Source organism: Haemaphysalis longicornis, unplaced genomic scaffold (assembly GCF_048455015.1).
Source record: "Haemaphysalis longicornis isolate Haplotype H1 unplaced genomic scaffold, Haemaphysalis longicornis Haplotype H1 scaffold_1, whole genome shotgun sequence".
Classification (NCBI taxonomy): Eukaryota; Metazoa; Arthropoda; class Arachnida; order Ixodida; family Ixodidae; genus Haemaphysalis; species Haemaphysalis longicornis.
In genome coordinates, this window is record NW_027526203.1 from 276,226,758 (window position 1) to 276,370,936 (window position 144,179).

At 48.6% G+C, this 144,179-nt stretch overlaps 2 protein-coding genes and 1 long non-coding RNA gene across 4 annotated transcripts in view; 2 read left to right on the forward strand and 1 right to left on the reverse strand.

The window, feature by feature from the left end:
* Positions 1-13,656: 13,656 nt before the first annotated feature.
* On the reverse strand, positions 13,657-49,299 carry LOC144146453 (uncharacterized). Its single transcript, XR_013317682.1, has 3 exons — positions 49,194-49,299; positions 15,496-15,857; positions 13,657-14,320 (listed from the first exon to the last, which is right to left on the reverse strand). It is a non-coding gene; the product is annotated as an uncharacterized LOC144146453 (long non-coding RNA).
* On the forward strand, positions 22,304-87,139 carry LOC144146436 (locomotion-related protein Hikaru genki-like). 2 transcript variants are annotated; one of them, XM_077678400.1, is made up of 9 exons: positions 22,304-23,108; positions 55,069-55,329; positions 59,731-59,988; positions 65,069-65,225; positions 71,096-71,244; positions 71,955-72,134; positions 76,360-76,533; positions 82,244-82,414; positions 84,693-87,139. In XM_077678400.1, the coding sequence occupies exons 1-9, from the start codon at positions 22,919-22,921 to the stop codon at positions 84,893-84,895; spliced, it is 1,743 nt and encodes a 580-aa protein (XP_077534526.1). In that variant the 5' UTR covers positions 22,304-22,918; the 3' UTR covers positions 84,896-87,139. The 2 variants fall into 2 exon arrangements, with proteins under 2 accessions (XP_077534526.1, XP_077534520.1); XM_077678394.1 differs by lacking the exon at positions 22,304-23,108 and having other exon boundaries at positions 54,674-55,329.
* Positions 87,140-119,882: 32,743 nt separating this feature from the next.
* Glut1 (Glucose transporter 1) overlaps positions 119,883-144,179 on the forward strand; it is a 287,313-nt gene continuing 263,016 nt past the window's right edge. Inside the window, exon 1 of the mRNA XM_077678431.1 lies at positions 119,883-120,039. The gene's annotated coding sequence lies outside the window, so the exon portion shown is untranslated. The remainder of the gene's footprint in view (positions 120,040-144,179) is intronic.

Sequence of the window (144,179 nt, forward strand, 5' to 3'; positions counted from 1 at the left end):
TTCATCGAGGCCGTGTATGACTCCGTGAACCGTGCCGGGCGGGGGTTTCAGGTAGGGCGACAGTTCTAGAATGCCGGTCGTGAGGGCAAGTTGATCGACGGTGCTCAGCAGAAGGGCGTGGTCTTCATTTGCAGTTGATGCCACCAACAGATTTTGTGCGGGTTGTATTTGCAGTGTTATGAACGTGTAGAACTGTTCTTGAAGAAGCTTGCTTGCTGCAGCGAGTGCGGTCACAATGTCTTTGGTTGAGCAGCGCGCGACAGTGCCTGCGGCGCGGGTACGGTAGACGATGACGTACTCAGAACCTGGGAGGCTTGGGGTGACGGGCTTGCGAACGCGGGGCTGGCGGAGTGCGGGCAAGATGTCGGAAGCTGACGCAGACCCGACAGGGGCGACTGAGGTGGCGGCAGGGGTAGTTCGAGAAGCGGCGTTCGGCGCGGCGGGTGGTGTAGCGACAAGCGTATAGAAAATGCAGCTTTCGGCTTTGATTTGTTATTCTTGCGAGCTTGGAGAATTTTCGTCCAAGGGCCGTTGGGATGAATCGTGCGACCGCTTAGTTCGTCGAAGTCCATGCTCTGAGTGGTTGTGTCCAGATAGAGAGGTGCGGGTCGGTGGCTGCAGGCAGAGCAGCGGCAGGCCCGGAGGCTGGCGGGTTCGGCGGCGCGGCGGTCGCCATTAGGGCTAGCGCCCCGCCGGCACGGTGAGTGTTTAGACAGCCACTAATTAGTCGGATGGACACTCACAGACAGAAACGAGGTATCCCCAGGTAGCGGAGCACTTAGCGGTTGCAATATTCACACAGAAAAAAAACAGGCGATGGTACGGCCCAATGGGCAGTTAAAAAGGGGGTCGATGTGAATCGTGACTGCTTGCGGCGGCCCCCTAGCGGAGGAATCCCCGTTCTCGAAGGTTCGTCGACGCTTTTCACAAGCGCAAACACGTCTGCACTCCCGTTACACCTCGTCCCTGGTCGGGCGTACTCTTCGGTCGCCCCAAATTGTTGAGACAAGAAGAGCGTAGCGCAGTTTAAACGAATGGTCATATGAGCGCAGCGAGCACACCTTCCCCGACAGAAAGTCAGCAAGGCCGAAAGGAGAGAACTGGCACGTGGCGCTAGGGCCAAGGAAGGAGGGTCACATGGCCGAACACTTGCGGCCTCGGTTAGCACGCGACCCCTCGGGTGGCGCTCAATAAGACACGATGAGTTTTGACGGTCTAATAGCTGTGCTGTGATCCTTCCTCCCACCATGTGAGCAGGATGTCTTCCATTTGGTCATGCTTCGCACCTTGTGCTTGTTTCGCATCAGGGCCGGAAACTTGCAGATTCTTTTGAAGTTCCTCTTGCTGACCGGCAATAGTGTTGAGCGTTGACACTGGCAAACCGAGCTTGTGTGCCAAATCCACGCATTTCCTCTTCGGGTTTTCTTCCAATTTCTGTACAATTTCCACTTTTTCTTTTTATACTGAGTGCCTTCCGTTTCCTCGACATTGCCACAAGCCTGGCAGCACACTCCGCACAGCAACAAGGTAGCCTAAGGAGAACAAGACTAGTCAAATAGAACAAGAACAAAAATAGCCTCATAAGCAACACCACCGAACACAGGAACAGCGCAGAAAGAGAACAAAGAACGGAGCGGGAAGCACAGATCATGGCGAGAAGTTGGGGAGGGAAGTCGCCGCCTGCCAAGAGCATTGGAACCTTCTTCCTCGATTATGATCAAACTGAGAAACTCTGTGATTATGATATGTTTCACTAGATGGCACAGTGCCTCGCCTCACATATCATCCTCATTGAGCAGAGTGCCCACGCCCGGCAGCAGTGTTTTTGTCGCAGAACCGGCGCTGCCATGCAGGTCATGGGTTGTTGACATGGGGTTTGAGCTAGTATACCGAAGAATAAATGTAAGGTTTCTAAAAATGGTCAAGGTTCACTTTCGTGGTCGTGCCATCCAATTTTTAGCAAAAATGTGGTCGTATCAAATGCACGAAAATGCATTATTTCTAAGGGATTTTGGCTTGGAATGAAAAGAAAAACGTAATATGGAGAATTGTATCAATGAGATCCCACTGTATAAGGCCTTCCTTCATAATAGTAAAGTTTGCATAATCCATCTAGAAGCACTACGTCTCATCTTTTTCTCTGACCAACACGACTGGAGACACCCACAGACTGGAAGATGGTTCGACTGTATCCTTACTGAGCATTTTTTTTTACCTTTTGGATGACGAGTCGTTCAGCAAGTGATACGCAATAGGGCCACCTGTACACTAGTGAAGCATCGTTGGTGTTGATATGATAGGTGACTGCAGAAGTTTGAGTTGCTGGATGGTTGTCTAAGTCGAAGATGTCCTTGCAGGAATCCAGAAGATGAGGGAGACCGGCGGTATGATCCGGTGGGAGGTCTGAAGCAGCCACTGCCTTGATTGATGGTGCTTGATGGGACGCCTGCACTGCAGGAGGTAAATCTGCAGGAGTGCTAGCATTCATACCAGAAAGGGCACAGCATTGCAAGCGAAATCCCCTTGGGAAGGACTTGAGGTGTGAAACTGAAATTGAAAAACTGAAAGGGAAGGCAGGTTTGGTTCTCTACCACAGTAATGATGATGTGTGGCAGAGTGACGTTTCACAGAAGCAGCACGTCTGTAATAGGGAAGACCATATAATAACTTGCAAAAGAAAAGCGAACACTTACCAAGAATAAAAATATATTGACGTTTCGGAACCACATACGGGTCCCTTGTTCACTACGTAAGACAAGCCGTCGTCGTCAATTATATAGGCAGCACATGACGTAGAGAGCATGCGTAGACGGGAGGCAAAGTCCCATCCGTCCGGTTCATTGCGGCTGGCGTTGATTGGATAAAAAGTGACTCTAGCAGACGCCGAGATGATGTGTTGTTTTCCTTAGCTAAAATTGCGGTGTTCTCCCAGTCAATCTTGTGGGAATGTTTGTGCGCGTGCTCCGCAATGGCATTCGTCATGTGATTATGATTTCTTACATCACGTTGGTGCTCTTTCAGTCGTCGCGGAGCTTGCTGGTCGGTACATGGGCAATGCGCTTGTCGTATTTTGAAAAGACGCGCGACAATGCTTCGCTTATTCCTGGGATGTAGGGGATGGCTGCGCGTGCTCGTAATGTCCTGTTGTTGGCCATTCTTGGCTGTAGTATCTTATTCTTGGTTTGGCAAATAAGTCGCTTAGGGTAGCCATTGGCGATTAGTTCGCGGCGGATCGTTCCTAATTCACGTTTCAGTGCACTGTCATCTGAGCAGATGCGTACGGTGCGCTTTATCAAGGACGACACAACGGATGTCTTGTGGCCGACAGGGTGGCAAGATTCAAAACTGGGGTAACGACCTGTGTGTGTGGGCTTCCTGTACACTGAGAAGGAGAGAGCGCCCGCATCGCGGCGAACAAAAACATCCAAAAAAGGGAAGCATGTTGTCTTGCTCGAACTCCACGGTGAACTGTATATGCACATTCTGGGCGTTGAGGCTGTCCAGAAGACAGGGGGCATCTTGGTTTTTTAAAATACAAAAACAATCGTCGACATAGCGGCAGAAAAACCTCGGTGCCGGTGTGAAGGTTGCCAATACCTTCCCCTCTAAAGCCTCCATAACTAGATTGGCCGTAGTAACTGATATGGACGCACCCATCGCCGTGCCATGGGTCTGCTGATAGGGGCTTCCCCCGTAAGAAAAATAGGTGTTGCTCAGACAAAACATAAGCAACTCGCAGAGCTCGGGGACGTCAAAGGGAGTGCGATCGGGAAGACTAATGTCCGCGTTTAGTGCTTCTTCGCACATGGCTACTGCCAGATCCACTGGGACACTAGTGAAAAGAGACTTGACGTCGAACGAAACCATGACGTCATCTTCAGTTAGAGTTACGTCCTTCAGCTTCGAAACAAAAGAGGACGAGTTTCCGACGTGCGTGGGCGTCTTACCGGCTAGAGGGCTCAACACTTGGTGAAGGTAGCCTGAAAGTCGGTAGAGCGGTGACCTCGAGAAGTCGACGATAGGCCGAAGAGGAACGGCAGGCTTGTGGATTTTAGGCAGACCGTAGATTGCCGGGGATGAACCGTTCGTGCACAGTAACCTGTAGTAGGGGCCCTTGTGGTGCGAAGGGACTAGCTTTAAAAGCCTGGTTAGCAGTTCTTGAAGCTTGGACTGTAACCTGCTAGTTGGGTCACGGGCTAGAAGAGCGTATGTCTGCTGGTCTTCGAGAAGGGCCAACATCTTCGTGTGGTAGTCACTGCTATCTAGCAAGACCGTGGCATTGCCTTTGTCAGCAGGAAGGATTGCGATACTGCTGTTATTCCGCAGGCTCCTGATGGCTTGCCTCTCCGCTACCGATAAATGCAGTCTTGCACAATGTCTTCGCAAACCAGAGAGCACACCAATAGCACGGGTGCGCGCTTCTTGCCGTACTTCAGAGGGAAGCTGGCCGACCACGCGTTCGACCGCACAAATCACCTTTCCTGGCTCCGGGGGTGCTTCCGTGTTAAAATTCACACCACGGGACAAAACCTTAGCCTCCTCTTCGTCCGGTGTGTACGGAGATAGGTTGATGACCTCTTGGGTGCATTGTGGCACGTCCGGCCGGAGTGCTTGCAGTTTCCTCTCTTGCGACGTTCTATGGAGGCCTTCTCCCATGCTAGCGGTGAAGTTTGCGTGCAGCTGCACATCTGGGAAGTCCTCAGGAATAAGATACTCAAGTTGTCGGCGTGCAAAGAAGGTTTGCTTCTCCAAAGCTCGTAGCTTCTGGCGGCACTCAAGGATACGTGCTTGTAGTAGGTTCCGCTCGGCTTGTCGAACAATCTGGTGAGAAATAACTGTGAGAAACGGGTGGACTTGATCACAGGGGCATGTATGTTACAGCATTTGACAGCAAATGGACATAATCTGTGGAATGAGAACGGTGCTTTTGAGCATTTTTGGCAGAAGGAAATTCAAAAGAGAGAAGTCCCGCAGAACAGTCAATGAGAGCGGTTCGAGAAAAAATCGACGCCGAGGATAATGTCATGGGGGCATTTTTCAAGGACGGTGAAGAGAGCAACACTATCGTGGTCGGCAATCCATATTCAGGCGGTACGCATTCCGGCAATTGAAGGTGTGCTCTCATTGGCAACTCGAACAAATGTTTGCATGGGTGGCGTCAGAACTTTGCGGAGATGCCAGCGGAGGGTTAAGCTGATTACAGAGATGTGAGCATTTGTGTCAGTGAGAGCCTGGGCTGCAACACCATCAACAGTAACGTCTAGTAAATTGGGCTTAGACTCCTTGGTTAATAGAAGATCTGTCGTCCAGGTCACAGGTGCAGTATTACCTCCTTGAGCTGCATTGATTAGTCTTGTGGTGAGGCGAAGGCTTAGCGTGGCAATGTCGAAAGCTGTAGCGGGCCACATGCCCACCGTGACAGCAGTGGAAGCATATTGGCTTGTTTTCAGGAGTACTCCACTCTTCGGAATTTTGTGTCTGAAAATGGCGTGGGGCATATTGGTGGGGACCAGTTAAGACACGAGGAACAGTGAAAGCGTTTTTCGGGTGAGCTACAGAGCAAATGCGTGGAATGGTGTGGCTTGCGAGCTCTTGCTGTATATCGCATGGATTAGGGAGATGGAAGGTGACGTTCATTCACGGGTCGGGGCTAGTAGGGCAGCCGTAGCCGTAGCCTCCAGCTCACGGCGTACTATTTTCATTAATTAAGTCGTCGAACAAAGAAGGGCACATTCCAGTGGAGTGGTATACTCGTAATAGGATGTGGGACCCGTGTTAGGCAGTCGAGTGAACTGTAGGGCAATACAGTGAGCTTTCACTTGTTTCTTTCTTACTTTATTTGGTACCCACAGCGCCTGTTGGCATTACAGTGGGGGGAATAACAAAAAGAAATGCATCAACTAGTTACGTTGATAACCAAAGAAACATTTTCCAGAGGCTGCGAGGCCCTTTTCAAGATGTTTAAACGGTCTGCACTCTGTAATGATGCCGTCTGTGCTGGTGCAGTCCTTATAAACAAGCAGGTTGAAAGCGCCATCAGCAATTCCTTTCTGCACATGGCCTACTTTGCCAGTTTCTGACGTGTCGGCATCTATCTTGTGACACAGAGCAACACCATCCTGAATATAGGCGACGGATGACTACATCGAGGTTTTGGCATGGGAAGAAAGTTCCTTCGCGGCTAGTTGGTGGCCAACAAGCTTTCCGAACAGCTCACGTAATGTCAATTTGCAGGTTTCCCAGCTTGTCAGGTCTGCTTCGTGTGTCTCAAACCAACAATAGTCTGGCTGGGCCCTTGAGGTAAAATATTACGATGGCCAGCCCCAAGGTTGCATCCCATCTGTTATGAGCGCTCGCACTCTCGTAGGTGCTTATCCAGTCATCAACGTCAGTGCCGCAGAAGGTGCTGCGGTCGCAGGGATGGGAGACGACCATAAGTGGCATAGTCGGCCAGAGGGCTCCATCGAGTGCCAAAATTTCTGTGCCGACCTGGTGTCCACTGTGCAGCTCCGTGTTTGAGGTAGCAGATGTTGCAATGCAAGAGGACCGGGATAGGGCACGCTGCGCAAGCCTCTTCATCTTCACAGCACACAAATGAGGTTACTGTGCGCGCAGTAATCCAGGCTGGTGCTCTGCTTTCAGCATTGACGCTAGAAACCTTTTCTACTTCCTTCCGCATGAACAAGTTTTGGTTTCTGTGAAAGAGTGGATCACCGTCTACAACGGCGAAGTTAAGTTTATGCAAAGTTGCGGGATTTCCGTGGAATCTTTTTTGGAGCTTCTGCGTTTCTACTTAGCATCAACTATTGTAGGATGGTGTGAAAGTGTCTTTGTGCAGAGATCTGGAATCTGTAGACGTTCTAAAGTTCCTCACCTTGTTAGTGACAGTTTCTTGGCTATGTTGACCGTGTATTGGAACGTGACTTGGAGGGTTTGGCAATTAAAATTTTCATGTATGTTGACGATTACCTAGTACTTTGTGGAAACTATGACCCTACAAGAAAAATGGTAGACATTTTAAAAGCATTCAAACGTCACGCATTTAGGCTGACCTTTATGTCCAAGGCGCTGAACGAAAGAACAATCCAGTTTTTGGACCTGTTGTTAAAATTCGAGCAGAATCATGTATGTTGGCTCTATAGCCCGCGATCGAAGAAGCCTTTACTGAACTCTTCATCAGCACGTTCTAGGATTGCAAAATATGGGATCGTTGTCAACTGCCTCAGGTCAGCCATCTTGTTTTGTTTTCAGTCTTGTTTTCACCTAATTGAGTCTAGCTTTGGTGAACAGTTAGTTGGACCCAAAAATGCTGGCTACGGTGACGGAGTCATTGGGTCGGCCTGTCTTCAGTTGTTGGATTTGGTGAAGAAAACTTGTCTCCTGCTTGTGATGTTGTGAAGGAAAAGATAGTTGTAATCTCGTACCTGCACGATGTATCTCACCGCTTGAAAGAAGTGGGGAGCAGATATAACATCAATGTGGTGTTTTCAGCCAAAATTAAGTTAAACTGCAGCTGTCCCGCCATCGAAAAGAATATTAGTAATAAGGGCCGAGCAAACAGCTGTGGTGTGAAACATGAGAATCAGGTTGTTCCTTATAGATTAAACGTGGTTTATTGCATTCCTTTCAATTGTGGTCGCTTTGATGTTGGCCAGTTCACCGAGTGCCTTCTGGCCCTCTTCCCACCCATTGCAAAGATTGTGGTTGTACGCTTTTCCTTCATGATACAACGGTACTGTTCTCGCACGATGAACAAAAGGTGAGGGAAGTATAGTGGAAGCACATAAAATTCGAAAAATGTCTGACTCGTGTGTTAGCGCTCGTCTTTAGCACTTTTAGATGCAGAATTGGCGTATCTTGAAGAGAGCAGTACTTGAGAGCTTTGTCTGTACAGTTGCTTATAGTGGGGTCATGTGTCATGTTTTTATCTTTGTTTTATACCTTCGATGGCTTTATATTTCTCTTCAATAAAAATTCGGTTTTGGTTCAGTGGTTGTCCAGTGTTATCCTCCTTTTTGTCCCGTTATTTGTGCGCTGCGAAGATGAATCTGCACCAACTAGCCCGGTTTTCTACGCTACTTCAGTCCGCAACCACTATCAATGATGTTACGTGGCGCAGAGAAATTACAGGTTGTTTACAAACAAGTCCACAGCATTGCCTCAATGGTAAAGTGGTGCCAGAGTAGCGAACTGATCAACTTTGGTAACGTGATTTTTCGCTCGTAAGTCATTTAATTTGCATTCGTTCTCGTCGTCCAATGAGGATTACTGCACGGCAACACCTACATGGCACGTTCAAAGCATCAAACAGATGGGTATTTCAGATACTTGGCTCCTAACTTATGGTAATATTAAGGCGAAGCAGCAAGTACAAGGCGTGCAAGGCAGCAGCCTGACTTCTGGCCATCGTTGTCGGTCTATTGATTGATTGTGGGGGTTTAACGCGCCGACGCAACGTAGGCGATGAGGCGCGCCGTAGTGGAGGGCTCCGGATTAATTTTGACCACCTGGGTGGGGATCTTTAACGTGCGCCGAAATCTCGTACACACGGGCGTTTTTGCTTTTCGCCTCCATCAGAAAAGCGGCCGCCGCGGCCGGGAATCGAACCCGCGACCTCGTTGTCGGTCTAAAGGAGCAACTAAGTATACTTGGGCATGAAGGATATGCTATCCAGGCATTGACGATTTACAAAGTGACACTGTGTTTATTCAAAAAGGTCGTTCTTTAGCGCGTGTTGTTATAAGGTCTTTCCCACTTCTCTTGTTTTTAATAAAGTGCTGTTTTGCCGCTTTGCGCTGAAATCAGTTTTCAACTCTTGAGGATTTGTGCCTACTCAAGTAATGGCTCCAACTTTTGCCTGAGCAGCAGCCGCAGTTCCTAAAGCATTGTGCAGCTGTGCCCAAGGACTTTTTTCTTTTCCTTTTCTTTTTCTTTTTTTTAGTGAAGGCAAAAAGAAAAAAATCGAAAACGCCCGTGTGTGGAGATTTCAGTGCTAGTTAAGATACCCAAATGTCAGGATTAACGTGAATTGAACCTAGCACTGTGTCATGCTTCATAGCCCAAGAGTGGCCTCGGCAATTACAACCCCCGAAATAGAATATTTTTCCACTTTGTTTTTGCAGCAGTGGTGCGATGAGTTGGGCTCAGCCTAGTGCCCCCTCATATAATTCCTGACTGATAAACCGACCCAGTTGTCCTGTATGGCCATTGCGTGACAGCTGTTCTGTCAGATACACTGTAAGCACCTGCTTAGCTATTGGGAAAGGCAGTGCAGTTTGTTAACGAGATCAGAGATCGAAGCAGTCTAGCTCAGAGCTTTAATCCTACTAGTGTAAGCCATTATTTGGCCTTGTACAAATTCTCAAAAAAGTCAAAAATACCGTTTGGTGTGAAGGGACTAAAGCAGGTTTTAGACACAAGACTGCATCAGCAAAGGATCTCTGGTGTTACGTAGAAAAAAAATTCAGAATAAGCAGTTAGAATAGTTCAAAAGCAGGCTAAACTAACTTTTGTGTACATATTAATGTAGCCATATATGGGACAAAATACACCATCAATTGTGAATTTAGATTCACTTGCCGTTTGCGGTGTGGTTGTAAAAGGAAGCGTTTATTTGTTTCTTTTGGTGTTGCAGGTGCTGACTGAGAAATTGTGGAAAGTTTTGAGCCAAGATGTTCCTGGCCTAAACCGTGATGGGCACGTAAAATGTTGTATGTATATTTGAGGTTATAAAGCATTTAATAAAGAATTTTCGAGCTTTGGGACTTGGTTTCTGCTGTTTCATATGCCCATACATTGCAACATGTAATCTATATTCAAATCTGTAGTGTTATTAAAAATTGTCTTCAGCAGACAGATTTACTATTCACTACGTCACTTTTTCATGATCAGTTCATTAGCATGTGTTGCGGGTTTTTTTTTTAGCAATTGATGCAGAACTAGCACACATACTAGGTATATATTTATAAGGCTTAATGTTATGTTTCAGTTTTTCAGTCAATTTGAGAACCTGTATTTGCAGTAAACAAGTGCTTTTGTGATCACATGCCTTGAAGCATGCTCCAGCGTAAGAATACTGGATACCAAAGCCCCTTGTAGCTTGTTTTGGTCAGTGTGTGTGGACAAACGTAAGTCATCTGTGGAGGCTTCATATTCCAACTCGCAAATAAATGTGGGTGCTAGCACCATTGGGGCTTGCAAGCAAAAAAGAAAAAGACCCGTGAACACACGATCGCGAAGAGGAGGCGGTGCAAAGGTAGTCCTGCGTGTCTAAATCTAAGAGGCGAAGATCAGAGCAGGAGTATTTGACAGTTCTAATTCTGGCTGGGCAAAACTTTAGTGCGCGTTTCGTCTGGGCGGAGCGCTAGATACGATAAAGAAAAAAACAAAACAAGCAACCCGGTTGTTTGTGCGATCGCATAAAAAGCAGCAGGGCACAAAGTGCAACCATCGTGACAAGGTTGAAAGCAATCGTCAGAAAATCTGAGTACCAACATGTTCAAGGTGGGCTACAAGTGATTATACTTATCGCGTATTCCCAGCGTGACTTAGGCCCAACTTTATGGGGCATTAGGCTAAATTTCTATTTGTCACACTCCAGGAATTCATTCATAATAAAGGTTGACTTTCACAGCGGCGGCCGATCACAGGGTGAACTGTGGATGCACGCTTGCGTAGCAACCGTTCACGCGACGATTTGCGAATGCTACACTGCGATTGCAAAACAGCACGGATTACAAAGTATTTAGGTAATATTACCTAGAACACTGTTGCAGCGTAAAACTTAATCAAACGACCCGGTTGAAGCACTTCGAAATGCACAGCGGTGGGTATCACAAGCGGACGCGAAATCCAACACAGACACAGTTGAAGCACTTTTAACTTCGTTAAAATATACAGATCTAGGAGTGTGGTTGAATAACAGCGCAGCCATCCCAGAAGGCGAAATCCAACGCGCGAATGAAACACTTGCCGCTTCACATGGAGGAAAGAAATGGGTATTCACTGCCGGCCGGCCGCCGGGCTAAGAGCGGGGAGTGTGTGCGCCGGCAGAACAGCCCCGCAACCCTTCGCCTTTACCTCTCGCACTCCTCTTCTTCTCCCTTTCGTGGGTGATGCATCGCCGAAACCGAAATACGCTGGCGGCAGGGGTAGTTCGAGAAGCGGCTTTCGGCGCGGCGGGTGGTGTAGCGACAAGCGTATAGAAAATGCAGCTTTCGGCTTTGATTTGTTATTCTTGCGAGCTTGGAGAATTTTCGTCCAAGGGCCGTTGGGATGAATCGTGCGACCGCTTAGTTCGTCGAAGTCCATGCTCTGAGTGGTTGTGTCCAGATAGAGAGGTGCGGGTCGGTGGCTGCAGGCAGAGCAGCGGCAGGCCCGGAGGCTGGCGGGTTCGGCGGCGCGGCGGTCGCCATTAGGGCTAGCGCCCCGCCGGCACGGTGAGTGTTTAGACAGCCACTAATTAGTCGGATGGACACTCACAGACAAAAACGAGGTATCCCCAGGTAGCGGAGCACTTAGCGGATGCAATATTCACACAGAAAAAAAACAGGCGATGGTACGGCCCAATGGGCAGTTAAAAAGGGGGTCGATGTGAATCGTGACTGCTTGCGGCGGCCCCCTAGCGGAGGAATCCCCGTTCTCGAAGGTTCGTCGACGCTTTTCACAAGCGCGAACACGTCTGCACTCCCGTTAGACCTCGTCCCTGGTCGGGCGTACTCTTCGGTCGCCCCAAATTGTTGAGACAAGAAGAGCGTAGCGCAGTTTAAACGAATGGTCATATGAGCGCAGCGAGCACACCTTCCCCGACAGAAAGTCGGCAAGGCCGAAAGGAGAGAACTGGCACGTGGCGCTAGGGCCAAGGAAGGAGGGTCACATGGCCGAACACTTGCGGCCTCGGTTAGCGCGCGACCCCTCGGGTGGCGCTCAATAAGACACGATGAGTTTTGACGGTCTAATAGCTGTGCTGTCATAGAGGCACACAACTGAATTTTGCGCTTCAATTTAGGCAACGCCTGAAGTAGTCGTCCATTTCGACTTTCCACTTGTAGCAGGTCAACTAGCGCTAAGCTGGTCAGCCACATTGATGCGAAGCGTTATTTAAGATCCAAATGACCTTACAAACAGTAAGAGGCAACCTTTCACGCCATTAAGCTGCAACTAAAGCGTACCGTATCAAACGATTTTTGACATAAAAATATAACATAGGCGTGGCATGCATCTCGGTGCCTTGGCTTCTTCAAGTGGAGAAATCAGATCATACAGGCTGTCAGATGTTGATCGGTCACCTCTCAAACAGTAAGCTGCTCCGGTAAGAAGCCAACTTTCTCAAACACTCATTGAAGATGCCTCAATATTATTTTTTCAACCACCTTGAAAAAACAATGCATCAGAGAAACCGGTGCTTAGGAACCGAACAACTCAGCCTTTTTTCCCGGCTTCAAAATCGCCAACTCTCCCGAGGGGCGCCAACGTTCAGGAACTACTAACTTCTGTGCACCATATATTATTATAGTAAGCCAATAGGCAAGGCTGGAAATAAACGTCAAGGTTGCGAATGGCCTGAGATGACACGCCATCTAGACCAGGAACCCTACGTATGGGATAGCTGCATATTGCCAAACCGAATATACACAGATGCGCTTTAGGAGAAAACTGGAAGCGATATTATATGCATAGCAGAAGAAGGAAATAGCGAATATCGATCCGCCCCGACATAGTTCGCAATAGCCAGCAGGGGCGAGCCGACAGAATAGACATCGCAACAAGAGCAAGTGTGATGACTGTGCGACGGTGCCAATGTAAAGAAACGAGTGTGGGTATTGTGGGGACCTTTGTTTCCCTACGCCTCGTCTGCACATGTTTTGGCGAGCTGGGAGCCGCCATTTTGGGCAGACGGCGCGTCACGTGAGCAGTGACCTCTTCGTGACCCCATGCGACGCGCCAAACCGGCTCGCCATGGACGTGTGCGCGAGGGCGCGGGGAAAAGGAAGACCTGCTTGTAGCAACGCCACATAGAAAACCTTCTCTAGGTGGCGTTGCTTGTAGCTTTTCTTCGCGCCAATCTTTTCCCTGACCCGGGGGGAGACCTCCATTCCCCCGGAGCCGACCTGCGGGATGCGCGAGCGTTCCGCCGGGAGTCGACTGGGTGAGTAGGTCGGTATAGGTTGGTTCGGATAGATTCTTCTAGTACATTCTAGTTCGGAAGTGGCTACTCCGAATGCCCCGATGACGGAGAACTCACTTGGCTCCACGGGTCTCAGAGATTCGGTCCTGACCGGTCGCAATGGAAGCCTCCCCCGCTCCCGCGACTGGGATGACAGATATCGAGGTCTGAGTCCCTGCGGCTTGAGCGAGTGAACGGACTGCCTCCCCGCGAGCGACAGTGGCGTTCTCTGGTATATGCCTTGTATCTGCCAGGCAATAAAGCCTTAATTTGGATAGCTGGAGTTTGTTTACCGCATGTGAGTACCCGAACCCGTGCGTGGATTCCGCTGGGGCTAGTGCACGGCGCGTAGCACTTTCTCTAGCGAACTTAGCCGGGGTCCTCTGCTATCCCATACGTTAGCCCACAGCATGAATACATATTACCAGCGAAAACAAGACACGGACGAAGAAAGATGCACACAGGACGATCGCTAGACTTAAAATGGCGATGTTTACTTGGTACACGTAACACTACATGAAATGATCAATTTAAAAGACGAGGCTAATGTTTAAAAAAGTTATTGGGACAAATTGAATTGATATTGCGCTACGTGACGAGTTACATTGAGTTACATTGTGTTCCGCGTTATGCAACTACATTCCTTAGATTGCGATAGATCAAATTAAATTTGGACGTACAGAAAAAGAAATACGCGACAATGTAACAATCGCACGCATTTATTTTGGTAAAAGTTGTTGTAGGAGACACTTGAAGCATGCCCGACTGGTGATTAAAATTCCAACGGCAAAGAACTGTCAAAAGGCTTCGGAGTGGGTCCTGGCGGGCTCGCAGTGAATCCCCTGTCGCAATCAGCGAAGTCTGGGCCTTTCCGAGACCTGCCCAACAGCTTCAGTCGACCGCTCACCGCGTCTTCCAGAGGTCGTCGAGGAACCTCAGGCTTCAGGAAAAGCCGGGGGGCTAACCGGTTCCCACAAGTGGTACTCCTGTGCGGGGACCACTCGTACCAGAGGGTCAACCTGGTGGCCGGTTTTCCGCGCGTGGTACAGCAGCTACTGCGTGCACCACGTTGCCAGCCTCCCCAGCCAGGAGCCCGAGCTGACGGCCCTGGAAGAAGTCGACCGGACCGGGGACTTGGGTGGCAGCGGCTGCATCCTGTACAGTGCGTTGAAGGCGGGGTTAAGAGAAGAGGCCTTGACGATACGAAACTGGATGATGATGCCCTCCACAGGAATGGCACGTGCCCTCGAGAGGGCCGGCCAGGATAAAGAAAGCCACTGCGCCCTTATGGGAGCTGCTAAATAAATAAATAAATAAATAAATAAATAAATAAAAAAAAGCTGGGAAAAAGAAAAAAAAACAGGAAAAAGTGTTATTATGCAGTTAAAATATATGCACTAATCGTTCCTCAGTGCTACTACTAAGATCATCTCAAAAATAAAGTGAAGGAGAAAGTATTGCACTATAAGTACCATACTACTATAATTATTCAGTGATTATGCAAGGGTACGGCCGGCCCACGAGATCGAGCTGTATTTACATAAAAATTATCACGCAAAAATAATGCAATATAAATAAGTAGCTATTAATTTCCCTCATTACTTACGCAGCCGCACCGTACGCCCCCTCTGCATGTTGAAGCTGCTGAACAAGAATTCAAAACAAGAAGCTATTGCGCAGATCATATCAACCATGCAGAATTTCCGTATAATTTTAAACGCTGAGCAAATCAATGCTACCGGCGTGTACACAAAGGAGAATAAAGTATAAAAGCACATTTCCATGACAAATGCATTTTGCCGTATAACAAAATGTAACCCCGTCACAGAAGGTTACCAGCGACGGGGACGCAGTGCCGCCACTGATAGATGGTGGAAAGCCTGCCGCGTGGTCACGAAACATCTACTCAATAAACCAACCAAAGGGGAAAAGAAGGCAACCATGCATATACAACGGCAATAGGCAAAGCCACCTAACTATCCACCGTGGTAAATAATGAGCTGTAGGCGTTGCGCCACTTTGCACGATGTCATGGGTTAGATTCCCGGCCTTCGCGCCGGTTTATTTTTTCTATGCAGACGGAAAACAAATTCCTCCGGTAATGTAAATTAAGATCTCCGGGTAATGTAAATTAACCCGTAGTCCTCGCTTAAGTCGTGCTTCATAGCGAGGTTCAGGGGTTAAAATGTCAACTGAATTCGGGTAAAGGACAGTAAACAAACAAAAAAAAAACCTATTGGGCCCAACGTTAGACTCCAACCAGGAAAATAAGACACATGAAGGACGTCATAAAATGTCGAAAACTTCACGAAAAAAAAAACAAATCTTACGAGTACGTGGAGCACGTCATGTCTGTGATGCACTGTGTGTCGCCACGGCGAGGCGGCGAAGCCCGACGATGGGCCCACGGTGCCGAAGTGACAAATGGTTGGAGAGGTCGAGGTGTCCGGTGGGCTTGCAGGCCAGACTCCTGGGAAGAGGCCCGGGGGGTGCAGGTTTGCTGCCTGCTCAGAAGTGCGGCTACCCGAGCCAGATAAGCTCCGGGAGCCAAAAGCCTTTGGGCAGCTCGGTCCAGCTCGGAATTAAATCCAACCGGGAGACTTTTCCAGCACTGACGCGACGACCTTTGATGTTCCATGTTCAGCTGTTCTCCTTGAGCGGCTTCTCCATGCTGTGCTCGTCCGCTCGTCACCTGTTCCATTCCGTGGCGGAACATCATTGGTCCCCTTGATCAATGAACGAAGTATGTTAAAAAGCGGAGGGGAAACGCGCCGCGTCCCCATTGGCGTGCCCAGCTGTACGTCAGAGTCAGAGGTACTGGTAATGTCGCGCGCCTGCTGCTGGAACACTCGTTTAAATGATGATGATGATGATGATGATTCCCTCAAAGCTTTGGCACGTACCCACAATAGGGGATTGCCCAGGGCTACCTAGTTTAAATTTGTGAGGACCTCAAAATACTAATTTATTTCCGGAAAAACAGAGGCAATAAAATGAAACTTCGTTATGATTAAAACACGAATTACCCATTAATCAGTACCCTTCAGCAATTCAAGCGACCTGAAGCAGAAAGAAAAGCTTGAATAAAATTATATATATATCGTTGCGCTGCTGAGCACGAGGTCGCGGGTTCGATTCCCGGCCGCGGCGGCCGCTTTTCTGATGGAGGCGAAAAGCAAAACGCCCGTGTGTTCGAGATTTCGGCGCACGTTAAAGATCCCCAGGTGGTCAAAATTAATCCGGAGCCCTCCACTACGGCGCGCCTCATCGCCTGCGTTGCGTCGGCGCGTTAAACCGTATACAATCAACAACAACAATTATATATATATATATATATCCCTTTTTGCGCACCCCAAATGTCCTGCGCCAATAGATAATATACGCGGAACCGATAAAATCAACCCCAAACCCTCAATTGTGTCATTCAAAAGCAGTTGTCTAGCTGCCAAGAAGCGGTGGCAGGCGAGAAGGAAAATGTTCGATTGTTTCAGGGACCAGGCACAGCACACATAGTTCCGTAGGTGAAAGCCCTGTTCTTAACAGATGAATAGCCTTGGAATCTTGCAGCGCAGCTCGGTGAAGGTCACTTCGCATTGCCGAGAACCACAAAAATGAGCATTCCACCCGAACTTTAAATCTCGATCCTCTTCAAATGATAGCAGTGCATCGGAATGAGCAGCGTCTAAACGCCAATATCGTCTTAATCTTGAGGATGCGAAAAGAGCCATATTAGATATGCCGAATCGAACGGGAGCTGTGACAGCGAGATTAGCTAAATGGCCCGCTAGCTCGTTGCCCCTGATGACCGTACGGCCAGGAACCCAAGCCAAATGTACCTCCTCCACGTGCCTTGGTAATGTGCGGTACAAGGGAGAGTCGGAAGAGAGAGTCGGAAGAGGAAGTTAATGCCGATATAACTGACGTCGAATCGGATAATATGAGGATTTCTGATACATGCTGCGGTACTTCACATAGAGTGGGAGCTGTTGCTAAAAATTGTTGTTGTTGTTGTTGTTGCGCCTTTAGGTATGGCACATACCCAATCAGGGGATCGGCCAATCAACAGAGGATGGTTAAAAAATGAATGGAATTCTTATCTAATCACGAGACGTTTAGGAAAGATAATTTAGACCGGTTGGAAAAATTTTTTGAGAAAAAAGGAAAAAAAAAATCCTGAAAAATCAAAGCGAGGGTGACCAATCGCAATCATAAAGAGAATCGTTTTGAATTTTCAATGTAGCGCAGGAGGGCAGAGCCCACATCCCGGCGGCAGAACCCTATTTCGGATGCCCCGAACGATTGCTATCCCTCTCCGCTTCTTTTTCTTCTTTAGCGTAATGGCGCGTACTCACGGAGGGGGATTGGCCAGGCTTGTGAACGGGCTATTAAAATTGAAAAAAAAGAAAGAAAAAACGACATGTTTACTTTAGTCGCTTTTTACTTCGTCGTCGTCAGCCTCCCAATTAAGAGACGCGGCTGCTCGCGGCAGCTGACGAACTGGTGTAGAAATGGAGTTGCTGCATTTACGATTTATTTTTTCCAAGCGCAAAAGCCGCAGTGGTTTTTAATCACCGTTGCATAGCACAGGCAGAATTTGTCAAACTTCTATTTTTCACGAGGCTGGCAACTGTTTTTGTTCTTCAGTGTTTGCATTGAATAGAGTGGCTCAAATAAAGACACTTTTCATTGTCTCTCCGGTCGATAAAGCAGTATTTATTTTATAAAGCCCGAAAGAAAAAAGAATACAATGCGACATTTGCGGCGGCCGCAACAACTAACAGCAGTGACGCGTATTCGTCTCGCGATGTGATTGGACGATGTCCAAGGTTGGAGTTGAAACCATTTTCGGTTTTGGTTCGGTGCAACGACATGCTTGGCATCCGTAGTTGCCGTATTTACTCGATTGTAACGCGAGGGGTGACTTTTCATTGCATCCAGAAAGAAAAAATAAAACCGCGAAAGTAACGCCAAAGGTAATTTTGTTGCGTCAAAAAAGAAAGGAAAAGAAGACCCGCCAAAGTGCTCACTGAGGCCAGCGGAAGCATGGAAAAGCACATTTATTTTTCCAGCACTGTGACTAGACGCATACTTGTGACCAGTCTTGGGCAGTAACTAGTTACTAGTAACGCGTTACCGGTAACTAGTTACTTTTTTCAGTAACTTGTAACTGTAACTAGTTACTTTTAAGTTAGAGGAACTTGTAACTGTAACACTGTTACTTTTTTTGGAGTAACTGTAACGAGAAAAATAGTTACAGTTACTTTATTTTTATAAAAAAATTATCAAACAGCAACCCTCATTAACGGCCGATGTACAGTTTGCGCGTTTCACTTTTTCGGCCTTGCTTCCGCAGAACCTTCGCGTAGTTCACCTATGCCAGCTCACTCCCTTCGCACGGGTGAAAAACATCTGTACTAGAAATGTTTAGGCGTGCACGTGTGCGTGGTGTCTCACGCGGTCTACTAAGACTCGAAGTTTCTAAGTCTAAGCTGCAGTATTTTCCTCAGCAGCGCGACATCGCTCTCACCCAGGCCATAAATAACGCTGCGACACGTGTCTAAGCGCACGTGGATGCATGTTGACGCGCCAGAGCCTATAGGCCGACGCGCGGCTGCACCATTTTCGCCACATCTGGAGTACAGTAAAGTGTTTGACACAAAGGCGAACAGGAAAACAAACACCCACAAACGCCGCACAACGCACTGAAACCTTTTCACTTTCGCGGAAGCCTGGAAAACTCCGGTCAGGGGGTCGCTTTCTCATTAGCGACGTGCAGCCCCGTTTGTGGGTTCATAAAAAGCCGCGGGGAGTCTCTCGGTGGCCTCGCGCTCGTCCAGCCCTGTGCGCACTGTAGAGTGTTCGATTCACAAGTCGCCGTTGCTTGCGACCATTGTGCTCTTTAGAGACGCCTGGCCGTATTTGGGACCACGCGTTTGGGACCCCTGGTCTAGAGGCTTCCTCGAGCTGTCAACAGTACTCGAACGAGGTCGAGGAAGTAATAAATTTCACGCCCCTCCACACATACGACGACCCCAACGATGGTGGCCCCCGAGTGCCCTCACACCAGCCAGCATCTTGGCCGGCAGACGTCTGACCACACTGCCACTGCACGAAGAAATGTTCTTGGAAAGCCTCGCGACTTCGTTTCGAGGGCTGGGGCTGAAACGAAAACAGTAGCTACATCTGATTCTGAAGGTTGGGTGCAAGGAATACTTGGGCGAGCTTCGTTCGGCCTACGCCTAAAAGCAAACGAAGGGAGGGGTTCCTGGGATCGGCGACGTGATTGCTGTGGAAGGCTGGGATTGTGAGAGCAGTGTTTCCCGGTCGAGACAGCGAAATCCGCCTTTGTGAGGACAGGGGGGAGGAGGGCGAGGGGGGGAACACTAAAGCGTTCATTTCAGTTTCTATTCCCTTTGGAAATACCTTCTCTCATTCCGGGGATGGGGGTGGCTGGGGGTTGGGGCGGTAGAACAACTCCGAGGGCCCACAGACAAACGTCGCTTCGGCAATGGCTCAAATTGGTCTCCGTCTCCGACCACAAACACGAAATAAAAAGTTAACGAAGCGCATTTTTTGAGTATCCTTCAAAAATACCTCGACAACCGATGTACTCCCACGTCCGTTTCCCCATTCCTCCAAGGGCCTTCCGTCGATCCGCCACCTTCGCCCCCTTTTTCCCATACTCTCTCACTACGCGGGGCGGACAAGCGACGGCATTGCAGGCGAAAATAAATTAAGTTGACATTGCAAGATTGTTTCGGCTGTGTTGTCATTCAGCTCGGTATAGTATAAGTACGGTCTCTCTGATTACAATTTTGAAAAACAACTAATTCTGTGCTACAATGATGTTTGCAAATACATTTCTTACAGCGAGAGTGCAGCAACAAAAAAATAAAGTTCCTTGTGATGGATATCAAAACTTCTGTTATAAAAAAAATGAGGCGTACACAACGATTGTTGGTTTGGGCATGAGAGTGCATCATTTTAGGTTCCCCTCGTGTAGGCTTTACTACGTGTACTTTTTACTACCTTCATGCCTTCGTACGTTTCTATTAAATAAGCCAAATTTTTTCAGTAACGAAAAAGTAACGACGTTACTTTTTTGCAGTAATTGTAACGGTAACTAGTTACTTTTGGAAAATTCGTAACTGTAACTGTAACAGAGTTACTTATTTGAGTTAGGTAACTGTAACTGTAACACTGTTACTTTTTTTCGGTAACGTGCCCATGATGCTTGTGACGCTTTGAACTTCGTTCCTGGCATGCCCATCTGTCGAGTGACATCGCTTGTTTTGAGCTGTATCAGTTCAACACTGACCGCCATAAGGCGGTTGCGCTGTTCTGTGACGACATCAGCAACACGCTTCTCCAATTCAACGTGACGGCCGTAGCGAGACCCACGCGGAAACCTTTTAAGCCAGGATCACACGTGAAAAGGCGCTCCCGCTGGAGCTGCCATCCGAAGATTGTCGATTCGTCGCGTTTACGGGCAGCAGCTGAATTGCCGATTACTTCAGCCATCAAAATAGCGCGTCTCTTGAAACGGGCTTCGTACTGAGCGCAACACATTGCCATTGCAAGGGGATCCGAATAGGAGTCGAAACACTTGAGGGCAACGAAAACGACCGAACAAAGGCAAATATTAACAAATCCTGTTGAGCTAGTTGGTTGATTGTTCGAACCTTGTTCGAACAAACAAGTTCGAACCTGTACAAATGCGTGGTGATGTGTCCTTCAGTGCTCACGTAGAAAGAAATCCTGCAGCTTCGATATGATTCAAGCCTTGCGCGACTTGGTGCAAGCTTCCCCGGTTTTTCTTTTATTCTTTTAATAAGAAAGCATAAAAGGCCCTTTGGCGACAAAGGCGGCACCCTGCGCCTTCCGACGTAACCCTTACTGGCCTTTGGGAGGAACGGGTTGCATGGCATTGTCCTCACCTCAAGAGGAGATCAGGAATGGCTTTAGGGAGGTACGGAATTACCATCTTTGGGTTCAAGACTACGCGACGTGCATCAACACGGCAGTTTAGAAAAGGAGCGCGACCATTGGTTGCGGCGTGTTCTTTAGAGCGTGTAATGGCTAGGTGCCAGCGAAACCGCTCCTAAACATCCCCTTACACTCTAAAGAAATGTCCGTGAGTCTGCTTACGCACATGCACAGAGAAGACCATTTACTGCGATCAAAGTGGTAAAAACGTCAATGACGACGCCGAGAATAAGATTCGGCTAGAAAAATGTCGTCTCCAGCGTTGTGACGTGGTGCAGTGCAAGTATGACGACTTGCACTGCGCGATGTCACAGCACATATCACATTTTTTAATCTAATCATATAAGCACGGCCTCTTTATTGGCGAAATTTGTTCCCGCGGTCATTCAGGTACATCGTGGCAAAATAGTTAAGGACATTATTTTGTGGAGCGTAACTACGGAGCTTAGTACATAACAGCCAACATGCTACCGTATAGACTCTGAAAAGTATACTCCGCACCAATTCAATTACAAAACACGAAAAGATACCACGCAGAAAAACGCGAAAACGCTGACGACAAAGCAAAGCTCAAAAAAACACTCAGCGGCGTTCAACCGGATGTTATTGCTTCCGCGTTTACAACTCATAAGAACTGTTTAGGCGTCCTCAGAGCTGTTTTTTTTTTACGACGCAGTATGATATCAATGGGCTAAAGCGAAAAATTGTACGTACGTACGGACTTTCGTACAGCTTCACTGTGCTCGCTGTTCCCTCCATGGTGGCGTCGTGGATAAAGCCGACACTGTAATATTGTTGAGTTGTCATGCTGTCGCACAAGTATTTATAAGCACCGCCTATGCAACCAGTGTACACGTTCCTGAGGAGGAGGAGTTTATCTAAAATGTCACGTATATCTGGCACCAAGGAAGTTTGCTTCCGTACGTACGCCATGGCGCGTCGTCATCGTCATCACCAACACATCCTCATCACTATATAGCGGAACGATGACCCACTCCTCTGCACAGAGAACGGGAACAAGATCCCGCCCGTAATCCTGCTCCTCAGTGAGGAGGAAAGGGACGATGGGACGAGGAACGGCGCTATATTACTCTACATGAGAAGTAGTGACGCATGTGTCGATGGCGTAAAAGGACACGCAATCGTCCCTTTTGTGGATCCCTCTCATAAATCCCTCGGAATTCCGCTCAGATGATTGAGAAGCGTGCGTGTGCGTGCACGCGTGCACGCGCGCGTGTGTGTGTTCATCTTTCAATGTGAACATTGTTCTGCTTGATAGAAATGAAATTCTACTGTCCCCTAAATGTAACTGGGATTGCAGCAATCAAGCTGCCGTACTCGACGACCTCACCACGCGTTTTAGCGGGACATGTTATCAACGCTGTTCTATCCTCACGCAGGCACGCGCATGCAGTCTCGCACGGCTCCGAGGTTTGGGAGCTAGCGAAGCATTTGAGTTTCGATTGTCGCTCGTAGCTCCTTCTCTGCGAGTGACGCGGCTTTCGGGGCGTCATTGTCGCTTTCTGAGGGAATTGGTAGGCACCGGTATTTATCTTGTTGCTCAATTGTTTGCAATTTCCCTGCCGGTCTTGGGATCTCGGCGCCACTTTGTGAAGACGTTCAAAACCTCACTTGTAGTATTGGCTTGTCCAACTGGGGACACACAAGGCCCGCTTTGTCGGACTGTCCAGAGACGGCAGACCTCGTTGCCGCGAGCGGTGGCGGCGACGACGGAATCTCCGCTGGCGCCGGCGGGGGCAAGCAACTATGGCCGCGCTTCACGGCGTCGGTCGATGTGGGATTCGGCAATCGATTCCGGCAGCGACGTTCGCGCCGCTGCAAGGCAGGAGCGGACGCGGTAAACGACCGGGCCCGAAAATGATTCGCGCGTTGCACCCCTGCCTGAGGTTCTTGGTCCTCGTGGCCGTGGCATGCTTCCACCCGGCGACACCCAAGGGTAAGGCTACCGACGCTTGACCGCTTGGCCGCTTGGCCGGAACTGGGCCGTCGCTCCGGCTGAGGTGAAGTAGCAAGTGTGCTTCGGGCCGGAACTGGCAGCTGTCCGGCTGGTTAGCGCGTCTCGTCTGACGGGTCGAGAGATTTTGATAGGCGTGCTTGTGGGGCTTGGGGAGAACCGGGTTAATATTGTCTGTCGTTGCATGGGAACACTTTGCGCAGCGCGGCAACAGGAGGCAGGCAGAAGCGTTTCGATGCGTGCGAACCGGGCCGTGTGATAGGAAGCCGGTGAAACAGGTACGGCGGCGAGGTGCCGCTCAAGTAGAGACAGTCTTCGAGAAACGTCAGCGCCCTTTCAGTTTCGATGCTTGAAAGCTACGTGCGATAAGGTGCAAATTTGTGAGACAAGGTACCCGTAGGGGCACCTAAACGCCAAACGGTCATGTTTGGTTTGGTCAGTTACTTTTTCGTTGCTGGTAGGAATAACGTAACTGCTCTGCGTTCGCGAGTTGTATTAACTTGTAGGATTTAAGCTCTCCAGTCTCGATTCACTTCAGGTTTCTGTCACCGGATTCAGAAAGCATTTTGCTTGCATCGTTGCAAATATACGATACAAAGGCAGTACACCGTTATGCGCATCAGAACTGCTTTGTGAATCCAGCTCTTGGTTCTTTAACTCGAAATGAGATGCCGTGGAATCGAAGATGCACCTGTTTGCCAGCATCCTTTGTACGCGTTGCTGCCAGAAAATGTACTCGCCATTTTCAGGAAACCATGTTATTGTCCTTTTTGTTCGCACATTTTTTGTATAGGTTTTATAGACACTATTACCTTGGTTTTAAGTTGCTTGCTTATTGCGGGGCGTCATTTTAAATCTACTCTCTTCTCCCCTATGCAACACCGACAACCTGGCTAGTTGGTGGATTTATGCTTAATAGAAAAATCGGTAGAAATATTCAGGACAAGGCAAAAACCAAAACAGAAGGTGATGTTTAACTGTAATTTGCTGAAAAATAAACAAATGCGCACAAAAATAAAATAAGCGAAAGAAAAAAATAGTTAGGGCAGCTACGCAACCGGTAAGGTGAAACACAACAGCAGCCTAGATGTGAAGTACGTCGTACGGACCCGCAAAGGTGTCATTTCGGAGTACATAGAATGAATGAATGCCGAAAGGGTCAGCGCACAATTGAGTCCGCATGGGCGTTTCGTATTAAACGGAATTTTCGTCCGGAGGAACACACCAGACGAAAATTCCGTACCGTTTTGGAATCAGTGACGGTCTTTTAAGGGGAGAGCGTTTCGGGAACCTGTTAAACAATTTTGTTGAACGCAGGCTCGGACTGCATTTTGGTAATAGAAGCATACTTCGAAAATCGCGCGCCCAAGTTTAAAAATCAGGGAACATCGAAGCTGGGTGTGTGTACATGCGCCGTTCCTGCGGTTGGTGTAGCTGCCTGAACATCTTATGCGATGTTATTCGTACGTCTCTTCGGTACATATAATCACACGCGATAAACGGAAAGCGCCTAATAAACAGGCATGAGACAGTAAGCAATAAAAACTGTGCACTGTCAAATGAAGGCTTATTGAAACAAGCGCACACTATTAATACCGTCTTTCTGGCTATTCGTTTAAAAAATATAAATGTCTGGGCGGCGCATTGACATCGGAAACTAATGCACTTGCTTTCCGATACACAGTGAGCCGTAACATTTTAACGCACTTTTATCTTCGTATTCCTCGAGAATCATTGTTTGGGCTATTTCTGGGTCACCTATCCCAGTGCACGGACAGATTGACTGGTGGGGACTGTTTTTCTGCCCCATGCATTTCCTTCCGCTATATCATTCACGAATCGGTACCTCTTAAGAAACTGAAGCATTTTTATTACAGTCAATGTTATGCGGGATATAAGTTATTATTTTTGGGTCTTCTGTATATTTCTGGAGTTCTTGCAGCTGTATACTGTGCTTTCGACCACCACTGCCAAGTGCCTAATTTTTCTAGGACATTGTGCACCTAAAACTCTTGAACAGGCATTTTCCCTATGAGCCCTTCTTCGGTTGGGAACTTTTTTGTGTGCTCGCACTGATGCGTCTTGGGAGCTTTTATTTCTACTTGGCATGGAGAGGTTGTCGGGGCCTTGCCTAGCATATCGCCCCGCTGACGTCAGCACGCATACAACAGCGGCATATTTTTGGGACACGTCTGAGTGGACGCCTGTTCTTGATAGGTTCCTCGCAATGCGTGATTTTAGTCGACCTCGAGCATTCTATATAGAAAATGTATGCATATGAGGGAGCAATGTGCATGCATGGGGCATATGTGCGCTATTATGTGTTGGTCCCTGGCAGCTTGAGTATGCATTTTGTATATTTGTCTTCGATTCCACGAAATAATAAAACAAGGGGGAGCCTAGAGAAAGGGAGGAACAAACTGCGGTTGTGTGGAGTGGCTTTTAAAAACGTGGTTTAGAATCCTAGAGCAGCAGTTTTTTTTTTCCCCGAAGAGTTTAATTGGATACGGGCAACTGACCGCGTGTTCGGATGTTTAGTACCGAAAATGTCTCGGCGCAGCTTCGAGGTTTAAAAAAAATGAAAAGAATTTGAATGCAGCGTCGACGCAGCCGTGGAAAACGCTGGGGAAGTTCCACAAACGGCTGCATGGACTTAATGCGATAAATCCGCGTTAGCTTGCCTTGCAGCTTTCGCTTCTGCCGGCGCTGCGAACTGTTTTTCTATCTGGTAACTTCACTGCATCACGAGTGTGCTTGCAGTGGAGCACCCTTCGAAGGCAAGCCTTGTGATCGTGGTGCACACGCAGCGGCGCGCTTGACATGATAAGCCTTATAAGCAAGCTATCGGCCGTCGAATTGCAATAACTAATAAATATTCACAAACATGCTCCAAGAAATTACTGAATATGATAACAGTTGATTTCCTGTTATTGATCGCTACGAAAGCATCGACGGTCAGTCGATGTCGAACAAATCACATGCAAAACAACTCACGCAGCGGGCACGCCCAGTGAATTAGCGACCGCAGTACCAAATCATAGCATCTACTGTATATCGGTAGTAGGCAATATGCAATGCGTTCACATTTCAGTCAATGTGCGACACAACAGTGAAGCAGGTCTGCGGCTTTTTCTTATTAGGGGCGAACCACCTTAGGGGCTCAGGCTGTCGGCGTCTAATGTCGTCGTCGTAACCGTCGTATCATGTAGTCACGGTACTAAACCACTAGGGACACTCGTTTAAACGGTAACCACACGCACGCGCCCGCGCGCTCGATTCCACACGCGTTCTCGTGTCTACGCGCCCAAGCGCTTGACGAGGGCGAGGGCACGCAGCCACACGGAGGCGACGGAGGCGCGTGAGCATGCTCCGCCCCGCGCTTGACGGGACCGCCTTGTCGATATGGCCCAACTGTGCAGCTCCCAACTGTCATCGTAACACGCACAAACGTCGGCTTTTCGTCTTACAGCAGAGCAACATTACCTTTAACGCCAGCTTCGGGCTAAAACACAACAGCATCGCCGCGTCGCTAGGCACACACGACGGCGGAAAGCCATGTTTGCCTTCGGCTGATGGGCGATGAAGTTTGTTCGCGTGCGTTGTTATTCGCCGATGGTGTATTTTGCTGGTGCGACACGGAGGAAGCGCATACACCCAGTAAACCTTTGCGGCTAACGAAGCAACTACGCCGATTTATCACAACGAGGAGACGGGAACTTTGCAGCGACGTTGTCGGCTGCGGCCACCGGCGGATTCACCCGCGGCCGCCGCAGCCCGCCCGGCCCGGGAAACGCAAGCGCGTCGAGCGAAGGCTCTGATTGGTGCCGGCCGGTAGGCGCGCAGGAAAGCGCGCGAAATATCTGGCCAAGCCAGATCTTCGAGAACGCGACGCGCTTCGCCAGGCGCGCCGTCTCCGGCCGGTGCGAGGTAGCGCGTGAACGCGCGAGCGCGTAAAATCTAGCGCGCAGGCACGTGAATGTAGTTAACGCTTTACGCCTCGCACTGGAACGCTTCGTAACGCATACTAAAAAAAAAAAAAAACACCGGGACAGTGGTTTACGCCTCGCGCTAAAGCGCTTCGTGCTTCAAAAAAGCGCGCGCGCGCGCGTGCGCGTCTTTGTAGAGGTATTTGTAGAGGTAGAGGTATTTGTAGAGGTATTTGTAGAGGTATTTGTAGATGTAGAGGTATACAGCAAAGCTGTATACCTCAACCTTCTAACGGTTTCATTCCCGTTGACAAAAACGCCAAGGACTGCATGCTTCGCCCCTCCCCAGGTTTCACGTTAGTGGAGATGGCCCGGGATTTTTAGGGACGAAGCCCTTTAGGGGCTGGCGCTGTTTGCGTCTGCTGTCGTCATCGTCGTCGTAGTCGTCGTTTCATGTAGTGACGGTACTAAACCACCGGGAAACTCGTTTACGCCTCGCGCTAGAACGTAACGCGGACTAAAAAAACACTGGGACACTTGTTTACGCCTCGCGAAAGAAGCGGAGGAGAAGGAGGAGGAGTAGGAGGAGGAGGAGAAATAAACATTTAATTGAGCAGTCAATGTTGTTGGGTTGACCGCCAGGTGGGGGACCTCCTTAGTCCAGGAAGCCCTGAGTCTTGGCGGCCTGTCTCGCCCGGTCTACCAGATGTTGTTGGTGATCCGGGTTGGAGCTGGTCAACCGACCCTCCCACTGCTCAAGTGAGGGATTTGGGTTTGGGGCAAGGGATGGTGTGTGGCGGCACTCCCATACCATGTGGTAGAGAGTGCATGGCTCCACGCAGAATTTACAAGTGTATGTGTGCAGTGTCGGATGCATTGAGTGTAGTAATGTACCATGTGGAAATGTGTTAGTCTGTAGCTGTCTGTAGATGACCGTGTCTTCGCGAGACATGTTGAGATGTGGAGGCGGAAAGGTTCTTCGTCCCAAGCGGTAGTGGGCCAGGATGTCGCTGTACCTTCTGGGGATTATTTCTCTCGTTGGGCTAATGGAAGGACCGGCTGACATCCCAGAAGGAGGCGCCCGGTGAGTGTGGGCTCGGGCTGCGACATGAGCCGCCTCATTCCCTTCCAGTGATGAATGAGCCGGTGTCCATATGATGAAAATTTCGGGTAAATCAGGGTGGGCCGATAAAATTTTTGCTGCTGTTGATGAAATGCGTCCAATTTGAAAGTTTCGACACGCCGTCTGGGAGTCTGATAGGATGATGACATGTTCTTTGCCAGTGGTAGCTGCAAGGGCAATGGCTGCTTCTTCGGCGGTGTCGATGTCCTTGGTAGGTATAGAAGCTGAAGCTAGCTCCAGTCCTCAAGCTTAACCGAGGTTAGGCCTAGCGTCCGGCGGTTCCGGCCAACGATCCAGGCATGGACTGTGACGTGGAAGACACCGAGAACATGGACAACACCCATCATGAAGAAGAAGCACTCGAGAAAGACGACTGGGTAGAACAACGAAGAAGACGAAACAAGAAGAAAAAGTCACAATCCATCAACCCCGACGTAGGAAGCCCCAAGCCGGACATCACATCCACATCAAGGTCACAAATTAAGCAACAGAAAAGACTCCCTCCCCTACCAAGAGATGACTACAAAATCATCATACGCCCAAGGGGAGCACTCAAACTTTCTAACCTAGAGATCATTCACCTCTCACGAGCGGTCGCTGAAAAGACGCAACACGGCAGCAAATGGACAGCGAAAGCCTCCTTCCAAACACGCGTAGACGAAGTACAGAACATCGCCATCGTAAGCACTCCGGACGAAGACCTGGCACGAAACATTCGAGACTTACAATCACTACATATATTAGGCAACGAGTACGAAATCACTGCGTACATCGCTGCCCCGGATGACTCATCACGTGGAGTGGTACACGGCATTCCACCCGGAACTCCAATCAGCGAACTCATCGACAACCTCCACGCGCCTGGATACGAAATATTAACCGCCCGAATGCTTGGAAAGACATCGACGGCCCTAGTAACCTTCGCCGGAAAGCGGGTGCCCAGAGGCGTCATCTTCGAACACGCCATGCTCTCTTGTAGCCTGTATCGGCCCACACGCCCCGTATGCTACGTCTGCCATGAAGTAGGACACCGCGCCGACGTGTGCCCCAACCCGGACACCGTGAAATGTGCAGTGTGCGGTCTCTCCAACCCCGCGAAGGAACACGAGTGCACACCTCGGTGCGTCCTGTGCAAGGGTGCACACCCCACGGGCGACAAGAGGTGCCCTGAGAGACTGGTCCGACGCTCACCACCGTCACCTCAGACGAGCCAACACCAAAGCCGAAGAGACACCTTCAACAATGACCAGTCACGATCCTTATCCCGAGGACCTGCCGGAGCCGGAGCGAGACATCGGTCCAGCTCCAAAAGGCAACCTGCCCAACAGCAACCAGCTACCATGGATCCCAGCGGATCCGGTCAACGGCACGGGAATGGCAAGGTGAGCTGGTCAGCACGGCTCTTCCCACAAAACAATCAGAACAAACCGACTCAATCCTCATCTCAACAGACCACCGACATTAACCAGCAACTAGCCGAAATAATAGGTCAACTCAGAGAATTAAGAGCTGAAAACCAACAGCTAAGAGAGGAAAACAGACAACTGAAAGCATTGCTAATTACCAAAAATTCAATCCCTTCACCTCAAACCCACACACAAATCGAAAACGAAACAACTCCCCAACCCATGAGTGACCCCTGTCCCACACCAGCTCCTGCCGAACCCGTAGTAACAACATTAGAACGAACAGTAGCTGGTCTCTCCGAAGCCATCATGCAGGTTCAGCAGCAAATGAAGGAAATAGTGATGCAAACACAGCAACTGCAACAACACAGCACCCTAAACGAAGAAAACATGAAAAAACTATGGCAACATATGCAACACACTAACCTAAAACAAACTACCCCTGAGCCAAACGTGGATGATCAAGGCAACCGCAAGAAGGTAAAACTTAACGTTAGCCCAGAAGCACTGCCTCTGCCTCCTGACACAATGGATGATTATGAATAAGCCGATTCAGCCAAACAGAAACAACCTAACAATCTGGCAATGGAACTGTCGCATGTATAAACAGAAAAGTGGCGCTTTACACCAATACATACGGCACGTAGAAGACCGCCCAGACATAATAGCCATACAAGAAACTGGATCTACACCATCACAACCAGGCTATAGCACTCACACAACATCATCCCCAAATAGCAGAATAGCCACGCTTGTCGCAAGATACCTTACAGTCGTACAACATACAATAGATGGCAGTGATATTGATCACATCCTTATAGAGATCCTGCCCACCAAAAGGGGTCAGCCTAGTCTTTTTGTACTGAACTTATATAGTCCTCCGAGCCGCAAGAAAGAGGACTTCGATTACCTATTCGCTACAACCCTGAAACTGGTCAAGAGAAACGCAGTGGTCATCCTGGGAGATTTTAATGCGCCACACCCGGCCTGGGGATACGGCAAAGCAACCACAAAAGGAAACAAGCTATGGGAACTCATCCATCAACAAGGCCTGACCCTTTACACGGATCCTAACTACCCAACAAGAATTGGTAACAGCATAACACGAGACACCTGTCCCGACCTGACGATGACGAAAAACCTTTCAAGGGCAGAATGGCACAACTCTGAAGAGACACTTGGGAGCGACCATTGTATTCTCGTCACCACAGTCCCTCTCACGTGCAAGAACCATCCCGTAAAGAAAACACGCCTCGTCAACTGGGATGCATTTCGAAAGCAGAGAGAAAACAACCCCTCTTCAGAGATTACCAACATAGAAGAGTGGGTTCGTGATCTGCACGAAGACGTATCCAGCCAATCCAAGGAGCTGACTTTATCGGAAGAAAAACCAGCCTTCGACCCTCATTTACTTCACCTCTGTCAAGCCCGAAGAAGTATGCTCAGGAGGTGGCGCCGACAGAAACTGAATAGGAGACTCAAAATTCGAATAGCAAAAATTACGGAAGAAGCCGCCAAGTACGCAGCGGAACTCATGCGGCAAAACTGGAACGAACTCTGCAACAAACTCCAGGGCACGTTAGGTAGTGCAAAAACCTGGGCGCTATTGCGAAATTTCCTGGACCCTACAAAAAGCCGATCAGCTACGCAAAACACCGTCAAGAAAATCATGCACCAACACCCAGGAACCAACCAAGACATCCTTGATGCTCTACGGGACAAATATATAGGTCAACAGCAACCGTCGGACAAGCCAGAGGAGTACAGAGGCGACCCCAACGAAGACCTGGATAGACCAATCACCCTCTCTGAAGTCAAGCAGGCGGTTCAGGCCCTCACCAGTAACACCACACCGGGAGCAGATAAGGTCACGAACCGCATACTCCGAAACTTAGACGATACCTCCATACAGGCCCTTACAACTTATTTCAACCACCACTGGGAAGAAGGCACACTGCCAAGAGAATGGACTCACGCTGATATCGTCCTGATTCCCAAACCAGGCAAGCCACCCAAGCTGGAAAACCTGCGGCCTATTTCCCTAACCTCTTGCATAGGCAAACTGTTCGAGCACGTTGTCCTAAACAGACTTCAGCCTTACATAGAAAACAATAACTTTTTACCACCAACAATGTTTGGTTTTCGTCCGCACCTTAGCACACAAGATATTCTCCTCCAACTCCACGAAGAAATTACGCAGCACATCTCTCCCTACAGCACCAAAGCCATCCTGGCATTAGACCTCAAGGCTGCATTTGATAACGTCAGTCACAAAACCATACTCAGAAACCTCAGCGACATAAACTGCGGGCAACGTACTTTCGCGTACATCAGCGCCTTCCTCCGCAACCGTACCGCCACGGTCGGCATAGGGGACCTCAGAACCCCCCCTCTTCCTACTCCAAACAAGGGAACCCCGCAAGGAGCTGTATTGTCGCCAACACTCTTTAACATAGCGATGATGAAACTTCCAGCTCAACTCGCGGCGATAGAGGGCGTGCACCACGCTATCTACGCCGACGACGTCACCATATGGGCAAACATCGGCTCGGACGGCGAGATACAGGAAGCCCTGCAGCGTGCGGCCGACATTGTCCAACAGTACGCGCGCAACAGTGGTCTTGAATGTGCGCCGGAAAAGTCGGAACTACTCTTGATGAAGAAAAAATGCGGAAAAATTCCATACGACCCTCCTCAAATCTCCCTCACATTGGACAATCAAGATATTCCACAAGTACAGACTATCAGAATCCTCGGACTCTACCTTCAACAAGATGGCGGTGGATCGCACGCACTTCAGCGACTCAAGCACAGCACAAATCAAGTCATCCGCATCATGAGCCGAATCGCAAACAGGCGTCATGGTCTTAAAGAAGAAGATACCACCCGTCTAGTACAAGCACTCGTCATCAGCCGGGTAACTTACACCGTACCCTACATCACAATCAACAGGCGACAACAGGAGCAATTAGAATCCCTCGTCCGGCAAGCCTACAAGAGAGCCCTAAATCTTCCACCCACCACCTCGACGCAGAAGCTCCTGGCTCTCGGCGTCCACAACACGGTAGAAGAACACGTTGCTGCACACCTCGTCAGCCAACGAGAAAGACTCCAGCTGACCCCGACGGGCAGGCAGGTTCTCGAACGCTTAGGGTATCCAACACAAACTGCAGGCCATAACCACACGATGATACTCCCACACATGTATCGCGACAAAATCCACGTAAGACCTATACCTAAAAACATGCATCCTGATTACAACCAGGGGAGACGAGAAGCCCGCGCCCGTGCTCTCCAAATCAAATTTCAAAAATCCAAAGACGTGCGGTACACCGACGCAGCCAGCTACCCAGGGAGGCCAGCTATTGATGAGGACATGCGAGAACGAACGACCGCGACAGTGAGTACACCACGCCCTTTAGAAGCAGAGGAAACGGCAATAGCACTAGCCATCACGTCAGCCCTGCGAACCAAACACTTAACAGTAGTATCCGACTCGCAAGCAGCCTGTCGCAGCTTTAGCAAAGGCCGAATATCTAAAATCGCCCATCAAATCCTGACTAAACATTCGCCCAGTCAACTACCCACAACTTCAGTAATCTGGACACCAGGACACAGCGCCCTGGGCGGGAACGAACGAGCGCATGCATCAGCCCGAGCTATGATTATCCGGGCCCCGCCACCTCAGGACGACCAGTCCACAGTTCCAGTGCCAATCCCTTTGACATATCATGATATTCTGCAACATCAGCGTTTAAGTCGCCGCTCTCTTCCTCCGCCGCACAAACACCTAACCAAAGAGGAGACAGTAGAATGGCGCCTGTTGCAGACGAACACCTACCCACATCTCAGCCTCCTCCACTCGATGTACCCCGCTGTCCATCCGTCAAATCAATGCCCACTGTGCGGGCGAGAAACAGCTACTCTTTACCACGTCACATGGGCCTGTCCCGAAACTAAGACAGTGCCTGTGAATGACAATCCAACGAGTGAACAGTGGGAAGCCGTGCTGTCCAGCTCGACCCTGGAAGATCAGCGCAGACTGGTCGAGAGGGCCCGGGCGACAGCCAAAGCTACAGGGGCTCTGGAATGAGGGCTCCTCTCACTTGGGAAGACGAAAATCTACTTTTTGCCACCAATAAAGTTTTTCTCCTCCTCCTCCCGTATGCAGTTCGAAGAGCTTGAACTCTTGCCTTGCGTCGTGCTTTGTTGTGGATCGGATGCATATTTCTTGGTATTGGGGCGACAGTGATTTTCTCTCTAACATGTAGAGGAATGCGTTGTTTAGCGTTATTTTCTTTCGGGACTTCGTAACCCAGTTTTCGTAGGGTGTGTCTTCCAGTCTTGGTGAGTTTGAGGCGTTCCAATTGGCTAGTTTTGTGGGCTTCAGCCAATTCCTCCCAAGTGTTGTGCAGGCCTAATTGCAATAATTTGTCTGTAGAAGCAGTGAGGGGTAAACCGAGAGAAAATTTGTAGGCTTTTCGGATCAAGATATTGAGTTTTTCTTTTTCGTTATTTTTCAGTGCTAGATACGGCGTTCCATACGTAATTCTGCTCGTTATTAATGCTTGCACAATTTTAATTGTGTCCTGTTCTTTGAGGCCATGTCGGCGATTTGTGATACGGCGTATGAGATGTAGAACTTGATGAATTGTAGTTTGCAGTTTATGGAGCGTTGCCATGCCGGCTCCGTCTTGCTGTAGCGTAAGTCCTAGCAGGCGGAGAGTTTTGACCTGGGGGATTGGAGCGTTGTTGACTCGAAGTTCGATATCAGGAATTGGCGCCGGGGGTCGACCTCTAGTTCGCTTTTTAAGGAGCAGTAATTCGGATTTATCTGGAGAGCAGTACAGGCCACGTCGGCGAAGGTACTGTTCGGTGGTTTGAATTGCTTCTTGCAAGGCGTCTTGCTGTGTGCCGGCAGAGCCCGTGCATGTCCATATTGTAATATCATCGGCGTAGATACCGTGACTGATGCCTGGGATATTATCCAATTGTGCTGGAAGGTCTTTCATTGCCAAATTGAAAAGTAGAGGGGATATGACAGAGCCCTGGGGTGTCCCTTTCGGTGGTGTCGGTAGTTTGTCTGTTCTAAGGTTCCCGATGCCAATTTTCGCTGTGCGGTCTGTCAAGAAATTTTGTACAAAGTTGTATGCCCGCTCGCCGCAGTGGGTTAACTGTAGGCCTTCTAATATAGCATGGTGTGTGACATTGTCGAAGGCCCCTTTGACGTCAAGGGCCAAGATGGCGCTTTTGTGTTGGCTGCTTAGATTGTCCAGGATGTCTTCTTTGATTTGCATAAGTATATCTTGTGTAGAAAGGTGCGAGCGGAAGCCGTACATGCTGTGAGGCTAGTGATCCTTGTCTTCGAGGTAAGGGGCAAGCCTATTATGCACCATATGTTCATATAACTTGCCTACGCACGATGTCAGGGAAATTGGACGTAGGTTTGCGAAGTTTATGGGTTTTCCAGGTTTGGGAATTAAGCTGATGTCAGCATGTTTCCAGAAAGCAGGTACTTGACCCTTTTCCCATTGCTCGTTGATGTAGTGCAGCAACCATTCTATGGCATGAGAGTCTAGGTTCCTAAGTGTCTTGTTGTTGACTTTGTCGTGACCTGGCGTTGTGTTTCTTGTCAGGGTCTGAAGAGCTGCGGTTATTTCCGCCTCCGTAAAGGGTCTGTCAAGGTCTGGGTTGGGGTTACCGGCATAAGCGGGCAGCCGACGATGGGTGGTGGGGATGGGACCTATGTAACGGTCAGCCAGGTCTCTGAGTAATTGTTGGTCGTCCCCTTGGTATTGGTGAATGAGACGGCGTATATGGTGTGTTGTGGCTGCCCTCGTTTCTGTATTGCCGATAAGCTTTTTCAGAATGTGCCATGTTCGGCGGTTGCTGAGCGTGCCTTGTAGTTGGTCGCAAAACTGGTCCCAGTTCTGTCTACTGAGATGATGTGCATATTCCGTGGCCTCTGCAGTAATTTGAGCTATGCGTAGTTTGAGGGCACGGTTGGTTTTCCTTTTTTTTCCACCGCTTGATCATGCTTCTGCGAGCCTCCCATAGGTGTAGGAGGTGCGGATCAGTGTCAGGGTTATCGGTGGTAAGCTGAATTGTTTTGGTGTGTTTGGATACCGATTGGATAATTCCTTCTGACCATTGCTCGATGAAATCGAAGTTGGTCGGCTGGGTCTCCTCACGGAATGCTTTCCAGTCAGTGATTTTTGCTTTTCCGATGCGTTGCGGGGTTCTGTGATGGGCAACAACAGACTGTATTATATAGTGATCGCTCCTTAACGTCTCATCCAGTCGCAGCCACTCCAGGTTTTTGATGTTATAAGAGAAGGTGAGATCAGGGGTTGTGTCCCTGGATACACTATTTCCTATTCTGGTTGGGGTGGTTAGGTCATTCCAGAGAGTTAACTGATATTGCTGCGCCATGTTGTACACGTCTGCTCCCTTTTTGGTGGTTACGCGATAGCCCCAGGCTACATGGGGAGCATTGAAGTCACCTAAGAGGAGGAGTTTTTGCCCCCGAGCTTGTCGTTTTGCTTGTTGTATCAGGTGACTCAAAGGGGCGAGGGATGCCTGTGGAGGACTGTATATGTTTAATATGAAGAGGCCTGCTTGGGATTTTGTCTTTGGCAGGAGCTCAATAAACGTGTATTCCAATGACGAAGAAAAATGATGCTGCACCGTTGTGTGGTGTTTCTTCACGAGGATTACAGTGCGGCACTTGCCTGTAGTAAAGTAGGTATTGTAACCACGGAGACAGATGTGGTCTGTTTCTGCCTCTTGAATCGCGATGACACCTGGGTCGTGTAACTGACTGTAGTGAAGCAAATTTTGTTTTTTATTAGTTAGGGATCTGCTATTCCACTGCCAAATTGTGAGCTTGTTGTGTACTTCAGTGTTATTCCGCGGTCTGGTCATCCGGAGGGAGGAGGGCATCCAGATGCGCGTTGTCTTCAGATGTTTTTTGTTTCTTGTGGGCTAGATCGCTTTTCTGTTCTAGGACGGAGAGTCGCTGATGAATCCTATCGAGCTGTGTACGTAACTGCTGGACAGCTTGTTCAATTTTTTTTTGGTGTTGACGAAGGGCTTGGTCGAAGCGCGACTGTTGTTGCCGAAGGGCTTGTTCTGAGGGTGCTATCCTGGATTCAAGGGCAGTTACGCGTTCATTTGTCTTTTCGCAGAGCTGCATTAGGGACTTTATGCCTGTCGTGATGTTTGCCATGAAGACGCTAAATTGAAGTTCAATTTGTTTTGCAATCACTTGTTGTATGCTTGGCTCAGTCTCTGGCACTGAAGTACATCCTGGGTTTACAACATTGTTGTCCTCGTTGTTCTGCGTGGGGGATTTTGAGGTGGATGGCTGTTGAAATGTGGTAGATGGGAGTTGTGGTGTTTGCTGCATGTTGGGAGATTGCGTAGGGTGCGGTGGGAGGCGTTGAGCAGTGGAAGGATTGGTTAGCGTCTGTGACCAGCTCACCTTGTCGGTTGTTCTTGCTTCTTTTGTGGGGCTTGGCTGGGTCGAAAGGGGGGGGGGGGCATTGTTCCCTGTCCTGTGGAGGGTTCTGCGTAGCCGTTGATGTTCGGTTTGTAGTTGTGGTCTGCTCCGCTTGGTTTCTGGGGACACGCGGGGGTGGGTTGGGTTTTAGACGGCGTTTGCAGTCCTTGCTTACGGTTTCGTGGGACAAACCACATAGTTTGCAGTTAGGGACGCAGTGGTGATCAGGCAGCGGATTGTCCAAGCCACACGAGGAGCAGATTTTTCTATCCGGAGTGGGGCATACGTCTGGTCTATGGCCAAGTGCACCGCAGAGAGAGCAGTACTGGTGTGTTCGTTTGTAAGGTCGGCATCGAGTCAGTGTGCAGGCTACTTTGACGTAAAAGGGAACGTGAGGTCCTTCGAACGTGACAACAGCGGTAGTAGAGCGCCCCAGCATCCTGGCGTGAAGAATTGGGGGACCAGTGGTGATTAAAAGGGCTGCCAGTTCTTCCTCCTTCGTCCCGGCTTCGAGGCCATGAATGACCCCGCGGGATGTATTTGGAGGCGGCTTGACGTATGCAGAGAGTTCGTAGGTTGCGCCTTCCAGTTGAAGTTGGGTGATGGTGCTGAGTACTTCTGCCAGGTCCTCGCTTGCGGTACTTGCGACGATCAAGTTTTGATCCCACTGTGTTTGTATGGTTACTTGGCTGTAGAAATCTCTTAATGGTACGTTCCCAGCTGTGGCAAATCCTTGCGTGATTATTTTGTCCGACCATTTTGACAGGCAAAGCCCCGTGCGTGGACGGTAGATAATTTTGTATTCGTTGTCAGGAAGCTTAGGTAGGGTGTGTCGGCGTGATTGGTTAGCTGTTGATGTCTTTACGAGCCCCTCAAAGGGTTGAGTGATCTTGTTAGGCATGGGTCCTTTGGCTGGCGACGAACGTCCAAGTTGAGTGGGGCTTGAGGCGCGTGGTTTAGAAATTGCAGCGTGTCTTACTTGAGTGCTTGCTTGTTTGCGGGCCCGAAGGATCTTTATCCACGGTCCTGCCGGGGCGATGGTACGGCCGCTGTTGTCGTCGTATTCCATGGCTTGGTTTCCGCCAGGATCACCTGATGATTTTTCAGCAGTGACCATGTTTTGCCCAGTTTCGGGGTAAGTCTTGCCACTCGCGCTTTGGTGTGTGGTCAACGCGGCACAAGGGTGAGGAGCAGGCGGCACATCTGCGGCGGATGCGGCATCCGGCAGTGAGCAGTCGCATTCCATGGTTTGGTTCCCGGCGGAATCTTCTGAGGGATTTTCAGCGGCGTCCATAGCTTGCCGTGGTGCAGGGGCTGGAGTTGAGATGGTGGGAAGGCGAGTAGTCGGTGCCACAGCAGCAGTTGCAGCTGTCAGGCGACAAGCGCCCGACCTTCGCGGTTAGGGTTAGTTGAACGCTGGGGCCGTTCCGGGTCTTTCAGTCAGGGAGACAGTCTGTACTCACACCAGTAAAACCGATGATTACTGTCCGAAGCAGGGTCACTTCAGGGTCACACTGGCGCCATTTTAGGGAGATACTCAACGAAGAACCGCAAAAGTAAAAAAGCATCAGGAGCAGTCGGAACCGAAGTGCTGAGCTTCTTCGTCTTCGTCGTCTTCCAGGAGGAGTAGGAAATACTATTATTAAGATTTCTGAGCGGCCCAGAGGTGCGGTCCAGGGGAGTGGTTCCTTTTTCACTGGAGCCCATATGCAGTCCGCGCCGCCTGTGCTCTGTCCACCAGCTGAAGTTGGGTAGGCAGAGAGGAACTGGACAGCAACATCTCCCATTGCTCTTGTTGGGTAGTTGACGGGAAGAGAGGAGAGTGCTGAGGGGTAAAGTCGCACACCCCGATTATGTGGTGGAGTGTTCCTACTTCTAAGCAAAATTTACATTCAGCGTCGTAGCGATTCGGGTGCAATAAGTGAAGTCGCGTCGGGTGTGGGAAGGAGCCGGATTGTATGAGCCGTAGGGTAGTTTGTTGTTCCCTGGAAAGGTCAGGGTGGGGCGGGGGTAGGGTCTGACTCTGAAGGCGATAATAGAGGGTTTTAGCACTACGTTTGATCCGTGTTGTACCGGCGTACCGTGGTGAACGAGACCCGACTGCGCCTGCAGCACGGGAAGGGCGAGGAGACGCACCCCAGGGTGACAAATGCGCGGGCATGGCGAGGGCCGGCCCGCGAAGCTGATCCCCTCTACCGCGGCGAATGCGCAAGTGCCCAGACGGGGCCCGGTCAACACGGTAACCACGTACAACACGGAGCATACGGAGTGCTAAAACTCTCTAATGCTGGGTTATGTCCCTGAACGTGACAGGTGACTGTCCTCGTGCAGCTCCAGAGCCTGGGGGGTAAACGCGCAGGCTTGTTCGTGGGCGTATTCCTTGCCCTCCATGGAAGCGGGCGCGGGCGTCCAGATGAGCTGAATGGAACCTGTTGGCGAGTTGTTTTTAAGCACACGCAGTGCAGCTCGGGACACCCACCCCTACTGGTAATTCCGGTAGGCTTGTCGGGTGACTACCTTCCGAACCCCTGGTTGAGCGATGGCTGCCCCTTCTGCTGCCGTCATGTCTTGGGTCTTGAGTGAGGCACAGGCAAGGGGGTTGGTTCGAAGCTTCGTGCTTCGAAGATAAGAGACTTTTACAGCAAAGCTGCATGCCTCTACCTACCAACGGTTCCATCTCCGTTAGAAAAAAACGCCAAGGCGCCAAGAACACATTAATATCCGGCATGCTTCGCCCCTCCCCATGTTTCACGTAAATGGAGATGGCCCGGGATTTTTTTTAGGGGCGAAGCCCCTTAGGGGCTCGGGCAGTCTGCGTCTCCTGTCGTCGTCGTCGTCGTTTCGTGTAGTCATGCTACTAAAAGATCGGGACACTCATTTTCCAACGCCCCGCGCTAGAACGCTTCGTGCTTCAAAGACAAGACTTTTACAGCAAAGCTGTATACCTCAACCCCCGAGGGTTTCATCTCCGTGCGAAAAAACGCCAAGGCAACCAGAATACTTTTATACACTACATGCTTTGCCCCTCCCCAGGTTAAATGTTAGTGGAGATGGCCCGGTTCTTTAACGCGTGTGACCACTCTTTTACGCCGACAGCTGCAATAGTTTACTTCAGGGAGTACTTCTCTGTGTGTGACTGTCACCAAGCGTGAGTGGCCGTGCGTCACGACGTATGCGCTGCGGAGAACAGATCTGATGAAAGACGAACTGCTTTCGACAGTTTGCAAGTGACAGGGATTGACTGCAGGCCCCGCTGCTTCTGAAAAGGGAATCATAATTACTCGGCCATGGATTCTTTTTTTAAGACATAATAAAGTTCCTCACACGCGTTTGCTATCTAAACTTTCGTATTTAAACCTTGATGAACATGTATTTGTATGGATCTCAAACTTTTTAACTAACCGACAGCAGTTCGTCCACGCTAACAACAGCTCTTCCTCCCCATCACCTGTCATACTGGGTGTTCCGCAAGGGACAGTCCTTGGACCTTTACTTTTTCTCATATACGTCAACGACCTACCAGATGGCATTTCTTCAAGCATTCGGTTATTCGCGGACGACAGTGTCATTCATCGACCCATTGTTGACCACACCACCACTCCAGCAAGACCTAAGGAAGATAGATTAATAGGGCAAAAAATGGCTCATGGTTCTTAACGTTCACAAAACCTCCATCATTCATTCCACAAGCATCCCTCCTACTCCACGTGCAACTATTCCTTAAGTGACTCAATTATTTCGCTTGTCTCGTTCACTAAATATCCTGGCCTCCACATTTCTCATGACCTTACATGGTCATCCCACATAAACCACATTACCAACGACGCAAACCGCGCGCTGGGCTGCCTACGACGTAGCCCGAACCTGGCTCAATCCATCATCAAACAACTAGTCTACGAAACGCTTGTTCGGCCTGAGCTGGAATTCGCGTGCGCAGTGTGGGACTTACCCCAAGCTAACTTATGCCCCATCCTCGAATCTGTTTAGAACCGTGCTGCCGGGTTCATATTTTCCGATTATTCATAACACACGAGCGTAACCCATTTGAAATCCAAAGCTAAATTGCCCAGTCTTAAAACACGACGTGCAGTATCAACCCTTTGCCTCTTCCACACATTCTACAACACGTTATCATGTGACAGCCTCTTCATAAAAACCGCTCACTACCCATCGAATCGCATCAACCACTCAAAAGCAGTTTACCCACCTCACGCACGCATGACTATATCTTCATTCATTTCCCGTTTTGACAGCCATCGACTGGAACGGCCTTCCCGAAAGCGCCGTAGTTCACACAAATCCGGCGTAGTTCAAAGCTGCCGTCGAAAAACGTTTGTACTGATTATTTGTGGCGTCATCTATTAGATTATTTGTGCTGGCTTTATGTATTCTGTTGATTTGCATTGTATGCCCTTTTTGAACATAGCGTGCCTGAAACCATTTTGATTCGTGGTTGCTTGTTCGTTTTTCTTTCTTGTTTGTTGTTGTGTAATTTTTTGCGATTCACCACCTCTCGTGTAAAAAAAACCCCACCCGTTGGGGTCTTTGAAGTACAGTAATCCCTCGTTAACTCTAAGTAGGAAAAACCGGGAGATAAGCGGTATTTCGAGATAAGCGGTATTTCGAGTTAAGCAAAACGCCGAAAATGTTTGCCCAGGTCAATGTAAAAGAAAAGCCAGTGCTGCCAGGAAAAGCTCCACTGCACGAGAGAGCTACCGTAGTAAAGGCACAAGAATTCGCAGGGAAAAAAAAATTCCTTGATTAACGCGACTTTTCTCTCCAACGTCAGAGATTTGCACTGCTTTGGGCGGGACATCTTGGTCGATATTCGGAAGCGTCCGTTGCACAGACCACTCACTACTCAGCAAAACTGAACTCAAGATGCGTCGCGCGCAGGTCGCGGGGAAAACAAAGAATACCAGCTCGCACATGCAAGGGCTAGGTTGCGTACTGACGGGCGCACGCTGCAGTCGCGCGCAGGTGCGCACACGTGATCACTCCCACAGTTGCTTGACAAGGCGGATAGGAAACGGGAATTTCAAATTCGCCCTTCACGACCGCGTTCGGCATTACAGTAAGAGCTAAGCGTTCGCACGAAGCCCTCGCTTCCTGTTGGGAGTGGACTTTGCCTTCTGCCCTCCCGGTCAAGATTTCGAGATATCCGCTGTCCCCTCCGAAAAACGTTTCGAGGTAAGAGGGGGCAAATACATAGCACCTATGGGAGGTTAGTGCACGGCGAAAAAAAAATTTCGACTTAACCGAGATTTCGCGATATGCGAGTTCGAGTTAACGAGGGTTTACTGTACCTATAAATAAATAAATAAATAAATAAATAAATAAATAAATAAATAAATAAATAAATAAATAAATAAATAAATAAATAAATAAATAAATAAATAAATAAATAAATAAATAAATCACATTTATTACACTACAAGACGATGTAGGTAATAATATGTACAACAATTTTCAACTATGCACATATATAAATGAGTTGAATATAAAGTGAAAGGGCAAAGCCGTACTGAACATAGCGAGCAGTTATACACGACACGCGGAGTTTAAAACGGGGGAAACCATAAACATTCAATTAGCGGGGGATACCAGATTAGACGGGAGTCATTTCTGCCGTAAATATATTTGAGATTATTAAAGGGACACTGAAGTCAAAACTGGAGTTGGTCTAAATAGATAGATTGGCATCCCCAGAAAACGAATATACCACTCTCTTGTGCAGTACCTTGAAAATAATCGCGTAAATAATCAAAAAGTGAAGCTATCAGCCGCCAAGCAGAGATGGCGTCAACGGCAACTGAGTGGATGTACCAAGAGTCACGTGACGAACAACAGAACGAGAACCGCGCACACAAGCTCTCAAAGAAACACATAAAATCTTTTTTTGCACGTTCAGTTTTATAAGGCATGAACAATCATAAATGTGCAGGTATAGTTAAAGCCATGCCGACATTCGCAAGCTGCCAAGTCGCGGCCAAGTCACATGCCTGCTATCTTCTTGTTTATATCGTGGCCGAAAGTATCGCGTCGGCCTTCCACTGTTTCGCTCTTCTGTGGGCAATAATTTGCGTCTGACAGAACAAGTGTTTTGCTCCCTCACGTAGCGCTGCCTGCCCCAACGAAGTTTTGCAGCCAGGCCGGTGGCCGAAGCTGTGCGTGTGTTGTGGTCGCGTTCGCTTCGCGGTAAAATACGACGGCGAGCACACGCGGTTGGACTGTGTTTAATATGCTGGAATTATCACTAGCGACCATTCAACCCGCACCGGGTATGTAGAGCGTGCACGATTTCTTTTTAAACCGTCTCGGCTTGCGCCGGAGTGAAGTGACTTGTTCGCCCACGTAAATCGCAATAACCGAGTGCTGCCCTTACGATGAACAGGGGGCAATCGATCGCCTGTTAATTTCGCACTTCGGCCTCAAAGTGCACGCCGTAACGATGTATTAAATAATTTCGTGATTGGCTTGAAGTTGAATAAAATGTGGACGTCAAACCGGGTCTTTCGATTCAGGGCATTGTGTGCTGTTATGCTTCCACTATGGTTCGTATTTATGCAAAATGATATTTGTGTCATGTTGTGCACATTTTTTAATTGCACGCTGGTGCCAAGGCGTTTTTGTTAGTAGTGGTTTGGGCGCTCGTAAAAGCTCTAGGCACACTTCTGGCAGATGGGCTAATAGCAACTCGCTTCGCAAAACAGTCAATAGATGCCGCAATCGGCCCCACAAATGTAGCGATGCATGCTGTTACAAGTTAAACTAACAGATGGCGTCACAATGTTGTGTCGAGTAAGGTCCCTGACCTTAGTGTCGAGTAATGTCGAGTGCATCGAAGCGACCAAAATCCAACTATCCATAACGAGAAGGCAAATATAAAGAGCGCCCCTGTCGTCGTCCGCGCTGCGGTTGCGCTGTCCGCTAGACGTTTTGTAGGTATAGTGAAAGGCTGCGCGGCGATTTCACTTTGTTCAACCACCATCTCCCGTCCCGTGCGGCCCCAAGATTGACGCACAGAGAGTGGCAGGTAACGGAAGTGTAGGCGGGCAAGTTGTCTTGTCGTATGCGCCGAGTGCGCGACCAGTGGCTCCTGCGGCCGCGATGGTTCGCTTGGTAGGTTTTAGTTTTCCTGCTAGACCACACCGCTGTCTCATTCGCTACCGGCAACCGTTTACGTCACGCGAAATGCCGTGAAATGAGGCGAGGAATTAAATGCGTTTTTCAATTGGTAATTTCTCGGCAATTAAAGACCTTTCGCCGCCGAATAAACGCTGACAGGGCTTCGGGGCAGTTGAACTATCGTCTGAGCCCAACTTGCTATTTGCCTTCAGCTTAGGGCGTCTAAACCAGCATAGACGCCCTAAACCATCGGCTTAGGGCGTCTATCCAACATATGTGTTTTCCATAGGCTATGGAAGGCGAATAGAAAAAAAAAAACACAACACACGTAATCGTCTCCGTATGAAACAAGATATCCCACTCCATGGGGTGTCAAGTCAAAGTCCTTCCCGAGAGTGCTTGTGCGGAAATCCCAAAACAAATGGCATCCTTGATATCTAAGAAGTAGTGTCCAGTTCTTTCGGGTACGTCACACAGGCGACAGTTTACTGAAGATACTAAAATATTCATTTTGGGCAGCCATATCTTAAAAGGTAACGTTTCGATGCGATTCCAAAAAAAAAAAAGTCTGAGGACACCTAAGCGCTTCCTATAAGTTGTGAATTCATCCTACCGGGGATGAATGGAAGCATTGCGTAACAATAACAATCCACAAGCCGGGAAATAAACCAGGAATTGAAGCACTTAGACTAATCTCAGCGGTATCATGTCTAGGAAGGCATATGAAAGAATAGTATTAAACGGGCTACAAAACAATATTGAAGATAACGACCGCCTACCGCACACCGTGGTAGGTTCCACAGCAGGACAATCAACGCAGGGCTCCTTCTTGCTCCTGAAACAAGACGCGCTCACCAACACTCTAAAGGACAGTGAACACGAAATCATGGCCCTAGATTTAAAAGGGGCTTCTGCTAATGTGTCACACTATTCTATTCTAAATGAACTCAACAAATTTTATTAGGGAGACAGAATTTACGACTAGGTTAGAGCTTTCCTATCAAACAGAACCGCAACAATACGCATAGGAGCTGGAACAATATTAAGGGGAGCTTATAAAACCGCAATCGACCTCCACCAGCGTACAGCCACGAATAAGTTGCAAAACATAGGGATAACAAATTCCTTCGAGGAAAGAAGCCATCCTGAACGCGCAAAAACAAAGGCTAAAAACACACGAACAAGCTGAGCCATACTCTGAAGGGTAAGCACACCCGCAGATAAAACCGGCATTTGAACAAAAGTCGACCTCAATAAAGGCACACGCAGAAGTTTGTTTATATTGTCACGTAGCCAAGGAGGACGCAGGTTTCTTCGAGGAACAAAAGTTTATTGGAGCGAACTTCTGCTCGGCCGCTAAGAACTCAAAGAATACACAAGCGGTGACGGAGCAGTCAACAACGTGACATGCACAAACGAGTGTCGGCGAATCGGAAAGCCGCGGCGTTTGCCCTGTGAGCATGTATCTTTTCGCGCTCTGCTTTCTGGAACCGTTGAATTACATGGAGAACAAGGAAGAGCATTCTAGTCCAGTGACGACAGGGTGCAACACTCTCCCTTTCAAATAAGGCAGCTTGCCCGACATGCAAAAGGAAGAGAGGGAAACACACGCTTCGCTTCGCGTGCCTGATAAGAAAGTCAGGTGCGGCCAAACGCTGGTAACAAAACTAAGTAAACAAAACACAAGACATGGTTAGCGGCAATATCACCCACTATCAAGAACATGGACAAGGCAACCCACTAAAGGAGAAGAAAAGCGAGAATAACATATCTATTGAGAAAACTTCGAGGAGGCCCTAGCATAGGTTACACCGACGCACCAATGCACAAGAAGGACCACGATACGGTGGCAATTGTGATCGATCCTAACCGCAACGAATCCCGATAAAGCGGAGGCCGGAGCTATCACCCAAGCCTTGACCCACGGAGAACGATATCAGAAGAGCCTACACACAAAACGGGCACCAGGCAGGCATGCTGTGATTTCGTTAAAAGAAGAATGCCACGGGTGGCAGAACCTGCTGAGCGAGATGAAGTGAAAACCGCAAGGAACACTGAGATTGACCTTAATCTCCGACAACGAAGGGCTAGTGGGAAATCGACTAACACCACTTCCCGTGAGTTGACAAACCGGGCCGTTTACAACACGCTGCTTTTTAACGTCCTTCCCAGTGGCTACGGTCAGCCACGGCACAGTATACCCGGACCCTCACAATAAGCAATGCTCACTGGACGCTACCTCCTGAAAGCAGATCGATACCAACACTTACACAATCCTCCACAGGTATCGCCTCGATACCCTGGAAATTGCCATTCAGAATGTCCAACGCGAAGCAACGCTCACGCACTGCACCACAGCCCGTGGGAGTGCATTAGAAATTGGCGCACAGACACACCACCAGAAAGAATGATTGAGCCTATGGGGGGCAGCGATGGCCATCTCGAGCCTGGAAGGCCAGCTCCTCCTGGTAAACCTGGTCCGGGAGTAGGCCAGGCTCACTGGTATCCTGGGCATTGGCACCGAACCCATCAGCGACAACAAACGTCCTCTGTGTTTTAATAGTAGGTAATTCATTCATTCGTTCGTTCATCCATTTCGAAGTCAGCTGTTGCGTGACATTCTACGTCAAGACAGAATATGTATGTATGTATGTATGTATGTATGTATGTATGTATGTATGTATGTATGTATGTATGTATGTATGTATGTATGTATGTATGTATGTATGTATGTATGTATGTATGTATGTATGTATGTGTATGTATGTATGTATGTATGTATGCATGCATGCATGTATGTATGTATGTATGTATGCATGTATGTTTGTGTGTATTATGTATGCACGTGTGTATGTATGTGTGCATGTATGAACGTATGTACGTACGTATGTATGCATGTATGTATGTATGTATGTATGTATGTATGTATGTATGTATGTATGTATGTATGTATGTATGTATGTATGTATGTATGTATGTATGTATGTGCGTGCGTGCTTTCAGCTTTCGCCCTCAGTCATCCTTGTTTGTCTCCTGACGATGCCCTAAGTGCTGTTCGCGCTCCCCAACTGCTTGCACGGGCTGTATTCACTGGTGTCCTTCCACAGACGTCTGCTCCTTTTCTTCGTGCCCTCTGTGTATGTTTTGTGCTCCAGACAACAGGACTGAGCGGGGCGAGCATTCCGGTCCGTTGCTCACTCGAAAGCCTCTTATCCATAACCCGGCGTCGAGAAAAGAGCTCAGGCCGTAAAACGGCTTGCGTCCCGCGCACTTTTCCCGAGGGACCCGCTGTGTCCGTTAGGCCATTCTTTGTGGCTCAGCCATAAAACCGCGACGGCGATAGGCTACGTCTGTGGGGTGACCTCAGCCGTCCTGCGAAGTGAAGGGCAGGTGCTCGACTCGCGTTCGCCGAGCAAAACGACAACGACGAAGGAGAAATAAAGGGATGATGGATGTTGCTGTTATAGTAAAGACAGCGTGGGGAGAAAAACTGGCTCAATGCTGTTCGAACTTTGGATTAAGCCTGAGCGTCACTTTAAGGTACTGCCGGTGTGTTCCTGCTTAGCGCGGGCAAGTTTCAGAGAACTGGGGAAGAGCGCGATGAGTAGTTAATCATCTAAGCTGCAATTACAACGATGCTGGTACGCATTCTAAGGTATCCTGCATCGTTCCTCCTGCGGCACCCCTTCTCCCTTGCTAAAGAAACGAGACTACAAGAGGTCACGTAGCAGAGGCTAGGCTGAGTGTGTTGTCGGAAACAAAGAGAGGAAATGCGCGTTCTAACCAACAGGTTTTAATGGACACTGTTGCTAGGAAGAACGTTAGTATTTACTATCTTTTACGTTTTTTTCTTCTGCTATACATTTAGTCTGGTTCGTACAACATATTTTAACATGTGTGTCTTCGTTTATACTCTCGTCATCTTCATTTGTTGTGCAGTCGTTTGCGTTGTATAAAATAAAAAGTCGTCCAGAATGCCACTTCCAACACTGAAGGCAGTTGTGGGCATTGTCTAGTCATTTCAGAATTTCATATTAATAATACTTTTTATTGTCATTAAGTACATACTAAGGTAGAGAAAATGGGCCCGCCAAGGCCATCAGGTGGCCTTGTACGGCGGCGCCCGGCAGCAGCGGCCGGGCGCCGGCGCTCATTGCTAGCTGTCAAAAGCGGAATTCATTGCTAGCGGCAACAACTGAATACCGGAAAAAAAGGGGGGGAAAGAAAAAAGACAGACAGGCACATGCACATACACACAAAAAAAAACTGAATATATCGACATTGGTTATTACTGCATTGTCACCACTTCACAACAGAACTCATTGCGCTTTAGCAAACAGTTCGTACTCTTACATGCCATTGTAAGCTTGCACGTGGGAAGCGTCTAGGTAATGTCTGGTATTTTGTCGGTCAATTTAAACGCATTCTAGATCGAATTAAGTGCGCGGAAAAATAACTCCTCTATTTAACATTCTCCCAGCATGAATTTGGGGATCTCGGCTTTGACCGCACTTTCCCGAGTCCGCGGCGTGACACTTAATTCACAGACCGCGGGCACCTGCATATATGGGCATTGTGCTGGCACAAAGAAAAATTTCGGCACACACTGCGGAATAACTTGACAATAAAATTATGAAGATTAGCATTAAAGGACATTTAAAATCCGTCTAACGTCATTGCAGTAGCCCTCGACGCGGCCAGCACAAAGAATGTCTGGTGTCTCCATCTCCCGATCTTCAGAGAAAGCTGCATACCCCATTAGATTGGGAAATAAACGATTATGTGAATCGAAATTCAAGACACGCATACACCCAGACGCGCAACAACTTTGCCAGCTTTATTATGGCTCTATTTAGTGTTCTGTCTCGTTCGGTTTTTCTCGCCGATGTTGTCCGTTCATCCCTTTAGACGCACTGCTTCTGGCATTATAATGGAATATGATCCATGCCTGACTCCGAGCAAAAAATAGTCACATACACTCACTTTTGTCCACCGCCACCCGTCGTCGTCATCATTCACCTCAGTCGCGTAATGGAGGCCATAATTTGCGTTCACATGCTGTAGACGCTTGAGTCACGCCCAGGGAGTTAAACAGACGGTCTCCTTCCCCTCGAGTTGCCGGAGCGGCGCTGGCTACCACCCCCGCGCTTAACATCCGGCATATATTAACATATACACCCCAGTAGTGGAGAGTACAGCCGCCCGAGTAGCCGAGTTGTTAAGGCACCGGACGCATACGTAATCCCAATGTGGTGGGTTCGGTCCCCCGCGTGGGCACGTGTTTTTCGCCGCTTTCGTCCTCAACATTTGAAGAAATGGCTATTGTCATTCGAAAAACAGTCAAACGTCTTCCGCCGTGGGGTGCTAGACTGCTGGCTTTCCTTTCTATATAACCAAGTAACTCAAAATAGGATAACTCGAAATTTAGGCGTGCTCTAAAGTGCTCGAATTCCCAAGCAGATCTCTAATCGACGCCATGAGTTTGTTGCCGCTAATTTTGTTATGCAGAAAGGTTTTTGGCAAGCTCCACTGATAACTCAAAATCTTGCCGCGAAAAAATTTTGAGAGGCACCCACTTTCGGATTTGGCCGCGGCTTAACGTGAAACGCTGTGGTGTGCCTGTAGGACAATCGTCGCCTGAAAACAGAAGCGGAAATATGAGACTGTAAGCAGGTGGTGTTAGCGCAAGCCCCATTTCCCACCCCTCCTCCTCCTCTTCGGCCGCGCTACATTCCGGTGGAGTAGAAGGGGGAGCTGAGTAGGCAACTTGGAAGACCCGTCGTCAAAGAACAGTGCTCTTTGGTAGTCAAGTACGTTTGTCGTCTTCCTATAGTTCCCTTTGTTGTCTTCCCCGTTTATCCCATAGTTTCACCCACCCTCCGGTTTTCTTGTCTCGTTTGTCGAGTGTCTCCGTCAAGAAGCGCTAACAACCAAAGTCAAAATAAAACATCTTGATTACGTACTCTTAGCCCTTTTGTTTCCTGTTCCTGTTATCGTCCCGGGGAATTTATCTTTTCAACCTGCTGAGTGCTCCTAGCATTGTGGACACAGTTTTGAATAGCGCTGAGCCAGGAAGAGGAAGAGCTGCAGGAAATCCCCACCCTAGCCGCACCAAAATGGTTGTTGCAACAGAGTTGAGTACAGCGGCGCTAATGAGGGCATAATGAGGTGCACGAAGACACTTGACGGCGCATCCCTGGCTCCGAATGAGAGGCAAATATATTTTAATGTGGTGTGACCCAGCAAAAATGGTGCGATGACAATCAACCGCGTTCTTTTGCGTTAAACTTAAAGGGGCCATGCAGACAAAATACAAGTTTGTTTTATTCGAAAGATTTCGTGTTTTATAATGCCCTCAGCGCTTGTCCGGCAGCGAACGCTCTATTCGCTGAGAAATTAATGAATTTTGAGTCTCCCGCCAAATCGTGTATTTCGTGACGCCTGCCATGACGTCACACGAACGGGTCTTCATACGAACTTTTGGTACGTCGTTCAGTCTACAGCCGACTGCAGAGCCTTATTTACCGGCAGCCCTCCTAGATGGCGCCACCATACCGCTCCGTACCGCTCTCCGCCTTTGCGTTGTTTTTGACGGTATTTGCACCTGGATTGTTTTCGTTATTCATTTCGTTTTACGAGTTTAACTAGATTCGTTTATTAGTTTAATTAAATTTATCAATTAGTTTTCGTTAGTAATCGTTTAGTGAAACATGGGGTATGTTCGACAAACAGGGCCACGTAATTCGTTGTCGCTTACGCCAATCGGCCAGTATTGTCTGAGACAACCCTAAAGCGCCGGACTGGTGTGCAGCTATAACAGGCGTATTGCGCGCACTACCAACAGCAGTACGCACTGGTACTTCTATGACTACGCGTACTTTATCAACTTCCACTGTTTACCCTGACATTCTTACTGCTATAAAATGAATGTGCATTACACTTAAGCGAAAATAGCTCGTTCTGCCAGCTTGTAAGCCCTGCTTAACAACTTGCTTTTCCTATTGCCAGCCTCAGCCAATCGCACGGGTTTGCATACGACGTCTTATGTCCTAGTGCGGTAAATGAGATAGTGAGTCGCATGGCCATTCCATTTTTTCCCCTAATTATAGAGCTTATTTGGTAGAAGTTTACGGTAAAAGTGGCGTCAGTATGATTCTAACGAGGCAATCTTTCGAATGAACCATACTTTTGTTTTGTCTGCATGGGCCCTTTAAGCGTTATCGGTTCCCAATTCCCTTGCATGCCAAGTGAGTGCTTCAGTTATGTAATTCTAAATGGATGCAATTAACTGGGCGCTGAGTGGCACACGCATGCACCTTTTCACACCTACTTTTCCGCAACGGGTTTTCGGATGAATTCATAGCGCAAAAAAGGACGAGGACATAGAGAGAACACACAACACAGCGCTATTACTTCCAACTAATTTTATTTCACACAAACGTACAAATATGTATCCCCAGCCTACCCGCAATCACTTCCCACCGTCACCGCCAATGCTGACGTGTTGCAGCCCTGCGCAGAAACGTTGCCTCCTTATCCGACAAATTCAGTGACGGCACACTCACACAGGACAACCCCGCTTTACTAATCAAATCTGCCTCTACTATTTCTCTTACTTTTTGTTCCTTGTGTTTCGACCGTACCACACATTGCTCAAACCGTGGCACGCAGCCGCAGTCGTGGCAGTGAACAGACAAATGGCCATCCCTGTATTTGCTGACCTTCTGCCTGTGCTCGCCTAACCGGTCGTTAAGACAACGGCCGGTTTGGCCTATATAACGCTTTCCGCACGAAAGGGGAACATCATACACCACACCGACTGCGCACTTAACACATGGTTTCCTATGTCCTTTCACACACCCAACCGGTGCTTTACGGAAGGGGTTAGTCAACTTGCAAATTTTGTTCAATTTGTTAGGTGCAGAAAAAACAACCTTTACGTTCACCCGATTTGCAATCTTTTTGAGACGGTGAGACGTATTGTGCAGATATGGAATTACTGCTACTTTTTTCTTTTCACCCTCCTGTGACCTGCCCTTCCTCTGTTCTAAATTCTTGAGGTTACTCTCAGCTACCGACAAAAGAATGGCCGCCGGATACCCAGCAGCGATCAAGCGCTTCGTTTGCTCTTTGAAGCTACTCCCCATTGAATGGTGGCACGATTTTTCAAGAGAATTCTTAAAACACAGGTTAATTATTCCTCTTTTTGTGAGCTTGGAGTGAGCCGAATGAAAAGGTAACAGGCCCTTGTCTGCCCTCGGGTGATATGCCCAACATACACGTCGCTCAGAGAGCGTCAGTTTAATATCAAGGAACTGTAGCACGTTGTTGTCCGGAACCTCATGAGTTAACACCAAAGGACTAAAACACTCTCTAAATAGCGCTAAAAGCTTACAGACAGCCAACGGAAAATCGGCAACACTGCTGTCAAAGATTACTAAGAAATCATCAACGTATCTACAAACTTTAACAACATGAACATCATCTAAACGGTCTGCAAGACACCTGTCCAAGTGGGCTAAAAACAGGTTGCTTAAAACGGGAGCCAAACAGGAACCAATACACACTCCCTGCTTTTGAACATAGTATTTCCCATCCCATTCAGCAACAGTTGACCTCAAATAAAACTTTAGTAACTCAAGGAACCCGTCCACTGAGACCAGGGCCGCATTTTGGAAACGCACCGAGCCAAACCGATCAATGCTTTCTTCAACGCTTTTAAGTAGCTCTTTATGTGGCAGCGAATAATATAAATCCTTGATGTCTATCGAGCAGGCCAGAAAACCCTTGTCACTATTTAACTTCAAAAAATCAACAATTTCTTCAGAATTCCTCACCATGAACGGGTCGTCAATAGCTAAAAGGTTCAGTTTCTCTTGCAGGAACACTGCCACTGCTTTTTGCCATGTGCCGTTTTCCGAAATTATAACTCTGAACGGGCAATCCACTTTGTGGCTTTTAGCAGTAAACATAACTTCCAGGGATCCCGACCTCACCTTTTCTATGCTTTTTGCTACACGACTCAGACTCAATCTGTTGCATAATTTGAGACCCTCTAATCTGAGTTTACTAATGGACACCTTCTTGCGCCGCCGCAAAACTGAATTGATAGCAACGAGGGCTTTTTCACCAAAATGCGCTTTCTTTAACACGACAAACCCACCTTCTTTATCTGCGGGAAGAACCGCGAGGTCCCTGTCACGAAGGGCCGCCGCCACCTTGCGTATAGGTACACGGGAAACAACACTTTTGGTCCTCATTAGCACGTCCACACCTTCTGAAATGCATCTTTCGGCCTCAGCTTCGGGGGCACGGCTTGAGACCTGCCGTACAAGCGATAGCAGCTCCGGAGCCTTCAATTTCGGTTCCACGGCGAACTTCGGTCCGAGACTGAGCACGCCTCGGAGGTCTTCCGGAAGCTCCACCTCCCCGACTGTCTTCACGTCGCACCTGGGTCCATGAGGCTTCTTGGGTAGCTCCGCACGCAGTCGCTGCAGAACCTGCTGCCACAGGAATTCCGTGCTGCTGTCCACAATGGCGAAAAACGAGCGCACGGCCCTGCTCCCACTCAAGGGCTTCGACGGATCCTGAAGGCATGTAATGAGCAGTCTCCTGTAGATGCGTGCTTGGTGCTGCCATTCGGACCTCAGTATCCTGCTCACTCGAGCACCATGCCCCACGGAAGGCGCGAACCCGCCGAACAACAGTCTTACTTCATGTGGGATCACCTTGTGCCGGATACAGAACGACAGAGCACGCACGCGGCAGTTGGCATTGGCAACGAGGGAAGCAATGTAGCACGGGTCAACCGAAGAACACAAAGAGCCCGATGTATAAGAAATAAAGTTCACTAGTACGGATTCTTGGGCAAGTTGGTGTGGCGATCTTGATGAATTCATAGCGCAAAAAAGGACGAGGACATAGAGAGAACACACAACACAGCGCTATGTCCTCGTCCTTTTTTGCGCTATGAATTCATCAAGATCGCCACACCAACTTGCCCAAGAATCCGTACTAGGGTTTTCGGAGCTTATACGTGCGTGACTCACCAGCGATGTTTGCTGGTACCATACAGCCCATTCCGTTTTCAAAACACCTACATGACATTCGTCCTGTGCGTATGAAGTAAAAAAAAATGCGTTTGGATTTGTTTTCTCTCCACCAATATATCGCCGACATTGAGAGAGAAAATAATTGGTATGTCAGCGGCCCCACGGGTGCGATGAAACACTTCGTTGGCGGCGCATGTATTCGGCACTGTGCCGGTATTTCCGAACGTGCTATGGGGTAGCAGAATTGCGCCTGAAAAAACGATTGTTACAGACCTGCATTGACGCACAATATTATACGTTACGGCAACGGCATATAACCAAGAGCGATGCATTTGATTTCCGCTACCCACCACGGGCGAGCGTTTACCGATAAATACAATGCTGGAAGCAGGAAGCTGTGGGGAGCGGGAACTATAGTGTAGCGTTGGTGCGGGAGATTTTAACGTTATTCCGTAAGTTGCAATCCTGGGGCAAAAGTCTTAGTTGCGTCCGTTTCGAAAATGTCCATTTCGGGTCCGTTTCAAGACGTGACGTGGTGACACTTGCGATGCCTTTGCTCTGCACCACTGCACAGAAACCAACGCATCCGCCTTGCGTCACACGCGCGTTGTCTGCGCTCAGCCAATCAGAGCTACACTTTGACACCCACATAAAAAGTGGAAAATTTGAATTGAACCCACCAAACGGCTTTTCCTGTTGTACTCTTCAAAAGGTTTCACCACGAAGCCCCATCGGCTATGAAAGTAATGCGCGCACCAATCTGTCGTATTCGCGGTTCTCAGCGTTGCTCGATTGCGCGCGTGCAGCGGTAGACGGCGTCGGGGCCGGCGCGGCCACGGCGACCCCGGGCAGCCCGACTGCGGCGTCGCGCACCAGCTGCCCTCCTCCGGAGATCGTGTTCAACGGGTCGCTGTTCCAGACCGACGGCATGGAGCACTTCGGAAACGTGTACGAGGTGCGCTTCATGGGCCTCTTCGGAGGCGTGGACAAGAAGCGTGCCTGCAAGATCAAGTGCGTCAACGGGGTCTGGCTTGGACCCCTCTGCGCCGTCGAAAGCCAGGCCGGAGGTGCGCGGTATAGTCGCCCACGGAGCGAGCTCATCGCGGCTCGAGACTTGTTTATGCTCTCTGGTTAACGCATGGCGCCACACCCCAAGGCAATCGCATGGCTCTGTTTTACTACAACGCACTCTATTGAGCAATCCAGCTAACAATAAAATTTCGGCGAATGACAATGTCGAACGCACGATGTGACTCTAAAGTTCGGTCTGCGCTGTGGCATCACGCAGAGCAAGCATGACGTTCTGCAGTGCGCAGTGCCACAGCGCAGATCACGTTTTGGAGTCAAATAGCAGGCACGTTGCTATCATCCGCCGAATTTGCTTTGTTGGCTGCATGCATTGGTCAGCCGAATGCATTGGGGTAAACCACAGGATTGCCATTGCCACAGCATCCAGCCGGAAGAACTACTAGCACACGTAGACGCTGCAGACAGCTGTTTTGAGACGTACGGGGTTGGGGAGACTAACAGGCGGATGAGACCGATCATGCCTACATATCGCGACAAGTTTGATTGGGGGACTCACTAGTGGCTCAGTGCTGAGGTAGCCTGGCAAGGCTACTGCTTGAACTGTTGTAAGGCCGGTTACCTGGATGCGATGGCATCGCGCCGCATTTCCCAGCGCATCTGGCTAATGCGATGCGCCGGCTCTGTCAACCTACCCCAGTCTGGGACCGCATTTGCAGGATGCGCCTTTCTAGCGCATTGGTCCCCTCTACATGGATGCGATGCGGTAAAATGCAATGCGATGCGCTACTGTCGCGTTCCTGTAAATGCGACTGTAGTGTCGGAAAATTCGGTCTACGTAAGCGCGACGTGTGTGCCGCATACCAGCATCGCGAAGTCGGTGTGTCATGTTGAGCTGATTCTAATTCTTTGTCAATGTAAATTTTTTCGCGGCTCCTTACCGCGCCGTGGTTGTGCCGATGGTTACGATGCAACGAGACACGGCAGTGTAAATTGGTTTCGTGCTGGTAAATAATCTAGCGCACCAATGATGCTTCATCGCGTAGATCTAGGCCCTGAAGTGGTTCAGATAAACATGCAATGCTTGACAAGCGGAATTCTAGCGGCTCACCGCAGCCTTGCCACACGCTGTTAATGCTTTCCGTTATCTGGCTAGTAACCATGCGCGCCACAGTTTTTTGGGATCGGCGCAAATTCGGTCCCCGTTTTCTAGCTCTGCAGAAAACCACTAGCTCCAGACTTGTGCCAGTACGGAACTTTAACATCTATAACCAATTTTCCATTTTTTTCTTTATTGCTCTTCTTCAACACAGAACAACAACACAAAGCACCAAGCTTTTTATGTACAAACAGTTTTTTTCCATAATGGCCAGCATGAAGAATAAGTATGTTTAGGCAAAATCCTTCTAAATAATATCACTGGTGGCACGCCTCATTCATGTAAGCCTTGCTCAGCGCGCAGGTAGCCTTAATTGGGTACGTTTAAAGTAAAATAACCGACCCTTGCAGTGTTCTTTTTTAAAATTAAAATACGCATTGAGTTGTTTGTTAAGAAAATAGGCCAGGAATGTAGGCGTCGTAAAGAGGCGAGGTATTTACGCCATCTGATTCAGTACGCGCGGCTTGTTTGGTGTCGGTAGAAGAGACGTTCACCAGGTGTCACGGCAGTACACGAGAGGTAGGGTGCCTCGATGCCCGCGTGCCTCCGCGGCGTTGGCATCGAGGCATCCTAGGAGAGGACGCTTTGAGACGCGGGCAAGCGTGTAGGCGGCCTAATTATGCTATGCGGAAAACGCTACAGAAAACTGTGCAGATTCTGCAACGCACATAGTATATGACAATTCCTGAATAGGCGGTTTCAGTCACAAAACAAGACCCCGCGCCTGGCGGTGCGCCAGGTTGCCAAGGCCAGGTGTGTACAAATGGCACGCAGGCCCAGTGTCTGGTCTGAACGAGACGTATCGCGGCGGCGATTTGCTCTTTCCGCCGTGCTGGTTTTGACGGCCACTAGAAACTTGCACAACAGCGCCGCTGGGTAACTTCCATTTGCATTCCAAGAGCCCAGGACACCGCAATTTTTAAGCCACCGCCTTGAAATATGACTGTCCGATTGTAGTTCTCGCTCTATGTAGTCCCGTTTGATCGTACCCGTTAATGTTAATATGTGGTTTAGACACTTTAACCTTGTTTACAGTATTTATCCTATTACATCACTTCTGACGCCGTGTAGCACGAAATGTGAAAGTACCTCAGTACTAATTACTTTTCTTTCTTGGTTAAAAATAATTGAGTCAAGTGAGTTACCGTACGCTAGTTTTTCTTTTTAATTAACGAAGTTGTATATTTTGTCTTCGTGGCCCTTTTAAAGGTCATTACGTAATATTCAGTATCCCCCACTAAGGCGCGCCTCATACCCCTGGGGCAGATTGTATGCGTAATGCTTTAATTTGGTATTTTTCCTTTTCGCAAGCGGATTCCACCAATTTGGAACAAGTGAAGCGTTCTTCCATGCTGGTGTGTATGGGAGGGAGTGAAATGGAATGCATTCTGAGCAAATGTATTCGCAAAATGCTCGTAATTGTAATTGGCCTTTTAGCTGGAAGTCGGAAGTTATTGTGCATCTTGGCAGCATACAGTTTTGTGAGTTAGTATTCGCAGGAGCCCAGTACAGCTACCGCTTAACGGGGTCAATTCGAAAATGGAGCGGCTAGTGGCGTCATGGCACCGCATTTGGGTCGGAATTATTGCGGCGCTTACAGCATTCACGCATTATATCCCTTGGCCGAAACTATTCCGTTCCCATTATTCGCCATTTTCATTGCCTTTTCCGTGACACTGACCTCCGAGTATCTCCTCAGTTTCAGGGAAATTGCCCTTCATTACCGCCTCCTCCGCCGTTCTCTCCCACCCCCACACCCACGCCTATCCCCCGAGGCTGCCCACATGTGGCGGATACTACAAACGCGCACGTTCCCTAATCGTACTCAACTAATACATACGCATCCGCATCAATTCCACGCACCCCACTGCCCCAAGTGCGGTCAGCTGGATACTCTGTATCACCCTCTTTGCGAATGTCCTGCTGACCCGTATTCCCCACTCCCCCTCCCCCCATCCCACTGGGAGCAGGCCCTGGGCAGCTCCGAGGAGTCCAGCCAAGTGCTGGTCACCTGCCGAGCTCTGGCGGTCGCGGCGGACCTGTGGTCCTCCGCCACTCCCCTTCGCTTACCCGGTTTTTTAAAATAAAGTTTTGTTCCCTTTCTTCTCTCTCTTCCTCCTTCCCCCATCCTTCCCTCTGCTGCCTCCTCCAGACTTCTCGGTTTGAAGGTCGAATGGATGCCATACCACGAGGAAACTGTTGGAAGGAAAACGGTTAGAAGGATACCTACAGGCCAAAAACGTAATGAAGGGCCCAAGAAGGCTCATATTGTTAACATAGGGACCGCGTACACGCTTGCTTCGCTGCAAATGACGCCGAAAGACAAAAGCGTTTCTCCCACATGCAACGTCCCTCTTGGTTAATTCAGTTGCCCATTTCGTATCTCACCGACTATCCAAGAATTGAGATTTAGTTTCAACTTGCTTCTGGAGGCCGAGTAGTAGTGGCCGATGCATCTACTTCTGCACGGCATTAACCGGTGACCGGTGACCTCCTGGGTCACTGATGGTAACCCAGTAGTGAGCCAGTGAGCTACCAGTTAGCAGACGCACCGGCAGGAAACCATGCTGCTGTGCGTGGTGAAATCTATTTTCTTGCTGATTTGGGGGACATGCTACATGTGCCCAGCTGGTCGTGGCATAGCATTACGTTTATGATCAAATGCTCGAAAGTTCTTGAGTTCTCCCGCATAAGCATCATTAAACGTAAAACGTGGCTTTGTGTGACTTACATATTTAAGAGGCGGTCATATACCAGTTTCCACGCAGTCAGAAGCCATCAGGCTGGCCGGGGACTTGTGACGACTACGTAGTTACGAGCGCGCTCGCGCGCCCGCACGCACGCACACCCACATCCACCTACACACAAAGACACGCACGCACGCACACACACGCACACACGCAGAAAAAAAACTTAGATATTCGGATAAAATTCTTTTGTTCAGTTTGTATTTAAAAATAACCTTCTCTGTACGAATTGCGGCTTTAAAGAACGGCTTTTCGAGGTTCCCGAGAGATTCATTCGATGTCATAAAAAGCTGAGAATGGACGGACCAAAATTACTGCGTTTACCTAGTCCAAGAAAGACTGTCACCTTTCGAAGGATTTTGGAATTAAGTGAGGCCACAATGATACGAAATATGTGCGGCGGCATATTAGGCGAATCAAAGGCCTTATTTCGAGCAGCATCAATAGTTGATCCGCGAGATTAATCGCGTTGCGACAGCCCCTTCGCCGGCGCTCGTAACACGGACTCAGCGGAGAGCGTCGCTTCCCTTGCACAGACGGAGGCCGCTTCCACTCGGTGCTGAAGCCCTGCCCGCTGCGTCCCCAGAAGGTCCACGTGGTGGTGCACCACGAGGGCCGCCCCCTGGCCGTCACAGGACTCACGCAGATGGCGCACGAGAGCGTTCTCAGCTTCCGCTGCGCCCAGCTCGGCCGCTACAAGTTCGTGGGCAACGCGACCGTGCGCTGCCTCAACGGCCACTGGTCGGCCGCTATGCCCAGCTGCCTGGACACCTCGCAGCAGAGCAATTTCTCCGGTGAGCAACTTTCACCCACTAGGGCATTGAGCGCGAAAGCAACTGACTGATCAGAAGGCGGTTGCGGGGGATGCCACGAGCTCTCGGGTGGGCTTGCGTTCACACGTTTTAATCCACGCCGCTTAAAACATATGTTTTATTGTTGCTCGGACGCCACAGGATTCAAGCACACAGATTTCAGAGGTCGTCTCAGAAGCTCATTTGGTTTAATTCAACACGTAGGTATGTCAATCAATCAATCAATCAATCAATCAATCAATCAATCAATCAATCAATCAATCAATCAATCAATCAATCAATCAATCAATCAATCAATCAATCAATCAATCGTGAGGGTCTATAAAGTGTCAGCTACTTATGGCAGCCTAGAAAGTAATCCGAGTTTTTTGGGATAATTTAAAAGTTATAATCATTCACACAGCACGGAAACACAAGTGTTTCCGTTCTGTGGAAGTGGAGTAAAATTCCCTTAAATTTACAATCTTGTGGTTCGTAGGCTTTTGCTCATGACTGCCCGACCTGACTATAACGCTAATATATGGGCAGGATCACAATGCGGCTCCTCATAAGAAACAGCGGCGGGGCGTTCCGCTCTCGGCGGGGAGTCGAAGTAAATGGGAGAGAGATCAGGCTCCTAATGAGGAATAACGGCGCCTCTTGGGGAACAGGATTCCCTTACTCCTGACGGCGAACTATGATGTGTCATATCATGGATCAGGAACGTGAGAAGTAGCGGATGGATGAGAAGGAGGAAGGGATTGTACGAGTTTGCTTATGAATGAATACACCTGTGTTGAGAAACGCTAGAGGGGCACAGGTCACGGTGGTCAACGTCTTTGATGTGCACCCGGCCGTCGTCTTCGCTTGAAAGCTGGTGTGTGGTCAACCAAAGCCTTTTGTTGACGGATGCCACCATCAGTTGTCGTTAACGGTCCCACGAGCGGACAATCTATCTCCGCCTGCTATGGCGCTTTGTGATTGCACGTGGCGGACTGACGTGTCCTCTCTTTAATGCGATAGTCACACGGACGGGATGCGTTGACTCCGTGGACTACCGGGCGCGCAAGCTTGGGAATCAAGCTCACGAGGTCTACCCGTCTCCTTGGTGTCATGTTTTGGCGTCATCGGACTCAACCTGTGTGAAATGGAAAGTTGCCCCCTCCGTGCGAGTGTTGCTCGTTCGTTTCGAGTGACAAGATCTTCTTGATTGGTGCAATCCTGGCCGCATCGAGAGAAAGCAGGAAACGGGGAAGGACCTGAACGAGAATATATATATAATCTCGGGTGCCCGGGAGCGCATCGGCTTGTTTACTGAGAGTCGAATCGCGTAACATATTGTATAAAGTCTCTTCTTTGTCCCACTGGGCCCCGATGTGTGCCCCGACTCGGGGCCAAACAAGTCCATCATCGGTCACACACGAAGGTTCATAACACCTGTCAAACATATACGTTAACCAAGGGCCGAAAAGAAATCAGATTGCGAGAGAGAGAGAGAGAGAGAGAGAGAGAGAGAGAGAGAGAGAGAGAGAGAGAGAGAGAGAGAGAGAGAGAGAGAGAGAGAGAGAGAGAGAGAGAGAGAGAGAGAGAGAGAGAGTTTTAGTGTTTTAGTGAAAGGCAGAAGGTTGTTGGAAGGATTTTAGGGACTGTTGCGAGGTTCATAGTCCTGAGTACAGGCTACTGTTTACTGTTTACGGCTTCCGAATAAAGTTCGCCAGGTCGCTTTGCTCCTCTTCCCTTCCAGGTGAGGTCAGCCATGCCCTAGTGCAATGTTTTCTAAATTGGATGCATTGAGGGCACCCATAAAGTATGTTGTGTTGGTTACCGATAATTTTGCGTCGCCAACATAAATGTGGAGTTGTTTTATCATATCTGAGGAGGAGGAGAAGGTGGAGGAGAAAACTTTATTTAACAGGGAGATCGGGTTGGTAAGTCGTAAGTGGACGGGGTCCTCAGTCCAGGACTCCGTTGATGCGGCCTGCCGTTTTCGCCCTTTCAGCGAGCCAAAGCTGCTAGTCTGAGCTGGCAAGTTCACTCTCCCACTGATCGTATGCAGGATTAGGAATTGGTGCAAGGGCTGGGTTTGAATGGCCAGCCGAAACCATACGGTAGAGCTTTGCTGGGCTGCCGCAGTGCCTTCACATGGCGTAGTATAATGTGGGGTGAATGGCGTGTGGCCTAGTGGGGTGTGGAAATGTGTTTGTTTGGAGTTAATGTAGCCTAGCTGGCGTGTCGATTGTTCTGGCTTGTGCGTGTCGGATTGGGGTTTGCTGCTGAAAGTTGACGCCTAGCTGTTCCGTATTCTTTAAGGTGAAGTTGCAGATAAATTGGTTCCCCAGATGACGGAATTTGGCAGCTGTTTCTGGCAGGCCTAATGTATACGTCGCGGAGGAGGAGGAGGAAGTGATTGTTGGGGGGGGGGGGGGGGGGGGGGGGGGGGGGAGGGGGAAAGAGGCCGGTAACTGTCTGGCGTTTCGCCGACACCTCAACCGGCCGAACGGAAGCGAGGAGGGTGGGAGAGTCGTCGCGGGTTGATAAGCCCTTTCATTTCCCAGTATTCCGGCGTGGCCAGGACTCCAGTACAGCTTTATCGCGCCTTTGGTACATTTGAATGGGCGTGCCGCTAGGCGGGTCTAACAGTCGTCTAACAGTCTGAGTGCAACAGTCGTAATGCCCTTTGTTGTCGGTATAGATATTGAAGTGGCGAACTTGTCTGAAAAGAAGAATAGTTTGCCAGCGGCGTATAGTTCCGCTTCCTCCGCTGAGCTGAGCTGTTTGTTGCCTTCTATAAGGTTCTGTTGAGTCCGGCCCATTAAGCTACAGCCCACGAGCGTCCCTTTACTGCCGCATGCGTGTGTGCATACATTTGCTCGGGTTCTTTTTCCGTTTTCTTGGTGAAGTATTTAGTTCTGATGGCTCTTCGTTCTGCATGTCTGGCTCGGTGATCCCTGTCTGTAGTGAGTGCACTTACAGCACAGGAGGAGGCAGTAGAAATACATCACCGATCCTGTACAATTGAGCGGGTGCTCTTGCAGAAGTGAGAAGGAGCGCATTTAACCATGTGATCGTGGACACAGGTTTCTGCTAATCGTTATACGCGTGCCGGCAACAGCGACGGCCAGGGATGACGGCACCCCCAACCCAATTGACCTGTCATGACCTCCCGGGGTTCGGGCTCTCATTTTCCCGAGAGGTTCATGCAGTCACGCAAAGTATGGGCGACTGCTACTTACTGGGACATCAAGAACAGCTCCAGCAAACATACAAATTGATTGATTGATTGTAGGGTTTAACGCGCCGACGCAACGCAGGCGATGAGGCGCGCCGTAGTGCAGGGCTCCGGATTAACTTTGACCACCTGGGGACCGTTAACGTGCGCCGAAATCTCGTGCACACGAGCATTTTTGCTTTTCGCCTCCATCAGAAAAGCGGCCGCCGCTGCCGGGAGTCGAACCCGCGACCTCGTGCTCAGCAGCGCAACGCAAACATACAAATCCATGGTGTGCATTGAGGTATGCGGTGAAGGATCGCAGGGAAACGTGCCACCTATCTCTGGCTACTCGTGTCAACATCACTCGAGGTTTCTTGCGCCTAAACCCAACAGCGTCTGCAAGTCACGCCTTCTGGCCCAGGGGCAGTCAGTCACTAGGGTAGGGTGGGAGACGGGGTCGGTTAAGGACGCTTTTCAGAACGGGACAACCTTTTCTCCCCTTTCTCCATTAGGAAACCCAGTATCCTGTCTCCAACTGCCCATTTGCGTTTCCCGTAAATGGCGCTTTGTTTCTTGGGTCGCAGGCATGCATGCAAGCACAATTAACGGCAGCGGGCAAATTTCTTGCTGGAGATTCTGCGTTTCTACGAATACGGAGTGCTGAAAGGACTTGACTTCTAAAAACTTTTTCTTGCAAGTAAATAAAACATTCAAAACGCAAAATTTTCGACAGATGTCGCCGACGTGCACTATTGTGATGTAGAAGAGGATAATGTCCGTGTTTTAAAGTCATGCTCAACTTAATTAAGCTCTTGGTTTCGCTTAAGAAATTACAAGGATTTACAAAAAGGAAGTAGCTCAACACTACGAGCAAAACGTTAGTTCGTCAGTGGTACAATTACATAATGATCGGACTAAGAAACAAGGTCAAATTTGATATTTTAATCTCCTGTCTTGAATTCTTTCTCTCTCGTATAACTCGGACACGTTAATATGGGATTCGATGTAACTACACCGTCTGTCATAGTCATATCTTTATATCTTTACCCGTCGCGGTGGCGTTGTGCTGTCCCAAGGTCGCCGGTTCGATCCCGGCCGTGGTAGCTGCTTTTCTGGTGGAGGTGGAAAGCGAGAACGCCCGTGTGTCGAGATTTCGGTGCACGTTAAGGACCCCCGGTTGGTCAAAATTAATCCGGAGCCCTCCACTACTGCGCGCCTCTTCGACGCGTTAAATTACTAAAAATGTTTGAGTCCGAACTATTACGTACAGTCACCGCAATGTCGTGAAGGCATTCGGGAGGCTTTCGCCAGGTTCTGTCATTATGTAAGATCGCAGTGCTCCATGTGAAAAATTTCTAAGGTGGCTCTACCCGCCGCAATCTCAGCCGCCGATTGGAAGCCCTCACTGGTGACATAAAATTGCAGCACCGCACTTCTCTCGCTGCGACATCAACAATTTTGATTACTGACAGGCACCTCTGCGGCATGTGCATCACGGACTATCGCAGGTGAGCAATGGTATAGTTATGTGACCGGGAGCAACAATGCCGCTAGATGTGTCCCGCCTTCGTTTTTGTTTTTGTTCATGGTGTGTCTGGCATCTTCAGACTAGTAGTGTATAAAGAAAGAGGATGCTGATTCTTCGTAGGAGATGCCACCTTCTTCCTCACGCGCATGCGCTCGCTAAAGGTCCGGATCGAAGTCTTTGGTCTGCAGAAGCAACGGAGCTCAGACGCAACCGCTTCCTCTACTTGCATTCACGCGTGCTATGCTCATTGGAAGACCTTGAGAGTGGAGCGCAGCCCGTATTTCCCGCCTCCGTCATAGTGGCCGAATGAGCACCAAGAGAAAGCGGTACTGTCTGCCGTACAGTGCAGGTTCCGCCAACCATACTGTACTCGGTGGAAAAGGGCGACCATGGCTTGTCCGAGACGGGTGAGCTGGTAGTCTACCCGGAGACCAACGTCTACCTCTACTGTCTCTACCAGCGATTCAGCGGGAACCCCCAGTGGGCCTGGACCTCGCAGAGGTACGTAGAGAATGTCCTCATGAACACTTGGACGGAACGACGGTCTCTCCGCGTCAGCATTTTCGCAGGCGAAGTACAGCTTGCTGCACTCGCTGGGTTCCATCTCAGTATAGTCACCATCAAAGAAGCGGCCGGGAGGAGCTTACTTCCTTTCATCTTCGTGCAATTTCTTACTGTTCATACAGCTCCTACTCAACTTATCGCTTAATTTTTCTTGGGATCGCTTTCCTACGATGGAAGCTGAAATTTGCGACAGAATTTCTATTGGCATGTGCGTATCGAACAAGAGAATCAAATACAGTAGTTTACTTCCTCGCTTGGGTGAGCGCTATGCATAAACGAGACAAATTTGGCCTGTACTTTATCAACTACTGCTGACATGATTGGACAGCGAAGATGCTAAAATATCGGTGAAAATGGTATTACAAATGAATTACAAATTTTGTTTAAATGGTGAGAAGGGGAGGGGCCGACATTGCCGGTAGACTTGATAGGACTACTTCGGTGTGCTTTTTTCTTCGGGGGGGAGGGGAGGGGGGGTTGAGATCGCTTCCTCTCGCTTCTCTCTCCCCGTATCAGCTACTTTATAAAGACTTTCCTATATGGAAAGCACAAACTGAAAAAGGTTTACTTTTCAAGGGAACCTGGTCTCAAAGAAGGGAACAGCGCAACACAGACAAAACAGTGACAACCTCTAGTGCTTCCTTCTTCCTCCTCCTTCTTTCTCCTTGTGTTTCGTCTGTGTTGCGCTGTTCCTTTCTTTGTAATTACGCACCAACTCGCGCAAGTCTTAACCTGGTCTGAAAGTGACGCATTGTTTTCAAACAGGCGATAATAAAGCGATCGAATGGCGAATAAGTTCCCTGAAACACACATGCATACAAAACACGAAGCAACAGAACCAGACCGCATCTAAAATTTAAATCTTTAGCCTAGTAACAGCCAAAATGCTATACTTGTGAACTCTACATAGTCCCCTCAACCCTCCCCAAAGAAAAGGCGAAGAGACAAAAACAATAAAAAAAATATAGTACTACGCCTTGTCTCATGTTCTTCCCGTCGTCTTCATCTAGACTGCGGAATGAACGTTTAATAAAAAGTGCATTAACAATTATCGAACTAAGGTAGATGAAAATTCCAGCTCTAGGCCGATGTACGGAAAGCGGAGATCCGCTGATGATGCGGGAATCCTTGAGAATAAATATATATTTACGTCAGCATATTTTTTGCGGGGAAGATAAGTTAGAGCAGGGTGGAATATGAACGGCAACGGTACTCGATGAAATGCGCGCTGTAAGAAGTGAATTAGTTCTTGCTTCTTCAAATACTTATCCCTCCCAAAAGAAGATAAATTAAATGTATATTATTAAATTAAATTAAACTGCGGTGACCGGAACAAAAGAATGCGCCACATCTGGAAGAAGCCTACCTCCCCTTTTAAAGCAGTACGTTGCGATGGACATAGCAAGCTTAGCGCACACAAGTCCCACGTCCTCCGCCGCGTTTGTTGCCCAAAATTTATCCCCAGCAGCGTTAACTGCAGAGAACAAAAAGCCTGGCACTCAACCAAACCGGCCTCATGAGACATAGCGTGCTAGTGGCTTGCAATCGCTCTACAGGGTCGAACAAAAATACCGCGTGAACAAAATGCAACAAATAAATGCACATTTTTGCGAAGCCGGCGTTTTACCCGCTGCGCCAGGGGTGCCCCAATATATGCGCATACGTTATTTTGCTAGAAGTTGACGCACATAAAACGCCGTGCGGTCACCAGAAGGGACACGAAAAAGCGGCTGCACCTCTGAAAATGACGAATACTGCCGCCAACACGGCCCTCTTTTTTATTGCGACAGTACGCCTAACGGTATAATCTAAATGAAGTAGTGAGGCCCGCCTCCTGAATGAAGTCAAGAAGGGGCTGGTGATGCGGCCCGTGCGTCCAACGGGGAAGGCCGGGCGACCGGCCTGGATAACACCGGGGGCTTCTCATGTGACGAATGCGTGCCGACTGATGGCCCGGACCTGCTCCCAAGAGGCGATTCAGGCTCGCCTCACTGACAGGTGCAGTGGAGCGAGCTTGCGTCGTCCAAAATGCCCAAATCACCGGAGTCGGAGCTGCGCCCGCGCCGATTTTCCCAAACGCCATAACTACTCGCGGGGAATTGAACAGCCCCAAAGGTCTGACACACGAGCCGGAGGAAGGGCACGCGTGGAGCACCAGAAATAATCCTTTTGCAGGAGAAGAGTGTCGACCTGGGTGAATTGAAGCAGTGACGGTTGCCGCACCACCCTCTGTAGATGACCGACCGGAGATGATAGACAGCTGTCGATTCCACAAGGCACGAACACCGCACAGGAACAAGTTAAATCGTGTAGGGAATTGGTCCCCAACTGCTTGAGTAGATTCTGTGTAATTGTGGAGGCATGGCTTTAGGGCAATGTGGAGGAAAGGCTCTAAAGTGGATTGGCGCTTTCGGGTGTCCATATACGTTCCTCCACAATGGAAGGAAGAACGCCTTTGTAAGGTAGCAGACATTATGTCCACTGTACGTCCGAACGAGTAGGGTACACCAGGGGTGTCTGTGAGAGATTTTGGCGCACCCGTGCGTGGACGCAAGTTTGAAATGCATCAGTTGAGCCATCCGACGGAAGGGGGTCGGGCTGCAGCGCTGGGCGATTGGTGTAGTCAATCGATTGCTGTGCTAGTAGAGGTGGCATAAGATCGAAGTAGTAGGACAATGCTGCTCCAGCGGGAATTACGTTATATATAAAGCGACTTGTGCGCTTCGCATACCTGTCTAGAGTGTTGAACTCCGCCCCCAGCTTGCAGCACTGGAATAAGGGTCAAGTAAGGCAGGCATGCCATGGGTTTGCAGTTTCCAGGTGGTAGAGCCAGGTGTTGAAGCTAAGCCTGGTAGATCAGCGAATTGTGCAGAATATACTGAACTAATGCGCATGCCATCACCATACGAACAAGTGGTCAGAAGGCCAAGGCTATATGCGTCAAAAGAGGCGCAGCATCGCGAAAGTTTTTTTTTGTGTGTGTGTGTGTGGAACTGACTAATGGAACCGCGGAGCCAGATGCGTGTAGTTCCAATCCCAACATTCGGATCGACGAAGCGGAGGGTAGGGGGGGGGGGGGGGGGGGGTGTCCACGAAAGACGGTGACGGCCCGTCTATCCGTGACCGACTTCGTAGCGGTAGTATCAAGCCGGTCATAACGCATCACTGATCGGTCTCGTCAAGGGCAGCCTGGAAGCCTCTCTGCTGGTGATCTTAACTCGCATGTATCCACCAAACTGCTTACGTCCGTGCATACAAGAAATCGAATCTCGGGAATGGTAGCGAACTGCCTCGCCAGTGGAATGCGGGACACGTTAAATAGTACTGGCGACAACACGTAGCCTTGAGGCACTCCCCACTACGAAAGGAACTGTCCAACCCGCTCCTTTCCGATACTGATGGTTAATGATAGGACGGTGCACCAAGGACGGCATAAAACTGCAGACTCTATAGGAACTTGGAGCCACCGTGAGATCACTAGGATCGGCGCACTCTTCTTTAGCAGCCACGTACACGAATCTCAAAATTAAAACGATAGTTAAGCGCACCACACGCGTGCGTCTACGCTGGCTCCCTCTTTCGGCACAAAATAGACGCGAATAAGCTCGCGCTCACGCGTGACCCAAACTGCCCAATGAGAAAGTGGCGAAAGATACCGGGTGACGACAGAAGAGTGTACCGAGGCGGCTTGGTGGCGCTACTTTTAGATGTAGTTCTAGGGGTTTTATCGCCAGCGCAGCCGGGGAGATAAAACTGCACAACGGCGTGGCGGTAAAAGGGGGAACGGCGAGGACAGAGAACATGGCCGAACGCTACTCATGCGAGGGCTTGCGTGACGTCACTGTTCCATTAAGAGCACAGAAATTTCACTACCGAACCGGGGTGCAGACGATCCTGCATATTTTGCTCCGGACTGCCAGGAGGGCACTAAGTGCACACATAATCCTGGCGCCGGGGAAATAAAAAAAGAAGGGGGGGGGGGGGGGGGCAGAAGGAAAGAAGGGCAAAGAAGGAAGAAGGTGAAAGAAAAGATCCTAATTGAAAGCTCACTTTAGTTCCCAGGAAGACGCTTTTAGGAGGAGGTGGGCACCCTATTCGGCTGTGTGCTCCCAGCTCAGCCGAGGTCCCATAAAAACGTTTGAACACGTTGATGGAGGCCAAGAGGTGAACATTGATTCGCGATGTAATCGGCAACTTCGAGACGGCAAACGCAACGAACGTAATGTTATCGCTTCTTTTTATAACACGCGGTATAAGTTGTCTGGCGCTCGCGACGAAAGGTTTTTTTTTTTTTTTTTGCGTGCGTGTGTGTGTTTGGCAGAAAATGTCAGCGATCAGATGTGAGATTCTTCTGGCATGCGCAGCTGTACTCAACGTAGAATTACGGGTAGCTGAACTCTCTGTAGCGGCGGCTGGGCTCCTAAGGATAAAACTGGGTCTCATTTGTGAGTAACATTTGTGTCTTATCGATTCCCTCTCCATGTAGAGAAAACGTCTGGGCGATTCTCCAGCTGGGTATTTCTAGCGCATGCCATCGCACGTCAGTGCGAAACCCTGGAACGCCTGTCATTTCCAGGCTACCGATAGCTACCGGTCTAATAAACGTGAACTGAATTCGTATCAACGTAACGCACACGGTATACCGGTCAGTTTTCCTGGATAATCGTCAACAGTCATTCTTTTTTAACTCTTAAATTCAAGCATGTATTGAACACATAACGTTCCATAGACGCGGCGCTGCACAGCCTGTGTGCACACAATACGCTTTTACGGGCAGCTCGGCCAAAAAAGTGATTGTGAGACGCATAAATGAGGGTTTGAAAACCCCTTCATAATGCACTGCATTACGCTTGCATTTTCTAGTGTTCTAAACTAAAAATTAAAATACCATGTGGTTCGCACATGAATTTATGGCTCCCCTTTTTCGCTTCACGTGTTTGATTAGCTATTTTCTGTTCCCTTTATTAAAGCCAGGTTTACTAAGGTTTTTCAACCTAAACATAAAATACCACGTGATTTTCGCATGAATGTATGGCGCCAATCTTTTGCTTTGTGTATTTGATTAACTATTTCCTTCTCCCTTTATCGAAGCCAGCTTCTCCGACTCGCCAAAGCTCGCTTCTCCTTGTAAACCCTTATTGTGTGGAAAAGCACGCTTTCCGTCTAAGCAGAACCATTTTTGAACCTCGGAAGTCGGCGCAGCTTTTTCTTTTTTTGCTTCTTACTTGTCTCGCTTTATCTCTCTATCTCTCTTTTCGATCCCGTCACCACCGAGCGAAATAGACGCACCTTGTTTTGCGTTCTCAAACAAGGGCTAATTACGTCACTGCGCATACGAAATTGGCAGAGCAAAGAAAAAGTTTATAGAGTTCATAGTGCGAAATACTTGCCAAATCATCAAGAGAAAATGCGGCTACCCCGTTGTACTACAGCCTTGCAGCTCGGCGGTGACAGATTTTAATGTGCTCCTTCCTGCCACAGCAGTTTCTTTTTCTTTTTTTTTTTTTTTCGGCGGCAACTGCGAGAGAGGCTGAATTGCTCGCCCGAACCTCCCGCTCCGAATCAAAGCCGCTCAGGAGGCGGCTGAATTCCCGCGCGCGTATGTTAAAAGGCCGAAACACCGCAGGCCGCATTCTTGCTCTTTGCTTTGCACGTAATGTTCGTGCCGCACCGGCTCATTGAAAATTCACCCTTTCGCCTCGGTCGGAGAACAGCGATACGTTTGTCGTTTCGCGTTCCCTCTTTTTGTTGCCCCGCCGTCGAATGGGAAATAGGCCGTGACGGGCGCGTTTATTGGGCTCGTTCAGGGACTACGCCAAGGGCTGGATCCTGTCCGCCGACGAGAAACAGTGGCGCTACGAGCTTCTCATTTACAAGGCGAAGGAGCACGACTCCGGGACGTACACGTGCACGACGCCTCGGGGACAGACCAACGAGATCCACGTCACAGTCAGGGGTGAGCCGCCGCGATCCGCTTGCAGGCGCAGCAATTGCGCACCCCCCAACTTTGTTGCTCCGTTTGCAAGAAAACAGGAAATAGGTTCCTAAGTCCTCATTTATTTATACGGCAGCTTCAGCTTTCCTGTGCTCGAAGGCAATGCGGCCGGGCTGATCAAACGCGAGTTTCTCATCATTGATTTTGGATTGGGGCAAGGATGCGATTTAAGCGCAGTTTGTAAACAACATAGCCGGGAAAATGGGGTGGATGACTGTTTCAAGCTGCCGGGAACTATATACACGCAGCTGCTTGGTGCCAGTAGAAGCTAGTAGAAGGATGATGATCACACACCATGTAATCACACTCTTTTATGGCGAATTGCCCAGAGAGGCAAAGCTATATATATATATATATATATATATATATATATATATATATATATATATATATATATATATATATATATATATATATATATATATATATATATATATATATCAACCGGCGGGGTTGATTTCTTACTTGGTCTCCCGTGACTGGCTCAGTCCACCGTTATCCGTGACGGTTTTGGGCACGCAACCAATCAGGCGATAGCGCGTCAGAAATCAACCCGCCGGAGGATTTCGGGCACACCATAGGATTGACCCGAGATCTCATCGCTTTGTTCTTGCCGATTCCTTGAGGAGCTGACCGTGACTTTTCTCCCCTCTGCTCGCACTTGTACGCAGACGTAAGCTGCCCGCCGATCGAGGGCTACGGAGACGACAACCGCGTCACTAGCGACCACGGCAACCGCATGCACAGCAAGGCCAAGTTTGCCTGCATGGAAGGCTACAACTTGGTCGGCTCGGAGGAAGTGGTCTGCAGTCCTTCAGGCCGCTGGTCCGACAAGGCGCCACACTGCGTAGGTGGGAGGAGCCTCGCCAGCGCGGCCGCCTGTAGGCTTTGCTAGACGCGACCATGCACGCTGTACTGTCTGTCGCCCTCACGCGCTGACCCGACGCACCGCGCAAGCTTGCACCACTGACGTTACACGGGTTGTTGGAAGCCAGGGCTCGTAGTAGAAACATGCGTTGTTTTGTTGCGACGCTGTTGACGAGGTGCAACCATATGTACTGACTTTAGATATTAAACAGAAGACAGTTGCGTGCACTCGGAAACAGGCCATACGAGTTAGCTAAGCGATAAGAATGAAAATAAAAAGGCTAAAACGACAGGGATGTCAGTGCGTGCGGCGGGTCAATGACCTTGGCTTCAACACGGCAGCCACATTCATTCTTGGCACACTTTATATGACAAGGTTGGGGGGAAATAGGCCAAGTATGAAGGAGGTTCTTTTAAGTTTGTGAGGCGTGGTGATTCTTCATGGCCTTGAGCACGTCTTTAGGGAACGTTGGAAGGGGTCAGGTGACCTGAGTGGGTCAGCACCCTTGTCCCGAAAAGGTGAGGTATTGCGCGAAAAAAAGTATACAGGCCAAAGAACAGCACTTAAAAAAATGAAAACCAGCAAGCAGAGAGGACAGGTGCAGGAGGGGACCGTCTGCTGAGTTTAAAGGGCCATGAAGACAAAATACAAATTTGCTTTATTCAGAAGATTTAGTGTTTTATAGTACCCTCAGCTCTTCCCCGTCAGTAAGCGATGCTTTATTAACTAAGAAATTAAAGAGTTTAAGCCAGAACTTCAATTCCCTCCGCTCTGTATGTATCGTGACGTCAGCAATGACGTATTCAAGTAAAGTACCTAAAATGAAAGGTGGTATGTTGACCGCGGCTGCGCGCGTCCAGACCGGCCGTGTTTTTGTTATCTTGTTTGTCGTCCGCCTTCCTAGATGGCACAGAAATGCCGCTCAAGGACCGGTGTTCGCATTCTTCTTTTGACCGGAATTGTATACCTGCCGTATTTTTGTTACGGTTCGACGAACAGGGTCACATAAGTGGCCGTGCCGCTTGTGCCAGTTGGTATACGTGTCGAGCCAGACAGGCCAAACGCACCTGACGGCCGGACTGTTTCCGCCGGCGAAGTGCCGCACTAACTGCGTCGATATTTACGTGTTCGCTCGAAACTTTTACTGTTTTCCCCACCACCCTTACTGCGATTCGTCGGATTTTGCCGGCATCAAGCAATCGCAACGAGCTGGCCGTAATACGACATAAGTTCAGCGCGAAAAAGTAGCTGGTAGATCGCATGCCTTTTCTCTTTTTCCCTCATTATGCAGCTCATTTGAGGGAAGTTTACGCTGAAAGTGGTGTCAGTGTAATTCTAACGAGGCAATCTTCCGAATGAACCGAACTTGCGTTTTTTTTTTTTTTCATGGCCCATTTAAAGGACGGTAATCTCAGATAGAATCAAGCAAGAGAACAAAAAAAGGGGTCTAAAGAGTACAAAACAGCCACAAAATTTTCCCGAAAAAATTATCTTTAACTGAACTGCACGAACGAATCATAACCTGAAAAAAAAACAACTATTTTCTGAGAAGCAAGACACTCGGCTACGACGGGTAGCTAAAGAGATACAGCGCACGTAGGTGGCGATACCACGACGATTGTGGTGTTGTAAATACCGAAACTTGCAAAGACGGAATAATTACTTCTTAGCCATTCAGTTAGCGCAGTGTTTCTTTTAATTACCAAATTGGACAGCGATAAAAGAAACACAGAATGTAGAAGTTTCCGAGAAAAAAAATCTGCACAAATTGAATTTCAATAAAGCATTTTGTTTATTCATTATCATACATTCGAAGTACTAAAAGCCTAATTGGAATGAAATATCCGCAGCATTTTTTTGTAATTTTTCGAAAGATGAAAGTTCGAACTTCGATTTAGGTTTTACACTTGGTAGCAACATCTGGATTGAGGCGCGCTATAGTGGAGACCTTCGGCTTAATTTAGTCCGCCGGGATTATTTAGCGTGCGCTGCTCATGCTTAAACATTCCGGAATTATAACAGCCGAGCTGTGGCTGATACTTGAAGAAAGGCATGTTTTTTTTTTTTTCCCTAGCAGAATGCACCACCATTGAGTTCCGTCATCTCTGGGGTCCCATCATGCACAACAGTCCCAGCAAGTCAGACTGGTTGCAACAAGTACGAGAAAGAAATAACTTTCCCTGCTAAGAATTCAGATGGGAACCGCTCTAGATCACCTAGCTTTTGATGAAGATACCGAACAGATATGTGTTTTGACACATCCATTTTAAAGTTGGTTAAAGGCCTATTATAAAGTGCATAAACATACGCGCTTGCAAGCGCGCGGACGACACACCTGGCAACCATTTTAACGTAGCTCCCACATTTGAAGCTAAGAAGCCGCACTGCATTGCTGACGCTTTGTGGCGCTTTAGTCTTCGTCAAACAAAGCGTGAGAAAAAAACGAGAAAGAAAACTCAGTTAATTTTTTGTTGATTCATAAACAAGTCCAAATTGAGAATTTACGCACCGAGACTATCCTTGGTATTCTGAGTCCTTCGTCCACTCGAGCCCCCAGTGGAGGAGTCCCTTGAAATCGATTTCCCCATGCATAAGCATTGCGGAATCCTCCCCTCAGCCGAGTGGATGGAGCAAGTGGAGTGGAGGAGGGACTCAGAATACGGCCCTATGAGTGGAACATGGGGGCCGCCGTACTCGGGATAAAATCATACTACCTGGGGATCTGCAGTTTTTGACCAGTAAGCAACGAATACACCTTATTTCTCAGAGCAAACCACGAGGCAGCTGTAAAAAAACCGAGCTATGGGTTGTTATAAACTTTTCGGCTTGGCGGGACCGCGAACCGCTACTGCAATGACTGCGGAACACCGGGAACCGACACCTGCTGCTAGAGTGCACCATTGATGATGACGATGACGACGGCGATGATGATGATGATGATGATGATGATTACAGGCCCTGCCTTTGTATCGGGACGTCGGTTGTCGCCAACCGACTTGCCTGTGTTATTCTACTTATTTGCCCTACCAACCACTAACCAAATGGGTTACCCCTCCCTTCCCCCCCCCCCCGGTTTTAAACTCCCATCGCTACCCCCCCCCCCACTCCTGCCCTTGCGCACCTGTTTACCCCCCCCCCCCCCCCACCTTCTGTTCTAAATTTTTATTCGGTATATTTATATGCAAGCAAGGTGCCATCTGGTGCAGAAAATTGAGTGCCTCGACCCAGCACCAATGACCTTTAGGGTACTTCTTGGCCCATGTCTCTTCCTAGGAACTCAACGCCAAGCACCAGCGGCGTTGTTCGATTATATCAAAGACATTGACGTCATTGCGACTATTTAAAATAATACACTAATGTTCTTACTGCCTCGTCGATCGAACTTTTCTCACAAACTGAACGTGCATGGTTTTTGTAGCGTGAGCTACACTGGCTGAGGTTGAGCAGTTTCGCGTGTCTCCTGGAGAGCCGTGCTGCGCATGCGCGAGGAGCAGTGACATCGCAGGGCGCACAGAAAGGTGCTCGCTGCGCGGCGTCTCTCACACACCCCACGCGCCCAGCGTCTTCGCCGACCTCCGTTCCGCACGTGGCGGCCCGGTCCACTTGATGATCACGCGAGGGGTGGCCGGGTTGGGAACCGATGGCTTGTGCGTCGCAGCAACACCGGCGTGCGCCTGTGGAACCAGCTTAGCTCTGGGGCGATTGGTGACGGTGCGGCGAAGCCGCTTGATAAATATGCATGTGTCACATAATGCGTATACCGCGTGTGTTTCGTTGAAGCAGCAGTAAGCATGACAATCAAGCTAATCCTACACAACCAGTAAAGCTAAGAATAACCAGCTGAACCTTAGCTCACGCTACGCATATCCTGGCATAGCCGAGCTAAGCCACTGCTAATTTTTTTTCTTTGCCGCTTCTCGTTTGCTCGTCTCCCTTCTGCCTTATTATCTATACGGCCTTTTCTCCGTCTCCCGCCGAGTGGCATGTCTGTGTTCACGTAACAGCAAACGCCTCAGTTTTCACTTCTAATAAAGAGTTGTCTTCCTCTCTAATTCGCTTTCGGCGTCCATTTAATAAGTTCGAGTAGAGAGCTGAAAGCGGGTCATGCCATACGCGCTCCGCACGCCATGCATGCCGCGCAGGCCTCCACGCACTTGTTCGCAATTGACGGGGTCAAAAGGGGCCTCGGCCGGCGCGCTTGCGTGCAGTGATCCAGTGCCCGACGATTCCCAGCCCGGGCCACCTGAGGCTGAGCACGCAGAACAGGACGTACGGCATCCGCGTTCACTTCACCTGTCCGTCAAACTACCGGCTGCTGGGCCCGCCGTTCGTGACCTGCTGGAAGAACGAGTCCTGGTCCGACACGCCACCCTCCTGCGAACGTAAGCAGCGGCAGAGAGCGTTGCGTTTCCCCGTAAATATCCTGTTGCAGCCGTTAGACCGCTGCCCAAACGAAGCTGGAGGCAAAAAAATATGATCTCATTTCTGAAGCCCCCCCTCCCCCCTCCCCCCTACTTTTTTTTTTTTTTTTTTTTTCTGTGAGCGAAGCCGCAAAAGAAGGGCGTGTAGCGCCTCGTATCGGACGTTCAGTCGGCAAAACGCTTGTCTATGACACACCGTTTTTTGTACTTCCGGCCTTCGGCGGTGTTGGCGTGAAATAATTTAGAGAAAATTAGTGCACCATTCTGAAGTCTACGCCGACCACTTCAGTCCCCAACTCTTGTTTAAAGAGGCGCAATTTTAGACTGGCACCGACTAAGTTGAAAGAAACACTATATATGTCCAATGTGCGTCCCATATTAGAATATGCTTGCAGTACCTGGGACCCCTCAACAAAATCAAATATAGAAGCCCTAGAGCATGTACAGGCACGAGCAGCACGCTTTGTAGCAAACAATTATAACTTCACCGTAAGATCAGCCGACATTCGTTCAGGATTACAACGGCCTCTGCTAGCTGACGGGCGTAAATACCTAAGACTGTTCCTATTTTACAGCATATTTTGGAAAGAACAGGCATCGACAAGGAACAGTATATAAGACAACCTACCTATGTGTCACCCCGTACTGGCCATTCTTTAAAACTGCGTGAATACGCGTCCAGGATCAACGCATTCAAATACGCCTTTTTTCCAAGGACTCCGCATGAGTGGAACGGCTTGCCAGAGGAAATTGTGTCTGCGCCTCCCGCATCTTTTGTTAGAAATTTGCACAATTTTTGTTGAACTAATCATAACTGTACATTTTTATGCGTTCCGCACTTCTTTTTTCTTTAATTTTATCTTATTGCCCTGTGTAACCGATAGCACTCTGCTCTTTTTGCGTTTTTGCTTTGTATTTACAATGTGATGCCTTATTTATGACAGTGTAAATCAACACTTTGTTGTTTCAACTATACCCCCTACAATAATGCCCGTGTGGGTGATGTAGGTACCTGTATAAATAAATAAATAAATAAATAAATAAATAAATAAATAAATAAATAAATAAATAAATAAAAAATAAATAAATAAATAAATAAATAAATAAATAAATAAACAAATAAACAAATAAATAAATAAATAAATAAATAAATAAATAAACAAATAAATAAATAAATAAATAAATAAATAAATAAATAAATAAATAAATAAATAAATAAAATATCCGTCAGCACTTTCTAGATATAGCCGGTTGCAGTAGATATCGCCGTTGTAGACAAGCGTTTTACAGACTGTACTTGTCGCGCTGGGAAGTGAACACTGTGCGCTGTGCGCGCTTGTTGCGGCGGAAATTCGTGGGGACAAAATTACCGGGAGGGGCTGGCAACCTGTGTTTCCGCACGCCTGAAGCGTTTGTTATAGCAGCGGTGCAATTGAAGGCAACTATTTCAGCTCATTGAAATACAGTGTCAGATCTGCCAGAGAGGAGGCTCAGACATTGCGTGACGTTACATTGATTCACCCGCGCCTCATGTGATCGGTCGTCGTGATGGTGCAGGACGGTTGCAAGACATGCCAAGACTCTGAATGTTGCGTCTACGGTCGTCTGAGATGCAACGTTTTGATTAAGATCTTCGAAACTGATCTATCACAACCGTACAACAATTTTGTGTCTATTTGTTTCACGAAAAGTTCGCCTGAGATGCTGTCATTGTTTTCTTGCGAATCTCTTAGAGGAATCCCATTGTATTACAGACACAATGGGATCCTCCTAAGGCTTGTTGAACATGGAGTTAATAAACAGTGCCACATGCCTCCTCGTTCACAAGAAAAAAATTATCTTTGTTTATTATTTCAATCCCTATGAGACGTTGTAGATACATAGTGACTAGAGTTCTTTATGGAGGTTTAAAACTCTTTATACAGTACGTATCAAAAAGTGATCAGAAAGTCATCCCTGCTTTGCCGCCTCGTTTAGGGAATTACTGATGTCACTCCCATCTGCCGATAAGAAGTCTGATTAACAGGCAATGCTTGGCGATATTTAACGCATTACGTAACTACTTAAAACTGTACAGTAATCAAAATGGTTTATTTTTAATGCTAAAAGAAGTCCCGCGATATGTTCAAAAAGCCTGCAAGAATTTTTATTCAGCTGCTGCATTTTCATTTTTTTTTCGTCAATACACAACTACCAAAAGGAGGGGGAGGAGAGAGGTGTACGCGATCCGAGCGCAGAAAAATCGGGAATAATGGTTTTCTATTACACTACCACCGACGTAGTGTCTATCCAGCAAGGCGAATTACCTAGAGTGAAGGAATATAAATATTTGGGAGTGTGGATAAACGAAGGGGATAACTGCTTAAGAACTCACGAGGAGCAACTTAAGAATAAGGGAAAGCGAAACGCAGCTATAATGAAGCATAGAGTTCTGTGGGGGTATAACAAATATGAAGTAGTAAGAGGAATGTGGAAAGGAGTAATGGTCCCGGGTATCACATTGGCGAATGCTCTACTCTGCTTAAAATCAGACGTTCTATCAGGCCTTGAAGTGAACCAGAGAACAGTACGCTGTTTGGCCTTAGGCGCGCATGGAAAAACAACTAACCAAGTGATACAGGGGGATATGGGCTGGGCGTCGTTTGAAGTTCGAGAAGCACAGAGTAAAATATGTTTTGAGATGAGGTTGAGAGCAATGGATCAACGAAGGTGGGCAGCTAAGGTTTTAGGTACCTATACTTGAAAAGCGTGGACACGCAGTGGTTTAGAAAGACTAGAAGGCTAACTATGAAATACGGAAAGAACAGCCAAGGTAAGGAAAAAACAGCCAAGCTAACCAAAAGAGAGGCAAGGCAGATTGAAACGAATAAATGGAGAAAAAATGGAAGCTAAAACGTCGTTACAGATGTACAGGGCTGAGAAATTGGACATAAGAATGGAAAATTTCTACGATAATTCCCAGGGCAGTGCTTTGCTTTTTGAGGCTAGAGCAAGTTGCTTGCGAACTAAGAGCTTTGTGGGGAAGTATTCACAAAATGATGGGGTATGCGTGGTCTTGGGAAAAGAAACAGAAACTATGCGGAACATAGTGTTAGAATGCGAGGGTATCCATCCAAATGTACATGAGGGAAATACAGTCGAACACGGGTATATCGAATTATTGTCTATATCGAACTCATGAATTATCCCCTTGAAAATTCTGTGTAAAAGTATAGGAATTCGTACGTCTATATCGAACGGTATTTTTCCCGACATTTGGTATATCGAACACCGCCCGAGCTGGAAGGTGCTCTTCGGCGGTGGCTGCACCCCCGATTTCCGCGGTCGCTTAGTGCCTTCGCCGAAACTCAACAGGGACAGAAGCCGGGGCGTAGGAGCGTCACGCTTGCCTTCTCATGGATAACTGCTCGGCCAACCAAACCAAATGCGAGCTCGACAACATCGAGCTCAAGTTTCTGCCTCCGAACACAACAGCCAGGCTGCAGCCGCTCGACCGCTCGACTAAGTCGTTCAAGGTTGGGTACAGGATGCGACTCCTCGATAGGCTTTTGATGAACCTCCGTGTGGGCACCGAGCTTAAAGTTGACCAGCTGGGGGCCATACACATGATGACGGGTGCCTGGAACAGCGTAAAGCAGAGCGTGGCCAACTGCTTCCGGCAGGGAGGCTTCGTGACGGCCGAACATTCGGAAGCTTGGGAAGACGGCGACGACGACGAATAGGGCATGGACGACACGTTTCGCGAGCTGTCGTCCCTTTTCCCGGCTGCTGTTCCAGCCGGACTGTCTGCCGGCGACTTCGTGAACGCTGACAGCAATGTTTAGGCTGTTGCGAGCGTCGGTGACGAGGATATCGTAGCTGCGGTTGCAGGAACCCAGGCTGATAGCTCGAGTGGCGAAGATCGTCCGGACGAGGATGCGGCTACACGATCGTACTCCGCCGGTGAACTGGCGGTTGCGTTCAGCTTGATTCTGCGTAGTTGCGACGACATGGGAGGAACTGGGCTGTCACACCTGGATAGCCTCGAGAATATCGAGACCAGCGCCTTTAATTCCATGTACAGGACGAAGAAGCAGGCCAAGATCAGCGATTTCTTTTCACGCAAATAAAGCATCCTGTTGCGTCGTTAGTGCGGAATTAGTTGTCATTCTTGAATGCGCCGATCGGTAAGTGGTCGTCTGCCACAGGTGAGGTCTAAGAGCCCATATTTTTATATCGAATGTTTCATATATCGAACTATTTCGCAATCCCTTTGGAGTTCGATATATCCGTGTTCGACTGTATTCGGCTTCCAGAAGCCCTAGGATTTAAGTGTAGCACAGAGGAAGTTAACTTGAAGGCTGTAGAGGCGACGAAAATGAGATTAGAATGCTGGTGGACGAAAAGCAGAGACGGGAATATTGCCTAGGACAGTTGCCACCTGTTACAGGAAAAAAAAAAGTATTTTGTGCCTAATAAGCTTTTGTGCCTGCCCTAAGCAGCGCTAGTATTAAACCAAGAGTGTAAAACATACGTATATTAGTTTTTTTTGGTAAGATGGACGTCATCACGCCGCTGCAAAGGGGAAACCAATAGTAATCATCATCATCACCGAGGCGCACTTTCAAAACCGGTGAGTGTTGAAGAACACTTACACGTTTCTGGTGGAGTTTAACTGGTCGCTGCCGTACGCTATTATTTTAATTCTGCGCAGTAATTGATTCAGCGATTGTAGGTTGTAACGCGCGGACGCAACGCAGGCGATGAGGCGCAATGTAATGGAGGGCTCCAGATTAATTTTGACCACCTGGGGATCTTTAACGTGCACATAAACCTCGTACACACGGGCGTTTTTGCTTTTCGCCTCCATCAGAAAAGCGGCAGCCGCGGCCCGGAATCGAACTCACGTCTTCGTGCTCAGCAGCACAACGCCTTAGCCACTTAGCCAGCGCGCCCTATTCTGCGCAATAATGTTCGGCCTTTTATTGGGCGAACATTATGTACAACAATCCCTCTGCAAATTTCGAATACAAATGAGCCAGCGATTAGGGCGAAATAAAAATTTTTGTAGAACAAATATTTATACAACGCGCGGCTTATTTTCGGTTACAAAACCACCTTATATACACCGCCATATTTTTTCATGTTGATTGGATGCAACCATACATTCCCGAATCAACAATCCGTTTCGTATACACGGAATTTTGGCTGATGAAATCAGCATTACTATTTTATAGCTTCGCTTAATTCTTTTAAAAATAGCTCGTGCTCTCAAATATTACAAAACGCGTTGCGTTGGCAGTCAGTATACTTTGAGATGCATACAGATTTTGTCCATTATTTCACTTGCCATTCCAGCTGTTTGCGCGTGGCCGCGGTTGCACTCAGCACAGCTTTGCAAATTTCATTGTTTTTTTAGCCTACTCTCAGAAAGAATTGATGCTTTTGTTTTCTTTTGAGCTTCTCTTCTCCTTTTCTGTCCTATTTCCATCCTTACTTCACTGGCTTTGGCCGCACTATAGTGCCTAGAATATAGTCGCATCCAGGGAAGGGGGCGAGGGGGAGGGAACGTCACCCACAACGCGGGCGCTGCACTGCGCCATGGGTGACGATTGCTTTGACTATGTAGTCTATGAGCGAGGTCGTTTGACGTACCGGAATGTCCCCCGTTCCGTCCCCTGGGCGCGTGCAGCCATCCGGTGCCGCACACCCCTGCCACCGGCGCACGGCCGCGTGCTGTACGGGGGCCGGCAGTACCCGGGCGACAGCGTCCACTACACGTGCAACGCGGGCTACGTGCTCATCGGCGAGTCGGTCAGCGTCTGCCAGGCCAACGGCACCTGGTCCAACGGCCTGCCCAAATGTGAGCGACGCCGCCCTCCCGCGGCCGACTGCTGTCTATCTCAGCTGCTGTGGGGAGGTTGCTGGTGATACGACTCACCGAAGTGGTTTCTAAAGACGATAGTCCGATAGTCCTTGTTGGGCTACTTAAAAGAGAAAATTTTGGTCTGTCTGTCTGTCTGTCCCTCGATTCATCCGTCCGGCCAAAAGTTACAAGAATCCTTGAACGAGACGTTTATATGGGCAGAACATTTCCGACAACGCCTAAATCTGTTAAGATACTTTAAACTTGGTAACATTGTTCAGAAAAAGGAAACAGTGGGCATATTTGTAGCAAAATATAAACACGTAACTGATACTCGCACTGTTTTTCTCATTAAAAATAGACCTGGGCTTAATTTTTTGCGATAGCGAACGCAAAAAAGAAAGAAACGTGTTCAATACAATATTTTAACCACAAAATACAAAAAAACGAGCGCGCACTGAAGCTATGGGCGCGGGGCATTAGTGCCAAGTGCAAAAGCGACAAAAGGTCTCAACAGACGGGCCTTAGCGAACACTAGGGAGCCTACATGCGCGCGGCGCGGAGGCACGGAGGCGCGCACATGTGGCTCCCTAGCGAGCTCGAGAAAATCGAATTGATATCAGCAAACCTCTGTTGCGTTTATCATGGGATAACCGATACAGGAGGGCAAGAGCATGAGAAGTGGGTGAAGAAGAGAGGATAGGCAGTTACGTCGCCAGGGCTGCAGAAGACGATCGCATTTCGACAACATTTGCAGCAAAGCGAGAATATGCACGGCTGTTTTCTTTAAATAAGTACAGTAACCGGCGGGCGTCGAAGGAACTGCAAAAAACAGAGCTGATAGGATCAGCTTATCTTCAATCGTCTGAAGCTACTACCCTGCACTCGAAGAGGACGACGCGGGAATTAAAGAGACGCCTTATTTTTTTATCGGACAAGCAAAGTTCGGCGCGCAATGTTTATTTGCTCCCTGGACATCTAGTTATTAGCATGACCCCCAAACCACACACACAAAAAACGTATCTCTCTGCATTCATTTACGTTTCATGTATCATACAGGCGAGCGAGTAAACATACTGTAATGGTCTCTAGGGTTCTGCCTTGCGATGAGCGTGGCTTGGTACCGCAGTCCGTAGTGAAAGAGGGTGGAGTGTGCAGGCACACTGGCACGCACAGTCGGGAAACCGGTTCAGGAATCTGCGGCCACGAACCCAATCGGTAACATTGTAGCGATGTAATCCAACGCCACACACAGCAGCTCTTTTGCGTTTATATGGGCAAAAAGTTACCAAACCACTGAATCTGGACACACTTCACACTTCTCAACATTGTTCAGCAAAAAGAAAACATTAGGCATATTTCAGGCAAAACATCAATACAGCTGGAACATCGCTGTGTTCTTTTGATTTAAAATGAATGTGTGCTCGATTTTTGCAACATAAAATAAAAAAATCCGCGTTGAAAACAATATTTCGACCCCAAAATACAAAAAGAGCTCGCGTGAGCCTGAACCACGCGGCAGTGTTTTAAGCACGGCTGGGCTGGAGCAAAGGCGCGCGCTCCGCTCCAGCCCGGCCGTGTTTCCATCTGCTACTACGCGCCATGTAGTGGAACAAGAGGTTCCAGTAGATGGCGCGAGCAGTGGAACGCGGGGAAAGTGAGCTGACTTTAGCAGACCTCCTCCGTGTTAATCGTGGGGAGATGGAAAGGGACGGGTAGAGCATCAGAAGTGGGCGGGGGAGAGAAGTGAGTCATTTACGTGCGGGGGGCAGCAGTAGACTATCGTCTTTGATTTGATTGTAGCGTTTAACGCGCCCACGCAACGCAGGTGATGAGGCGCGCCGTAGTGGAGGGCTCCGGATCAATTTTGACCACCTGGGGATCTTTCTTGTGCGCCAAAATCTCGTACACACGGGCGTTTTTGCTTTTCGCCTCCATCAGAAAAGCGGCCGCCGCGGCCGGGAATCGAACCTGCGACCTCGTGCTGCTCAGCAGCGCAACGCCTTAGCCACTGAGCCACCGCGGCGGGTAGACTATCGTCTTTCGACGGCGTTTGCAGCGAAGTGAACAGATACGCGGCCAATTTTTACTGGGGTAGGCTGCGGCTGAAAGCGATGCGGAGGTCTAGCTGAACGGTAGGTATATTTCATTACCAGAGAAACGCCTCACTTCCTACAACGTGGCCCCGTGCCTTGAAGGTGCACTCGACGTTGCCAGCCTCATCGTCCGAGTGGAGCGCAGACCCGAGCGAGCCCTGTCCTCCCTCTGTGTGCAGGCAAGCCGGCCTGCGAGTTCCCCGGCCAGCCGGCGCACGCACGCGTCGTGCCCTCCAAGTTCCACTACGACATCGGCGAGCTGGTGCTGGTGGCGTGCAACGCGGGCTTCCGGCTGCTGGGCTCGGCGCAGCTCCGCTGCTCGCGCGACGGCCACTGGTCGCACCCGCTGCCCCACTGCCGCCGCCTGCTGGTGCAGAAGTAGTACCAGCGCGTGCAAGGGGGCATCATCATCCAGCACATGTCGCCACGGCTCTGACCTCTCTCTTCCCCGCCCGCTTTCGCCCTCCCTTCCTCTCTCCCGCCCCTCTCGCTTCTGCTCAGCGCCGCAGTTCTTCCGAGGCACGGGAGGGCTCGTTGAACGAGAGAAGGCGTCGCTGCTCCTTGCAGCGGCATCGCGACGCTACCCGCAGACCCACCGGTTGGCGGCTTGCTGACTAAGTATACCCGTGACAACCGGGCAAGGCACCTCTGGGAAGGGGAAAACTGGGGTGGTATTTTAAATCTACTGGAGATTCGTCGGACGAGTTTTCTCAATTTTCCTCGGGGGGTGCACGCGCGGAACGGATTAAACCAACCCTTGTCCTACTTCCAGAGCCAGGGTTGGGTCGCAAGTTTATCCGAGCCTCCAGGACAGAGTTCTGGAGGTCTGTATTCGCACTTCCTATAGAAATTCGAGCTAACGTTCGACCACAAGATTTTCTTTTCCCTATGTGGCGAAAATCTGCCTTTAAGACAAGCCACTATTGTGAACGTTTATTGATGCGCGGAGCTTCGTAGCCTTGTGCGCGTAAAGTTTGCATAATGTGTAGACGTGTATCCGCACACGCATGGATGCCGACCGGGGTGTAAAAATATCGCACCAAACACAGCAAAGTGAAACAAAAGGTGGCGCTGATTCATGTACAGCCGGTAAAACGCTTGTCTATAACAGCGATTTCAACTTCAACCAGCTACAGCCGAAAACTGCCGAAACATACTCGTTCCAAACATGTCGGAGGCAAAAGCGAAGGGCTAAGACTTCAGAATTCCGCAGTAGTTTTATTCAAATCCCGCTCCGGCGAGGCAGGATAGGGCTGAGAGTACGAACGCTGTGTTATAGACAAGCCTTTTACCGGCTGTACGCCGCGCTTGCACGCCCACCATGTGCAGTGAATGATCCGCGCAGTTGTAAAATATGCCTATTTGTAGGATGTCTGCAAATAGCACTTTTTATATTCGCAGTGTCTTGAGTGCCGTTTGACGGCGCCCTAGCTCAGCGCTGCCGCCATGGCTAGAGGGCCGTCCGACGACATTCGAACATTTAATGCTAAGGCTGGGACGAGACACAGCGCTTCGCGTTGTAGTGTATAGATTCCGTCTTAGCTTGCTGACATTAAGGGCGGTGGTTCGATCTTAGCCCTTGATTCCTTTTTTTTTCATCTTTAGTTCAACTTATAAATTTTATGGCTCAGGTTTTTTGGGTGTTTTGAATGATTGCTTTATATTCTTTATGTTGTGTTATGTTATGCTATGTTAGGTTAGCGTAGGTTAGGTTAGGTTAGGTTAGTTTACGTTCCGTTACGTTACGTTACGTTAGGGAGAGCGAAGTGGTGCCAGATGCGGCATTTTGTTACCAAATGCCGGTGGAAGTCGCTTTAGTGGAGTGCTTATAGTAGCATCCGCGGACGGCACACCATAGACACAGCCTTTTATGTTAAAAAAAAGAAAAAAGAGGGTAAAGATAAAGCGTTCAGCGCTGTCCTAAGGGTGTTTAATTTACTACAGGTGTGCCCATTAAACAGGACGCTGTCTAGTGGCGCCGTAAAATGAATGAGTGTTATTATGAGCAACAAAGAGCGTTAGGCTCTTCATGGATTTTGTTAAATGGCGGGCCTATGTACTTTTGCAATCTAGCCTTTAAATCCGGTCGCGGTTCCCCGCACCCCTCTCCACAAGAATATCCGAAACTGGCAGTACAAAGCGTACACTGCATGCCTCCCTCCCATGAGGTCAGTCTGGATCCATCTCTGCTCCAAGCGGCGTCAAATGTTCACGTGCTTCACCTATAGGCCTGTAATTGAAGGGACTCTGAAAACACCGCTCAAAATTTAGCTTTACCTGTCATTCAATCCTCGCTACTTTTGGCGCTCTCAAATGCACCATTTTGGGCTTGACTGCATCAAGGAGAAGGGGGAGGGGGAAAGCATTGGATTTCAGCCTAGGCAATCGCTCCTGAACGCAGAAAGGCTGAACTGCACGAACAATGCACGAACGATAGGCTTACAAACTGCGGCGGAGGTTGCGATACGTATGCGGGTGCAATAGGGACCTGGCCTAATCAGTGCAGTCGCTTTTAATCAGCTAACAATGTGGGCTCAAATGGGGCTTACTGCACCAGTGTCATCCAGCTGCTGGAAACCCCGAAACCGATCCGGTTCGAGCTGTACCAAAGGCTAACGTATTGCAACTACCTGGGGCCATCGCTGTGCCCACTGGACCAGTGCTCAGCGGTCGATCTGCCAGCCAGGAGTTGCGCACAATCCCGTTACGAGCATCTTTTTATGCGTGAGCATCGTCCAGACATAAATTGGCTCACTTGGTGCAAAGCGCATTGTTCCCAGCTCCGCGCAACACAGAGTGGGCGCACAATCCCCATTGGCTGCGAACGCGGGTACTCGCCGTCTTAACGTTCCCATTGCCGTAGACGCGTCATGTGACTGCGAAGGCTGGTATGCGCCGGCTTGACGTCTCCATTTGCTGTGACGTGCCAATTGCCCGAAGAAAAAAAGATGACAATGAAAATGTCTAAACATAAGCAGTCTAACTCTAACTGCTGGCGCAGCAGGGGGGGGGGGGGGGGTGGACGCGGGTACGCGACGGCCCGACGTAAGGCCTAATGTCACGCTTTGAGGTTAACGTCGTCAACCAGTGCCCACAGCTTGACAACGAGTGTGACGCTGCTTGGAACGTCGTGACGCTCAACGTTAAGGTTACTATAACGTTAGGCTTGAATACAGGCCTCGGGTAACGGAGAGAAGCGGGAGACGCGAAAGATAAAAGGGTAGAAATATGACCGGTTTATCCTCATGCGTCTTTTGCGGCATCATGCACTCAGCGACACTAAACTCAGCGGCATAACTAGGCAACGCAGTGAAAAGTAATTCTCACGCATTCCCATACCTTAAGGGAAAGCTTGGAGCCCTCATTGGCTTTTTTTTAATTTTTTTTTCCATCTTTGTGATCTTTGCCTCAGAGGAGAAATCTTAAATAGAATTTAAAGCAAACGTTTTTGTGCTATATTTAGAGCTCCCCTGCAAGGCTTCTTTCAACTCTCTCTCTCTCTCTCTCTCTCTCTCTCTAAATATAAATTTTGTTTAGAGTGTAGACACCAATGGTGTCCATTCCGTAAATGAGGTGGCCACGAAGTGCCGGATTCAAATATAACTTGGAAACTCGCCCAAATCATTTTTTTTTTATTTCTCAGTCTCGACATTGCTTGCGGGCTCAGTGATGTCATTGAAGCCATATCGCGCCTATTGGTCAGCTTCCTTTCACTTGCAGCAACAAACGCATTCAGTGGCCACTTTGAAGAACATCGCAAGGAAAGAAAAGTAGAGATTAGAATAGGTATCTCTTGTGGCTAGAAAATCACGCAGTGCCGCTCTGTGCTGGCGAAAACTATGGCCTTCAAATTGCTTCCATACAAGTAGGAATCAGCGAAAGCGTTTATCAGGAGGGTCGGAAGGGACACTTAAAAATATTTACGTAGTTTGCCCGGCGCATACCATGTTAGCACTTTCCCAGAGTGCGGGAAAAGGCACAAATGTTCATGGATGACGTTAAAAAACGAGCAATAAACACAAAAAAAGCTGCGAGGCACATAAAGATACAAAATTCGAGATACTAAATATAAAGATACAAAATTACAGGTTTATAAATAAAAACAAACTAAATGGCCATTAATTTATGGCCAGCGCCGAACACAGTAAAAAGAGACGAACATTAACTTCCGCCCATTCTACTTCTTTTCTTGTTTTCTCGCCTTTCATTTAGGGCACGCCGCTGCCAGCTGCTCACAAAAGACACATCTTGTAATTCTGCCGAAAGTGGAACTAAATTGTCAGCCGAATTCTGGGTCGCATGAGAACCTGGCTTAGGTAATTGCTCCACGAGCCGTGGTTGACCGCTGGAAAAGCATCCTCGCTTACTTTTTTTAGTCAGATTGCGCTACATGGTTCCTTTTTTATTGACTACGGGAAACCTAAAGTTACAAAAAGCTGACAGGTCTTCATAACACAAACATGCTAGCGTACCCAGCAAAAAAAAACATAAAAAAACAATAGTAAAACGACCTAGGGATCCGGGAAGAGTTTAAGCAGGCTCACTGCTAGGGAACATCACACTTGCCTCTCGGGGTGTTTTTTGTTTGTTGGTTGGCTTCTTAGTGTTCAGTGGCATTCCTTGTTTGATGTTCACCTTCGTAAAATTATAGCACAGCGTGCAACCCTCACATTTCTGAAAATCTTAACAAGAAAACACGATACGCCACAGGAGCATGCCAGTAGAACGACAGAACAGGTATCGCACCTCACCGGCGCATTGTATTACGACATCGCGTTGCTGACTGCGACAATCTTGCAAGATTAAGTGGGTTGGCGCGTGTATTTTTCATCACCAGTATTATCATCCCTGCAGTTAGTTACTCAGAGCTTTCCTGTCCGTACTGTCTACCTTCCCTCAACGTGTCCTTTCGCGACCAGCTGCAAAAAGCACGCGCCCTGGCGCATGTCATGTGCCTGTTCGCATACCAGCGCACGGGGATCGTATAACCTTGCGGCTGGAGCTCACGTGGCTTCAACGACGTGTGACTTGTGCGATGACATCATTTCTCCATGCCTCCTTGCAACAGGCGCCGCCAATCTGCAATACGCCGGCCATTCACTGACGGCCGTGGGCCGCACTTCGATATCACTGAGCTGTCGGGAGATAGGTCGAAAGACCAATGCGCCAGAAGGCTGCTCCGGCGGTAGCGCGATGTGTACTTTTGTGTATTTCCTCAGACGCTCCTGGCGGAATGCCCGACTGACGGCACAGGTTTACAACATGAGGGCGTTGCGCATATGATGTTAGTGGTGTGCTCGTTTCATCTTAAGCGTCGACTTTCATTTTTCCCACGCCCTCTTGTGCTAATCTCGGTCTTCCCAAGAGATGCTCGTGTGCGTGGCTTATACGTGATCGCGCTGGAGAAACCACTCGACTCAGGGGCCAATATAGTGCCAACATATCTCCATTAGATAATCCAAGTAGAGTATTTGGTCGTTCGGGGTTCTGCATCGTCGCAACCTTGTTGTCCTTCCCAACCTGACGTTACATCCTTCCTTTGCCTCCGCCCGCTAGGACGGGTCAGCAGAGTGTTACGGTGAATGTACAAAGCTGTTTTTCTATGCATACTGTAATATGACTGTATTTTATATTTGCGTATAGTGTTGATAAAAGTGTGGAAATGAGCTTGTGCGAGGCGTGAATAAAGGCTTGTTATTCCAAATCGACGCTTTCCTCTGTTCTGTTTTGCACGCCGAATCTACGCCTGTGCTGAGGAGCGCCGTAGTGTAGGGCTACGGAATTATTTAGACCACCTAAGGATCTTTAGCGTGCGCCAAAACACGTATACGGCACACGGGCGTTTTCGTTTTTTCGCCCCCATCAGAAAAACGACGTCGTAACCGGGAGGACAATGTCTCTTAGGGCACTGGGTGAATCCACGGCAGCTACTGTTGCATTCAGTAACCAGGGACAGAATTCTGAGCTGTGTCCGTTTCCATAAGGTTTATCTCGCGGCTGTTTCAAGACGCGACGTGGCGGCACTTGCGAGGCCTTTAAAGAGACCCTGCAACACTTTTTTTCAATTTTTGGTCTAAATCTTAAATGCTTTCAGAACGTGCTCAACAAATACATCCAGTACTTAGAACAGGGGTCACAAACTATCTCAGCCAAAAATCGCTGTTCTACGACTACCAGATAACTTTGAAACTTCCTCAAAAGATTTTTCTCTCTTTCCCGGTCATGGCGTTCTTAGAGCGCTCACATGACGTCATTTGAGCGATGTAGCGGCTATTGGCCAGCTTCCTTTCAGTTGAAGTAATAATCTCATTCGGTAGCCGCTTTAAAAAAAATCACCCAAATAGCAAAGCAGAAACGGAAGGCGGATCTGCTGCCACGAGCAAATCACGCAGTGCCGCTCCGAACTGCGGTAACAACAGCTTCCACAATGCTTCCAGACGTGAAGGAAAGGGTGAAAGTGTTTATCGGAAGTGGTGCAGAGTCTTTAACATGCACCACTGCACAGAAACCAGCGCCCCCCCTCCCTTGCTTTTCTTGGGTGAAATACACGTCATTTACCCTCAGCCAATCAGGGCTCGCTCGAAATGGACACTTCGAGGCGGATATCAAATGAGCAAAGCTGATAATTCCGCCCCAGCATAAACACAGTTCACTCGAAATGACGTTTTGTGATTGGCAGGCGCTCAGTGTGACATCCCGCTTTCATGACGTGACTTCCCCTCTTGGCGCCGGTCAAGTTGGCGGCCATTCATGTAGCACCCTTGCATTAGTAGTGTGTTGTTGTGGATACAGAGACGTCAATGCTGCAAGTATATGTAGATTCGCAATCCACCTTTGTCTCCAGACGTGGAGTTCCCTACCCCAGCATGGCGTCTGCTGGGGAGAACTCAAGCAGAAGCAAACGCACGCAGGGCTGCGGTGCCCGCCGCTGCGGTTATCATCCGAGTTCTAAGCGGTTTCCGCTGCGCTCGTTTGTCTAGAGCGGAAGCTGTATTACTCCGTGTACAAACTTGTTCCTGGTAGCGTCAATCTGACCTTCAAGCTCAGCTAAGGCCACGCCAGCGCCTAGCGCAGTTGAGCAGTGAATGCTTCTAATCGTTTGTTCATTCTAAGGGAAGGGTTGCGGAATGGGGTAGGGGGAAAGGGTAACAGCGTGTGCCATCAGCAAACAATACAAGCACGATACAAGTATGCGCTGGACGCATCCAAGTTCCCCGCGCGTTCGGGCATACAACGCCGACTGTGCCGATCAACGTCTTTGTTTTGTCTTACGGTGCAACTGTGTGCGCGGTCATTGTGTGCTCTCGGCGCGAAAACCGAGCTATCGCTCGACAAACTTGGTTCAACCGCGTTCAACCACGGCAAAATTTTTGTTGGTTAATTGTATGCGCTTCGCAGCCAACCCTGCAATATTTCACAGGCACCGCCTTCAGCCGTTTCCACAGGGTTGGCGAAATTGAGCCGTGCTTTCTCCCAGAAAGTCGGAACTAGAGTCAAAGGTGAAGAGGTGCACATACACAGTGCCGCCTCGCAAACAAGGGTGTACACCGAAGGGAGCGTTACAACCTATGCAGATTTTCGATATGAGCTTAACAAGAGCGCTTAAAACATCTTTCTTTTTAAGTTACAGCGGTAGTTTACGAGTAGCGGAAACAGTCTCAACTAAAATTATGGTGCATATTATGAAAAAAGTCTGTTTTTCGGCCATTTTTTCTAAAAACAGTCTTCTTTTCCTGATAGATTAATGCAGCTTAGTTAAAAGCTGGATATTATTAAAAAAATAATAACCTAATAATATAATAACCTGAATGATAACATATAAATTCTGTCGGAAACATTTTCCAGGCCTTCGCGTTTAATCCGCCACCATTAATACTAGTTCACGCGTGTCAAAGCCATTTATCGCTGAGGAAGGTTATAGTTCTCTTCGTGACCAGCTTCCCTATAACAGCGAATTCAATTTTCGCGCCCCTTCCAACGTTGTGTTCAGCAACTTGACCCCACTGATACTCTGCTGACGGATGTTGCCCTTCTAACCAAAACGTACTAATCGTTCTAATCGAAACGCACTAGTAAAAGAACCTACGTTGAGAGTTTTTTCCCCCTTCATGTCCGTACGAAATAACTAAAGAGCTTCCTCCAGTCATGATTATCGGTGGATTTTACCGAAATCCCTTATAATGAGCCTGCTCACCGTGTTTCTTTTCCTAGCTTACACTTACGAGGCACTAAATGAAAAGCCAGAGCGGGGCAACGAACTTTGGCCTCAAGAAGAGCAGGGAAGCAGAAACTTCATTTTTGGTGTGGCAAAAGGAAAGGGAACAGGGTAATTCCCCGCCAATGCCATTTCCTCATTGTTTTTTTTTTCTGGAGAAACGGGCAACGGAAAGGAAAGAAGGCTGTAGGGTGGTGTAACGAGAAAATAATTTAAGATGAGGATATACCGGCTGTCGGAACGTGAGGAAGTGGTGGAGACGGGCAGAAGTTTGTTCTGCCCATTCTGCGCCGTTCAAGCGCGACGAGTGGTGATTCCAGCGCCCCGCGCAGCGAAGCGCGGAGTTTTACGTATCTGCGGGTATGTGCACGGCCTCCGCGATCAGCAACGGCGCGGGGGCGGAGCTGATCGCGGAGGAAGTGGTATGCGTTTGTGTAGGAGGCCGCATGGCTCGCGTTGGAAGCATTACTGCTCGTCTCGGCACGCTAAGCAGAGGGGTATATCCGTGTTGCGCACCAATAAAAATTCTGGAGCATATCGCCCTTCACTTTTTTAAAAACGTCTCACCATGCGCAATTTTTACGCTGATATTGCGTACATTTGTCACAGACATCGTGCGAAGGGCAATCATATGTATGTATAGCAGCGCTGCTGCGCAGAGTGCATAATATGCGACGGTTTAGCCTTCTGAATGATGACATTTTGATAGACTCCTCGCCATGTGCGCTCTCCAGGCTCGGCCACGAGTGTTCAATAACAAAAAAGGGTTTTGTACACCAGTTTTGTGGTTTGCTTTAAGGTGTAAGAAGCAGAACTCATCATGGTTAGTAGATTTACGCGCAAGTGGGAGAAGAACGCCAGAAATGCACGCCGCTGCTGCTCCATACATCCACGAACACATGACACACAGGGGACTGAGCCAAAATGGCTACGCCGAGTATGCCTAGATGGTCGTCTGCCCGGGCCAATACGCACGAATAGACCCATGCTCACGATCGTTTTCTTTTTTTTTTTTTAAATTTCAAAGCTACAACTAGAGGACGTATCGCTTGAAGTATTGTCCTTGAAGAAACATTGTAATCCCAGAACAGTACGTCGACAGTTATCGCTGTAGATCATATCACCGTGGAGTGATCGCTTGTGAAGGCTATTTTGTCTTTTGTCCACCTTACCGCATTTTTTGAACCTGTAGTGCTTATTTAGGCAAGCTTGCATAACTTAACCTGTCACGTCGAAGGTTGTTTTTTTTCCTTCTGGTAACAAATCTAAAAAAAAAGAAAAAAATCAAAATGGGAAGAAACGCTTGCTTTCCTCCTCTCCATCTGATTGCTTTTCAAAACCAAAACGTTTTTCCAGTAGAAAAATGCAAGAGGCTTTCAATTGCACGTGTCCTTCCAGGAAGTCGTTCGAGGGTGTGTTCCTTGCTTTGCCGTCTGTTGGTTGTGGCAGATACAGCGCTCGAAAAACTTTGAAATGGAAGCTGACGCACCGAAGCTACACCGAAGCTGTGAGGCGAGCCGTATATATATAGTGGAGGCGATAATGAGGCCACCTGGGAATATTTACCGGGCGCTGAAAATGTCGTACAAAGAGGAGTTCTCTGATTTCGCCGTTTCCATTTGGGCCGTACATGCAGTTTACGTGGCCTCCCGGTCCACCTTCGGGAGACGTACAGCGCTGCCGACATTCCACGCAGAAACGGGCTTTGAGGATATTACGAGTGGAGCGGCATTAGTATTGCGAATGGCAAGCACATGCGTTGCCACAATAAACAGCCAGCAGTGCACTCTAAAAAGCGTCACGGGGTTTATCCACGGCGCAACGCAGCCGACCACGCAGCGTCTCTGGCTCTGCTCGGGACCAACGGGCAGCGGTGAAATAGCTTGCCGTTAAAAGCGCTAGAAATCAACGAGGCACCTTTGAAATACGAGCGACAACGTGGGCCAGATTTTGGGGAGGTGCTTTCCTTCCTTCTTTTGTTCCGCGTGAAACGCGGGGCGCGCTTATCACACCCCGGCAGCGGCAATCCTTTTCAAGTAGCTAGAAGAAAGGAAAGAACGAAGTATTCCAGGAATTCGGCTCCTGCGTCCACGATTACTGGTCCAAAGGGTGACCCAACGTACGGTCAGAGCGTAAACCCCACCGACGCGAAATATTAATCACGCCTTGGTTTTTGAGACGAGCAGCGGGTGGCCTATTCCTGGATGGTTCGTTGAGGCCACACCGGAGCGCAATTACGACAAACGGGGTTTTGTGATTATATTAGTGGAGACGTCGCTGCGAAGGCGTCATGTGCTTTGCGCCGTCCTAACAGTGAAAAATTTCGTCACATCGAATGCTTTGGCTAAGTGCTGAGTTTCTCCGAGGTAAAATCGTGGGGAGAAAACGCCCTACCGAGGTCATTATCCCTGCGCCGCCGATTCACCGCTAAGGAGCAAGGCCCGTGACTACCCGGTGCAGCGTGATCTTATAGGGTCTAGGGCCGAACAGGGCAAGCTGCCGGAGCCGCGACAGCTTGGCAGCCTTTCGCAGCCCGCAAACCGTTTGGCTGTTAGGCTGTGCTTCACTGTTTTATTCTGAATCAGTGCGAAACTCCTCGGGGCGCAATGGCTCGTTGCTGTGCCTTTGAATGCAGGAACTGAAAGCAGTCTCGTAAGCGGTTATCTTTTTTTTCGCATTTCGAAGAAAAGAAAAAGAATGGCAACACAGTCGCGGCATTTGGCTTCATGGGATCAGCCAGAAAGGTTTGGCGCTTAGGAGAAGCATCCATTTATGTGATGAAAGCTTGTGTCGCTTATGGAGGGGGGGGGGGGGGGTAGGCAGCTCCAAATGCTGTACTGCATCGCGCCGTCTCCACGGGATCTAAGGTATACAGTGATAGCGAGAATTCTCGCGCGCGTTTCGCACGCTCTTTTTCTGCGTTACGCGTCAGCTCTGCAGAAGATTGCTGAGTGGCAATACAGACCCCTTAATATGAACTGGCAAGGCGTGAAATAGGATTTGCTGAAGAACTCCAGCAATGTGAAAAAAAAAAAAACAAAAAAAAAACAGCTCAAATTGCTTGAGGCTCGAGGCTAGACCTGGAATGAAGTTCTCCTTTGCGCTAGGCTATGGATAAAGTTAGGCCACCTGGGGATATATAAAATGCGGGGAAATCTCGTGCAAACGAACATTATTTTATATTGCCACCCCGGAAATACCGCCTTCGTGTATGTAACCTTACCGGTTTTCTTGCGCGTTGAGGAACATCGTCTAGTACTATACGCCACCGCTGCGGGCGCAACAACAGGGCGTTTAACTGTAGACCGTAGAAGCCTCCAAGACATTTCAAGAAGTGTTGAAGTCAAATTCCCTAGTTACCTTAAACTAAAATACTTTGCATATTTTACATTATTTTTTATAGTATTTTTTTTTCAATTAAATGCTTCCCAATACTGAATATACGCGTTGTAGATATTTGTCGCGTTTATAATTTAACACGTAATTGTTTTTTTTTTTTCTATTTGAACAACACCTTCCGTAATTGCAGAAAGTGTACAGTTTGACTTCAAGGAACTTCAATGAAGAAATGTAGCTTCCTTCTACTTGCAACGCCGGTGCCTGCACGACCACTGAAATGGTCAGTTTTGCCGGTGGCTTTGCCATTCTCAAGCTCGTAGCACCCGATGAGGCAACGTGCAAATATCTCGTCGGCTATCAAAGCCTCGGCGATGATCAACCAACAAAAGGAGCCCTCAGGGCTTTGTGGAAAGGGCTATGGCCTGTGGACGTTTTGTCACGAATGAAGGTGCGTGTTTTTGCGTCTATTAAATCTGCTCTCGATGGGTGGTACTGGGCTTGCCAAAAACCGGAAAAATTCAACATGAATAACAGTCTGAAGCAGGTCACTGAACGGTATCTTGGCGTGCGCCTTGGACCAACAGCGTTCTGTGGTTTCGCGCAGACCAAGCTGTTCCGTACTGTTAGTGTTCTAGCACTGAAGCTGCTCCGTTCATTTGTAGATATACCTATATCTTGACCAGGAAAAACCGTGCGAAACGTTTTGTGCGTGTTATCGACCCAAACTAGGAGGCGACATTTTCTGCAGGGAAGAGCACTGGCCGGCACATCCGTGAGTGCTCCCCGCTACGTGGGGGAGATGCGCTGCTGCCTATTTTATTGCAGAATGTACTGCTACTCTCCCAGAGTGGTTTTACTTACTACGACTGTGTGACCAAACCCAAGTCCCCAGTTAACGCGTCTAGTTTATATGCTGATTCTGGCCCAGGTGTATATGTGTGCGAGCACCCAGACGAACCAACCCTCATGCAAGAAACAAGTTGGCTTTTCGTTCCGCTTTTTTATCAAAGCGGAGCTTTAGCGTCCTCCCCGGTGCCGCTGTACGCCCTGCAGGAAAGCCGTCTTTCTCTGACGGTGAAGATGAATGGTGGTGGGTGAAGTGGAAGAAAAAAAAAAAAAAAACCGCTTCCCGTGGACGGAATCTAACCTGTGTCCCTCGCGTTAAGAAGCCGGCGTCTATCCGATTGCTCCATTTTGACACGGTCGAAGCGAACGCCAAGCAACAGGTACCGATGCGCGCGCCGTACACCCCAAACCCAAGCGTTGGGCCTACGGAGTGCGCACCAGAGAGTTGCTGTATATTCTAGAAAAGGGGGGGGGGGGCGCACCCCCAGAGCAGCACATACTCGCAGTGTGGGATTGGCCAACCAAAGAATCCGCCCCGAGAAAGCTTCGCATTCAACCATCGTCGTCGTTACACGGAGGGGTGCATGATTGTTTGCACCCCCTTTCTCCCTTGCTTTCCTACTGTCTTCTCCCCTCCCATCTTTAAACTTCCTCTCATATGCCGGGTGACAAAAACAAGGAGCAAAACAAAAAAAATCAAATGACGAAAAGTCAAAGTCAAAGCCGCTGCGATCAAAAGTCCAAACTGGGTACTAGTCAAAGTCCATACTCAAAGCCCAAACTTCAAAGTACAAATTCGCATGTGAGAGGGTGGGTGTCGGAGGAAGTAGAGTTTAAAGGAACCATGAAGACAAAACACAAGTTTGGTTCATTCCAAAGACTGTCTCGTTAGAATCATACTGACACCACTTTTATCGTAAACTTCGCTCAAATAAGCTATATAATCAGGAAAAAAGGGAATGGCCATGCGACCCACTCGCTCATTTCCCGCAACAGAACCTATGATATCATACCAGCCAGCTCTGCGATTGGCGGAGGCCGGCAAAAGCAAACGCAAATTAGGCAGAGTTTATAAGCTTGCCGAACGAGCTATTTGCGCTTAAATTAAGGGCACATCCTTTTTAAAGCAGTAAAAATGGTGGGACAAACAGTGGACGTTACGAAAGCACACGTAAACTAAGAAGAATCGATGCGTACTGCTATTGGTACTGCGCGAACTATGCTTGGTTTAGCTGCACAGGAATGCGGCGCTTTGGGGTAGTATCAGACGAAACTGGCCGATTGACGCAAGCAACGTGTCTTACGTGACCCTATTTGTCGAGCGAGCACTATGGTTCACGAAACATTATTTTCTACCGGAACAAAAACAAGCCAAGTTCAAATACGATCAAAAACAAACCAGAGGCAGAAAATGGCTTGCTGCGGTATGGTGGCGCCACCTAGGTTCACTAACGGTAAACAAGGTTTCCCAGTCGGCTGCAGAGCGGTCGGTTCCAGTGATGTCATTGCAGACCACGAAAACACACGATTTAGTGGGAAAATCAAAATTTTAACTTAAATGGGTTAATCTCTTAGTAAACAAAACATCGTTTGTATCAGGACAAGCACTGGGGACACTATAAAACACGAAATCTTTCGAATAAAACAAACTTGTATTTTGTCTTCATGGCTCCTTTAAGAAGGCAGGCTTGGGCTAATCGATGGCCGTCACGTCTTCGTAGCCATTAAAGGTTAAAGGAAAAGGTTGCAGCTTTACGGGCCTGTGTATAACCTTGAAAAGGCCCTCATAGGCGGGAGTGAGCGGGTACCTTATTTGGTGACAACACACGAATACATCTGTGGTGGTCTCAAGTTCAGAACTGATTAAAATACCCCTGCATTACTGCCAGCGTAAGCGCACTGGATGTAGCGTGAAAGCAACGTCGGAGTCACTCGATGTATTTGCAGGGGTGCGCGTCATGCCTGATGGGGCCTCGAGGTCGCCAGGGAGGCGCAGAAGCACACCAAAAGCTATTTCGACTGTTGTGCTGCCTAGCTTATTCTTGAAAGTGAACCGGGCAGCGAGAAGGGCTGGAGGCAGGTGCGTAGCACAGGGGACATAGACTTGGTGCTCAGTGAGAGCTGGGTCCTCAAGCAGTGATTTCAGCTCATCGTCAGACTCCTGAGCTTCAGCCAGTCGGATGAGGTCAGTGGGCAGGAAAAGGGGTCGACCGATCCGGCCCGAGACCGGACATCCGTAGCGACGTTTTCTGGGCCTTTTAAAGCACTACGATTAGTACGTCCAAATGGGAACGTCCCCAGAGACGAAGCTGCTGGAGATCGTAAGGAACGCGCAGGTGATGGGTTAGTGAGGACGTGATACAGACGGCATTCCAGAACGTATGGGAAGTGCCGAATGGACGTGTATACTCCTATATATCGCAATAAAAAACGACGCATCTGGTCTCGGCAGGCTGCAGCTTGCGCGAGTACGCTGAATGAAAGCCATTCTTTGTAAAACAACTGTCTAAGGACGGCGCTGGTAGATATATGCTGCAATGATCAACCATGAATCATCTTGGAGCATACTGCCTGGAGTGAACTAGAAGCGTCGTCGCAGCCATGACTTACTCGGCGTCGTAACATACAAAAATCTCAGTACAACAAAGCACTTATGCGTTTAGATTGCGAGAGCATTAATGTCCAATTGGAGAGCGGATATGCCTGCAATGCATACTGAAGGACTTTCAAAAAGTGAGTGCCTCGCAACCCCTACAACCAGGGGTGATGGCTCCTGTGGTAAGCAGAGTACGTCTTTGAGAGGCTGCAGGAGTTCGGCGCAATGAAGAATAAAATTTTTCCTGAACCTAATAATCTGCGAATATCCTGGAACTAGCGAATTAAGTTCGTCTCGGAAAGTCTCGGACTGGCTGCGGCTGCCCATTTTTTTTTAATTAGGCAAAAAACCAGAATGCCAGTATTCCGATCAGGACCTCCAGGTGGTCTAAATTATTCTGTTTCCCTCTACTACGACGAGCTTGAGCAGGGAGGCCTTGACCACGTGTCCTGCAAGGTTTGTGCGGCGCTTTTTAAACAACCTGAAGGCGATGGTAGCTGTTTGGGGGATTTCGGCTACTGTAAACTGTAAACTTAAATGTACATAAATATTCGCTGCGACCGACTGAACATTTAATTTCAAGATAACAACCAAAAAGGTACGCCACATTTGCGTAAAATGAAAACCGAAAGCTCCCAACCCCAAACACATGAAAAGACTAAAGGCGTTCCAAACTTGCACATGTGAAACTCAAATTAGGGACAGCCTGATACTCGGAATCGCAAGGGTCGGTACGTGGCACCTTCTTTATTTTTAAACATAATGTCTGTAACTGAAGCCACCTTCGGGGAATGAATTTCTTGCTCTAATATACGTCCCACATCCCACAACCTTGCCGTGCATGCACCGTCATGCATAGGTGGCGCTACGAGTTTTTGCTGTCGCTCACTCAATAAAGCAAGTACATTAACAAGGGTTACTTCGAAAATAAAGTTATGCGCAGTAAAATACTCCGATGAACTTTCCCCAAGAAAAACCGTTGAGTGTATGAAATGACACACGAGTAGCAATCATCTATCCACGTTGAAAGTGCTAGCACAGCTGTAGGAGGAAGACCGCGTGAGAAATTCGCGGCTTGGCACCTCCTCCGCCTCCTCGAAAGCGGGCCCAATCACCACCCCGGGGCGTTCATCCACACGGACTCCAGGCCTGCCCTGCCGCGGCTGCACGCGGCCGACCAGCCCACCAACAGCAACGGCTACCCGGAGCGCTCCCTTGCAGCCAAGCTGCACTCGATGGCCTCCCGAGGCTGCGACCTGCGGCTCCAAAGGCTGCCGAGCCCCAATGGCATTCTGGGCAACGAGGACGCCGACGCCCAAGCCAGGGAGGCCCACCAGTAGGGCACCCAAGTTTCTCGGGACGTCACCACCTTCGACGAGGCCCGAACCGTCCTGGCCTGCACGCATGGTGCAGACGATGCACCCCGACCCTCGGATTGTGAGTGGCCTGCCACCGCGGCTGCTGCTTGCACGCATCAGCAGGGACGCCCGCTGCCTGCTGCTCCGAATGCGGCTCGACTGCTGCAATGTGGCGGAGCGCCTGCACAAAACATCCCCAGCTCAAAAATATCCCCAGTGCACTTCCTTCCCTTTTCCTTTCCCCCAAACTACAACCACCACCACCCACTATATAAATCCCCCCAATAAAGCGAAAGACTCATGCTCCAGTTAAGAGATTCCATCCCGAACAAATTTTTACGATTTCTCCCGAACTGTTCGCGCTTTTGTCAGGCGAACTTAATAGTTAACACCGGATGAATACGTGCGTCGGTCCTTTTAGTTTCATGTCATTTATTAAAAAATGCCCTTCAAACTTGTTTCAAAATTCCCGCCCTTATCCATCGTCTTTTCAGGGCACTGCCATCTTGCAGTCTCTAACACACCTCACGACGGCCTTTACTTCTTGCTGCTACCTCCGAAACCCTTCGCTGGGCACGCGTGTTTGCCTGTCGCGCTCCATATATGCGTGCTGCTTGCGCATGTGCAGGCGTTAGTGCCGCCCGGTGAGCACCCAAGGGAAAGAAAGCTTTCCTCCTTTCTGGTAATCCAAACTGGCTGGAAGTAAAAAAAGTTGGCTCGGGCGGAGGCTAAAAGGTAAAATGGTTTACACCATAAACTTCTCTCCAATTTTTATTAGAGAGGAATCCGGCGATACGATCATGTGGCGTCAGTAAGCCTACATCGAAGAGCTCTGAGTAAGGCATGAGGCGGCATGGGAATTATTGGTAGTGTGCGAATCGGATTGTGAGCTAATTGTTTCTGCATGGCGCCATGTATTAAAATCTTTGGCAGTGAAGTTCGTTAGCTCATTTTTCGACTTGCTCCTGCGTTGAATCAGCTTTGCTATGCTGGTGTCGCCATCTGTTGTAGATTCTACGCCACAAAGTTCACGAACTCATTGCCCAGGGGAGCAAAGAGCAGTGGCCCTATTCTCGACTGCACAAATTGCCGGCATTTCGCCCATGTTTTTTTGCGTAAGCACGACATAAGCAATCAGTCACGTGATGCACCTATAGCTATGACGACATGCAGTGTAATTTGACGAGTCACTAATAAAGATCGCTACCAAGGTATCAAATATTGTGCAAAAAAGATATAAAAACACTTGGCATGTACTATAAAAATTAAGACGGTAGCTGAGGCTGACAAGAAAAACACATTTCTGGAGGTCAAATTTGGCGCCAACACCACAAGGCGATCGAGTAACGTTGATCCAAAAGCGAGCGAAAGGCGGATGTCGAGCTAAAGAACATCACACAATTTTTTTACCGTATCTATTTATTTCTTTCAATCGCTTTTATTAACATAGCTGGGCTCTCTGCTTCAATGCAAGCTTTGTTGCGTTATCACCTTCCCTGCCGCCACCGCCGCCACGCCCTCGTCTGCTGCTATGTTACAAGTTTATGGCGTGATCACCGAAAAAGACGGCCGCGACCATCGCTTCTATGACACATAAGAGCAGCGAAGCGCTACGCCTGATAACCGCGGAGCACACCAATGTCGCCGATTCACTCATTCGTCAAGCTTGACTGCAATCAGCGCTGTAATGAACCAAATAGTCACTTTTCATTGTTATTTTTACCTTGAGTTCGATCATGTGACCCAACAGCTTACTAGACAAGTACGGACAAATGCCATGCATTGGGTTCTCTTTGTCATGGAGAGGCTTGTACTGCCCTCTTATGTTGCGGTTACGCCAAACAAATAATTTTTATTCCATTGCCAAACATAAAAGCAAAATACTGCATGTTATTTGTATGTTCCATGATCGCTGACTTGGAAGCAGTTGAAACTATAATTTGTTTCTGTAGGAAACATGCTTTAAACAGCGCGCATGCGAAACTGCGCCTGCTGCAAATTGCCGCACATTTCGCGGCGCCGTAAGCCGGGGCAATATTGTGCCCTATTTTGCTTGTATTTTGCGACAAAAACAGCCGCCATTTTCAAGCTGTTACGTACATTACGTCACTTTTACGCAGGCTGAAGTTGTCAATGCATGACGTAATCGTTCCCGCCAACTGTTTAAATTACGTCACGCCTTCTCAGCCAATCACAGAGGGGGTGTGTATTACAAGCAGTATTGTTGTTGAATAGCAAAGACGGGCTTACGTTGTCATGTCCGCTGCATTTAGTCTGGTTTTTCATTGCCGGCCAAGAATTATGCGCCTTTAGTAACGAGAAATAAGGCAAACTTTAGAACTGGTGTCCGCAGACGACATGAAACGTCAAAATGACGACAGCACACACAACCGCTTTGTCAACCGGAAGCACGTGACCAAAATTGAAAGCCAATCAGAAAAGACTTCCGGAAAATTGCCTGAATTGCCGGCAATTTGTGCAGTCGAGAATAGGGCCCCAGGGTCAAGTCGCCTTCGGCTGCCATGACAGAGCGGCGGGAGGTGGCGATGTGCCCTTGGCCAGCATACGCGGTATTCCAGATGCCTGGGTCTCACTAGTGTCACTAGATAGTGGCACTACGTTTCACCTAGCATTGAACAGTTTATTTATTTGGGCTCATAATGGGGTGTTCATTTCGGGGTATTTATTAATCACACCGTTCACCTGGTTTGCCTTGGCGAAACGAAACAGGCTCTGTCATCCTCAAAGCTCTTCGCAGACGGTAAAAAATGAAATCTGACGATCTTACATACCATTACATTTTCGACAAAATGTTACGCAATGCAGAAACACAAACAGAAAGAAAATTCAAAGAAGCTTGCACTCACGCGCAAGTCTTGAATGGCGAAGCTGTTGTAGGTGAGCACTGCCGGCCAAATAGTTAGGTTCAGTGCACGGTGTAAGAATACACCGTGGTTCAGTGTCATTGTTCATTTGCATAGTTGCGGTGCTAGTAATCGTCGTCATATGCATCGAAGAGGCCATCGTCTTCTTCGCGGAGAGGGGTGGATGCAAAGTCATCCTCAGCATTGTAGGCTTCCACCAGCACAATTAGCGGAGCTTTCACTTAGTCGCTCAGGGCTTGAACCATAGTGAAGCTGCAGGGTTTCTTTATACGGGAGCACTGAAGCAAACGTCACCACGCATTCGCACAAGTTATAGATGATTTATTTACATGTTCCGACGTTGCTTTGCACTATTACAGTAGTAGTCATCGTCAGATGCACAGATCGCCGTATTTCTCATGCGAAGCATTACATGCGCGGTAGCGACCTCAGCGCTGGAGTTTTTTTTTTTTTTTTTGATAAAGCCATTGCACGTGCCGGGAACGATCGGCGGTCGCCGCGACGCGCCCGCTCCCGATCCCTCCCCATTTTATTTGTATTTTTTCCTGAAACACCGAACTTACGGCTTGTATAACAGCTCCGCTGTTAAAATCATTATCGTTTTAGTCTCCCCCTGCGGAGACGATTGCCCAAGAAACTAAGTACAAAACATCACAGTCCTCGTCGTCAATACGCAAACAGTCAGGATAATTGCATATCCTGCGGCAGAACGAGATGCATACCATTTTAAACATTTTGCCTGCTCAAAGACGACATGAAAGGCAGCCTCAATAATTGATTTCCTTCATGTTGTAACCAGAATCAAGAAACCGGTCAACAGGGCGCAATAATAACCTGTTGACATATCCGCGACGGCTCGGGGAATTCGGTGGCGTATGTAAAAAAGCCGCTGTCTTTTAAACACGTCGTTTATTTCAAACCTTAAGCAGGGTAGAGAAGCATAATGCTATGAAAAGTACAATTTATTAGCGACGCAATATTTTGTCGCATTTTTTCGGACTAAAAACCTAACAGGCGTAGTAGCAAGGCCGTTGTTGGACGTGCCGGTGCTAAATAACATATACTAACCATGATTTGCTCAGAGTCACAGGGATTTTTCCCGGAGTCATGTAGGCGCTAGCGACAGATTCCCAGTATGACCGGAAGGAACCTCTGTGCCATGGGTGCATAACTAAAAGAAGCGCCGAACATAAATTTTCAAAAAATCTGCGCGGTTCCTGCTAGGGGATTGTTGAACCTATAAAAATAAGAAAAAAAGATTAGAGAAGGAAAAACATAAAGCCTATGAATATTGAAGACTCTTTCTGTTCACTGAGTATGGAAACTTAGGTTACAGAGACTCATTATTGTGTAGGCACGTCTTTAACATATTTCTTATGAGTATAAACAGAAAAAAATACGCAGCTCAAGCACGAGATCAAGAAAGAAACAAGAAAAGTGTGCGCCCAATAAGAATCAGATTGAATTTTTCTAGCTAGCTCAAAATAACAATAAATAAATTTTTAAGAATTGACACACTTAACAAAAAATAATGTTCTCCGCTTCTGTCAGTGTTCATGTGGTCAGAAAGAACTGAAAACAGGGATTATCCTAAACATTGCACCTTTTCGCCGCACACTGTTTAATCGGATCTTATGGCTCTTTGGCGGGTTTTGTGCGTCTCCCCCTCCGCCATTTTTCATTCAATCAAACATTTTTTTGAGCCCATCGAACTGCAAGAAATAAACCCGGCCGCTTTAACGTGACAATCCTCCCCCCTCAAAAACACCAAATGGACAGGAAAGAAAGCGCTCGTTAGGAAATAACTCAGCTTAGTTTTTTTTTTTTTTTCACCTTGGTCGCGTGCCGTCCATTTTGTACTATTATGAGACCTAGCCGCCAGAACTGCATATTCTCTGGTTGAATTATTAGGTCGCTGACCAATGTTTTTTAACTAGAGGGAAAGGTAAAGTTCATCATATATGGCAGCGCTGGAGGTTAGCATTTTAGGGCACCGCACAAAAAGACCACTGAAAAGTTCGCAGCTCCTGCTCAAATATTTTTGGCAAATTTTTTTCGATGTGTGCTGCGTACATGGGGCTCACTTGTTCGTGTTTTTTTGCCTGCAGAATTGGTTTTGTTTCGCATTAGGGAAATGAAGTTTTCATGCAAAAGCAGCATTAGTGGACCCCAGGGTAGAAAATCCAGCTTTATTGAAACTGTGGTATCTACCTGCACTTCTCAGACAGTAAAGAGCAAATGTCTCCACTAAGCCCTACCAAACGCGGTAAAAAATTTTTAATCGACCAAGCCAGCCTAATTACAACCTTTCACTTTGTCACAAAATGAAGGATTGTATGTTTTTATGGTATATGGTTTGAGTTTGGCGCAACTTTGAGCTCAGGTGAGACCGCTGGTTTCCTGACCTGTTCCATCAGGGCTTACGCTGAGTACAGTTTTTGTCTCTGTTTCTCTAGCACATATCCCGCATCTTTTCCCGTTGTTAGCACATGCATCAAACATTTCGGTTCGGCTGCTGCGTTAGATCGCGGGGGAGGAAAAGAAAGACGGACAGATAGGCGGGCAGGTTAACCAGGTGTAGATCCCGGTTTGCTTCACTGCACTGCGAGAGTGGGGTTCCGGGGATAAAAGAAAGGGAAAACGAAAGAGGGGGAAGAAATAGAAGGAGCAAGGCGCGCACTTACGCGCACTTTTACGCGTTTTACGCACTACAGTCGTTCATGTGTGTTCGTTTCGCCAGGAAAAGTAGAAGGGCTTTCGTCGCCTTCTGTGTAGTCGATGGTAGAGACCGACGAACTAAGATAGTCTCTACTATAAATGGCTGATTGTCCAATCAACTGAGCGCGGTTGCAAGCACGCTTCTCTCCGACGAGTATTCGGGGCAGCGACACAGCACATGCTCTATAGTCTCTTCCGCCCCACAGGCGTCGCAGTGGGCGCTGCAGGCCATCCCGACGAGGAAGGAGTAGGCGTTCGTAAAGGCCACTCCCAACCACAGTCGTCAAAGCAAAGTCGACTGAGGTCGGGACAGCGCATACGGAAGACGGTGCTGAAGAAGAGGATCTTGAATATAGAGACGGGGATTCGAAAATCCCGGTGTGTTCCATTGCTTCAGGGTAATCCCACGGGCAAAAAAACGAAGCGTCTTTGTTGCGTCAGTCCTTGAGAGCGGAAACAGGATGGTGCTCTCGCTCTCGTGGCCTCTACGGGTAGCTTCACCCGCGAATATGTTGCTGAGAATTCCGCAGTGACCTGGAAGCCACTGGAATATTATGTCATGGCCGGCTGCGATGGCTTGATGGAACTTCGCTCGAATCTCCATCACCAGTTAGTGGAGGGGGCCATAGCGCAGGGATGCGCGTAAGGCAACCTTGGAGTCAGAGGCAGCCTTGAAGTCAGATAAGATAGCCTAGTTTTAAAGAGCAGTTCTGGTAACGCGGTCAAGAGCCTCACGAATGGCTTCAAGTTCTCTAGCTGTCGAGCTCGTGGCATGGGCAACACGGAATCGGTTTGTGGTAAAATGTGCTGGTACAACCATCGCACCTGTCCAGCTGGATGACATTGCTGAGCCATCCATGTATATATGTTTCCAGTCGTTGTAATGTTCATGCAGTAACAGCATCGTAAGCTGTTGAAAGGCCAATGGTGGTAAGTCGGCTTTTTTTTTCGATGCCCGGAACCCTGAGACGAATCTCAGGTTGTCCACAACGTGGAAGACGGTGTGACCGTAAGGCGGCACCTCGACGGGATTTCATTGATTGATTGTAGGGTTTAACGCGCCGACGCAACGCAGGCGATGAGGCGCGCCGTAGTGGGCGGCTCCGGTTTATATAATTTTGACCACCTCGGGATCTTTAACGTGCGCCGAAATCTCGTACACACGGGCGTTTTTGCTTTTCGCCTCCATCAGAAAAGCGGCCGCCGCGACCGGGAGTCGAACCCGCTCGACGTGATTTCAGCCCTGTGCGTTGTGATAATGGTTGAAAACGTAGATCATGGTCGATTCTGAAGGAGCTGCGCCAGGTGGCAGCCTCGTGAAGAGCCTGATGTACAGACGTAGTGTCTCAGTAACCACATAAGTTTCTATTGGGTGTTCCTGAGGGATGCAAATTGTGCTCAGTATGCAGAGCCTGCGCTTTGATGCTCTGTATTACCGTTAAGTTAGTGGAACAAATCCAGTAATCCCTCGTTAACTCAAACTCGTATATCTCGAAATATCGGTTAAGTCGAAACTTTTTTTCGCCGTGCATTTACCTCCCACAGGTGCCATGTATTTGCCCCCTTTATCTCGAAACGTTTATTCGGGGACCACGGCTATCTCAAAATTTCGACAGAGAAGACACAAGGCAAAGTCCGCTACAGACAGCTGATAAGATCTCCGTTCTAACGCTTCGCTCCCACTACGCGCCGAATGCGGTCGCGAACGGCAAATGTACGCTGTACGAGGCCGATGTTTCCGTTACCAGAATGATCTCCAACGCCTAAGTAGTGTTTACAGAGCTGTGGACGATGTAGCTCATGATGATGACGAAGGGGAGCCTCGAGAAGTTCCCACAACGACATAAATAACAAAGATTCTGCGCCTGCCTCGCAACAAGGTAAAATGTAGCGGTGGCAACCAGCAATTCATGCGATGCATTGTGCAGCTCGAGAACGCTTTTCTGGCACCAGATGCGTACGCGAAACAAGCGAGAAACACGCACTTCTTTCTTCCGCAATAATAAAAATTCGTTTTTCCTGCGAAATTTCTTGCCTTTATTACTAAAGCTCCCCTTTGCTGTGGCGAGTTTTGTTACCAGCATTACCTGTTATTTTAGCGACCTGGACACAAATTACGACTTAGAGCTAATGAGGGGGATTACTGTATTTGAAATTGCTGGCAAGCTGTAACACAAGGCTCCTCAAAAAAGTGCGGAGCACAGCTGCAGCCTTTCTCTTCCGATGTTCCGCACGTCTTTCCAGCAAGAAACCTGAATATGTGGGCAATGGGGGTCAGTTTCTCCTTACGGACAGTCATATGTGCGCTCCATGAAATGTCCCTGTCGATAAAGACGCCAAGAAATTTGGGATGCCTGGAGTAGGGAACCAACCTCCCATTGATATTGATGCAATATCGAGACATGGGCTTGCGGGTAAATGCAACCAGCGCGCACTTGTCACCCTAGATGCTCAGACCTTGTCTTTGCAGGTAAGATCCCGTGACATTAGCCGTCTTTTGAAGTCGTGCCCGTAGCTGTGGTCGGTTGAGACCCGAAGCCCAGAAGCAAATGTCATGGGCATAATTGGAGACGGAGACATTTTTTGGGGAGAGTGTGCACAAGTATGATGATCGCTAGGTTGAAAAGCGTTGGGCTTAGCACCCCACCTTGAGGAAAACCACATTCAATGATGTCCTGTGATGTTGAGCCGCCCTCCGTCATGACATAAAAAGATCTTCCGGACAAGAAGCTTTCTACTCATCGGTAAACTCGCTCCAGAGTGTCGGTAAAGTGCTCCAGGGTGTCTAGAATAGCCTCATGAACGACATTGTCATAGACGCCCTTAACGTCAAGGAAGAGGACTGCTTACAGGCGTTTGCAGCTTTTTTCTTGTCGTAAAAACGTTGACAAAATGACCCAGCGGACCCCATGATGTGCCCTACGGGATCAAGGTCCAGTGTGCCTCGCGATATAAAGAATTAAACAGCTTGCAATTAAACTGCAGGTTCAAGCTGAGAGGCAGAAATCGTATCTTGCAGGGATGTACGGCAGATTAGAAGTGCAGGCATCACCGAGTCCTCAATGCGCTTATTTTTTTGCGAATGATGCCTCCAGTTACCGCTTCGTATACATAAATGTTGTCTTAAAGATGAATCCCAAATACGCACACTAGATAACTTTGTATTGCAAAGTTGTGACAAATAGTTTTCTAGGCGGATCGCGCTCAACCAAGTGTGTGTGAGTGCGTGTGCGTGCGTGCGTGCGTGTATGCGTGCGTGCGTGTATGCGTGCGTGCGTGTATGCGTGCGTGCGCGTGCGTGTGCATGCGTGCGTGTGCATGTGCGTGTACGTGTGTGTGTGCGCGTGCGTGCGTCTCTGTGTGTGCGCGTGCGTGCGTGCGTGTGTGTGTGTGTGCGTGCGTGTGCGTGCGCGTGCGCGCGTGTGTGTGCGTGTGCGTGAGTGTGTGAGCGTGCGCGCACTCGTGCGTGCGTGCGTGAGTTTGTGATTTTGTGCGTTCGCGCGCGCGCGCGCGCGTGTGTGTGTGTGTGTGTGTGTGTGTGTGTGTGTGTGTGTGTGTGTGTGTGTGTGTGTGTGTGTGTGTGTGTGTGTGTGTGTGTGTGTGTGTGTGTGTGTGTGTGTGTGTGTGTGTGTGTGTGTGTGTGTGTGTGTGTGTGTGTGTGTGTGTGTGTGTGTGTGTGTGTGTGTGTGTGTGTGTGTGTGTGTGTGTACAATAGATTTGTACACGTGATCGTCTCTGAAGACGTCATTCTTGGCCGCTGACATTTTAACACTTCATTACTTTTCCAAAACCGATATTTTCACTTGGGTGAAATTTTAGTGCCTGATTCCATTAATGTTGCCTTCCTATCTATATGCCTCTATCTATCTCCCTCAGTTGTTTTTCCAAATTTTTTCTTTGCGGTGCAGTGGCAACGCAGTTATACACGTTCGTAGAGCTCGCGACAATCCTTCTGATGCGATTGGAGACTATGACAAAATAAAACAGACAGGGCTAAAACGCAGGGAACACATACAAAAGGCAGAATCAAAATGGCATCAAGGGGTGCTGACTTCCTACTAATCCCTGAATGTCCAAACACACGCTTTTATACCTTTCCTGTCAAGCCTTATCGGCAATGTCACCGCGCAAAAAAAAAAAAAAAAACCCGCAGGTTTAAGTGTAAACGAAAATTTCGTAGTCTTCCCGCAATCGCTGTGCGAAGAAGCCGACAGCGACAGCACAATCTCATTCGCAATACGGGCAAAATTTCCGGGATGCCATTGTAGCCCGCAATGATTGAGCGGGAGAAACTGAACTGCGATGGCTTATTAAGTTACCTGCCATTTAACTCAGTTTGAAAGTGCCGCTTCAGCGACGCTGATGACACGAACCTTTTTGTTATGTGGATAACACAAGTGGATCACCCACGCATATACCGCAAGAACTCGTCTGAGTGACTGCACGTGCACACGCAATCAGGCAGCGCTCGCACCTCACCCAAACATCATTCCTACGTTTTGTTCAAACTGGGAGAACCTAGCCACGTAACGGCGAAGGCGGGGCGCGAGCTGGGCATGCTCTCCGCATGCAACTGCTTTGAGGGAGGCGAGGAAGCATGAAGACATTCTTAAAATGTCGCGCAATTTTTGGCCAACCTCCGGCAAAGGTATGCATGCCGTTTGTGGTTATAAGTCTGGGGTCAAGCTAATTTAGTTACGTTGCCTTGGGTAGCTTTTCATTCTGGACCCGAGGGCACCCCTCGGTCTAGCCACGGGGGAATAGGCCTATTCATTTAAATTCAAAGCCCCTCTATTTACAAAGTGGTGGTATGTTGGTGTGGTCCGGGGCAATTTTAAGGCGTAGCATTTTTTTGTCGAGTACCCAACAGCCAGGACCGTGTTGCGCTCTGAATTTCCACACAAATGCAGATTTGGCATAGGCAACACCTGTAATCGTTATAACAACGTAAGTGAAGATAATTGGTCGAACAGAAGGAAAGAAATAGAAAAATAAATTTTCGTAAAAATGATCTGACAAAATAAAAAAATATGCATCTTAAATATCTCCCCCCAAAACACCAGAATAAAGACAAAGGTCAGCAAAAACAAAAAAACGTTCAAAATACGTATAAAAATAGCGGAAATTTGTCAACTCTGCAGTACCCCTTGCGTCTTCGAAAAAATCAATTATTAGCGAAGTAAAGCACTTCGTCGCCAGAATGGTATATATTTACAACATTGGCAAAAACAAAAAAACAAAAAACAAAAGAAAACTTAAAAAGAATACAATACCCCAACGTTTTTGGCAACTCATAGCCATATTTGACTGTAAAGAACCCACACTCCAGACGAGCAGCATAAGAATGCTACGCATAAATAGACCGTTCTCGAAATTTCTGCAGTTATTTTAACAGCAAATCACTCTCAAGCTCCCCTAGCGACATCTTGCTTTTTAAGTGCGAAATGACGACTAGCCTTACAAACTGGATTTTATTCAAGATCTAGATAGCGACGTCTTGAGTGTTAGTGCGAACTTGCTGCTAGCCAACAAATTAGATTTCGTTGCTTGTGTGTGCTCACCCTCTTCCCAGCCAGTGAAACAAAGAAACAAGAAATCACTACACGGGCTGGCGCCGAACCTGGGTCCTTGCGGGCGCGAAGCCTACGCCTTAACAACACTGCCACGCCGGCTGGTTGTTCTCTCTGTATGAGACGTGTTTTTTTTTTTTTTTTTGAAATGAGCCAGATCGAGAAACCGAAACTGACTCAGATAAAACTGCACTGACAAGAAAAACTCTGCAGCTATCCCCTAAAAAAGGGGTGGCAGAAAAATATAGGCGAAATCAACGTTATTCTAGTAACGTTGGATGAAATAACGCCCTGCAAACGTGTACGCAAATCGTAGTTCGTATCGAAAATGAGCCAGATCCCGCTGTTTCACAGACCAAAATGAACCAAATTCATTTGCCCGATGGGAGTTTGCTTTTGGCTTGACTGTTCAGACTGCTTCGTGCGTGTTTCCGGAAGTTTTTTTTTTTTTTTTTGCTTTTCGGAGCTGGCTTATCATGAATTCAGACGGCAATCAGGAGATCAGCGAAAGATTGGTCCCTGGTTGTCAACAACGAAGTGAACGGAAGAGGAAGTGAACGAAATAAAACTCAGAGATGTGAAGCAGTGAATTTATCTCGTCTCTTCCGTCTCTGCGGAGTAACTATGGTTATATTTATTTTTTAAATACCATATTTACAATTTTAGTACTTAGAGTACGAATTTCGGCGCAGAAACCGAACTCTGGCTCTACAGGCATCGGCGTGACTCTGCACCCTAGCGTTTCCTGCGCGCTCTCTGCACGTTCGCGCAAGCGGCGCCGAACAGCGTCTACTGTGTTGCAGTTGTAGATGCGGTAGTTTATACTACAAAAGTGGCCGTCGTTCCGTAATTTTAGAAGAACACATAATGATTTCTCCGGTCGTCCTTCTTCACAGAATGGGAAGACCAATGAATTTTTTTATCTTGTTATCTTCTTATCTAATGAGAATGCAGCTTTTATTTTGGGTCATCGTTCAGGAGTAGCCAAGTTTCCAGCTCGTGCATGAAACGGAGTCAATGCCATGGGCAAAATGAAACGCACGTTTGAGCTACGCATGTTTCTAGCGAAAAAAAAAACCTATTCATTTGAGGTTCTACTTTATGTGTCCATCTAAAAAGAAGCTCTCGGCGTCTCCTCGAGAGATTACACTTCGTAGACCAATCTTGCCTGGCGCAGGCACGACCCAATAATAGCTTTGTGGGACCATCGTCGATGTCAACGGCTCCATTGCTGCTTCAGCGACGTGGCATATCTCCATTCGCGGCATCGAGTCCACAACCACGGCCGTTCCGTTCGCATCGACCTGCCATGTCACTACTGCGATCAACCGTATCAGAGCCCGACCCGGCATGATAGCGCGAGCATGCGCTCCACGTTGCGCCAACGTTCTTTACCGGCCGCTGGGAACTCACCAGCGGACGAGCTTTCGCTCTAGGACACCCCACATGGTAACACAGACGTTCTTTAATTTTTTTTTAGGTTTAGCATTATTTGGACAACCTAGAACCACTAAATGATTTAGTTACACTAGGCTAATCTTTAGCACTTTCTTTTTGAATGTCTGAGATCTGTCCGGGTAGCCCCAATAAACAGGAGAGAGTTACAAGTCCTGGTGAAGGGGGCGAACGATCCAGCGACGAGAGCTAATAATACAAGGAGAGGAGGTGAGCCTTCGGGAAGTAGTAGTGGGGTGCTATGGAGAGGGTGTGGTGGAGCGCGCACTCTAAGGCAGTCCCGTTGTTCGGCTTCACCGCAGTGCAGTCGAGTGACCAATCCGCGGTCGCGATGAAAGCGAATTTGGCGAATGACGGCAACGTCACACCAGTCCACTCACAAACGTGATGTGCGCCGTGGCACTGCGCAATGCAGAACGTCGTGCTTGCATTGCGCGATGCCGCAGCGCAGAGAGAACTTTTCAGCCAGATCGTACGCTCGGCAAATTGTCATTCGCCGAACTTTCATTGTTGTCTGTACGGATTCGAGTGCATTGTGGCGAAGCTGAACCACATAATTGTGTCATTAAGAGTGGGAAGTGCACATGAAGTGTACCTTGGAGGAGTAGAAGCAAGGCTCGAGTGTGGAGGTGAAAAAGACGTGCGCAAGCTGTTGCAGCACGGTTTGTGACATTTAGATGACGTTCTCGTTCCTAACGCCCGCTGCGCGGCAGGGCCCAACATGCGAAGTTCGTGGGTGACGAGGTGTAAAAAGGGAAGCGCCGGGCGCACGACTGGCTGCATGGTGATGTGAGAGACGCGGGAAACCAGTGCGCGGGAACAAGAACCAAGTGTGAGCGCCCTTCCCGGGCGCAGCTGGAGAAGGCCGTGTAAACGCATTTGTAACGTCCTCGGTAGGTACTAACGGGAGAACCAGTTTTTATTCTGTAAAGGTTGTTTCTTTGCATCAAAAGTGTGTTTGCAAAAACGCTTACTTTCAGGCACCCAGTGCCCTTAGTAGTACCATCCCTTTAAAGGGACCCTGCAACACTTTTTCCCACTTTTTTTGAAATCTTAAATGCTTCCAAAATGTAGTCACCCAACACACCCATTACTTAGATTAGGTCAGCCATTACGTCAGCCACAAATTACTGCTCTATGCCCTTCAGACAGCTTGGAAACTCGCTCAAAAGGTTTTTCTCCCTTTCCCGGTCTTGACGTTCTTCGGCGGTATGAATTACGCCACTGAGGCCATGTAGCTACTGTTGGCTGCTTTGATTTCAGTTGCAGCAATGAACGATTTTCGATAGCAACTTTCAAAATAAAGCCACAAAAACGAAGCAGAAACGAAAGGCGTATCTGGTGCGACGAGCAAATCACGCAGTGCCGCTCCGTGCTGGCGATAACTGTAGCTTTCGCAGTGCTTCCAGACGCTAAGGAAAGAGTGAAAGCGTTTATCAAAAGTGTTGCAGGATCCCTTTAATAGTGTATTTTGTAGGGGCGAAGAATCTTAGGGGGCCGGGCTGTCGGCGTCTCTTCTCATTTTCTCCTGTAGTCACGGTACTGAAACACCGGGACACTCGTTTTCCAACGCCTCGCGTTGAAACGTACCGCGTACTAAAAAAAGAATATAATGGATAGAACCGGTTCAAAATAAACTAACATAATTTAAAGATTTGGGGAACGCTTCCTGTCGGCTTCAGCAGTCGTCAAGCACAAGCCGAAGCTGTTTTTAGACGGGGTATAATTGCGTTACACTTAAATACCCACCGCCGCTCGAGGCTTGGCCTGATCGGGTCGGGTGGTCGGTTGAAGCCAGAAAAAGCGTACTTACCTGTTGCCGGGGCCTCGTTGATCACCGAGAACGAGCCCCCAGGGCGGGGCGCGGGCATTGCTCTGCGCTCGCGTTGACCCATGCAACTACCCCAAACAAGGGCAGATGGGTCATGCAAATTGCTTAAATCCGGATCAACGCAAGAAAACGCGCATGGCCTGTTGCGACCGGGTGGGAACACCCGATCCGAGCTCCGTGGCCTCCGACATACGAGTGGTAGCGTGTATGATGCGAGCGGCCAGCCGCTGTTGCAGCCGGGAAGAAGTCCAGAAGACGTAGGCTAACGTAACTGTTTACTTCATAGCGAGAGGTGAGCCGAAGCCAAAGAACAATGCCCCGACGGGCGAGGTTACAATACAGGACTCGAGCAGAGCGACCGCATGGATTCGCTGCTCAGACAGGAATGAATTCAGCGTTTGGGCTGCTTATATTTATACCCAAAAGCAACAACCGTCAAAACGCCAAGTAGCAACACGCCACGAACGTCACAGACACACACAACGCTCTTTCCACAGTTCGTGAGTCATCGATGGCTTCGTTGCACGTTGAGTCCGGGAGAGGGGAGAGAGGAGGACTCCGCTGAGTTCGCGGGGCCTCTGTGTCCTTGAAGAGCGTGAAGACGAGCCTCGCCGGCAGCCGCCGAAGTTTTGAAATGCGCCGAAAGCGAAGCGTCTGACGCGGCTTGTCGCAACTTGTCACCGACATGGTGGCGCCTGTTTTCAAATGCGCACGTAGTGGCTTCGCCGCACAGCCGAGGAGTGATGCGGGGAAGTACTACGGTGCTGGCCGATTCGTAACAGGCCTCAGCAAGCGTGCGATTGCTCCTCCCGCCGGCGCTTCTCCGGCGCCCAATCAGCGCGCGCCGTGTGGCAAGAGAGAGGCTTGCAACCTTTGAATGCACTTATACACTGTATGCTTCGCTCCTCCTCCCCAGGTTTCACGCTAGAGGAGATGGCCCATTATTATTTTTTTTTGCTTTTCATTCCTGGGTGCCTATGGGGGCACGTTTAGCACATATTCAAAAAACCAGAATCATGCTAGTTAAAACTCTGTCCCACAGCTTCTGAATCGGGAGCCGTTACCACGCGCCCACACCTCCTTGGTGTTCTGGAAGTATCACTGCAAAAATTTTATACTGGGTGTTTTGCATAACTTGCACGAAGGATTTAACATTTCAAAATTTCATTGTTTAGGAAATAGAAATGCCTTATGATGAATCAATTACCCGTTTGTAAATAGCGTATTCGGGCGAAATTTTCCTACTAAATGTTGAAGAGCGCCAAAAGGAAACGACCAATTCAACAGTGGGAAAATTTCACCAGAGTTGAAAATTTTACAAAACTTTGAGGAAAACGCACCAAATTGAATCGTTCAAGCGATGAGAGCTCCAAAACACAATCTCGCTCAGGACATCGCCCGAGCAACGTAACGTGAGGGACGCTATAGTTATCATGAGCTCGCAAGGGCTGGCCGCAGAGTCGTGCGAATCCTTTCGTGTGAACAAATCACTCTCGTATAAACTTCACCATTTCACTTTTTATGTCTGACTGTGTTCACTCTGTTAAAACGGTAGATATTTCATCTCAGCTCGTTCCTTGTTTAGTAAAAATCTGAAAATGAGTGGCCATAATCCTCGGCACGCTGACTATTAATTTTTGTTGCTGTAAAATTAATTGTTTCTAATTTGACTATTTATTCCGAGCTACGTGAAACCCCCCATATGAAAATTTTAGGCTCTGCTATGAAGTAGAGGCGAAGCGAAAGAAATCAACTTGGTTTGCAGATTTTGCCTCAGCTGGATACACAAACAGCAAACATAGACAAAGTGAGTGAGTGAGTGAGTGAGTGAGTGAGTGAGTGAGTGAGTGAGTGAGTGAGTGAGTGAGTGAGTGAGTGAGTGAGTAGGTGAGTGAGTGAGTGAGTAGGTGAGTGAGTGAGTGAGTGAGTGAGTGAGTGAGTGAGTGAGTGAGTGAGTGAGTGAGTGAGTGAGTGAGTGAGTGAGTGAGTGAGTGAGTGAGTGAGTGAGTGAGTGAGTGAGTGAGTGAGTGAGTGAGTGAGTGAGTGAGTGAGTGAGTGAGTGAGAGTTAGTATCGACGAGCTTCAGGCGCTGATGGTTGGGCATCCGCCCAACTCTAGTCCGTGAAGCCCTGGTCCGCGCTGGCTGCCCAGGTCCTCTCCACCAGGCTACGATAGACAGGTTGACGCTAGCCAGCTGGCCCGCAAAAAAAAAATTACTTCGCGGGCATACATACCCACATACTCGCCCATGCCAATTACCCATACGCAAGATTTGAGAAGAATTGATAGCCTAATCTGTTGTTAGGTCATGTGGTGTAGAAAAAAACTCCCGGCGACAGAATCGACGGAGCCACATGTGTCACATGCCCACGCGAGGGATTCGTCAAAACTAGATAGCGTTTTCTAACGCACTTTCGTTTTCTTGGAGGCTTTCCGATTGCTTGCGGGCTTCTTGTCTCTGCGTTGTCTCAGTGGCAGACGGGTTCTAAACCAATGCTTGCTTGTTCGCTCGCTTGCTGGCTAATTTGCTAGCTTGGTTAACCGAAAGGCTCATTTTCGCATTATGTGAACTTGGTTTGTTGGAAGCTATTCATTCCACTTCATATCGGATTACGCCTTCAGGCGGAAAACAATTCACGTACACGGAGGAGCAGAGTGCCAGCATTGGAGAATGCATGGGTCTAGGGGGAGGGTAACATCCTCTGCATAGTAAGGGGCCCTCTTTCACGAAAGCCTCACCATACGCCCGATCTGTACCCCCTGTGCCCATCTCCGGAGCAGGTAACAACTACACGGTGCGTGGCGGTGTCCTGGGGTGCCCACCACTAAATCATCCGACAGTTCTCGACACCGCTCCAGCACAATATTATCAGCGGAGCTCACCTGAACCACATTCTCAAGAAAAACATCGACAGCTGGAGTCCTCAGCCGTCGCAAGACGTCATCCAGCCCCGAGTGAATGAGAAAAGTAACCAGAGTTTTTCTCCCTGGCACCACCTCCTTATGATTGCGCCAGGGCTTAAAAAAGTTGGAAAGTTCAAGTCCACCCCTACGTCGGAGTCGCACAAGTGGGGATATGAGTTGGTATGTAGCCGGCGAAAAGGTGCCGTCTCGGCTGCCGATAGAATAGAAGTTTTAATGCGAAGTCACTAACCTTGCTGTATTCCGCGGGTGTGAGATAAAACAGTTTTACTTTTCGCCTTTTCTGTGCTAAGTGCAATATGCATCTACAATAAATTTTTAATAAAATCCCGAAGTCTTAGAAACCGCCTCACCGTTGCCAAGGAACCAGCAGAACTAGTGGCGGTGCAGCGGGAGGACGGGGCGCGGGTATGCGCCGACCTGCCATTAGGCCTATTGTGTTTAGAAATGTGACATCGTCAAACGGTATCTGCAGCTTGACGTGCAGTGAATTTTACGTGGCTTGTCAAGTGGCTGAACTTAACGTACGGGCTGCCAAACGTTAAGCCCAAACATAAATTTAACAAAGGCGATTGGACAATGCCCTTGGACACAGTAATTGCGAGAGGTAAAAAAAGACAATGGAAAAAGGAGGATGATGATGACGCTTTCATGATCCGCAGAGATCCCACATCGTCCTCTTTTAAGTGGTTCCCTTCGTCATTGCGAAAATAGAACAAATGCTGAGGGTCAGAGGCGAACAACCCGAAAATGAAAGCACTCCCCCAACTCTACCACGCATCAGCTACTTCCGAAACTACTCTGTCTCAGATGTCCCGTACATCCAGCAACAACTGCCTTTTTTTTCTGGTTGGGGCAAAATCTACCTGCGATGATTAATTTTTCTTGCGTCTGTTCAACTGCCTAACACCCAATAACACTCGTGTATAACAACCCGAAGTTACGCTTCTGAGACAGCAAATAATCGTGTCTGAACGACTGATGAGTTTTGTTTTTCGAACGTTTGCATGCACTTACAAAAGTGAAACGACGACTCGGTGCTGCTGCAGGTGTTTTACACCTAATGTTGCGGCATAAAGTTCAGCTCCCGGCGCGGCACCAAGTTTCTCCCTACATTCCTGATTTTACAAATTAATTTTCGCACTGAACAAGAGAACCGAGCTCTTGTTTAACTACATTTATGTCAGAGATGTTTTTAGGGCCACTGAGCAGCAGTTTCTGGGAATGCGCGCCGGAAAGTAGTGTCGCGTGTGGGCTGAAGAAAGGGAAGTTACGATCCCGCCGCTTGTTCGGAGGCACGGCCATATCCGAGGAGCACGCTGAAGCGTCGGGAAAGGGGAGAGGGGAGTGAGGGCGCGTAGGGAGCCGCGGTGGCGCCATCGTACGGGAGCATCCCAAAACGGGCGGCCGAACACGTCGGCGTCCCTTCCGTGTGCGGTCGCGAGGCCCAGGCGGTCGCAGCTAGGCCGAACGAGACCCGCCGTGCTGCTGCTGCTGCTCGGCTGCTGCGGGCCTTGCTGGCCGCCCGCACCGGCTGCTTCCGCGGCTCGCGTGCCCACCGCCACACGCGCCAGGACGAGACGGCCGGCCCCGAGCGCGCTCTCCATGTGAGCAGGAGGACGCCAGCAGTGGAGTCGGCGGCCAGGCCACGCCGTTTCCCGCACACTCGGCTCCCGCCGCAGCGTGGTTTCGGGCGCGCTCGGCACCCACCGCCGCCCGGACCCTGCGCCAGGCCTAACAGCGCATGGAGGCAGGCGCCTGGCCGGGCTGGGCCCTGGCCTGACTGAACAGGTACGAACGCCTGTCCCCATGCCATTGTGGCGGTTTTTCTGCCGGCCGCGACGTGAACCCCGCCGAGGTCTCCCGCTTGCCTGCATGGCCGCCGGCAGCCGAGCGCCAATCGCCGGCGTGGGTGCATTCTTTTCACTGTTCTGCGCACAGAATAATGAAAAGAACCACTGGTAACGCAATGGGGAATGCTTTGCATTCAACACATTATTCAGGGCGGCCCGCCGCAGCAGCCGACACTTCCCGCCCGCAGTGCCTATGCACTCTTTTCCCTGTCGTTTTAGTTGCGTTTCCCCCCTTTGGCTGTAGTGTTTTTTCAGTTGAAAGTTTTGACAGCTCTCCACGCTGCAGCAGGATACCGTAGTCGTTAAGCTGATCTCTTTGGGCACAAATCACGTCTGCTTTATTTCAACTATGACCGCTGAAGCAACACAAAATGAGGCCCCTCCATGCTTTCGGAAACGTGCGCAGAAAAGGGAAATGAGAATAATGAAGCGTGCAATGCGCCGATAAAAGCAACAAGCATTGCTATTCTTGTCCATTCCGCTCCTGTCTTTGACTCCACTGCACCGGACACATGTCGCCGGGAGAATGCTAGCCTCGTGGGGAACGATCAGGCTTGTTCTCCGGTCCCCGCGGGCTTATCTCTGCCGGTATGGGACCCATTGAACCATTTCGCCGACTTCGGCAAGCATGCCATCATGGCGCGACGGGGGCCCTGCGAGATTTCTGTCCGAATTCTTGCAAAGAACGAGAGAACGTGTCGCAAATGGGATGTCGCCATGTTTAGAAAGCGGCTCGTGCGCTGCTCCGCCGCCTCAAAGGGGGCCGTCATTTGGGCCCTTTGTGCCGCCAGATGAGCAGCGGCGCGAGGAGTGAGCGCAGATAAAGCGCACGCACAGTCCGGAGCGCGAGTCAGACCTTTGAGCAGGCCCGTTCTGCTATCGTTTTATCCGGTGCCATCGTCATGGTTGTCTACTTCGGCAGCGCGTTCCTGCTGCAGGCTTCGCGAGGCTATCGATCCGAGACCGTGCAAGCGTGTCGATTTCCAGCCGCTGGGCGTGTGAAAATTTTGTCCAGGGGATTGCGGATGAAATGAAAGGCAACACCCGGCTTGGCGTAACACCCGCACGAGAAATGGCAGCGCCGTGTTACTTCTGCCCTCCCGCCGTGAGCCCGATTCGCCCCCCTGGCGCCGCTGTGGTGGGCCGCCCCCCCGAAAGAGCTTCCCCAGAGTGGGCTGCCGGCGGCCCTTGCGAGGCCAGGAAAGGTCCGAGACACGTCTGGCAGTCCCCGACCTCTTCTTCGGAGCCTGCGCCCGGTGTCACACCTTGTTATGTCAAGGATATGAGCATCGCACTTAACACGTGCCGTATGCGTTAAGCACGGTGTTCAGTCTGTAACGCAATGAGCCCTCATACTCCTCGAACGTTCAAGGAACGAGTTCGCCAGTAGGCAGGCAACTTGCCGTTCCCTTCGCGCGGCTGGACGACGTCCTTTGCGCGCACGCTTTGTCGACTGTCTTTAACCAAGGAAGCAGGTAAGTGTGCCTCGGACGCAAAATGACATCCAACCGAGTTTCCAACCAGCTTGCTTTTCAGCAAGGTAATCGTTGTTAGATCAGAGGCAGTGGGGCACCGTGAAGCGGTAGCTCTGAATATGTTTCGGCCTTGTGTTTGTCTACAGCCCCTATTTACCTCAATGATCCGCTCAAAATAGGGGAAATGGAGCGCACCGCTTCTACTCTGTGTAATCTGTGCTACTATAAATACAATGTGTATTTATGTACTGCAGTCGCATTGTCCTGGTTGAGTTCAGATATTTCTTCTCTTTTGTAAATAGCGTTGTAACCAGCAATAAAATGTTGGAGTATGACGCAAATGTAAAGCAGTGAGGCTGCGCAACGTCATTAGTATCGGTAATTCATAACTTTCCGAGGTAGGTAGGCAGGATTTCATCGTTGCGTTCGGATGATTCACTCCGGCCTTCTAAATAAGCAAACTGGGTGATGCGGAATTTCGTCCTTTATTTTTTATGTTTGTCCAGAAATGAAAAGCAAGCAAACTCATATTGGCGTCTTTACAGAATTTGAAACGAAGGATATCAGTCATCTCGTAGTTTATTTTAATGACTGTCAGAAGTAAACATAACAAAACCAAAAAGCCAAGTAGTGCGTATTTTCCCTATAATTTACGTGAACTTCAGAATAAATAGGGTTTCTAATGAAGTGCGTTCTTTTTTATAAGGCATCACTTCGGTTTTTGTTGGGTTTTTTTTCGGGCTCACTGTTGTTGCGTGCTAAACATTACCCGCCTCTTGGGTGTGGTCTTCTTTGTGAAAATTTTAACTCAGGTCCACCAAAGTAGATGTACTAATTTGAGCTTATGTCAAGAAACGTAATAATCTTCTTGACAATCGATTGTTTCATTGTCCTTGAGGCTGTTCCGGGTGTTAAAAAAGCCAGCATTGACTTGAGGACCGTTTTAGCACGCTACCATACGTGCCGGAAACGCATCTGTAAAGCACGGCTCGTCCCACGTGCATTTTGGATTAAAAATTGGATGGAGTCCGAAGCGTGGTAGTAATGCTTGCTGGCTGAGGCGAGTGTGTAGTTCCCTCCCATAGGTTGCGTCTTCTGTAAAGCTGTCTTTGCTGCACCAAGGGTGTTTATAAGGAGAAGCCTACACAAGAAAGGCCTGTCTGGTACATGTGGTGAGCTTGTTAGGATTTGAAATGGGATGTGAAAAAAGGGGTAGCTGGAAGCAAGAAAACAGCGATGTAGTCAAGTAAGAAAGACAAATTGAACTTTAGCTAATCGTAGTGCTGAAGAGAAATGCCTCGGAACGATATCTAAGCAAAAAGCGCAAGCTGTATCACGGCAACAATCTAAAACGCACGTATCGTTTAAACTACTGTTTAGTAAGCTAGTGGAGATCACAAAAAAAGAAAAGAAGACAGAAATTCTGGAGCTTGATCAAGAATATTGTAGGAAGATTTAATACAACCGAGTACAGTGCGCGTCTTCTCGAAATAAACACCTCGCAGTTTGCGCTTTTTCCTGCCTCCATTGGTCCATAGTCTTTGACCACTTTATCTAGCGGATAGCAACTTTTAATAGAATTGCTCAAATTGGATCCTCCTCATTGTTCATAGGGGGAATGTAACAAGAATAATAAGAGCTTTAAATGTGATGAAGAAGTGTTTGTACGCGGAATTGGCCTGCTGACAGGGATTCAGGTTTTAAAATCATTGCATGCCGAACACAGCATACAACTTCCAGGTGCCGCTGCAAGAACTATTTTAAGGGTTAATTTCACTTTCGAAGGCGATGGTAGACACACACGCATTATAGAGAAACTGGCGCTGACGCATGCGCACATGTTGTTTTAGACTACCTAGGAAGAATATTCGCCTGTCTCGCTTCCATACTGCGATACTGCTCAAACTTTCGAGGTATAAAACGAGGAGCGGAATCGAAGTGTGATGAAGAGGCCGGAGGAATTCCTTCCTTGAAGGGAGATTGAATTGAGTTGTAAGCCTTGTAGAATTACCTTGTAATACTAAAGTGTAGAATGCGTAGGCCCCGTTCTTGTTTGTTTGTTGTTGTTGTTGTTGTTTTCGGCTGAGTACAGCGTACTTGTAAACGAAAAAGCGCCTTCGATGGTGTCGCCTCCCTCGCACTACACTCCCGGCAATTAGTTACTGACGTCGGGCTGTACGACAAACTGGCAAGTCATCAGAGCTAAATTTAGCGGCTTGCTGGCTGTTTAACCCGCTATCCTGATTGCGAACAAAGAAATGCCCGCCACAGTGGCTAAGACGTTGTGCTGCTGAGTCCAAATACACGAGCTTGATTCCTACCGCGGCGGCTGATATACAGATGGAGGCGAAAAGGGAAAAAAACCGTTTGTCGAGGCTTCGGGGCACGTTAAACATCTGCAGGGGGTCCAACCTAATCCAGAGCCCTCCACTATGGCGCGCCTCATATCCCAGGTGTAGCTTCGGCACCTAGAAACAACAAAATTTGAAACGAAGAAACAGTTTATATTACCCACAAAATGGATGAAAGTCAAAATATGGAAGGCTGAGATCGCGTGAAAGCACATTGGTAACAAGTTTGACGTCATTGCAGTAGTTGTTGCAGCGGCTGCGAACAGCGCGTGCCTTCGCCTTTGTATTTTGCCTTTGCCTTTTGCCTTTGTCATTTGCCTTTGCCGCACAATAATGTGAACTGAGGCTCTTCACTGTTGTCGAATGGTCAAATAATGGATGAAAAAAAAAGACTCCGAGTAATTAACGTCAGTGTTTCTTCGAGATTCGTAAGAAGTAAACCTCGCCCATAACGCTTCCGTAATAGAAAAAAAAGAGACCCTAGTTTTAAAGCGTGCGCCGTATGCCTCAAAACGCAGTATGCTTCAAAACTGCACTACGCTGTGATACTTCCACGACATACCCTGTGCTTTACAAGCCCCGCCGTTGCTTTCGTGCCACGGTTTTGGCCCCATCATGCGTTTACTCCGAGCACCTTTTCGTACGGCACTGAGGTTTCGCAAGTGCACGCTGCACATCGCTTTGCATCTGTACTCCTACGACCGTCTCATGTGAGGAAGACAAAATGGGAAGCTCTTGCGTTACTCTGGTGGGTCCCTTCACGCCAGGCAATAACCCGAGCAATTTGGCGATATTGTTGTTCAAACAACAAATGCGGTCTGAAACGCTCTTCAAGTCCTTAGGCTGTTCGACCTGGCTTTTTCCATTGACCACCCGCGTCGCGGTATCGTGACTGGTGATATTTTCACGTGAGAGTTGCACCCGTTCGAATGACGAGGAGTCAGAGGCACACTTCGAGCTGTTTAATCTGTGACGAGATGAAGACCGTAGCGAGGTTACAGCAAATGAATGGCGACTACGGTTCTAACTTCTGTCAGCGCTCGAGCTCTAGCCAACAGGCACTGACTATCACTGCCACCCTTTTTTGGCGCTAACATTCATACGGCTAACATTAAAAGAGGTTAACGGTCGTTAACATTCATACACGTTTGCAGACTGTACAACGGAATTCAAGCAAGCAAGTAAATCACTCTCGCCAAAGGCCCGCAAGGACTGATGCGCAGAGAGCAGGCGCGAGCATGCGCACAACGTTGCGAGTCGAACCCCGCGCTTACGTCTATCGGGCATACAAAACATGGCTTGTCTGCCTGGCACCACCGCCTCTTCAGAGGCGCACGCACGGCGCTGCGCTACGGTAATTGGCTTTGCGCGCAAACGAAGAATTGGCGGCGCGTCATAAGAGAGTTTTAGCAGTCCGTCTGTTCCGTCATGTACGTAGTTACCGTGTTGACCGGGACCCGTCTGGGCACTTGGGAATTCGTCGCGGTAGGGGGACTAGTTCCGCGGGCCTGCCTTCGCCATGTCCGCGCCTCCTCGCCCTTCCTCCTCGCCCTTCCTCCTCGCCCTTCCGCGCGCGAAGGCGCAGACGGGCCCCGGTAAACCCGGTAACAACGTACACGACGGAACGGACGGACTGCTAAAACTTTTTATTGATGCGCATTACGGCTGCTACGTAACAACGTACAGGCATGGACAAATGAAACGCGAACGAGAAAACAGGACCCAAAACACGCAAAATGGAAGAATTTGGTTCTTGGAGATCACATACTGACGCCGTTGTGGTATATATTTGGAAATCCAGATCTACATAATTTGCTTCTGCTATGGAGTTATGCGACAATTTGACCTGCATAGAAAAAAATTGCGCTATACGTGTGCTCGCCTTTATATTTATGCGTTCGCATTTAATTTGTCCATAACTGTACATGCACACACACACGTACGCAAGCAAACACAAGCGCACTCACACACGAGCGTAAAACTCGAAAAAAAAATTATGAGGTATATCTAGTCAAAGGACTGATTGCGACAGGCGGCTGCCTTCACCCAGGGGGAGGAATTAGTGTGAAGATTGATTAGTGTGGAGGCAGCTTCCTCGCCTGGAGGGATAATGTGGTGTGAGGACTGATTCCCGTCCAAAGGCCGCCTTTTTATACGTCCCCTGGAAATCCCCATCATCCCGCAGTGGCCTCAGCCACTTCTTCATTTTGTAGATTATCATCATCGTCGTGAGATTTGGCATCCTGCGCCCCGATCACCCGAATAAAAGGCTGCCCTGGATCTTCGCCTTTCAATACGCAAATCACCTGCTTTCTGACTGCAACACTGGGAGCTCAGTTAGGCTCAGGTAGCACAAAATCTAACTAAACGTAAACTTAAGCGTGAGTCCCGTCGTTTGAAGCAAGCACGATACTCGCGGTCACGCTATTACAGAGGTAAAACGCCTCCTTAGGTTTCACATGTAGGAAGACCATAACTCCATTTTAGGTTACTTCCGGACTGCATCCATTGTCGCTCTGCGTCACAATTGAATGTTGGAACGAAATAGGGGGTTTGGAAGCGAGAGGGCTTTTACACGCTAATTCCTCTTTGACAGGAACACTCTTTCCTGCCGCACACAATCGCAGTGAGGTATGAGGTTCCCAATATTCTAAATAAAACGAAGATGCAGATTATTGTCATGGTCCTTTTGAAGATTATCGGAAGGTCAATATTAATCCGTAGCCCTCCACACTGGCGCTCTTCATCGCCCAGCTGTTGCTTTGGCAGCCAAATGTTCCCCAGGTCCCCAATTGGTGCTCATTAAGTCCCTGGTTCAAACTCAAGCGGCGGTTTGGTTTCCTGAAAACAGGAGACAAAAATAAAAAAAATTACTCCCACCTCCCCTCGCGGGAACCCCTGTGTAGATGCGACGCATAGGGGGTTCCGTTGTTGTTTCCGTTAGGTTGATTCTCCCATCGCGTGAAACGTGCCGTGAACCCCCTGCCGCGGCTATGACGCAACGTGGCGCGGCTATGGCGCAACACAATCCAACACAATCCACTTTAATCCAATCCAAATCCAATGCAAATCCAATGCAAATCCAATCCAAATCCAATCCAATCCAAATCCAATCCAATCCAATCCAATCCAAATCCAAATCCAAGCCAAGCCAAGCCAATGCCCCTCGCGAGAGAGTGTTCGCTGTCGGAGAGGAGAGGGGGTGAGCGGCGGAGAGCGCAGCTCACGCGGCGAGGAGAATTGGGGAGGGGTGTGGACGGACAACGACAACGCCGTATGGAGGGACAAGGCGAGTGAATGAGATGCCGTCGCATCTAAAACATGACGTCAGTTTCACGTGGAAGAATCGCGCATGGTTTAAATCATTCTCTTTCCCCCCACAGCGGCACGGCTTGTGTTCAATGAGCTTAGGTTGAAAAATGAGTGTTCTTGTCAGCACACTGTGAAATTAAATCCTATGAAAAGAGCACTGACCGCTATTGATTAGAGTGCCCCTTTACTGGAAGAAGGCTTCTGCTAATCACGAGCTTTGAAATACGTATAGGTGCGGGCTCTCAGAGCAAGTAGGTGGCCTACTCACATGTTTAGCTAAATAAATGGCATTAATATAACGCAATGATGGGGTGGGGGGGAGGCGGTGCTCAAGAATCATAAAACTAGAAGAAAAATTAAAAGCAAGAACAAAAATACAAAGTTCCCCCGTGCCATGCCATGTTTGAGAAAGAATTCACGGATACAAAATAGCCGTCTAATGCATAACTGCTCTGTTTTCATGCGTTTGATTTTAATGGGAATGAAAATAATTGGACCACAAATCAGGGTCCAAATAAGTCTGCAACGAACTTAAATTAGCCAGCCTATGCACCAGAAACTTATACTTAGCGGTTCTGCAGGCTGAAAAACGTCCCGAAAATTCCGCTAGTTATTATCGCGCGGCCATGCCTATAGTTCACAGAAAGGACTATGTCGAAACGACACCGGCACAAGGATACGGGCTCGCGCAGTAACCACCGCCGCAAAATTTACTATAAGACTGGAGGACATGTATGTGGTTATGCGTACTCTTGGGCACATGTATGTGTCGACACAGTAGAGAGCTGAATTAATAACGAAAAAAAGAGGCCACTTATCGAGGACTAAGGACTGTTGTGTAGTCGGTATCATTACTTCCGAGGAAACTACCCACGAAACAGGCTAGGCAGTGTTATAACAGCGTCAGCCTGAATAGTAGATGGGTTGCCGCGCGAGCCCAATCGTTCTCATCACATATTAAAGGGAGCTTCGTCTGATGAATTCAGGTCTGCCTGTGGGTGTGTACGCAATGCATCCTAGATAAGAGGGAAGCCTGCTTGCAGAGTCATCACTGGAAGGTAATGTGCTAATGCGAGCGGACGAGTTAACAAATGCCGTGAGGCGCCACAACGCCGAGGCTTAAACAGGTGTTGCTAGTCAATATAGCGAGGCTTGTGTAAGGCAGTAGTCATAAGCAGTCATGCGTGGCTTTACTCAGTTGTCGAGCGAAACGATTTGGCGCTGTATCTAGAAGCGTGCTTGCGCGAAAGCGCATTGATCTTAGCAACTTCTTTCTGCGGCTGGGCCTGAATGGGAAAAGAGGGAATGTGAGAGGGAAAGGGGCTATGATCGTTTTAGTCAAAGTGTGGGCACACGCACTGGCCACGTGCGTTTTACTTCGCTACGTTCGCTGTCGTGACCGCCCGTGTGTCTCCGTCAGCCTCCGGAGAGACTGTGCCCGTCGTCAGGATGTGTGACCACTTTATGCGCACTGCGCGCACTCGTTACGAGGTGCTCGCTGTACTTACCGTCCACCTCTCTACCACGGTGGCAACGAGCCGTGTGCTGAGCTCATTGCGGCGGCGGCACGTTGAGTAGAGATCAGCGTTACAGAAACTGCGGGGTGCTTCTGTCAGCGCGTATTGAATGTTTTCATAAGGAAATGTTCAGACTACCGATGCAAAAGCCATATCGTGATCTGTGGACGTAAAAAAAACGGCGTGTCACGCAGTTCGGTTGGCTGAGACGTCAAATTACGTCATTCTTTAAAGTTATTACGACAGTTGCGGCAACAGTCAGAACCCGGCCTTAAATACGTTTCCTTATGTTATTTTATTCAGTGGAGAATACGGGGCCCCTGGGGGTGAAAATTTACCCCGTCGATCCGTGGACTGACAGAGACAGAAGCGTAAAGGTCGACAGGGTGCGTGCGGAGAGAGGTGACGTCAAGCCGAGCTGACAGCGACAGCGCTGCCTCCGCGCAGCTGCAGGATTGTTGCTCCAGAAGCGGTGGCTCTTCGCCAACTCACGCGCCCGTCCGTCGCCCGGCATACCATCGTAAAATGGAGTGTGAAGCGAGTGCAGCGCCGAGTAGGCGCTGAAGGTATATTATGGAAATGACGGCAACGAAATTTGCATACCTGTTAACGACGAAAGCACGACAGGCAGCCAACGCGGCTTTTAATGCGACAAAACGTGCCTAGAGATGTGAGCGGTTGAAAAAAAGAAAAAGCAATAGAAGAAAACAGTTTTTGTTTTCTTTTTTTTTCAACCATGATAATACTGAAAACAAAACGACTTCTCCGAGGAAATTTGTTGTGATACGACCAATCTACAGTGAGGGAAACGCTTAGTGAAATCAATGCCTTGACGTGAAATCGTTCGCAGGTTTTGAGAGAGGAAGCTTTTGCTGGGCCGTTTGTTATGCAGCATGTAACAATTATGTTCGTTTTAGTGTAACAGAAAAATTATAAACTTGACCACGAAGACAATTAAAACGCAAAGAGCCGTCATCGCGGTGCACGTTAATATGCGAGAAACGCCATGTTTCGGGCTTACCCGCTATGGTGGCTTAGTGGCTATGCCATTGTGCTACTGAACCCAAGGACGCGGGTTCGATTCCCGGCCGCGGCGGCCTCTATTTTGAAGTTGATGAAGTTGGTCTTTATTCGAATCAAGTAAATACATGATGCTGGAGGTCCGCAGAAAAAGCCGACTAGATTTCAGCTTGACAGAGCCGCGGACATCCCCCCCCCCCCTTCCTTTCCCCCACTGGCCGCTTGAACAGCATTTGGAAACGTTGTCCGAAAATCAAACAATACTGTTCGTTACAGCAATCGGGTTTGTGGGAAATCATTAAAATATAGTGACACAGGAACATCATTAAAATACAGCATAAATGTAATTAGAATATAGTAAAAAAACAGTAAAATACAATGGCACGGGGAAAACAACCACAGAAAGTGTGGACTCGACGATTGTAATAAAAAGAGCATTAAACGCAACGGAAAGACATATATTTGCCGCTTTCGTCAGTGGCAACCTAAGAACATAAAATGCAAGGAACACGGAGAAAAAAAAAACAATCAAGCACACATCAAAATACACCACCAAACAACATTCTCAGGAGGAGATGAAGAAATTGCGCAGATTCCTAAAGGTGATACCTTCTAATGCTATGTTTCTAGAAAGAAATGGGTTGAGCATTCTTGGTAGTCGGTTTTCGAGCATTTGTTGTCCGTAAGATGTCCTGTATGTCAAAACGCTCCAATGTTCTGTGTGTCGCGTGTTGTACACAATATCGTTTGGTTTTAGTTTTGCCAGGTGTTTAAGGAAAGATCTGCCCATTTTTACTTCTTGTTTATAAACCTTACACAGACGGTAGTCGAATATTGTGGTTACCAGCAATACATTGTATTTTTCGAATAAAGGTTGTGTGTGGTGATGGAAAGAAATGTTTTCGAGCATTCTAATGACCTTTTGGAGGCGAAAAGCAAAAACGCCCGTGTGTGCGAGATTTCGGCGCACGTTAAAGATCCCCAGGTGGTCAAAATTAACCCGGAGCCCTCCACGACGTCGCGCCTCATCGTCTGCGTTGCTTCGGCGCGTTAAGCCCTAAAATCAATCAAATCAAATCAATGTTTCGGGCTTCTGAAGCCGGAGCAAGGCGTGCGCGTCGGGCCGAGCTTGAAGTTCACGAAACAGAGAGATAAGATGCTCAGGCATTCCTTCAGATCCACCAATAGATTCTTAATTAACTTATGTAGGTCCGCGTTAAGTCCTTCCCCAGCGCGCGAAAGTTTGCGCCATGTCATGCTTATATTCTAGGCACTATAACATGCTCGTTCATCACCAGCGGTTGCCAGACGTGAGGGCCGCGTTGTCCACCCCTCCACCTGTACCTCTGTCCAGCGCTATCGATTTTGGTGTAGCTTGCAAACAAGCAAATGTGTGGGGATTGTTATATTCTTTTTTGTGCGTTCCCTTAGAGCTTTAAACATTGTTTGAGTTTTTGTTCTGAACACGTTACAAGAGGTATTTAGGTCACGACCCTGAACCCCGATAAACTTCTAGGCGACGCCGTTTGCTTTGAGCACCATGCGTGGGTCCCCTCTAAGCGCACCTGTGTAGAGTCGCACCCAGCTGGTGGAAAGATTAGGAAACGGCTCACTTTTTGGTATCGGTTGACACTCACACTTTCGTGCTTCCCTTCCAGCGCTCGTCGCATCGTATTCTTATCGCTTGCTAAAGAGTTCAAACAAAGTACGCCGGTGCGTTATCGGTGTGGAGAAAGGGACAAGCCGCGGAGACCCCTCCCGATGATGCCTTTAATCGATTGCAGTTAACAATGATGATAGTGGGGAACGAGAGAAGGATATCCACTTATTTCACAACATCCTCCCCCGCGCGACAATGAGTGTGGTTCGTGGCCAAGAAAGTGTCCAGTCCATGGAGAGCTAATTTCATGTCCGAGTGGGCCAAAAGAGTTCAACACATGTCGGCTTCCACCTCCATCGATGGAAACAATGCCTTGGCTGACTCTGAACCAAGGTACTGCAGCCCCTTGATGCAGTCTTTTGCTTGTCCGGGTTGCAGGTATTTCTTTATGTTTCCACAAGTCATTTTTCCTTATAGCAGCCGGGTGCACGTGAGTCGTACTCTCGTTGCGGGTCTTTTCAGAGCACACGGTTCGGTTTCTAGTGTTCGCTGCTGTTGCAGTTCTGCGCTTTGAACAGTGCTTCACTGTGCGTCTTCTTGCATGAAGGTGAATATGCTTCCTTCGTATTCTCAATGTCAGCTGGCAACAGTGATTGTTTTCAAACTTTGGAAAATTATGAGCACAACTATTTTTCAGGACCTCTGTCATTGACCAATTGCTTTTTGCAATCTCTTTCTTTCGCATGTGCTGCTTTCCCAGCGCCTCACGTTTGATCATTGGAGAACAAAGTACTTCGGGCCATAACAACTCTACCATTTTGTCTTCGCCAGAGCAATCGGCGTCTCCACCATTGGTCACTGGAAGCACTGTCTCCCCATCACAAGAAGGCTTCTCTTGGGACATCTCTGGTATAAGGACATCCATGTGAAAGTTCTTCATGGTTTCTTTTGTTTGGGAGAGTTCAGTCCTGGTAGGAATCATTGCCTTTCGTTCCAGGAATGTATTGGTAGCGGTCCCTTTTTTGTATTCAGTCTCTTCGGGAGAAAATACAACATACTTGGCTTCCATTCGCGTTATCTCTGGAAAACTCCCTTTCATTTCCTGTCGGCCTTGATCGTTTTGCGCTCCGTGAGTGTGCTTCGCATTTGATGATTCGTCACTTTCCAAATATCTGGTCCGATTCTCCCGGTGTCTCCTATGTTCTGCTTGAATTCGGTCTTTGATAGACGTCCTTAGGTTTTCTCTAGCTTTCTTTGTTTCAATAATTTTAAGTTCAAGCTTGGATTTCGCCACACAAACTAGATAGTCAAAGTTGAATGCATTTTCAAACTCGGCCTCCAGATTATCACTGTCTGCAGAATATTCCACTTCTCGGTTGGTCTTGCGTAGTTCATCATGAAGTACTGTTAACTTGGTAGCAAGCTCATTCAACTCACTTATTGAGGGTCGTGTCATTGGGAGAAGGTCTTCAACGTAGCCGATGAATGCCGTGATGTCTTGACGGACGATGCGCCGCCTTTCGAGAAGGGCCTCCATGGTACGGTCCAGCGTCAAGTCGCTTGTAATAGCTGGTGACCGGGCTCAGAAGGCAGAAGACGGCGTCGTCTCCGCATCGGTCGTGTCACTGCTCACGGACATCTCGTGCTGTGTCGGGCAGATATATCTTGCAGCTGGGTTCGTTCAGTCTTCTTCTTCTTCTTCTTGGGCTGCCCCGCTCTTTTCCCAATCGGCTTCTTCCCTGTGCGGCTTCATTCCCGATCTCCAGAGGTGAGGATGCGGTCGAACAGAAGCGGAGTACGCTCGCTGTAGCTCACCTCTGGAGGTCCCTTCTCCCGGGTTTCGGCACCAAAATATGTGGAGAAAGAGACAAGCCGCGGAGACCCCTCCCGATGATGCCTTTAATCGAATGAAGTTAACGATGATGATAGTGGGGAACGAGAGAAGGATATCCACTTATTTCACAAAAATCGGTACGTGGGCTTCGTTAAAAATGAATGTGTCCTGTCCAGTGACCGCTTTCTGCATTCGAGCACTTTTCGGTAGATAAGCATACTTCCGGACAAAACGAGGATAGCACGCAAAGTGACACAAATAGCCGCGACAGTGCGCCTCACGCATTCGACCCGTCTACTCGCGCATGAACAGTTCGCCCTGTCGCTATGACGGGCCAGTGTGGTTTGTAGATATGCTGCGTGTAACTTATGCGGACATAATAGCGCGACCCGCTTGAAAAGCGCTCAACCCGCGTTGCCGGCGATGCTTTCTGCGCCTTCTGCAGGCAGCAAAAACTTTTTAATTACTGTAGTTTTGCTGGGAGAACTTCGGGTGGGGTATTCTTGCTTATCTGTGTGCATGCTTGTGGGCTTGCGTGGCTGTGAACGGAAATGAGAAGCGATATGGCGTGGAATTTAAATATGCTATTCCACGCATGCGCATTGATCTATGTGCCTCCATTCCTTGCGTGGCTGCTTAATTGGCGAATGCGGAGTAGTGTGGGGCAGCGGGAAGAGGCACCGCGCTGGTTTGGGGTTTGGTTTTATAAACATTGGGCGTGCGCTCTACCCATTCGTATTTATCCGGGGGCGTTGTGTCCATGCGAGCGATCGCGAGTTCGCCGGAGAGCGGTGGACCCAGGAGAGGGCGTGCACTGTTCCCAGACTGTGGAATTCCCCAGCGCCGCGTGCCTCTATCTGCATGTGTGCGAAGTGATTCTTGCTAGTACTGGTCTGTGCCAGTCTGTGAACCCCTCCGTCACCTGTTCGTCGCTTCGTGGCAAAGGTGGTACTCGCTGTGCCGGCTTAGTCCCACCGCGCTAGATCTTGTGACAGCCCGCCTACACGTCTTCATTCGCGGCTGGTAAAGATGCGCTTGTCGAGAAGACTGGCGTTCTGTTGGGAAACTAGGCCACCAGCTGAGCATTTCGTGGCGGTGGTGGCTCCGTGGTCTCCGCAGCAACAGAGTGGGCGCAGTTGGCAAATTGTTTAGCCACGTGAGTCATGTCATTGAGGTCCGTCATTCCCGACTCTAGGGTCACCTTGTTTAGGGCATCCGCAGCCAAGCTGGCTGCCAAGGATAGTCATGCTAGGCAAAGGGCCGAGTGCGGTAAGCACTCTGATGACAGGCGAGAGTTCAAAAAAACGGGTCCGTTAAGAGGGACGTTGGTGCTGCCGGATCCAGTCCCGACTCGTCTTCGAAGAGGCCGAACGAGGAAGGAGCTCAGGCGATGTGCGATGCGGGCGGCCTAGAATGAACCTAACGAAGTTGCTCACCGCTAAGTTCGTAACGCCGCCGATCGAGCTTGACGACCAGCCGAGAAGGACGGGCCCCGTCCGTAGTTTGACGACGCGAAGCTCGGAATGCGGTGAAGACGGTGGCGTAGGAACTATTTTTTCCCCGGTAGAGCGAAGAATAGGCTGCTATAAATATAATCATCATCATCGTCATCAAGCGGATTATCATTATGGTTGTTTTTTTTTATATCATAATCTATTTTATTTGAGTATTTCTGCAGGGGCTGTGCAGTAGCGCTACAATTCTAGTATACATACCAAATCACAATGGGGCCATCAAAATAAAACCAAATCAAACCCAATCAAATATTCACTGAGCATCACAGATGCTGGGGAGCACAGTTAAAAAAAGCCAGTTAGTGACTTCACGGCGACTGTGGCAGCTGCATGAAGCAACGGTAGTACCGACGATTATATACCTTTTTTTTATTTATCAATGCAAAAAAGCAGTGTACATAAAACATAAATAGAAATAAAGGACTTCCAAAACCAATATATGCTTTTAGCACATTTATATACACGCCTCCTAACCGCGCTTAAACTATGAGGCCTGGACATTCGTGCTTCCAAATGAAGGCTTACACGATGAATATTGACAAAGTAAGAGAGTTAAATACACAGATCAGTTTCAAAAGGATATGATATGCGTTATCTTGTGCATATAGTTTGAACCACGCGCATTATATTATTAGAGCACGTCTATGTATAGTGATATTTTGTTTTAATTTTGTGCACGAGGTCGCGGGTTCGATTCCCGGCCGTGGCGGCCGCTTTTCTGATGGAGGCGAAAAGCAAAAACGCCCGTGTGTGCGAGATTTCGGCGCACGTTAAAGATCCCCAGGTGGTCAAAATTAATCCGGAGCCCTCCACTACGGCGCGCCTCATCGCCTGCGTTGCGTCGGCGCGTTAAACCCCCCCAATCAATCAATCTGTTTAAATTTTGTTCGAAATATTTCCGATTGTCTGGTGCCATCATATTATAAATATTGCATCAGTATGATACGGATGTCATGCTAATGCAATATGCAATACTAATGCAATACTAATACAATTCATATTTCCTAATATATAGCTGTAGTGCTGACATCTCTGCTCACAACTTGTTAGAACGTCCTTATGCGATTGGTGCAAACCACTATGGGAACCGGTGTTTAGAAATCTGAGGTGGATAGTGTACAAGAGATAATGGTCGTTCTGGTAGAGCTGGCAAGTATCATGATAATATGAGCCCGATATAAAGGGCAAAACCAATATTCCATCCATCCTCTGATTGATACCGTAGGCATCGAATATTTGAGACAGATATTAGATTGTCAAATGCTTCATACGAAGGCCTTTAAACTGTGTACCTGCTGAAAACGGGTAACGTCGAAATTACTATTTTTTCAGAGTTTGGGGCATTCATAAAGGCGAGCTATGTAGTCTAATTTGTGACCACCGCCACGGAGATTTTGACCTTTCTCGAATAAAGCTAATTTTCCCGGAGCCTACTGGGCCTCAAGCGTTCAGGTGCCCTTTGACTGGGGGAGCCGTGCTACCCCATCTGTTAAGGAGGAGGAGCCATGGCTCCCCCTGTATTGACGCCCCTGGGTGAAGATAGCCATACGGAAAGCCTAGGAGGCTGATCCGGAACTCTCCAAGCAAGGTGAATCCACCAACGCTGCTCAAAGAGCCAAGGGGATGAACCCCGAAGTTTTGAAACAAATTAAAGCGATCAACGCTGAGAGGAGGCTGAAGCGAGCAGTTGCTGCGGGTGTTTTGTTACTCGAAAATTTGTGCTGTATGATCCGCAAAGCTTCACTGTAATAAACTTCACTGTAAATAAGCTGTAATATAAAATCATAATTCATTAAAGGCCTATGTATTGTCCCTTTCGACGCGATTTGTTATGTAAGACATATACTTTCGTTCCTGCATGTGAGTAACTTCCCATTTGCACATCTCAACTGCAGTAGCCTTAATGCGCATTTTTAAGATCTAAGTGGGAAGTGTCACATGTGTTGCACCTATAATAGACGAGCACCAAAATCGCTGTTAGACATGTCTGGAGTTTGTCCGGTGCTCCCTGAAAAAAAAAATCGCCTAGCAGCATTTCTCTAAATTCTTTTTATCTCCAGATAAACTGCTACCGGGGGTGTGTCATATTCCTGTAGTATACGTAGTTCGATGGGAGTTTTAAATTTCTTACTTATTTTGCCTCAGGAATCAGACACCATATTTTAAATTAAAGATGAAATGTAACATTAATGTAACGGCACGTTCCAATGTTCGAAGTGTAACTGGAACGCGTTCCTTTCGCAGTAAAGGAACTTGTAACGGGAACTCGTTTCAAAATTGGGAAGGAACGAGGAACGAGCTCTCGTTCCTGTTTTATAGGAACGCGTACAACACTGAACGAAACACATGGCCTTCCGCGTTTTCATTTACGCGACACCAGCAGGCAGGTACTGTGGCACGTATATATGGTGCAAAATGGATTCGCCCCCCCCCCCGCAGTGTCTGTGAACAGCTAGGTTCAACGCTCACGTTAGAGCATTTGGCGAAGCCTACCGACCCATCTAGGAAAACGAGTTCCCAAGCGTCTCTTTTCACGTCCGAGTCGGTCACAAATTCTCAGGGATTTGCCTAATGAATATATAGGTGAAGTGCGCGCACTCGTTCCGCGACGCTGTAACGATACTTGATACCCCTGATAACCACGGCAAACGAAAGTCGATGGACTTGGAAGCATTTTTTTTTTTCAAACAAGTTCATTTCGCTTGCGTATTACGCCATCGAAGTGTTACTGACGCACGCGCTTTCTTTGTTCAACGAGTTCCCGGGCAGCGGTATTCTTGCTCCTATTCAGTATTTCAATTCTCTGAACAGCAGTTCCCAGGCAAAGGCAGTGGGTAGGCAAAAGCACCGCCTATGAATAACGGGCCATGCTCCTTGGCTCCATCGTTAACGCAGTGGCCCGTCTGACCTGCATAGGACCTTCCGCAAGACGGTAGGGTTTCACAGGCGGCAGCGACGTCGGGACAAGCCGCATAACGAGCTGACTGTCTTGCGCGGCCGTCCTTCTTATGTTCCCCTGGTATGCGCGAGCATGGGCGCGCCCTTCCGTTGTCTCTTCTTCATTTGCCCTTGTGTATCTTGCGATGCTGTGTTTTTTTTTTCATCCTGAATTTGAACCGCTGACCTACTTGCCATCCTTCTAAAGGCTAAGTTCGCCTTCCCCCTACTCAGATCTTTATCTCGCTATCCAAACAGCCCGCTCTTGTAGCCTGGAGATTTGCGGGAGGCAGACCAGTACTCATTAATCCGGCAGTGCAGAAGCCTGGAAACCATACCAAATATTCCTAAAATTCTGAATAGCTGCTCACAATACGGGCATGTGGGCACAGGTCGATCTGTTGGCCCGGTATACGTGCGATGGATGCGAGAGTGCTGCATTGACGCGAATCTTCCGAAGCCCAATCCCCCTCGGGATAACGAGCCTCATCCACCCTCCGGGGAATTCCACCCGCATAATGGAATAAGCGCATTCGCGGGGCCCCGTCGCCTTGATGGTCTTTTCTACCGAAGATCAGTCGGGGAAATTGGTTCAAATGGAAGCCTTATGTGACGGTGTGAATGCGTCAAGCGGACAGCTGTCGCTATTATTCAACTAGTGCTGAGAGTTGCGTTTGCGGGATTGATGCCCATAATTTTTATCTCCTCATCATCGTCATCAGTCTATGTTGGTACACTGCAGGACAAATGTCTCTCCCATCTCAGCAATTTTTATTGCGCCATGCTTTCCTTTTCCTCCTGAAATTAATCGAACGAGGGAGTAAGCTGTAAAGAATTATTAAGTAGACGACCGGACAAACCCTTTATCGCTCCCAAATTGTTACTAGGCGCGTTTAGCTTTCCTACGCACCCCAATCATTCCACCACAGGTTCCCGGCATGACGGGGTAGAAATCAAGGAAGCACCTCGTAGGCGAGAAAGTTTTCGCCCACCCTACTGACACCATGGGCTGACAATAACGAATGACACCGGCGGACTTGCCCTTGCACTTCGTTTGGAAGTGGCTACGTGTCCGGGCGACGCTTTATGGACACCTCCGGGGCCTTATCGGCGGCGGCACGTAAGGGAGCAGCAAGCCGGGCGTTGGCGATAAGCAGAGGGTTGCGCGCACAAAGCGGTCGGGTCGTGCATGCGACCGCGGCGCCGTTTCGTCGGGGGTGCTCGCCGCGGGCAGAGAGAGCGCGCGGCCCGTATTGATTCACGGCCCGGTTCGGCGGCGCCCTTGTCGCGCGGTGTCGTTTCGCGTTGCGTTTTTACGCCCGGAGAAACGCGTTCGGAGATAGGATTTCGGCCGACGTGTGCGCGCCTCGTAGGAGGGGAAGGGGGCGTATTACTCTACGCGGTGATGGTGCCGGGGAACTTCGACAGGCGCCCAGCTGCGTTTCCGATATACGAATGTCACCGGGCTGCCAGTGGCTGGCGTCGCAAATAGCTTCGCCGCTGGCGTGAATGTTTGCTTCGTCGCGAAATGAGAATACCTTTGTGCGAGAACGGCTTGCCGACGGCACTGACGCGAATGGCTGACCCCGAGTTACGGGCACCGAGGAGAAAAGACGGGCCCCCTTCTTTAGAAGGAAGCCGTTGCTCGGGTTACGGGGAATCCCGGCACAACGTCGCCGTCCTGTTTCCGCGGTGGCGCCACTCACGTTGCGAGGCAGTTTTTCCGCCGCTGCCTGCAAGGTTTTCTGCTGGCAAGAGAAGAAATAGGGGGCGAAAATTGGTCGCCACTTCTTTTCTTTGACGCCCCTCTATCTTGTCTTGGATTGGAGGACGTTGAATGTTCGTATGGAACAAAATCTAAGGAGGACATATTCGATGGAAGGAAGGAAGGCTTGTTTTTATGTATTTTGAGGAACGCGGGTAGCCTTTCTCGAAATGACAGCGAATGTGTAAATTCAGCCGCTTCGCAAAACATTGACTGGCTCTGATGTCCGTCGACAGCCATTTATTGGAGAAGCTTTGTCAGGATAATGAATCTCCGGATTCAAGGTGATGTCGAGAATAGCTCCCCGGAGGAGCTATTCTGTCGCTGGCGCTTTGTCTCCGGGTTTGCATTGTGAAGCAGGCGGGTGCTCCCATTTAGCTGTCCGCTACGTGCTCGTTGCGAGCGGAGCATTGTTTGAACGGGGAAGAGTCGCCTGAGAATGCGCAGCACCTTTCGCGATGTCACGTGACGCGCACAAAAAAATATAGTTCTACTGACGATCACGTGTTTCGCGTACCTTTCGTGGCGACGGTAAAGAGTTGATCTGGTGTAAGCAGGATTTCGCATTCTGTACAAACTGTCCCTAGACTTTTTACAAAGCATCGGAAGTTGGTCATGCACGTAGCAATACTCGCAGAAATCCCCGAATTTCGGAGAAACAAAACACGTACGTTGCAATCCGTGAAGATGGTTATAAAACGGACACCATCTTTGAATGGCGGTCACACGTTCACACTGCGCGTTAAATGTTATCTAATCGTATCGTGCCCTGCTAAACATGTCGATATACCTGTGCAGTACTTTCAACACAGCATGTGTTGTGAACTTTTTAAACGTACCTAACAAAGTGATGGAGGCGAAAAGCAAAAACGCCCGTGTGTACGAGATTTCGGCGCACGTTAAAGATCCCCAGGTGGTCAAAATTAATCCGGAGCCCTCCACTACGGCGCGCCTCATCGCCTGCGCTGCGTCGGCGCGTTAAACCCCCACAATCAATCAATCAGTACCTAACAAAGCATGTACTTTTTAACACAGCAGCACGGTGCCAGTGGGTCTCTGGCGGCTCTGGATTTGTGCCGCGTAAAAAAAAAGAAAAAGAAAAACATGCGACTGTAGCAGTAACATTGCGCTGAAGGGCGAGTTATGTATAAATTGCGTTTTATGTCGTGGCGTTACGCCGTTCCATCTTGAAAGGTGCTCTGCAAACATACAGTGTGGAGCGGCTGCTGTGCAAAGGCAGTCCCTCTTTGTAACCTCGGAGAAGAATTAAATTTTCGTTCGCTCCAAAACACTGATTAGTCGAGCAGGCTTTTATGTGGCATTTGGCTGCACTAAGGGGGACGTCAATACTAAGTGCGATTTATTCAGGCAAATGATTAAGGTTATTGGCACTGTTCAACATCTCCTATCATGCACGTGAGTTTACTTTTGAAGTACTGTCCCATTAATACCAACTCGCTTGAGAAAAATCATGAAATAACAAAAACAAATCGCTTCGCTCGTTCCCACCGCCATTAAAGGGAGTACATGGGGGAGGGGGGATGCCTTGAAAACAATTTTCTTTGCCCTGATCGGGTACAAGAGTGATTCCCGTTACCATAGACATTGAATACTTCATGGTTCCTCCCCGCAAGCATGCACGAATTTCGCTGTAGGCATGTTTATACCGCCGTGCCTCTCAAGTAAGACGCAACTAGTAAACCTGCTCGGCAGTAAACAGCCCTGGAGGCATACCATTTCCTGAGCAAACGTAAAGGGGTTGCTTCCAATTAACATTATGAAGGTGTAGTGGAACTTGTTGATTCCCTCAGGCATTCGCTTCGGCAGATCACATGACTGGCCACTAATTTGGACATGCGCTTGGAAAACCCTCAGCTGCACTTGCGCGAGCCGTAATTTCCCGTTGTTCCTGCAGAAATAACGTTGTTCCATTTCACATCGGGCAAGCAGCGGAACAGAACGATTTGAATTGAGTAGCTGGCGCGTAGCTGATCGCCAACAAAACAAAGACAAAAACGATCCTCGCCGATTATCAGTCACGAACTCACGGCAAATTGTTTGAGGGTGGTTCCAGCATTCGCCATAATCAGTTCCGTACTCACCGCAAATAGTTTCCCATACTCCGAAGACTCGTCTTACTACACGCATGCATGTGGAAAACGAATACCGGATCGGCGTCTCGGGAAGTCGAGACAGGTATTCGAAGAGCCAACACAGACGCCATTAGATGGTGTCAGGGGAATATGTATTATGAAAATTAGAGAATAACAGGTAACTGTGATAGGCTCACACTACCCTATAGGGCGTGTAAAACCGTTAAAATTCATCAGAAAAATGACGCGGCGCGGATAGAGCGCGCAAACTGCGGGAGCTGCACTTTGCGGCCTGTGAAGAGAATGAAACAATGCAGTAGCTAGAGATTAGCTCATCACCATGATTTTTCCCTGTCATAACAATGAAGTGCCATACAAAGCTTTAACTTGCCACTTAATCCCGTCGTCGGGCGCTTCACCAGGGCCGCTTGGATACAGCGCTGAGTCGCTGCTACCGCTCTAATGCAGCTTGGCGTCGAGGAATACGGCGTGTCCCTATCAAAGCCTATACCCGCGCTGATTTCAAGCCCCAGTCATTATTTTAAAGTGGGGTCCACGGCAGCACGGATTGGCGGATTTACCGCGGAATCCGAAGGCAAGGGCGGGTGCGAAGCGGGTAATGAGCACGGACGTGGCGAGCTAGAGTAAGGGGAGGAGACAGGATAGCCCGTTTCCACTGTCTCCAGCCCCTTCGAAAGGAAGAAGAGGAGGAGGAGGGATAAACTGATAGGCTTACGGGGAAGGGTACTTTGAATCGTTCTTAACATATCTAGCACTGAGCGTGGGGCCATGATTCCAACGCCAACGAGTCACTGCAATATAGTGAACTAGAACCCAAGTATTCTAGTTCACTATTACTGCAATGAGCAACGGCCTGCCGCTATCTTGAGAAGTAGCGAAAAACTATTGGACCGATTATATGAAACAAGACGCAACTACCAGTTGGAAAAAGGTAAGCTCCTGGGCTGGTTATGCAGGCAGATATCAAGCTCTCACATCGGGATTGCTCCAGGCGGTGGAAGGTGGGGCCGTAGAATGCCGTACTGGCTGATACTAGCAGGCACCTGGTTGCGAGCGTACAGCCAAAAAGGGGCTCATCCCGCGTCCCCATTACTGTCTCGTGCCGGGAACTGCAGAAGCCGCTGGTCATGGCATCAGAAAAATAAAAATTTATTAGAAGTTGGCCTTGCCCACTAAGTGATGGAAACCGGCGCTGACCGAATCACCGAGGTGCCATGCCGTCGTGCGACTCTCCTCCCCTCCAAGAGGCGGCGTTATATAGCTCGGAGCGCGTAGCGGACGCTCCAGCGATAATAATGAGGCTGTCTGTGGTTTGGCATGCGACAGATGGGTGAAAACTTGCCGCTTCCCAAGGCTGGAACCACCTCCACGCTGTTCAGTGCATGAAACGTCTCGGGATATTTTCTTTTAAACGGGAGGAATGAAGGGCTTAAAAGGCGTTATTAAATGCACTGCGTTCCTCCCTGGAGAACCCGGAAGGAAATTTGTATGAAGGCGATATTTTGAAAGTTTCACGCTTTTATCCAAAGTACGAACATTTTCAGCCTACTTTGCAGGAGCCTTCGAAAATTATCCGTCATTAGTCGTGAAACGGTGCTGCTCGGACATGGTACAACTGCCTCATAAGCTGATATTACACATCAAGTGAGACTTTACCTCCCCGTGCCAAACTCTGCGAAAAAAAAAAAAAACTTGGCTGTACACCCTATAACTGCTGAGTAGCTTGTCGCGGAAAAATGTAACCGTCATGAATGTTCGACGTGAACAGCGAAATATGCGTTAAGGCTATAGTTTAGGTGGCCGCTGTGGGCGCCTTGTGTCTTACCGTGTTTTGGATCTAGAAACCTGGAGTTCCGCTACATATCAAAATAGAAGATTGTATGAGTTTGCTCGGCCTGTAACTTCGGCCGAATAAAGGTCTTTTCTCTCTCTCTCTCTCTTGTATGAGTTCACACTGGGCGCAAGTTCACTTTAGCGTCCTTTTGTACAGGCGCAGAGGCTGGTCAATATTGGACGAAGCTCGTGCAGTCTCGACGAAAAATAAAAAAATAAAAATAATGGATGGGTGATATTTGGTCGCCCGCAAGTTTTATTGCTTCGATAGCATCAACCGGCACGATAAATGCTCCCACCTGCTCCTACGCAGTCATGGGCACGTTACCGAAAAAAAGTAACTGTTACAGTTACAGTTACCTAACCCAAAAAAGTAACTCTGTTACAGTTACAGTTACCATTTTTCCAACAGTAACTAGTTACAGTTACTGCAAAAAAGTAACGTCGTTACTTTTCCGTTACTGTATAAAACTATGTAATAGCTAAAAAGATTTGGCTTATTTTATAAAAACGTACGAAGGCATGCAGGTAGTAAAAATTACACCTAGTAAAGCCTACACGAGGGGAACCTAAGTAATGCACTCTCATGCCCAAACCAACAAGCATCGTGTACGCCTCATTTTTTTAATACCGAAGTTTTGCTATCCCTCATAAGGAACTTTATTTTTTTGTAGCTACACTCTCGCTGCAAGAAATTTGTTTGCAAACATCATTGTAGCATGGAATTAGTTGTTTTTCAAAGTCGGAATCAGAGAGGCCGAACTTATACTATACAGAGCTGGAGGACGACACAGCCGAAACAATCT

What these genes read in the sequence shown, in the direction of transcription:
- LOC144146436 (XM_077678394.1), top strand. Translation starts at nt 54,810, where the DNA reads ATGCCTTTGCTCTGCACCACTGCACAGAAACCAACGCATCCGCCTTGC. An exon ending in GCAGCAGAGCAATTTCTCCG is followed by an intron (nt 59,989 to 65,068) that starts GTGAGCAACTTT and finishes TCTGCCGTACAG; the next exon opens with TGCAGGTTCCGCCAACCATA. An exon ending in GTCCAACGGCCTGCCCAAAT is followed by an intron (nt 82,415 to 84,692) that starts GTGAGCGACGCC and finishes CTCTGTGTGCAG; the next exon opens with GCAAGCCGGCCTGCGAGTTC.